Below are 118,678 nucleotides of genomic sequence, written 5' to 3'. Positions count from 1 at the left end.
AAGGCTGGTGCCAGCAGGGCCCCCCCACCCTATCGCCCCACTGGTCACCCCACAGATTGGCCCTGATCACTGGCCAGGCCTAGGGACCCTACCCATGCACAAATTTCATGCACTGGGCCTCTAGTAACTCTATAAAGCTGTCAAAACATTACAGTGTAAAAGGGCCCGACAATACAGCCACAAACAAGGATGCCATGGAAGAGACAGGATTGTATTCTGTTCAGCCAAGTTTTTCTGAGCCCTGTCTTGCAGCCTGACATAGTAGCAGCCTTCGGTGAGCAGGAATGCTACTTTAGATTAACTCTAGATTGGGCGTGAGTAAATCCTTGTGGGCTCCTGGGAGGCAGTGGCTGTTCTGGAGGACCATGCTGCCTCCTCGCTGTCCTTGCTCCTGCCCCAGAGCCTTTGCACAGCCATTCTGTATCCTCTTACCTTCTCCATGCAGTGACCTCTCATCCGACCCTAATAGCCCTCGGTGGCTCCCTCATTGCCATCTCGGACTCCTGACCCTGCTCTGTGTTTTACAACACATTTAACACCTTGTAATATACTACGCTCATCTATGAATTTATCATTTAAAACATATTTTTATTGATTTCAGAGAGGGAGAGAGAGTTAGAAACATCAATGATGAGAGAGAATCATTGATTGGCTGCTTCCTGCCCGCCCCACCTTGGGGATTGAGCCCGCAACCGTGTTCCCTGACGGGGAATTGAACCGTGACCTCCTGGTCAACCACTGAGCCACGCCGGCTGGGCTATGGTTTATTTTCTCTTTCTCCTTCCAAGAACATCAGCTCCCTGTCTGTCTGTCCTGTTGTGTCCTCACCAACCCAAACAAAACCTAGTACACAGTCGTTGCTCATTAAGTAACTGTTGGAGGAAGGAAGGCAGGAAGGAAGGAAGGAGGGAAGGAAGGAAGGAAAGAGGGAAGGAAGGAAGGCAGGAAGAAGGAAGGAAGGAAGGAAGGAGGGAAGGAAGGAAGGAAAGAGGGAAGGAAGGAAGGAAGGAAGGAGGTTAGCTTCCTGGCCCAGAGTGGCAGACTTGCCGTATGACCTTGGGCAGTGCCTCAGTTTCCCCAGGTGTAGAAATGGGGCCATGCAGTCCATGACCTCACCAGTCCCTCCCGCTACAAGGCTGTGGGTGTTGTGTTTGTGGCTCCAGCTCCCCCGGGGCCTGCTCTGGCCCCAGCTGCCCAGCTCCACCGTCTCCCAGGGGACCCGCTCTGCTGACACCGGACTCTTTCCTGGACTGTCCAGCCATCTGGCCGACACTCGATCCCAGCCCCACTTCCAGGCCAGCGTCTGCCGACCAGCCCGCTTGGGCCAGGGCCCCAAGACTCCCTGCTGAAGGACAAGGGGCCGTCTGTGCGGTCCCTGGGAGGGTGTGGTGAGGCCAGGGCTCTGCCAACACAGGCAGAAGCCTCGAGGACTGGGGACGGTGTTGGACCCTGCGACCCAGAGCCACCGCGGCTGAGGAGACAGCATCAAGTGTCGGCGCTGCCCAGCCCTGGGCTCCCTGCAGCCCACCCCTGCTCACCATGGGGACCCTCAGCTGCGACCCCACTCCGCGGCAGACCCCGGCGCCCCTTGGTCGGCGGTGCACAGAGTGCCAGATCCCAGAGACCGGCCTGAGGAAGACCTGCAGGATGGCCACCTTGGAGAACGGTACCTGCAGGCTGTGGAGGAGGGGGGCCGTGGTGGTGGGATCCCTTCTGGGAGCCCCTTAGGAGTCCTTGCCCTTCCCCAAACCTCAGTTTTCTGCCCAGTAGGATGGGGGTGAATATAGTGCTTCCAGGACCCTGCATATGCCTCCACCCACCAAGAACTGAGCATTTTATGGGCGACGTACCCTTCTAGGTGCTGAGGGCACAGCCATGAACCAAACAGCCGAGGGCCCTGCGGGGACAGACCCAGGCAAAGCACTGGGAGGCGTTAGTGGTGTATCAATCAGTGAGCTGAACGTTCCGACTGTGACGCTCATTGTGGGATCTCGGTTTGGGTCCTGGATCGTGCCTCAGTTTCCCTATCTGGAGTCAGCCTCCATGGCTGGGTTTCCTGGCTCTTGCAGGGCTGACGTTCTTGCAGAGGCCGTCGAACATTGCAGGGGGATATCTCTGTGTCTGGGCCTTAGTTTCCTCACCTGTGACAGCACGTTTCTGGGTCTAGGTCTCAGCCATCCCATCCCTTATGCCCTTAGGTGGGAGGAGGCTGTTGGCTCCGCAGCCCTTCCCCCTGTGATGCATGTTTGGCTCACAATGCTTGTTTGCAGCAGGAGCCCCTGCTCGCCACACCCCTGCCATGGGGGGTGGCTGGGAGCCTGGGTGGGGGCACAGGGCTGGGCCCTGAGCTCCCCACCATGTTTCAGGGGACCTAGGCCCAGGCCGTGATCTGGGGGCTTTGGTCACAGGGTCCGGGCCAGGCTTGTACGCCCTGCCGTCCACTGTCGGCTACATCAACCACGACTGCACCAGGGTGGCCAGTCCTGCCTACTCCCTCCTCCGGAGGCCCAGCGAGGGTAAGGCCAGCGGCGGGCAGGGTGGTGGGGGTGGGAGAAGGGGTTCTGAGAGGCCTCCTGAAACCCCAAACTCCTCCCCCATCACCCCTGATCAGGGAGCATTGTCTCACTGGATAGATCTGGGCCCTAATGAGTGAGGCGGGAATCGGGTGGGTTGCTGTGGGGCTTCAGGAAGCTGTTGTGCCTCTCTGGTCCTGCTTCCTTACGGAGGAGGAGAGGGGAAGGGATCGTGTGGTGGTTAGGACCTGCATTTGCCTGCTGCACTTGGCACATTTCTTGCCACTCGACTGCTCTGTGCCTCACGTTCCTCCTCTGTAAACAATGACAATAGACTTCTTGCACACACAGTTGTCAGGATGAAACAAACGGTAGGCCCCTGGAGATGTTTATTCAGGGAGGGTTAAATGCCTTAAGAGTAGCTACAATGCTGGGTATCTGGTCAGTGCGCAGGAGAGAGGCCCCGGACAGTGAGCGCCCGCTTCGGTTGCTCCATCAACAACCAGGGGCTCTCTGGCCTTGCTTACCTCGCAGCGTGTGGTGCGAGTAGAATGAAAATCCTTTGTGAAGCCCGGGGTGGCGAGAGCGAAGGAAGTGGGGCTCACCTAGTCAGTGGGTGACCTGACCTCTGTGACGTCCACTTTCCTTCCGGCCAGAATGTGTGCGGGAACACCAAGTGCAGGGATGCGGGTGGCTCCCAGCTGTCCATTCCATCATTCATCCAGCAAGCCTGTACCCTTCATCTCAGGGACCACAAACCCCATCAGCCCGTTTTCTAGAGCTGCTCTGAGGTCCCAAGTAGGCCAGGGTCAGGGCCCAGAAGGGTCCCGTGTGGGGACTTTGATTCACATGGACAGAGGCTTGGTGGGAGGGAGCAGCTGGCAGTCACACTTTCAGAATCAGCAAACATCCCGAACCAAAAGAGAGAGAACTCAAGAAGTGCAAGGGGGCCCGGAAGGCAAGTGAGGGAGTCAGTGTCACCCAGAAGGTTAAAAACTTAGCCTATGACCCTGAGGAACCTGTGTCCCCGACTCTATTTCTAGGACACACCTGGGAAATCAGGGTGGGGGTGGTTAGTGTAGACTTTGCTGAATGTTCAGGGACTTCTTGGAGGTGGAGGCATGGGATCTGGGCTTTATAGGATGAGTAGGAGTTCCCTGGAGGCCCCAGGAGGAGAAGGGGACTCCAGGCAGAGTTTGTAGCAGAGGCAAAAGCCTGGAGGTGGGAAATGAGATGGGTCGGGATGTGCTCATTTATCAAGAACATGCTTCAGGGTGTGCATGGTGCCATTTGTGTGCACATACACATGCAAACCAATTAATACTTGTCAAACCTACTATACACTTATATCTGGTTGTGCTTATCATTAGTAATGACGATCACAGTCATTGGTCCCAATTACTAAGTGCCAGGCTCTGGACCACTCCTCCCATGGATGCTTTCACTTGTCAAGCTTCTCAAAAAGAGGTTTTGACAGGCCCAAGGACACAGCTCACAGAGGCCTTGCTGGGATTTAAATGTGACCTAGAGCCCTTCCCTTAAGCTGGTCACGTGCCAACAAGCCAAGGCATTAAAAGGACCCTCCTCAGAACCTTAGTCAGAGCCTAGTTACTCTCACTTTATGTACAGTTCTAACCAACTCATGAGCTGGTTTCTCTAGAACTGCTCCCCTAGCTCATGGCAGAGGAGAGGTGGAGGGGTGGAAGGCACAGGAGTGCTCAAGACAAAGTCAAGCTGAGATCCAGGTCCCCGGTTGGCAATCAGACCTCAGGAGGCTGAGGTCTCTGCTCTCCAAGATGGGGCTCTGGGTGTGTGGAGAGTGGAAGGGCCTTAGGGGTAACCAGGGGCACTGAGTGGGAGCAGCGGGGCCATCAGGGATGTACTCAGGACCCTGGACTCCTCTCTCTAGCATCTCCACAGGACTCCAGCCCTGGGCCAGTCTACTTCCTGGACCCAAAAGTCACCCGGTTTGGCCGAAGCTGCGCTCCTGCCTACTCCATGCAGGGCAGGGGCAAATCTCGAGGTGAGTATCTGGCCTGTGCTACTCCAAGAGGACCCTGTCCCTTCAGGGACTCAGTGACTGTCCTGCCTCTGTCTTCTTCTCCCCCTCCCATCCCCAAGTTCTTAGAACTTCAGTGTCTTTGCAATGATGAAATGGAGGACTTCGGAAGAGGGGCTGGGGGCCCTAAGAGAACTTGAATGAGTGAAGTGGGCCAAGGTGAGGGTGACCTGGGCATCTGGGGCTCATCCTCGGCATCAGAAGACAGCAGGGTGCAGTGGGGACTGTGGCAAATGTGGAAATCCCCCTCACAGGCTGCAAACAGCTTACTGTCACCTAAAGATTTAGTCACCTGACTCCAGTCTCCTATCTACCCACCCTTTCATCTTTTCACCTATCACCCATCTACTCATTCACTCAGATTCATCCATCCATCTGCCCAGCTATCTACTCATCAATCTACCCACCCATTCACCTATTCATATCCAATCCATCTATTGATCCATTTTCCCATCCACTAATCAATCCATCCAGGATCTATCTATCAATCCATCTATCTATATACCCACGGATCCATTTATCTACTCATTCACACTCACCCAACCATTCATCACCCATCTTCCCAAACATATATTAGGCCAACTGCTGGGAGTTGAAGTAGATTTGACAGGTGCTTGCTTTTTTATGAGATCTCAGAATGGTGGAGTTAGACTTAGGTGGGGACCATCCCACTTCAGCGTGGCCATGTCTGGGGAGAGGGGAAGAATCAGGCCAGGGGACCCCTAGAAGGGCTGTGGCAAAGGCAGCCGGGAGGAGGGACTTTGGGGCTCTGGAAGGATAAGAATGGGAAACAGAAGGCTTGCCTGGCAGAGGGTTGAGCTTGGGCAAAGGCCTGGAGGCTTGAACGAGAACACACTGTGTGGCAAGGTAGGGAAGAGGGAGAAGTAACTCGGGGCTTCTTCAGAAGTGCTGTGAGCTCCGGGATGCATGTGGGCAATGGGGAGCCATGCAAGGTCTTTGATCAGGTGAGCACTCTGTCCATTGCCAAACCTTCTGCCCCATTCTTGCAGGTCTGGAGGTGACACCCGGCCCTGGGGCCTACAGCCCGGAGAAGGTGGCCCCCGTGCGCCAGCGGACCCCCCCGGCTTTCACCCTGGGCTCCCGCCTGCGTCCACCGCCCCTGGACACCTCAGCCCCCGCTCCCAATGCCTACACTCTGCCATCTCTCTGGGGTGCCCAGATCTTCATCAAGCCCAGTAGCCCCAGCTACACAGTGGTGGGCCGCACACCCCCTGCCCGCCCCCCACAGGACCCCACTGAGATACCAGGCCCAGGCCAGTATGAGAGCTCAGACCCCAATGCTTACCGTCAGCGCCCGCCTGCCTTTACCATGCTGGGGCGGCCCCGGGCCCCACATCCCCTGGATGAGACTCCTGGCCCTGGCACCCACAGCCCTGAGCGGGTCACTGTGACCAAAGCCAGAGCCCCGGCATTCACCATGGGCATCCGACACTCCAAACGGGCCACCACCATGGCCCCAGACACACCAGCACCCTTCCGCCTTTGGGGGACAGAATGCAGGCATGCAGGCCAGCACCTGGGCTAAGCCTCATATTTCCTACCCCCTGAAGTGGGGTGTGGGCAGGCCCCGCCTGGGCCTGGCTTTGGCTGGGGTGAGATGGCTTAGAGAAGCTGGGGGAGGGGGGGACCTCCTTCTTTCCACTTTTCTGAACTGTCTGAGGTCCTTCTAGGCCACCTGCGTCCTCCAGTCCCTGGGGCCTGTGACCCCGTGGCCCTGTGCAGGGTGAGCCTCCTTCCAGCGCCCCAGTTTCTTCTCTCCTGGTCATGCCAGGCCAAGCAAGGCCAGGCAGAGAAAGAGACACCCTGGCTCTCCCCAGTGGCTGGCTGGAGACGGAGCTTCCTGTGTCCTAGAACTTGGTGTCCACGCTGCTAGGACCTGGGTCCCCAACACAGCTCAGGTTTCTGCCAAAATTGGGATCTAAACTGTTTCTCATGGAAGCACAGCTTCCTGCCCTGATCCCAGCCCAAAATCAGGCTGGAAGTAGTCCTGATGTCCTCCCCTCCCCGCCCCCTCCTCTAGCTGTTTGCCAATAAATCTCTGTGGCATCAAGAGCTGTCAGCAGCGCACACGCACCCACCCACGTTCATTTTAACCCAGCATCTATTTACATCACAGAAGACCTGAAACACTGCTCTCAGCATCCAGACCCCCAGCTCTGCAGCACCTTGGAGTCTGGATGGGACCAGAGGAGGGATCCAGAGCTGGGGGAAGCCCAGAGGTGGAGGCAGAGCTTGGAGTGGGGGGAGCCAGGTAGGCTTCTTGGAAGAGAGGATGTTGAAGCTGGGTTCTGAAGGATACGTAGGAGTTTGATATATTCTACAATGTGCCAGATGTTGATAAAGATCATTTAAGCTTCATAGCAACTCAGGAGTTAGGTGATGTTTACCAAAAGGAAATGGTGCTTCAGAGATTGGACATTTGTCTAAGGACACACTATAAGCTTAGTGTTTGTCTGATGCCAGGATTTGAATTCTGGCCATTGGGCTCTGTTCCTGCCCTTCTCTCCTAGGGACGGAAAGGAAACATATGGGTGATGTCATGTGACCAAGCCCTCTGTGTGATGACACCGGAGCCTAGGCTTTAAAAACTCCCACCCAGAAAGACCCTAACTCAGGAACTTGGGAGGAACAAACTGCCATTGCATTTTCCCGGAGGAGATGGCCCCAGGGACAGCACCACAGGGAGACCCCAGAGGGGACCTAGAGTGGGTGTCAGCTCTCTCCTAACTCTGTCCCCTTCCCCAGCCTGGGGGTGCCAAAGTTGAACACACACCCCTTGGACACACACCAAAACCCCTACACACACAGGGACACACACTAGGACCCTACACACCCACACCAAAATGCACATGGACCCCCTAACCATATACCTGGGGGGGGCCCAGAACCCCTCTGCGTGTTCACATCTGCACACAATATACACACAACCGGACCCACACGCAGTCCACATGCATGTAAACCACAATAGAGACACACAGCACACACAAGTCCAGATAGGGGTTCCCCACCCCGACAAGCCTTACCCCTCTACACAGACCCGAAGGCCACGCCCTCCGCACTCATTCACCCCAGACCCGTGGACGTGGACTCACAATGGCGACTACAGTGTGACACTCGGGCAGCATCACCGCCTCCCCGCCCCCCACTCCCACCGGTTATGGGCCAATCACAGCTATGCTGGGCCCCCCATCCCCCATCGTGGCTGCTGGGCTGTGATCTCATCTCTCTGATGTATCGATCCTGCCCCTCCTTCCTCACCTGCCCGGACGCCCGGCCCCCTCCTTTTGTTTCCCAGCAGTCCGCCCTGCTGGGGTGGGGCCGGAGGGGGAGGAGGATCCGCAGAGGCCGTCTGAGCAGCTGGGTCCTGGGGTGACCGTGACAACCCTTGAGGCTTGGGTGGGGTCTAGTTGGCTGGGGCCGGAGAGGCCCAAGGGCTCAGTGGGGTTGTTGCCCCATAGCGCTCCCCAGAAATGCGGGAGCCTATGGCCCTCTAGCGCGCGCTCCTGGCTCACAGCCTGGGAAACAGACTCAGCGAAAGGCTGCAGAGTGGACTTGAGCCTCCCACTGCAGACCCAACCAACCCAACCTGGCACGGCGCTCCGAGTCCGTCTCCGCACCGCCTCCAGGCAGACCCCTTCCCTCCCTGGGTCTCAGTTTCCCTATTGGAGTACCTTCCGGCTGGAGCAGTGAAAATGGAGGGGGCTGACCTTGGGGTTGGGGCTCTCTTCTCTCACCGCGCCTCCGCTGCTCTCCAGGCCTCAGTTTCCCCATCAGTCAAAAAGGGAAGAAGGGGAAGTGATTTCTAAGTCTCTCCCACTTCTGTCCCAGGAACTTGGTCTACGGGTGGGGGGCAAAGTAGGGGATCCACGCCCGGGTCCTGGGTTGGAAACATCTCCCTCCCTGACTGTCAGATCGAAGTTAGCGCCTTGCACTGGGCGGGCCTCAGTTTCCCTACCCAGCCGCCCCGCCAGGCGCCGGGACGCCGAGGGCCGGGGTCCCAGGGGCGCAGCCCCCCGCGGCTGCGCGCTGGGCCGGGCGGATGACATCACCGGGCCGGGGGCGGGGAGGGAGCGGGAGGGAGAGAGAGGGCCTCCTCCGCGTCAGGCTCAGCGCCCGGTCGGGCTCGGTCCGGCGGCCGCGGCCATGACGCAGGGTCCCGGCGGGCGCGCGCCCCCCGCGCCTCCAGCGCCCCCGGAGCCCGAGGCGCCCACCACCTTCTGCGCGCTGCTGCCGCGCATGCCACAGTGGAAGTTCGCCGCTCCGGCCGGTTTCCTGGGCCGCGGCCCGGCAGCGGCGCGGGCGGCCGGGGGCGCAGGAGCTGCCGGGGGCGCCGATCCCCCGGCCGAACCCGCCGGCCCGGCTAGCGTCCCCGCGCTGGCGGCCGCGGTCCTGGGCGCCTGCGAGCCGCGCTGCGCCGCGCCCTGCCCCCTGCCGACTCTCAGCCGCTGCCGGACTGCCGGGACGCGGGGGTCGCGGGGCGCGCGGGGGACGGCTGGGGCCCCAGACGCCGCCGCCGACGAGTGGATCCGCAAAGGAAGCTTCATCCACAAGCCAGCGCACGGCTGGCTACACCCAGACGCCAGGGTCCTGGGGCCCGGGGTCTCCTACATCGTTCGGGTGAGTGCGCCAGCCGGGTCTGCGGGGGTGCCATCCTCGGACACTTCAACCTGGGGGCTGGGGCTCCCCTCCCCCACTTCTTTCTCTCGGACACCCCGGACCCTGAGGGCCAGGTGTCTCCTCTCCATCCTTCCTTCTCTCCCCACCACTCCAGGCCCCCATCTCCCGCCCGATCTCCGCTGAGCGCCCCCAGCCGGGAGGTGCTGGGGTCGGGGTTCCCACGGCATCACGTGTGGAGAGGCGGGCAGAGGCCCGCAGGTGGGTGGGGGACACGCATGCGCAGGTCAAGCATCCCCCCCCCCCCCCCGCCCCATTCGGTTCGGGCGGGAGAGTCTGGACCAAGGGGATTAGGGGGCGCAGGGAAGGGGTATTTACAAAGGGGCGGCGCCCAGCCAGACCTCAGGATTCGACGTGTGAGACTGGGGACCTAAAATGTGGGGTAGTAGAGGAATGGGTCTTTATCCCAGCTTTTTAAAAATTTTATTATTATGAACCTTTCAAACATACGGAAACGCTGGACGAATGGATCGCCTGTGCGCCTGCACCCATGACTGTTAAAATGTTACATTCTCTAGGCGCAGTTTATCTATCCCTGGTGAGCCACTAGGAGTGAGCTGCCAGTGCATGCCTGACGCTCGCTGTTAAATGCCTCCCTAAGGTGTCCTGAGCCAGCTGTCTTCCTGCGCACCCGCAGTTCATCTTTACATGTACGGAAGTTATCGGGCATCCCAGAGTGTCACTGACCATTGGGCAGAATTCACGTCTCTGCTGGCCTTTTGGAACCAGCACCCTGCAAAGTGATGTTTGCATTTAGTTGTGCCTTTGCTGCCTTTACCAAACCCCCCTCCTCTGGAACAGGTTGAATAGTGTCCTTCCCACATTCATGCCCATTGAACCTGCGGACGTGGCCTCATTTAGAAATAGGGTCTTTGTAGATGTAATCAAGTTAAAATGAGGCCATCCTGGAGTGAGGTGGCGCTAATGCAATGACAGGTGTCTTTATAAGAAGAGGAAAATTTGGACAACAACACAAAAGGAATATGGCCTGACAGTGCGAGAAACGCCAGGGGTGTCCCAGCTTTTGACGAGTGCACACCATTTGGCTTCAGACTGGTGTTTGCTCAGGCTGTGCATTTGGGGCAGGAAGCACAGGGGCGTGCTGTATCTCCCCCCGTGTTTCGAATTAGGAGGCTGGGGTGCCATTGTGGCCCAATACTCATACTGGAAACTGTGATCACTTAGTGCACTGGGGAGAATGGTGTCCCCCCAAAATTCATGCCCACTAGAACCTCAGAATGTGAATTTATTTGGAAATAGAGTCTTTGCCTATGTTACCAGGTTGAGATGGGATAATACTATATTAGGAACCCTAAATCTCATATGACTGGTGTCCTTATAAAAAGAGGGAAACTTGCATGTAGATATGCAGGGAGAAGTCCATGTGAAGATGGAGGCAATCACTGGTCTGATGTGTCTGCAAATCAAGGATTGCTGGCCACCACCATGGGAAGCTGGAGTAGACGAGGATGACCCTCTCTGGATTCTTCAATCCGAGCTCAGCCTGGTCAGCACCTCGACGTTGGACGCCTGGCTTCCAGAATTAGAGAGGATACATCCCTGTTGTTTTAAGCTGTCCAGTTTGTGGTGCTTTGTTATGCGGTCCCAGGAAACTAACACCTTGGTTAAGGTGACATTTCTCCCTGGCAAAGTTACCATGTGTTTCCTTTATCTATCTGTATATATAAAAAGCTAAGCGACCTACCGTCCATCCTCAGACCAACTGGTACATATGACCCGCACTGGCGATTTAAAAATAAATGTTGACTCAGCATGCACAATGCATATAAAGCTCTCACTGGTGCCAATCACAAGCGACGCCAGAGTGTATCTGAAGACCAACTATTGGCACAACATACCTCTGAAGCTGAAAGAAAGCGGCAGCATCGACAGAATATGGTTTATTTATTTATCAATTTATATATTATTTTCATATACATTTTAATAATTTTCTTTCATCTCAGACACTTCTATTATAAAGGGCAAATAGCGATATTAAAATAGTTTGCTTTTTAATTTATAATACTATATTCTATATACTATTTTGACATGTAACTTTTTGCAGTAATGTAATTCCCACACGAATCTTCTAATTAATTTCCTTTCAATGTGCAGGAATCCGTGCACTGGGCCACTAGTAATTAATAAGTATCTGTGGGATGTACTTTTTTCCTTGGTCAGACTTTAAAATTGAGGGGCAATATACATATAGCACAGTGTGTAAGCAAATCTCAGGTGCATGGAGCCCACACTGAGCTAGACAGCTGCCTGGTGCCCTCCTCACTGGCACCGCCCGAAGCACTCCCATTATCCCAGCTTCTATCACCATAGTTTACCTTAAAAATTGAGGTAAAATTCACATGAAAAATTTAATTATTAATCATCCTAAAGTGTACAATTCTGTGGCATTTAGTATATTCACAGGGTTATGCAACCATCACCACTATCTAGTTCCAGAACATTCTATCAGCCCCATAGGAAGCCCTGTCTCCATGAACAGTCACCCCCATCATTCGCCCCTTCCAGCTCCTGGCAACCGCAGACCCACTCTCTGTCTCTGTGGATTTGCCTTTTCTGACATTTCATGCCAATGGGATCTTGTGATGCTGCCACACCGCTCTCCAATTGTACCAGTTACCCTACAGCAGCCTAGAATTTGGAGGGATGGTTATGGCCATCGTCTGTTGCCCATGCCCCCACCCTTGGCAGCAGTAGAAGCTGCTTGGGAACTCTGCTGGTCGTTTCCGCCTCCTCTGTCCCTCAGCATTTTCTCTTGGAGATCCTGAATTATCTTTCCGTGGAAATGGTGATCTAGGCAGGACCATGCTTTTCTGTAATGGATCACAGATAGTCAGTGCGTTGGACTTCATAGGCCAGGCGGTCTCCATCCTGCCTGCTTGCAGGCCCTGTGCTGGGCTCTGGGACACAAAGTGGGCAAGACGACCACCATCCTGGTCCTCCTGGGCTTGTGTTGTAGTGGAACAGAAAAAGAGATTGAACAGATAGTTCATTTATTTACTTCTTTTAAATACTAGAGGCCTGATGCACAAAATTCGTGCAAGAGTAGGCCTTCCTTCCCCCTGGCTGCTGGCACCGGCTTCCAGCTGGCACCTGGGAGGGCTTCCCTCCAGCCCTGGCTTCTTCTGGAAGGACGTCCGGAATGACATCTGGTCTAATTAGCATATTACCCTTCTATTATTATAGATATTTTTATTGACTTCAGAGAGGAAGGGAGAGGGAGAAAGAGACAGAAACATCAATGACGAGAGAATCACCTATCGGCCTCCTCCTGTACACCCCCCATTCTGGATCGAGCCTGCAACTCAGGCATATGCCCTTGACTGGAATCAAACCCAGGATCTTTCAGTCCGCAGGCCAGCGCTCTATCCACTGAGCCAAACCAGCTAGGGCTGAACAGATAGTTTAATGAGCTTGGAGGAATCAACCAGATTCTGTGGAACAAATTATGTAGAGCCAGGGAGGCCGGCTCTGAGGAGGTGAGGCCGAGTCTGGGGATCGGGAGGAATCAGTATGAAAATAGATGGGAGGGAACAGCAGGTGCAAAGACTCTGAAGCTGGATGTTGTCAAGGACAGAAGGAAGGACTGGAATCCAGCAGGTGCAGGAGAGGAGGCGGAGAGCTCATCTGTCAGCCCCAGCTGGGCTCCTCCGCTGGTTCTATGGGCTCCACCAGTTCACCCCGTTATTTCTTCCCTTAGTACATGGGCTGCATCGAGGTGCTACGCTCCATGCGATCCCTGGACTTCAATACTCGCACCCAGGTCACCAGGTGAGCCTTCCAGATGGCTGTGGAAGCTGGGATGGGGTTAGGGGTCCAGGAAGCTGGTTTCATTGGCTCTGCCCTTAGCAGAGGTCATCCTCTCAATGCCTGTGGCCACACAGAAATTGGGGTCTAAGTTCAGGGGTTGTGTTGAATCTGATACCCACTGAGAGAAGCAGCTGAGGAGGGTATCTGCCAGATGCCCAGGAACCCACCCCATGCCTCTGTCCCTTCCTCTTCTCCCCAGGTACCCCAGCACCCCTGCCTTTCTCATCCCCTCCCTCCTCTGAGCCCTCCTCATCTCAGGGTCCACTGCACCCCTTTTTTCAGCCCATTACCCTCTGACCCCCACCGTTCTCTGAGCTCCTGCCCCTCCCCAGATCCCTCTCCCCAAGATCTCTAAGCTCCCTTCCCGTCCCCCCACAGGGAGGCCATCAACCGACTCCATGAGGCTGTGCCTGGAGTCCGGGGCTCCTGGAAGAGGAAGGTTGGTGAGGGGCTTATGGTCTCTGAGTGGGGCTGGAGGGGACATCTCCTTCCCCATTCCCTGCCCAGCTGGAGCCCCTCTGCAGCCCCCACCGAGAGCCTGGGCCCCCCACCCTGCAGCCCTGTCCTGCCCGCTCTGTGACCCTGTGTTGCCCCTCCAAGCCCCCCCCCTACAGCCCTCTATTCCCTCAGGTCCCCCACCCTGTGGCCCTTTGCCCCCTCAGGCCCCCAACAAGGCGCTGGCCTCCATCCTGGGCAAGAGCAACCTGCGCTTCGCTGGCATGAGCATTGCCGTCAGCATCTCTACTGATGGCCTCAACCTCTCTGTGCCTGCCACACGCCAGGTGAGGGCCATGTGGCCTGTCCTCAGCCCCAGAAGGGCAGGCTCCGTGGACTCCCATGAGGTGAAGCCCGGAGGGATGGTGGGTGCAGGGCTTCATGTGACACGTTCACCTGGAGGTGAGCTGAGGCCCCACCCTGGAGCCCAGGAGGGATGCAGCCGCTGCCCTCACAGAGCCCCACAGCTGTCACCACTGGGGGTGCTCCTGGCATCTAGTGTGTACCTGTGTGTGTCTGTGTGTCTGTATGTGCCAGTCCCCTCCCTGTGGCCCTGGTCTAGTGACTGCCTGAGCCTCAGATCCCTGACCTCAGGACAGCCAGTGACTGCATGTGTCTCTCTGGCAGATCATCGCCAACCACCACATGCAGTCCATTTCCTTCGCGTCGGGTGGTGACACGGTAAGGGGCTGGGTGGGTGGCCTTGGCCACCTCTGTCCCCTGCATTGCTGGAGGTGGGCAGCCAGGAATCCTGGTCAGTGGGCCCAGGCAGGCCCAGCCGGCCCCTCTCACCCCTCCCCTCTCTCCCCAGGACATGACAGATTATGTGGCCTATGTCGCCAAGGACCCCATCAACCAGAGAGGTGAGGTCCAGTGGGTGTGGTGGTGGGGGGCCCCGGTCTAGACCGAGTCAGCTGCCAGGCCACACTGATGCTGTCACAAACGACCCCCCCAGCCTGCCACATCCTGGAGTGCTGCGAGGGCCTCGCCCAGAGCGTCATCAGCACTGTGGGCCAAGCCTTCGAGCTGCGCTTCAAACAGTACCTGCACAGCCCCCCCAAGGTGGTCGTCCCCCCTGAAAGGTACCAGCCCCCACCTGCTCCTCCTGGGCTTGGGTCTACTCTGTCCCACCACCACCCCCCTGTGCTCCCTGCAAGCTCATCACAGGATCCCCATTCCCTTGGCTGTAAAACCCAGATAAAAGCAGCCCCTACTCCCTAGGCTGAGGTGAGGATTCAGGAGCCAGTCAGCGCTGCCGTCACTATTGTCATTAGTGCAGACAGGGGCAGTCAACGCTTCTGCAAAGGCCCAGACAGTCAATATTTTCAGCGTCTTGGCTGTTGTCTGTGAAAGCAGCTGTGGAGGGTAATAAAGCAGTGGATGGGCCGCGTGCCAGCAAAACGGTATTTATAAACACCCAAATCCGAATTTCATGAACTTTCACCATGCTGCCAAATATTGTTCTTTGGCTGTTTTCTTAACCATTGAAACGTTGTGTGGCTCCTGGGCTGACCCCTGCTCTCAGCTACTTAAATACCTATTAATTGTTAGAAATTCAAATAAGCACACACTAAGGGAGAGGAATTCACAGTGCAGCGTGAGGCCTTTCCCGGGATGCGGTGGCCTCTTTGCCTTTCTTATGGGTTTGCACATCTGTCACACGTGCCTGGTGGCTTTCACCTGCCATTGCTGGGCACCTGGAGCTGCTGCCGCCTCCATGGGCGGCACAGTGCTGCTCTGCTGCCCGAACTGGAACCTGTGGTTTGTGCCTGATTGAGGGGCAGGCGGTGGTCTCCCCCGTTTTGCTCTTAGGAACCATGCTTACTTGAACGAGTGCTAGTGGGATAAATTTCTGCAGGTGCCACCACAGGGCCGGACGGTGACGGTGTTTTAAATGCCGAGGGTGTCTCACCATCACGCACAGCAGGCATCCCAGTCCTGGGTGCAAGTCTGATGTGTCCTGGCTTCCTGGCCAGGCCAGAAGCCGATAGAAAGACACGGAGACCACCTTTTCTGAGGACCTGCTGTAGCTGTGCCATGTCCCACTGTATAAGGGAGGGAAGAGAAAGACAGTACCCAGCAAGCGTTTCCTGGGTGAAGGCTCAGTGGATGGGAGGTGTGTTCAGAGTCCCCTTGGGCCTAGCGTTTTCCATCCACCCCTCAGAGCTCCAGCCCCCAGGTCTTGGCGTCCCTGTTCCTTGTGCCCTGGGTACCGCAGTCCCTGCCTATGCTCCTGCTTGCTGTCTGTCTTCAGGCTGACCGGGCTGGAGGAGTCGGCCTGGGGGGATGAGGAGGACATGGAACACAATTACTACAACAGCATCCCAGGGAAGGAGCCGCCCCTGGGAGGACTGGTGGACTCCAGGCTCACCTTGACACAGCCCTGTGCCCTCGGGGCCCTCGGAGCTCTCACCCAGGTCAGTGCCTGTGGACTCATGGGGGAGGGACGGGAAGCTGTCCCCACGTGCTGACTCCTTGGGCCTTGTCCCTAGCTTTTCCTTCTGTTCCTGTTCTCGATCCTAGCCGAGGGTCTCTCAGGCCCCCTACCTTTCCCTCCTTACCAGACTGCACAGATCTGTCCTAGACCCTTCAGATGTATACACTGACATTGAGCAAATAATTATATCAGTGATTTAATCAGGGCTGTGCAAAGGGCTTACAAGGAAGGTAACAAGAATGTCTGAAAGGGAGACTGACTTGTCTGTGATCAGGTGCACTTTCCTGAGGAAGCCGTGTTTGGGCTGGGCTCTGACGGGTGAATAGGAGTTGCCCAGGAGAGCAGTGCAGGGAAGGAGAGAATAGCATGTACTGGGTGGCAGGAGGGTGCATGCAGACCACCTTCCGGAGGGGAGTTGGCCTTATGAAGCTGAAGCAGAGGTGGGCCGTGGTGGACACCTGGCAGTTGGAGAGCCAGGGCTTGGGGGAAGGGTTAGAGCAGCGGTTCTCAACCTGTGGGTTGTGACCCCTTTGGGGGTTGAAAGACCCTTTCACAGGGGTCGCCTAGACCAACGGAAAACACATATATAATTACATATTGTTTTTGTGATTAGTCATTGTGCTTTAATTATGTTCAATTTGTAACAATGAAAATACATCCTGCATATCAGATATTTACATTATGATTCATAGCAGTAGCAAAATTACAGTTATGAATTAGCAACGAAAGTAATTTTATGGTTGGGGGTCACCACAACATGAGGAACTGTATTAAAGGGTCGCGGCATTAGGAAGGTTGAGAACCACTGGGTTAGAGGGTGGGAGCTGCGCTTCCCATCTGACTTATGTCCCCAGTGATTTAGGCGGATTGGGTGGGAATGCTGGAAGAGGGGCTTGCATATTGCAGGAGGAACCCTCACTTTCTTTTTCAGGGAGCATCTCCTCCTCGAAGAGACACCCATGGCCTGCACTGGGAGCTGGGCCCCTCAGGTAGGGTAGGGTGCCCTTGGGCCATAGGAGTGGCCCGGCCCCTCCCCCACTGGGTGCCTGGGTCCCCCTTTACCGATTCTCCTCTCTGCACATTTCACTTTCACTTGCGAGACTGTAGTCACTCCACAAGCTCTTGTGAGATCTGACAGCATCAGTTTCTTTTTCTTTTTTCATGGAGGTTTCTGGCTTCTTTGGAAACTGGAAAGCTCTGGCCCCTTGGGCTGCTTTCCTGCCTGGCAGATGGGGGCAGGCTGGGTGGGTGGCTGTTCCCTCTGGCTGTCCCACCAGAGTAGGGACCTCTGGTGCCCCCCACCCCTGATTGGGTATCTTTGGGGTTTTCCGCTCTTGATGGTGCTGCTCAAATGGGCATGCGGCTTCCTTCTTAGAGTGAGATGGGTGTGGGTGGGGCTCCCAGGTTGGGTCCCGTCCTGCCCTCCTCTGTGCCCTAGGGCCTCAGTGTTCCCCTGGCTCCACCAGCTGACCTCACCGTCCCTTCTATCCTTCCCAGCCCCGCCAGGGGATGGCTACGTGCAGGCAGATGCCCAGGGGCCCCGAGACTATGAGGACCACCTGTACGTCAACACGCAGGGCCTGGACGCCTCAGAGCCTCTGCAGCCCGAGGACAGCCCTAAGAAGGACCTGTTTGACATGCGTATGTGGGGACAAGCCATTCTGAGGGGGACGGTCTTAGGGGGGAGGCACAGTCTCCTCCCCTGGGGACTTCTCCCCCTGGGACTTTCCAAGTTGATGTTGGTGGGGTGGGAAGTCTGTTTCCTACGGGACTCCCTAGTCTGATAGGGAGGTGAGCCTCCCCCTCTGTGGGGCCCCAGTCTCTTGGGGGTAACATAGCTGCCTCTTAATGGGGGTCCCCAGTCTGATGGAAGAGGCCTAGTTCATATAACTAGAAAGAGTGGCTAGTATGATGGGGGAGGCTCAGCCCCTTTTCTTTGGGGGACTCTTCAGTCTGTTGGGGGAGGCCTAGCTCCCTACCATTTGGTCTGAGGAGGGATTTGAGCTCCATCCTCATGTGACCCTATGGTTTGAGGGAGGGAGGAGGCCCAAAACCATTCTGATGGGAATCCCAGCCTGATGGGGGAGGCACTGTCTGCTCTCTGGGGGATCCCTCGTCCAATGAGGGGTTCTAATCAGGTCCTGATAGTCGATGGTGGAGCTTGTTCCTTCCTTCTGCCTGGGCCTGAGGGAGGGCTCAGTCTGATGGAGAGGCTTGTGTTCAAAATGCCCTTCTTATCTCCCCCACAGTCCCATCCTCTCCCACAGCACTGTGGGAGGTGTGGTCCCCATGTTGGCCAGGCAGAGTGGTCCCTCCTTCAGGACACCTCCCTAGTTGGCCTTCCTTGGGCACCTCCCAAGCCAGCTGGAAATTTCTTTCTTCACAATGTTTGCCACCTGACAACTGGCTATCTTATTGCAATAACAACATGCGGTGGCTCTACTGAGCACCTCCGGTGAGCCAGGCACCGGACTAAGCGCAGCCCCACTGGCTCCTCACAACAACCCTCCGATGGGGAAGGAGGAGCTGGATGTGAGCTCCTTGGGAGGCAGGCTGTCCCCTCTGGTCACCACAGAGCCCAGCAACCCCTGTGGAGAAAGAGGTGCTTCTCGCCAGGCTCCCATTAGCACACACAGCACACACTCAGCACACACAGCATGCAGCACACACTCAGCACACATAGCATGCAGCACACACTCAGCACAGCACACACTCAGCACACACAGCATGCAGCACACACTCAGCACATGCAGCATATAGCACACACTCAGCACAGCACACACTCAGCACACACAGCATGCAGCACACACTCAGCACACACAGTATGCAGCACACACTCAGCACACACAGCATGAAGCACACACTCAGCACACACAGCACAGCACACACTCAGCACACACAGCATGCAGCACACACTCAGCACACATAGCATGCAGCACACACTCAGCACAGCACACACTCAGCACACACAGCATGCAGCACACACTCAGCACACGCAGCATATAGCACACACTCAGCACAGCACACACTCAGCACACACAGCATGCAGTACACACTCAGCACACACAGTATGCAGCACACACTCAGCACACACAGCATGAAGCACACACTCAGCACACACAGCACAGCACACACTCAGCACACACAGCACAGCACACACTCAGCACACACAGCACAGCACACACTCAGCATAGCACACACTCAGCACACACTCAGTACACAGCACACACTCAGCATAGCACACACTCAGCACACACAGCACAGCACACACTCAGCACACACAGCACAGCACACACTCAGCACACATAGCATGCAGCACACACTCAGCACAGCACACACTCAGCACACACAGCATGCAGCACACACTCAGCACAGCACAGACTCAGCACACACAGCACACAGCACACACTCAGCACACACAGCATATAGCACACACTCAGCACAGCACACACTCAGCACACACAGTATGCAACACACACTCAGCACAGCACAGACTCAGCACACACAGCACACAGCACACACTCAGCACACACAGCATATAGCACACACTCAGCACACACAGTATGCAGCACACACTCAGCACACAGCACACACTCAACACAGCACACACTCAGCACACACAGCATGCAGCACACACTCAGCACACAGCACACACTCAGCACAGCACACACTCAGCACACACAGCACAGCACACACTCAGCACACACAGCATGCAGCACACACTCAGCACACATAGCATGCAGCACACACTCAGCACAGCACACACTCAGCACACACAGCATGCAGCACACACTCAGCACACGCAGCATATAGCACACACTCAGCACAGCACACACTCAGCACACACAGCATGCAGCACACACTCAGCACACACAGTATGCAGCACACACTCAGCACACACAGCATGAAGCACACACTCAGCACACACAGCATGCAGCACACACTCAGCACACACAGCACAGCACACACTCAGCACACACAGCACAGCACACACTCAGCATAGCACACACTCAGCACACACTCAGTACACAGCACACACTCAGCATAGCACACACTCAGCACACACAGCACAGCACACACTCAGCACACACAGCACAGCACACACTCAGCACACACAGCACAGCACACACTCAGCACACATAGCATGCAGCACACACTCAGCACAGCACACACTCAGCACACACAGCATGCAGCACACACTCAGCACAGCACAGACTCAGCACACACAGCACACAGCACACACTCAGCACACACAGCATATAACACACACTCAGCACAGCACACACTCAGCACACACAGTATGCAACACACACTCAGCACAGCACAGACTCAGCACACACAGCACACAGCACACACTCAGCACACACAGCATATAGCACACACTCAGCACACACAGTATGCAGCACACACTCAGCACACAGCACACACTCAACACAGCACACACTCAGCACACACAGCATGCAGCACACACTCAGCACACAGCACACACTCAGCACAGCACACACTCAGCACACACAGCATGCAGCACACACTCAGCACACACAGCATGCAGCACACACTCAGCACACACAGCATGCAGCACACACTCAGCACAGCACACACTCAGCACACACAGCATGCAGCACACACTCAGCACACACAGTATGCAGCACACACTCAGCACACACAGCACACACTCAGCACAGCACACACTCAGCACACACAGCATGCAGCACACACTCAGCACACGCAGCATATAGCACACACTCAGCACAGCACACACTCAGCACACACAGCATGCAGCACACACTCAGCACACACAGTATGCAGCACACACTCAGCACACACAGCATGAAGCACACACTCAGCACACACAGCATGCAGCACACACTCAGCACACACAGCACAGCACACACTCAGCACACACAGCACAGCACACACTCAGCATAGCACACACTCAGCACACACTCAGTACACAGCACACACTCAGCATAGCACACACTCAGCACACACAGCACAGCACACACTCAGCACACACAGCACAGCACACACTCAGCACACATAGCATGCAGCACACACTCAGCACAGCACACACTCAGCACACACAGCATGCAGCACACACTCAGCACAGCACAGACTCAGCACACACAGCACACAGCACACACTCAGCACACACAGCATGCAGCACACACTCAGCACACACAGCATGCAGCACACTCTCAGCACAGCACACACTCAGCACACACACTGCACACACACAGAGCACACAACACACAGCGCACACTGAGTACACAGCCCGCAGACCAGCACACGCTTGGCCTGCACACAGTATATAGCCAATGACCCACTGTGGTGGGCTCAGTGCAGGTGTGATGCACAGTAGGTGCTCCATCAATGTTACCCGGGTCCCGAGGGTGGGTCCTTCCTCCTGTCCAGCCCCTTTCCTTTCCAGCAGGAGGCAGCTGCCCACCCCCTGCCTCCCGCACCCCGTCCTTGCCCGCAGGACCCTTCGAGGATGCGCTGAAGCTGCACGAGTGCTCCGTGGCCACGGGCGCAGCAGCCTCCCTTCCCTTGGAGGACCAGTGGCCCAGCCCCCCCACCCGCAGGGCCCCCATCGCCCCCACAGAGGAGCAGCTGCGGCAGGAGCCCTGGTACCACGGCCAGATGAGCCGTCGGGCGGCGGAGAAACTGCTGCGAGCCGACGGGGACTTCCTCGTGCGCGACAGCGTCACCAACCCCGGGCAGTACGTGCTCACAGGCATGCACGCGGGGCAGCCCAAGCACCTGCTTCTTGTGGACCCCGAGGGCGTGGTAAGGTGGACGTGGGGCGGGAGCCGGGGCTGGGTGTGGGCCGAGGGGTGGGGCGAGGCCGGGCGGGAGGCTGAGCCGGGTTTGCGACGCTCCGGGCGGGTGGGGGCGAGGCCGGGCGGCGTCTGGGAGCCGGGCCAGGCTTCTGGCTGGGATGCAGGACCGGGCGCGGGAGGGCTGGCTAGTAGGGGGTGGGGGTGTGGGGTGTGGGAGGGTTGAGGGGGTGTGGAGTGGCGGGGTGGCGGGGTGGGAGGTGCCCATCTTCTTAGCACCCTTTAGGTTTAATGAAGTATTTTTTCGGATTACAAAGCCTTTATGTTTACAGATTCTGTTCTGTTTACCAGGTACTTTAGAATTACAAACTATTTTCCAGTTTAAGAATTTTTGGATATTCGGAGTATTTCTTAGTCTATAAGGCGTTATGGGGTTACAAAATCTTTTCCAATTTCAAGGCCTTTCAGGGTTTACAAAATATCATATCTCAACAATTGTAAGATGCACTTTTTTCATATTCTATTATCACCAGTGCATCTTACAAATAGTGATGTCTTTGATCAATACGAAATGTTCAGTTTCTAGTGTATTTTGGGGTTCCAAAGCAGGTTGCAGTTTACAAGGGTCTTAAGGTCTGAAGTTACTGAATGCTTCAGCCCTCTGATGCACACTCTTCTTTCCTCTCAGTTTGACGTCTCTGAGGTCTGAATTACTTTTTTTGAAGTCTGAATTATATAAAAAAATTTCCCCTTTTTAGGTAATACATTTGTGTTTTTTAAAAATATTTTTATTGATTTTTTTAAGAGAGAGAAGGGGGAGAGAGAGAGAGGGAAATGGAGAGAGAGAGAGAGAGAGAGAGAGAGAGAGAGAGAGAGAGAGAGAGAGAGAAACATCAATCAGCTGCCTCTGCATGCACCCCCGACCGGGATGGAGCCCCCAAACTGGGCGTGTGCCCTGACCGGGAATTGAACCTGGGATATTTCAGTCAACTGAGCACACTGGCCAGGGCCTGAATTATTTAGTTATTTATTTTACCCATCAGTTGCATCTTTGAACAGATTATTATTTCATTTTTCATGTTCCCCTTCCACCACCATGGCTCATGAAATGGTGATGCATCTAACAGCTGCTTTGAGCCAATGAGATTTGGTCTTCTACAGTTCCTAAAGCATTTCAGTTGTTACAAAACACGTTCCAGCCTGGCCAGTGTGGCTCCGTTGGTTTGAGCATCATCCCATGCACCAAAGGGTCACTGGTTCGATTCCTGGTCAGGGCACATACCCGGGTTTCAGGTGCAATCCCAGGTTGGGGTGCGTGCAGGAGGCAATGGATCGATGTTTCTCTCTCTCTCCCTCTCCCTTCCTCTTTCTCTAAAATCAACAAAAACATATAAAAAAGAACATGCTCCAATTTACAAGCAGTTCTAAGATTTGTGAAATATTTTCCAGCATCTAAAGGCCTTGGGCTTTACAAGTTATTTCTCAGTTGGTAGGTGCTTGGAGGAGTTAAAAGCCGTAGAGCTTACCAACTGCTCTTACCCGTCCAGAAGAATCCGCAGGACTGCCCTCAGTCTGCATACACTCCTTGTCTGTTGGTACAGGGCAGACTCAGGTGGAAGGTGGTTGTGTGGCCAGAAAGGTGCATTTAAGCCTGCTGTTCAGGTCAGCGGTCGCCAACCTTTCAGACCTTACGGATCACCAGCGGTCCGTGGACCACCGGTTGGCGACCACTGGTCCAGGTGACATGTGCTCAGTGAGCCCAGCATTACCCATGCAGGGTCTGGCAAGCAGGGGTCTGGAGGGTCTCTGTGCTGTATCCAGGTCTAGCATGCAGCGATGCTAAGATTTTCTCATTCTAAGACACAGATGGTTTTTGGATTTGGTGATTCTGATTTTCAGATGTGTCTCTGAGATTCCAGGGGTATTCATTTCTGAGGGCTGCCCTACCAAATGACCACAAACTGGGTGTCTTAAAGCGACAGAGATTTCTTCTCTCTCAGCTCTGGAGACCAGAAGTCTGAAATCAGGGTGTTGGCAGGGCTGGTTCCTTTTGAGGCTCTGAGGGAGGATCTGTCCCATGCCCCTCTCCCCGCTTCTCATGGTCGCCAGCAGTCCTTGCTGGTCCCTGGCTTGTTGACACATCATTTTGATCGCTGCCCCCATCTTCTCACATGTTTTTCCTGTTTCTCTGTGTCCAAGTTGTTCTCTTCTTTTTATTTTTTTTGGTTAATCCTTACCCAAGGATACTTTTTCCACTGATTTTGAGACAGAGGAAGGGAGGGGAGGGGAGAGAAAGATTGCCTTCCGCACGCACCCCAACAGGGGCTGGGGATTGAACCTGCAACCCAGATATGTGCCCTTGACTGGGAATCGAACCTGCGACCCTTCCGTGCACAGGCTGATGCTCTAACTACTAAGCATGCCAACCAGGCTATTATCTTCTTTTAAGGACACAAGTTACTGGATTTGGGGACTCCTAGGTAACCCCAGATGAGCTCATCTCAAGACCCTTCACTTAATCACATCTGCAAAGATGCTTTTTCCAAATACATTCTCATTCATAGGTTCCAGGAGTCAGGGCGTGGACATATCATTCTGGGGCCACTATTCAACCCGCTAGGAAGTGTGGCTCCAGAACCATAATTAGCTCTGGAATCCTGAGGCCAACTCTGTAAATCTTGGATCTAGTGATTCTCACACCTGAGTGCACCAGAGCCACGGGGAGGCTTGGAAAATGCAGGTTCCAGTTCAGCAGGCCGGGCTCGCCCCAGCTTGCTCTCTGGCGGTGCTGATGCTGAGACCGTCCCCACAGGTTCGGACGAAGGATGTGCTGTTTGAGAGCATCAGCCACCTGATCGACTACCACCTGCAGAATGGGCAGCCCATTGTGGCTGCTGAGAGCGAGCTGCACCTGCGAGGTGTGGTCAAGCGGGAGCCCTGAGCCAGGTGTGTATTTGGCCCTGCTGGCTTCTGGCCATCACCCATCCATCACGCTTCTTCTCATTTTAAAAACTGAGAAAGAATTCACATGGCACACAGTTTACCCATTACAGTGGCTACCTCAGTAGTTTTTAGTATCTTCACAGAGTTGTGCAACGTCCCCCCGTCTAATTCCAGAACATTTCCATCAGCCCCCAAAGAAGCCCTGTCTCCCTTAGTAGTCACTCCCCACCTCCTCCCCCAGCCCCTGACAAATACTAACCCACTTCCTGTCTCTGTGGATGGGCCTGTTCTGGACATTTCACATAAATGGGATTCACACTGTGTGGCTTTGTTTATCTGGCTTCTCTCATTGAGTCTCATGTCTTCAAGGTTCATCCACGTTGTAGAGAGTCAGTACTTACCTCCTTTCCATGATGAATATTTCAGTGTGTAGATGGGCCATGCTGTATTTATCCACTCGTCATCGGCCCCGGTGAACATGTGTGTACAGGTGTTTGTATGCCTGTGTCTTCATTGCCCTTGGGTGGGTCTATACCCAGGAGTGGGATGGCTAAGTTGTTATGGTGACTGTTTAATTGGTGATAAAGATCTCCAGGAGGAGGCAGCATTTGGCCACCCTGGAAGAGGGAACCAGTGTGGCCTGGGTCCTGTGGGCTGGAGTACCAGCGGGGGTGGTGAGATGAGAAGGTGCACCCTTGGCCTTTCGATTTTGGTGCTGGGGAGCCACAGGAAGGCTTTGAGTGGGGAAGGGCCAGGCAGATATAGGACCTCTCTGGTGAGAGAGGAGGGCTCTGGGGGTGAACTCAGGGCTGGGCCAGGCAGGAGAGGACATGGTTGAGCTGGGGTGCGAGGGGTAGAGTGACATGAGCTGCATTTGTGGAGGAGGGAGAGACAGGGCCTGGGATCCCAGGACCTGGGAGCTGGAGCTGGGCTCAGGGGGGGAGGGAGGGACCGAAGGGGAAGGAAGCTGCTGAATTTCCCCCAAGGGCTGAGCCAGAGGAGCTTCGGGCCAGGCTGGGCTGCTCTCCTATCCCCAGGACAAAGGTCTCCTTCCTGCCTCCTCCCCACTCACTGTCGGTCTCCTCCCTGCCCCCAGACAGGCCTGGCTGCTGGCAGAGTTGGGGTTCCCAGTCTGGGGAAGGGCTTCAGGAGTCGGGGGTGGGCCTGTGGAATGCCTGAAGTGATCTGCAGTGCTCTGGGGCATGTGCCAGGGTACGATCTGATTGCCTTCTGTCCCCGAAGTTGTTTGTGGCCTGAGAAATGACGCCGATGGCAATTATCATAGTTGCTAATACAGCCGTTGCTGTGTCTAAGGACTGTGCTCACCTCCCCACGTCTCCCACGAGGTTCTGAGGCAGGCACTGTTATCAGCGTTCTCATTCTGCAGAAGAAACAACACCGAGATTAAGACTCTCCCCTGGGGCACACTGCCAGAAAATGGAGGAGCTGGGACTTGAACCCGGGCCCCTGGGCCTGAGCCTCCTTGCTGTGTCACTTTGCTGCAGTGTAACCAAGGTTTGGAGTCCCTAACACGTGAACCCAGGTCTCTGGTTGCTGTCTCCGCTGACCCTTGACTTCTCCGCTTTCTCCTTCAGGCGATGGTTCCCATCTCGGGCTCCTGTCCCTGCTCCCCAGATGTCCCTGTTGTGGCCTTACAGCCTTTCTCCGGACCCTGGTCAGGCTGAACCGCTGCAGTCTCTCCTTCCTCCACGTGGGCCTCGAATCTCTCTTCTCCAGCCCACTCTTTGCTGGGCCAGGTCAACCATGCCAGGAGATGGGGGCCCAAGACCCCCCTCTCTCTCACCGAGCCCCCTGCCTCCTCTCTTCTGCCTGGAGTGAGGGTGTACATACCAAAGACAGAACCGTTTCTCGCCTTTAACGAAAATATATAAAAGAAATCCCTGGTGTCCTGGTGAGGTCCTGGTGGGGCAGGGAGACACAGTCTCTTTTCCTGGCTGGACTTCAGCTCATCTCCCTGGGCGGGGAAGGTTCCCAGGTCCCTGGCCTGGAGCTGGAGTCCTGTTCTGGCCCAACTCAGTGTTTTCACCTGAAAAATGGGTGCACAGTTTTTGAGGGAGAATTGAGGTGCTTTGGGTCCTCAGGCCAGGACACACGCTGATGTTGAAGTGGGGGGCAGTCTTGGGGGTATTGACCTGCACTGGACGTTTCGAATCTGTTTGTAATTAAACTTGGGAATGACCATGAGGAGCGTGAGCCGACTGCACATTAAGGGGCCCTCTTGGTTGGGGGCTGCAGTCAGTCTCCCCAGTGGAAAGCCAGGTGGCACCAGATTTGGCCTCCTGGGGGCTGGAGGAGGTGGGGGGCTGAGGGCCTGTTAGGGGGAGTAAAAGGGTGGTTTGCTCTCCTAGAATTCCCCCAGCATTTCTCAAATACCTCTATTTTTAGAGATAAGAATACCCCAATTTCTCTATTAAATGCACCCTAATTTCTCTTTGGAAACACCTATTTATCTCCCCAATGCTACAAACCTCTCTCTTGAGATATCCCGATATATCTGACAAAAAGCTCCTTGTTTTCCTCCAGTTGCTCCTGTCTTGCCCCTGAACATGGTCTGATCCTTCAGGGATCCCAGCTTCTTTCCTCCCCGTTTTCTTGAGATGCAGCCACACCCTCAAAGCCCCTACTTCTCCCTGATGCCCACTTCCTCCTCCAGCACCGACTTCTACCTTCCAGCACTTCCTGCACATGGATTCTGAGACGCTCCCTCCCAGAGACCACACTCTCCTGGGACCCTCCTCTAACTCCGCCCCCAAACATGGAGGCATCTCTCCCAAAGGTGTCCCCAGCCCTCTCCACAGCCCACCAGAGCCACATCCCTGCCCAGGGTTCCGGTCTGCAAACCTGGGGGGCCTAGTAAGGGTGTGGGGAGTAAAAGCCACTCTGCTCTGCCCCTAAGTAGGGGTGAAACCATCCAAAGGTAGAGCCAGAAGGGAACTCTGATGTCATGTCTCTTACTTCAGTGACATGGAGACTGAGAGCCACCAGTCCGCCCATTGGTCCATTTGTCCATCCGTCCACCCACCCATCCATCCATTTGTCCATCCACCCACCTACTCATCCATCTATTATTCATTCATTCATCAGTCTGTCCATCCACACCCCCTCCTCCAGCATCCTAAGAGCCTTTAATTGTCTGTACTGAGCTTCTCTTATCTGCCAGAAGCTCTGGTGGCTTAGGGGGATGCAACAGTGACCAAGACAGACCTGTCCTCGTGGAATTAGCAGTCAGATGACATCAATCAGCAAATCACCACAGAGTGTCTAGTGCCAGCTGTGGCGTGGACACAGCGGAGGCAAAGCTGGATGCCAGGGAGAGCTGCTAGGGGCCTTTTAAGCACAGAGGTGATAAGATTCCCAAGTGGGAGACATACTGTTGGGGGCAGGATAGGAATGGGGGTGGCTGAGAGAATGCTCTTAGGGTTGGACCAAATAATGTGAAGAAGTGTCAGACTCCAAAGATTTGTAGGCCAGAAAGAGGTCTAAATGCACTTCATTCATTCATTCATTCATTCATTCATAGCCCTGGGTCCTTCCAGGCCCGGCACCACCCCCTTAAAAGTTTCACCTAGCACTCCTGCTAGGCATGTGCTGAGAACTGCACAAACTCAGGGTGCTCAGAGGCGTGAGGAGGCGTCCCACGGCCACACCGCTGGGAGGTGGCAGAGCCGGGGTTCGAACCTCATTACCTCCCCCATCCTGCTCCTGGACCCAGGAAAGCTCTATCGGGGGAGCCCCCATGGTGACAGGAGCTACGAGCCTGGCTCTCGCTGGGTTCCCACCCACCCTGTCTCCAGTCCATTCTATCTGCAGCTATTCAGTTAGCAAATGCTCCCTGCCCTAGCCTCGCCCCCAGGGAGCCCTGGGGTGGGAGGTGGTAGAAATGTTGGTTCAAATTCTGCTGTGCAGCCTTGGACCAGTTACTTCCCTTCCCTGAACTGGGCCTCCGCAGAGTCAGGCCATTCCGCCATGCCTCCGTTTCCTTGTCTGGAAGACCGCCCCCTCCCTCAGTGCCTTATTGGGCCTGGTCCCTCTTGGGAGCTTGCAGACAGGCCTTTCCTCCCCTTTTCAAAGGAAAAGGCAGCTTAGAGCCCGGAGCTGCCTGGGCACAAGGTGGCTCCTCAGGCCTGGCGCTGGGATGGCAGGCTCTTTGTCTTTGAGCCACCTCCCTGTGTGTCCTCCAAGCCTGTCCGCTGGATGCCACAGGGGGCAGCCTATGACTCAGGCCTGAATCCTGGGAAGTACCACCTTCCCACATCTCCTCTGAGACCTGCCCCTTTCCCCTTTCCATATAGTATGTTCCTGGGAATGGAGGAGAGGGTGAGGACTGAGGCGGGAGGGGGTGACCACCATGGCCACAGCATGAGGGGCACAGCTTAGGGTGGGTGGGGATGGTGAGTACCGTCTGGGCCCCCTCCCTAGCTTGGGCCTGAAACCCGCAGCCTCCTCATCTCTGATTCCAGGGAGGCCACAGCTCAGGGTTTGGGGTTAGTCTGGGTGGAGGGGTGGGGGGCTGCCACACCTGTCAGTCACAGGGCTCTGCAGAGGAAGCAGAAGGCTTTGTTGACTTGGGGAGGTTCCTGTTTGGAGTCAGAGCTGGTGGCCTCCCTGCCCTGGTCCCTTCCAGGGCGGCCCACAGGACAGGTGCTTGGAATCTATCCCCAGGTACTTCCCCCTCTGGCCTCAGTTTCCCCAGCCCCCAAATGTGATGGGGTGGGGCTTCTGGCTGAGCGGGGCTGCGGTCAAGGTTCTGGGGTTCACTTTGAGGCCTGGCAAGACCTCCCACTGGCTGAGTCTCTTTCCTCACCAGCAGCAGCTTTTGTGAACTGATGACCAACACATCACACATGTTTAAGTACTTTGCAAACCGTAGCTCTGATGCTGTGATGGCTGTGGACCACCGAGGAGAAGGAGGCAGAGAGGTTTGGACACTTGCCAGAAGTCACAAAGCAGGAAATATTGGTATTAGGATTCGAACCCTTATTAAGTGGCTCCAGATTAATGTCTGAGTTGCTTAACACAGGAATCAGCACAGAATAAATTCACTGCATCCTCTTTCAACCCAACTGGGGAGAGAGACCCTGCCCCCAGCTGGGCAAGGGTGAGTGGGGATTGAAGCCCCCAATTCCCAGGTCAGCCTGGCACTGCCCTTCCTTGCAGACCCTAGCTGGTCACTTCCCCTTCCTGGGCCCCATTGTCCCTATCCTGTCAATGGAGGAAGGTGGGGCAGCCCCCCGCTGCAGAAAGGAGCACTGTTCCAGGAGTCATCCTCCCTGTAATCTGCCCATTTGTCTGGCAAGTTTTCATTAAAGACCCCAGTGTCTTGGAGACACGGCAGGTGCCACCCTTCCAACCACAGCTCCAAGCCCAGGGGGGCAGCAGAATCACACAAGTAATTGCTCTAGGGCACTCTTCATGACAGCTAAAGTTGGGGTTCAGGGGGCTCTGTCAGGCTGTAACACGGGGCTGGCCCAGGCAGTGGTGAGGTGATGCATCCACTGGTATCTGCCTCCCCTGGCATGCTGGTGTCACCCCAGCACAAAATGGGGCTCAGTGTTTGCTGGGTGAGCAAATCTGAGACAGGCCTCCTGGACTCATGGCCTCCTCTGAGCCTCTCTTTCCCCATGTGGACCATGGGACTCTAAACCCCACCTCACTCCAAGGTCCAGTGGATGTGTTGGAGGGGCGGGGCCTCCAGCTGGCCACATTATCTTACTGGCTCCTCACAAACAGAGACCAGACTTGGGACTGGTCGGCCTCCGGTGCCAGAAGGGGAAAGTGAGGCTGAGAGGGAGGACAGAGCGTGAGGAAGCAGGGGGGTTAGGGCTGGCAGCTCACAAGGCAGGGGGGTGGGACCCCAGAGGGACCCTGAGATCTTAGAAGCTGCCGGCCTGGGATTGCCTTGGTTTCTCTCTCTGTGGGTAGCACGCCTGCGCTCTCCCTGCTCTCCTCCAATCACATTGTCCTGTTACAGTTCTGTTCACCTGTGTCCCTCAGTTGGCACCGCCTCTGTGGGATGCATCACAAGGTGGGCCCTGCGTCCCTTGGTCACAGCTGCGTCCCTAGCGCCTGTGTCATTGCCCAACATCCAGTAAGTGCTCAATAACCATCTGCCATGACATGGAGGAGCGGCTCCTTCTCTGGCGCCTGGGGCGGCTTCGCCAAGCGATGCCCACTCACCAGGAGGAGCCGCTGGGTCCTGATTTCTAGAAGGAAACCTTCACCTTCCTCGTCCACGTCTACGGAGGGGAGAGCTGGGGGAAGGAAGTTAGAGCCTGGCACTGAGAGAGCGCTCAGGAGTCAGTTCAGATGCAGTTATTATTGCTGCTATTATTTTATTCTTCATTGTAAGTCGGGAAAGCGGCTCACCGGGGAAAGGGCCCACGGCTAGTATGGGTCTGCGCTCCTCCCCAAATGAACTGAAGCAGAGGCGTGGGGTTTCTGCTCCTCCTGCTCCCCCTGCTCCCCCATCCGCAGGGACCAGCGCTAGGGGTGTCCATCAGCAAACCGCGACCACCTGCTTTCCCTCCCACTTGCCCTCGTCGGCCCCCTGGGTGCCCGCGAGGCTCCTGTGCGCCGGCCCCGGGGTGGCGCGGGGTGCGCCGCGAGGCGGGGGGGCGGGGGCGGAGGCGGCGGTACTAGGGAGAATACGGCGGCGCGGCGGCCGGGCTGGGCGGTTTCCCGCCGCGGCCGGTGAATGAGTCCGACTGCGCTGCCGCCGCCGCCCTGGTGGAAGCAGCAGCCTCCGCCCCCACCCCAGACCCGGAGCCTCCGCGCCGAGACCCCGGCGAGCCCGCGGGACAGCCTCAGCCTCGGGACATCACCCCTGGCAGGTGAGTTCAGGGACCCCGCCACGATCCGCGGGGGCTGCTCGGACCCCACCCCCACCCCCAGCTGAGTTAACCCAGGGGTGGGGGGCGGGGGGGGGGGGAAGGGTCGGAGGGGAGGGATCAGCCGGCTGCGCGATGGGTCCCCAGACTCCTTCCCTCTCCCTGCCCCCACCCCACTTGCCTGGACCCTCAGCCCTGGGAGAAGCCACAGGTGGGTGGGAGCCCGAGGGGGGGGGGCGGAGCTGGGACACGCGGGGGTCCACCCACACCCCGAGGTGTGGTCCCTGTAGACAGAGCGTGAAACCCTTTAAAAAGCGCTTTGAGATCCTCAAAACGGGGGTGGGGGCCGGAGAGGGGCCGCTCTCCCCTGGGAGCTCCCCAAGAGTCCGGGCACCCCTGCCTCCCCCGGCTGTGCCTGGAAGTTAAGCGCGACCTCTGGGGAAGGCGGGGGGGGGGTGTGGGGGGAGGTCAAGCCCATCCCGCCCCCGCCCCCCCCCCCCCGTCCTGCTGGCCCAGGCCCCGTCCAGGTGGCCCCCCGGACAGGTGCCAGGAACCCCTGTCGGCACCCGGTGCCTGCAGGCCTGCAGCGCCTGGCCCCGCTTCCCTCCCCAGACGCTGCGCGCTCCTGGCCTCCTGCGCTGCCCCCATGAAGAAGACCAACATGTGGTTCCTGGAGCGGCTGCGGGGGTCCGGGGAGAACGGCGCGGCGGGGGGCGAGGCGGGAGACAAGGCCTCCAAGGGGCCCCTGTACAGCAACGTGCTCACGCCCGACAAGATCCCCGACTTCTTCATCCCCCCCAAGCTGCCGGCCAGCCCCGCGGAGCCGGAAGGGCCGGCGGAGCAGGGCCCGGCCGCCGAGCCGACCCCGGCCGCGGCTTCGCCCCGCCGCGCCCCGCGGAGCCCCCGGCTGCCCGCCAAGCTGGCGGCCGAGAGCAAGAGCCTGCTGAAGGCGGCCACCCGGCATGTGATCCAGATCGAGAGCGCCGAGGACTGGCCGGCCGAGGAGGCCGCCACCAACGCCGACCCCCAGGCGCAGGGGGCCATGTCCCTGCCCTCCGTGCCCAAGGCGCACACGTCCTACGGCTTCGCCACGCTGGCCGAGAGCCCGCACACGCGGCGCAAGGAGTCCCTGTTCCACAGCGAGCACGGCGCCCTGGCCCAGGTGGGCTCCCCGGGGGCGCGGCGCCGCAAGGGGGGCGGCAAGGCCAACGGGGGCGACGGCGCGTCCCGGGAGGCGGGCGGCGCGCTCATGAGCCCCAGCCGCTACTTCAGCGGCGGGGAGAGTGACACGGGGTCCTCGGCCGAGTCGTCCCCGTTCGGGTCCCCGCTGCTCTCGCGCTCCGTGTCGCTGCTCAAAGGCTTCGCCCAGGACAGCCAGGCCAAGGTGAGCCAGCTCAAGCACTCGGTGGGCCGCCACGGCTCCCTGTCGGCGGACGACAGCACGCCCGACACCAGCCCGGGCGCCCGGCGCCGCCTCACTCGCCGGGCCGCCCCGGAGCCGGGCGGCGCGGAGCCGGGCCCGGTGCCCCGCGCGGAGCACGCGGTGCGCATGGGCCCGCGGGGCAGCGTGCGGCTGCTGGCCGAGTACGAGGCGGCCCAGGCGCGGCTGCGGGTGCGCCTGCTGGCCGCCGAGGGTCTGTACGACCACCTCTGCGATGCCCGAAGCATCAACTGCTGCGTGGGCCTGTGCCTGGTCCCCGGGAAGCTCCAGAAGCAGCGCAGCACCATCATCAAGAACAGCCGCCACCCCGTCTTCAACGAGGACTTCTTTTTCGACGGCCTCGGGCCGGCCAGCGCCCGGAAACTGGCCCTCAGGATCAAGGTGGTCAACAAGGGCAGCAGCCTCAAGCGGGACACGCTGCTGGGGGAGAAGGAGCTGCCCCTGACCTCCCTGCTCCCCTTCTTGTAAAGGCCCCTGGCTGCCCACCCTCCGTGCCTCCCGCAGGTGCCCAGGGGAGACCCACCTCCCCTCCCCACTCGGATTCCGAGGGCGGGTGGCAGGAGGCTCATTGGCTGCGCCAGGGGCCAGGGGGAGGAGGAGGTGGGTTTAAACTCAGGCTGGGCCGGCCGGATGCTGCAGCTGCGGCGGGGGGCTCTCCTGGGATGCTGCATGGTGACCAGGATACTGCTTTTCAGGGACTAAGTTATGTGGAGGAGGAGAAGAGGGGGCTGCCAGGGAAGAGAAGGCCATTTGCAGGCCTGAGCGCTACCCCTGAGCCCCCAGTTCCATGTCCCTCGGTGTGGTCTCACCACTGACAGAGTTCAGGTGGCTGGGAACCTGTGCCAGGAGGTGGCCGAGGTGGATGGAAGACCTCGAGGTCTCCAGCCCTGAGCCTGGGCGGAATCTTTTCCTGTGTGGCACGAGTGTCCTCATCCCCCAGGTCTGCCAGACGCCCCCCCCCCCCCGCCCCCACCAAATCAGTGCCAGGCCCCAGGTTCTGCCGCCAGTGCCCCATGGGGCTGTGGGAGGCAGCAGAGCGGAGGAGCTCATGGTGCAGGAAATCCCAGAGGATGAAAATGGGAACAATGATGGGAACAATGGCTCTGCTTCTGTCCCTGGAGCCAGACAGCCCTCCCGGGGCCGTTTCCCTCCGGCACCTTCTTGGCTTGCTTTTCGGGCACAGGCCAGCCTGGCTGGTCCACTGCATCTGCTTGGGAGCCCTGGTGCTGCTGGGGTTCTGGAGCCTCCCTCCCCTGGAGAGGGATGCTCTGAAAGCACCAGAGGGCAGCCCATGACTCCCATCCCCCCTCCCTCCCATGCTACCCCCCTCCGCCCTCCCCCGCCCAGCACCCTTGGCAACTGGACACCAGGGAGTGATGCCCAGTGACTGATGGCTGTGGCTTTTACTCCACGTGTGTAAATAGGTTTTGGTTAGGGCAGGTAGGATAAAGGGACAAAGGGGCGGGCTGGGTGTGTGTGTGTGGGGTACCCTGGTGTGACTTTTCATGCTGCTAGGGGGCTGCATAGCCTTGCTTAATTTTTGAGGAGGTTTTCCAGCTCAGAGAAACAAATGGTACAGTTTGAAGCAGGGGCAAGCTCCGCCAGGCCAGCTCTGCTCCTGCATTTCTCCTGGGCTGCCTGCTGGGCATGGATGGACGAGGGCAGCGCATTGAATCCTGGGGTGCCCCTCCCTGTTCAAACATTGTCCCTCTTGACTCTAGGTTTCCCAGCCCCACGAGGGGTGAGGTGAAGAGGCAGATTTCCCTCAGGGCTGGGGAAAGCACCAGTGCACCCTGTGCTGAGATAGAGGGGCCCTTGGAGCTGGGGTTCCTTTTAGTGCCCCCTTTGGTCTTTGTCCTGTGCCTGCTCCTTCATGCTCCTGCTCCTGCCTTCATAGGGGCTCCCCCTTCACTCTGGAACTTGGAGACCACCAGGGCCAGGCTTGTGGGCAACAGAGGGCCCTGCAAGGAGCTAGATGCTTGGAGCTCATACCCCTCCTGTTCTTTCTGACCCTGACCTCCCCCCCCCCCCCCCCCCCCGCCCCCCCCCCCCCCCCCCCCCCCGCCCCCCCCCCGCCCCCCCGCCCCCCGCCGCTTTCCCTCTGGGGCCTCCCCTTTTCATATGCCCCGTGCACTGTTTCAGACCTTTGTGTTCGAAGTTGACAGTGGGTAAGCCTTTATGACACCCTTCCCAAGTGTGTTTGTTTATAAATGCTGTTTTTAGTGCAATAAAGGTGTTTCGGGAATGCGGGGGTGGAGATTTGCCTTCTTTGCTGTTTAATAACAAGAGAGGAATCTTGAATTCCGAGGAGGATGGCGGGCGCCTTCACCGTCAGTGAAGTCCTCAGCCCTTTCAGACCCTCTGCTTGGGGTGGAGAGGAAGCAAGATTGCCCAGGGCGATGCCTTGGCCTCCCTCCCCACCCCCAGGCCCTGTTGTAACAGCTGCTGACATTTGCTCAGCAGGTGTCCGTGGGCACTGCTCTTACTCGCCATCTACACCAGCGGTTCTCAACCTGTGGGTCGCGACCCCTTTGGGGGTCGAATGACCCTTTCACAGGGGTCGCCTAAGACCATCGGAAAACACATATATAATTACATATTGTTTTTGTGATTAATCACTATGCTTTAATTATGTTCAATTTGTAACAATGAAAGTACATCCTGCATAGCAGATATTTACATTATGATTCATAGCAGTAGCAAAATTACAGTTTTGAATTAGCAACGAAAGTAATTTTATGGTTGGGGGTCACCACAACATGAGGAACTGTATTAAAGGGTCGCGGCATTAGGAGGGTTGAGAACCACTGATCTACACGAATGGCCTTCACAGCAGCCCCTGAGAAGGCTGTCCACATCCTCATCTCGCGGGTTCGGTAACCTGTCAAGGCAGCCTCGTCAATGGGAGTCTGGACTCGAACTCGCGCCCGCACTGTGGCCACCACGGAGAGAATTGGCAGGATTTGCTCCTTCCGGGTTCTGTTTCCTGGGGACAGAGACTGGACATGTGGTGCAATCATTAATGGGGATCCCATCAGCTGCCAACACAGGAGCACCCCCACTGACCTACCCTCATCCTCATCTGGTCTGCCCAAGTCCCTGCGATCAGACAGGAATCAGAAAGCAAGTATGTCAGCCAGGAGGCCAGCCCCCACGCTTCTGTCCCTCTCACACACCCCAGGTCAGGCTGTATCTCTCCCCACAGAGCCCCCAGTTCAGGGCCCTGTTTCCTGCCCTGACCCCAGGCCTGCTTCTTCCTCTCTCCAGGGGTCCAGACTGTCAGGGCTGTCACAAAGCCACCAGGAGCCTTTGTGTGGGGTTGGGGTCCTAAACAGCCCTCTACTGGCTGACAACTGCCAGATGAGCTGCGCTAACAAGGCCTGGTCGGGACCCAGGATGTGTTGCCAGGGCAACCGGGCGCCTTCTCTCCTTTTTCCCACCAGCCACTCATCACTGGGCAGCCTGTGTGTGTGCATGTGGGATTGCGTGTCTCTGTGTGTGTCTGTGTGGACCGTCTGTGTGTGCATGCACACAACAGTGGGCTTCTGCACACGTGTAACTACATGTATACCTTATGCACATGCATGCATGTGCATGCTAGTGTAGTGACGTACATGTGCGAGTGCAGTTGTGTTTGTGCACAGGTGTCAGTGTGGGCATAATCATGTGAGTGCAGAATGCACATAAGTGTAGCCATGTGTGTCAGCAAGTGTGTGTGTGTGTGTGTGTGTGTGTGTGTGTTTGCATTTCCATGTGGGCTGTGCACACGTTTTTCTGTGTGTAACTGTGTACATGTATATAACCTTGTGAGTGTGCATAAGTATCACTATGTAATTGTGCACATGTGTGTCACCATGTGTGTGCTTGTGTGTGTGTGCTGTGGCTGCCCTCTGCCTCACAATGTCCAAAAGGACATAATCGGACCAGTGGCTCCAGAAGGCCCCCTCCCTCCTCTCTCCATGCTGGGTCCTCACTGGGGACACCCTCACCTATGTCCTCTCACTCAGACTTCAGGTCTCGACCCACTGCCTCTTCCTCAGGGCAGCCCCCACCCTGACAAAGTCAGACCCTTTCTTAGATTCCTTGTTAGTGTAACACACCGGCTCATACTACCGATCTGATCAGAATGATCTGTTATTTGCACCTGCAGTGTCCCAGTGCTCAGCCCATGGTGTAAACACAGGTGACGTTTGCACTCTCCTTCCAGCCCGGCTATCATCTGGGGCTTCCTACTGTCAGAAGTGCCATGGGCATCCGGGGCCACCACTAACCGTAGGCACCTCATTTGGTGCAATCACAGAATGGTGCCCCTTTCCCAAAGTGGAGCCAGCACAGTGGACAGGAGAGCCAAAAGATGAGGAGTTAGATGCCTGGAGACCTTGTGGGCACCTGGATCCAGCTGTACCTGAAGTCCATAACTGCTCACCATTTCAGTTCAGAGAAGCAATAAGTCCTTTTTTTAAAAAAAAAAAATTTTTTTAAATTGATTTCAGAGAGGAAGCGAGAGAGATAGAAACATCAATGATGGGAGAGAATCATTGATTGGCTGCCTCCTGCGTGCCCCCTACTGGGGGTGGGGGGAGATCAAACCTAAAACCCGGGCATGTGCCCTTGGCCAAAATCAAACCTGGGACCCTTTAGTCCGCAGGCCGATGCTCTATCCACTGAGCCAAACTGGCTAGGGCTAACGTCCTTTCCTAGCTTGACTTTTTATTTATCTATTTGCAGCCAAGGAGCCCGATACAGCGAGTCTCCAGCACGAGGAAGGAAGAAGTGCACCAAGCGAGGTGCCCCAGTCTGGTAGGGGCAGGCATATCCTAGAACCTGGGATTTGTACGTCCTAGAGAAGGAAGGAAGGCATATCCTAGAACCTGGGATTTGTACGTCCTAGAGAGCTGGGGAATGTGGGCCTGGGGAGAGGGAGTGAGCATTAATCAAGGAAGGGTTTGCAGAAGGAACAGAACCTGAAATAGGGAAGAAGCATTGGGGTAGCAGGCACATTCCAGAGGTAAAGGGAAGGGGCTCAGGAGTCCAGCCAACTGGGGCCTCCATCCCACTCCCCCTCAGCCTCAGCCACAGCGCCTGCCCCAATCTGTCCATTGCCTTCTGCTGTCCAGCTTGGGAACCTTCCATGGCTCATCATGGCCCCCCACCCTGTGCATGCCCCACAGGGAAGCCCACGCGCCCTTCCTGGAGCCTTTGCTTGTGTGGTGCCCATCTCCCCAGCACACCTGAACCCTGACCGTGCCCGGTGAGCATTCCATGGTGGAATTCCAGCCCGGGACTTTCCACTCTGCAGCACAGTGTGGCCGTGGGCGAGTCATGTGACTTGTGTGGGTCTCAGGCTCCCCACAAGCAGCGCTTCAGCCCTGGTGATGAGGCTCAAGCTCATGTGTGGAAAGAGCTCATGTTCTGTGGAAGCAGGCACAATATAGCAATAGCATAATCACATTAGGGTGGTAATTATAGGCTGCCAGCAGACCCACTGAGGTCAGTGGCTTCCCTGGTCCTCCTGCGCTGGGGGCCTTTCCCCACTGCACCTGCCCCTCTGTCCAGCTGCTTGCACCCCCTTCCTCCAGTGTGAGATTCAATTAAGCTTTTGTTTTCTTCTCAGCTCTTCTGAGAGTGGGAGGGAGGGGCTGTCTGCAGCTGGGTCTGCTGACAGGAGGAGAAAAAATGACTCCAATAAAAAGGAACCGCTGCAGAGGGAGGCCTGCATGTGCATGCCCTCCCTCCCACCAGGGGGAAATCCAGGCCCTCACGGAGGTCAGGAGCACGGGGCGGGTGTCCAGTGTTGACCTGGAGAAAGAAGATGCCTACCAAGAAGGGCTCCTGGTGGCTCAAATGTAAAAACAGAGCCTAGCAACCATTGCTAAACCTGGGCCTCTCAGACAGGCTGCCCTACAGGGAGAAGCCTGCACTGGCCTGCCTGCCTGCTGGCTGAGCCCACTCTTATACAGGAGTTGCTGGCATTGTATTTTAACCAGTAGGAGGTTTTCCCTGTCCAATTATAGCTGCACAGCTCTATGTCAGTAGCATCTTCACTGACCAGAGTGGCTCCATTCCAACCAATCAGGGCAGTGCTTTTAGGACCAATCAAACTGTGAGATTTGAAGTCCTTATTTGCATAAGGATGGACCAATCTGGAACCAGGGGCCAGGCTTCTGTCTATATAAGTCAGCTTCCCTATGGCTAGCCTGGGAGCATACTTTCACTTGAGGACTATGTTTCCTTGGTTGAGGCTGAACCACCCAGGGTCTGGATGGAGCAGAGCTGTCTAACTGGACAGCCACCTTGCTGGATGGCCACCTTACTCTGGTGCTGTCCAGCTATTGAGCTGTTATACTACAGAGCTGTTTGCATTGAATAAAGTTTCCTTCAACACACCCTAACGAGGGGGTTCCTCTTGGTACTGAATTGCACCAATGACCATGGGTTGACACCGGGTGCAAAAGCACCAGTCCTGGGCCCACTGCTCACAGCGGGCTGCCTGGCTCTCCCCCTGGTGAATGGAGACATTACAGGCACTTCCCTCCAGGGTTCTATAAGGTATGTACACACACTGCAGGACCCGCACTGGTGAGAGGATGACCCACTGCATCTGCGTCAGGACTCTGCAGGTTGTGGGCCCAATCCCCAGCGTGGGGTGTGCCAGAGGCAGCCGATCCATGATTCTCTCCCATCATTGCTGTTTCTCTCTCTCTCCCTCTCCCTTCCTCTCTGAAATCAACAAAATATATTGTTTAAAATGTATATGTATTTTTAAAAAAGAATGAAGCACTGACACTTGTTACAATATGAATTAACCTTGAAACATATGCTCAGTGGGAGAAGCCACTCGGCAAAAGGCCACATGGTGTGTGATTCCATTTCTGTGAAATGTCCAGGACGGGCACATCCACAGAGATGGGAAGTGGGTTAGTGGCTGTCAGGAGTGGGAAGGGGGAAGGGGAGCGGCTACTGACGAGGACGGGGCTTCTTTTGGGGATGATGAGAATGTCCTGGAATTAGATAGTGGTGCTGGTTACACATTGTGAATGCGGTAAATGGCACTGAGTTACTCACTTTAAAATGTTTAATTTTCTGACTCCTTCAATTTTTTAAAAAAAGTTCACTGTTCTTGATACATTTAAGATTTGAACACTTTACTATAAATTATATATTTTTAAAAGCATATAAAATTTCCCAGAACCTGCCTGCTTCTCCCCGCTTTTTGGTCCCTGCTGGGATTGGGCCCAACTACCTGCCCCCACCATCCCTCCTGGACCAGCGCAGTGCCCTCCACCCTGGTGTCCTGTCCTGGTGCGGTCTACAGTCTGTTCTCCCTGGTAGCCACCAGAGGGCGCTGGGAGCACCTAAGTCAGGTTTGGCGTTGGACCCCACAGCCTATCCCTACTGTCAGTAGATACAAGAGGGCGACAGTGAGCACTGAACCCGCCCGGTCCTGCTCTGCCCACTGCCCTCCATGGCTCCCATGTCTCTTGGGGTAAAAGCCCAAGTCGTCTCGAGCCCACGGGACCCTGGACAACCTGCCCTGTCACCTCCTTGCCCTCACCTCCTCCCTCTCTGCCTCACTCATTCCACTCCAGCCACACAGGCTTTCTGCAGTTCCTTCAACACACCCAGCACTGTCCACCTTCATGGCCTTTCCACCGGCTGTATTCTCGTCCGGGTGCTCCCTTTCCCCAGACTTCCGTAGTACCCTCACCTTCCCTGGGTATCCCTCCACCCCTTTCCTTCCTACCCTTCTTTATTTTCTTCCTAGCACTCCAGGAGAGACATTCTAGTCCCAGGGCTTGGCACAGAGTAGGTGCTTGACAAATATTTGCTGAATGAATGACCCAGTGAGTGATGATCAAGAAGCTGAGGTGTGCCCTGGCCGATGTGGCTCAGTGGATAGAGCGTCGGCCTGCGGACTGAAGGGTCCCAGGTTCGATTCCGGTCAAGGGCACATGCCTGGGTTGCGGGCTTGATCCCCAGTAGGGGACATGCAGGAGGCAGCCAATCAATGATTCTCTCTCATTACTGATATTTCTATCTCTCTTTCCCTCTCCCTTCTTCTCTGAAATCAATAAAGATATATTTAAATAAAGAAGAAGCTAAGGCGTGCCCTGGCCGATGTGGCTCAGTGGTAGAGTGGCAGAGTCTCAGGTACCATTCCCTGTCAAGGGCACATACCTGGGTTGCAGGTCCATCCCCAACCCCGGTCGGGGTGCGTGTGGGAGGCAACTGATCGATGTGTCTCTCTCACATCGATGTTTCTCTCTCTTTCTCTGTCTCTCTCCCTTCCACTCTCTCTCTCAAAAAAAAAAAAAAAAATCAATGGAAAAAAATACCCTCGGTCGAGAAGAGTTAACAAAAAAGAAGCTAAGATGCTGCATTTTCCAGAGAAGTCGGTAAGGGTAGGGAGGGGCAGAGGCGGGCCTCCTCCCACCTGCAGAGGCAGCTGCAGACCCTCCACGTACACTCACACTCTCAGGCTCTCTCTCTGGATGACTGGGCAGGGCTATTTTTTACTGCTTGATGGCCCACCTGAGTGTTTTCGCTGCACAATAATAAAGGATGAGCTGATGGGTGAGCCAACAAAAAATCACACGCCCAAGCAGCAGATCTGTGGGTGCCTGCTCAGCCCACATGGTCCTTCACATGTTCCCCCTTGTGTCAGCTAGGACTAGGGTCCCCAGGTCAGGGCAGTTCTAAATGTTATTACTCAATGTTATTCCTGCTAAATGTTAGAAGTAGTGCAGTATTTTGCAGACCAGCTGTAAACAGAATGAGCTGACGGGGGCCTCACTGGGATGAAAGTAGCCAACTACAAAGAAGAAAGCAACCTGTAATTGACCAAATGGTATCTGTAAGCAATGGCTAAGCCTCCCTTCTGGGAGACAGAGCTTTGGATATAAGTCCCTGTCTTCTTTACTCGCTGCAAGTAAATAAAGCGGCAGCCCCCCTGAATTCCATAACACTCGCAACGCCCCCTCCGTAGGCCAGGGAAGCTCTCCCATGCAGGTGTCCGCCTGGTACGAGCATCCACCCACACACGGGGTGGCAGGCGGGTCCTGTAAAATCACAGCTGCAATACAATGGGGTCTCTTATGCCCTCCCCCTCACCCCCCTCACGCCACTCTGGCCTCACTGTTCTCAGGAGGTCCCTCCAGGCTTCAACACCCCTCACCTTTGGGCCTTTACTCTGTCTGTGCCCCCTGCAGGTGCCCTGTCCCCCGGACCCCAAAGCTTCCTCCCTCCCTGTCATGGTCAGGCTCCCATGACCGCCTTATGTACCTGCACCCATGCCACCCTTCATCCCTGCTGGCCTCTCTCCTCCTTCACGCTCCCCTTGTGTGTGTGTGGTCATCTTCCTGTTAAGAAATCAGCTCCAGGTCCTAGGACCCGGCTGGAGGAAGATGGCGGGCTCGCAGTGAGCAGACAGCAAACCTCTCGGTTCACCATGGCCGTATCAGCAGTGAAATGGGCGACAGCAAACAGAACTATTTTGAAACATTTATTTCCAATCCAAAAGGGAGCTTTATACTGTGTTTGTCATAAATCCACATACGCTTCTCTTCCAGATGACTATAATTGCAAAGTAGAACTTGCTTTGACATCTGATGGCAGGACGATAGTTTGCTACCATCCTTCTGTGGATATTCCGTGTGAACACACCAAGCCTGTCCCTCGGCCAGGTCCTGTGCATAATTATGGAGAAACACAGGATCAAATACTGAAAACCAGGTCAGAAGTGAAAGATGAACACTTGGAGCAAGGACCCGCGATAGGACAGCTTCGCAAAATGCTCTTTACTACTGAGCACCGTTGGTATCTTTATGGGCGGTATCAGACACGTCCTAGGAAACTGAATCCTCCAAAAGACAGATGATACTGAGGTTTTCCGTAAAATGCTGTCCTGTTCTCATTTGCCATTTGAGAAAATGCAATCAGATATATTCACTACTATGTTATATAGTAAAATAATAATAAAATGCCTTTTCATCAAAAAAAAAAAAAAAAAGAAAGAAAGAAATCAGCTCTAGGGCAGAGATTTTGATCAGTTTTGTTCACTGCTGGGTCCGCCCTCTGCCAGTGTGCACAGGGTAGGTACCCAATGTATGCTTAAAGCGGATGGGAATGAATGAGTGACTGTCCAGGGCCACGGCCAGCTCTTTCTGGAAGTGTCTGGACCTGGCCAGTGCTCCCCAATGGGCTGAGTGGGACCCTAGGGGGTGAGGGAGCCCCACCACTGCCTCCCTGCCCGGAATGTCCTCTGTACTCAGCTCCCAGGTGACCATCCCAGGTGCCTGCGCCCTGGGTGGCTTAAACAGCAGAAACCCTCACAGCTCTGAAGGCCAGAGGTCTGAGGTCAAAGTGTTGGCAGGGCTGCTCCTTCTGGGGGACGTGGGGGACCATCTATTCCAGGTCCCCTCGGGCTTCTGGCATCCCTCGGCTCCAGTCTCCGCCTCCGTCTCCCATGACCTTCTCCGCCATGTGTGTGTCTGTGTCTGTATTTCCCCTTCTTAGGGGGACACCCGTCATTGAATTTAGGGGCCACCTGACTCCAGGATGACCTCACCTTGATTTGATTACATTTGAAAATTTCCTGTTTTCAAATAAGGTCACAGTCACAGAACTGGGACTTGAACATATCTGTTTGGGGAACACAATTCAGCCCACAACACACTGCGGTCCTCCGCCGCTGGTTAAATCGGACCCTAGACCTGCTTAGACCTGCAGACTCGAGTCCCTGGGGGTCCAGAACGCTTGCCCTTTGGTTGCTGTTTTCACAACTTTAAATTTTGATATAATTTCAAACACACAGAAAAGTTCACGGTAAGTACCATAAACTCCTGTCAATTCTGTCCAGGTTCCCCAATTGGCTGCGTTTTGCCCTGTTTGCTTGGTTATATTCTGCATCTACATTTACCTATACCTGGATTTCCATCCATCCGTTAGCTATGTGCATATATATGTACTGATATGCATTTCCTGAGCCACTTAAGATGATGTTGGAGGTGCTACGTCCCTTCATCCATAAACACAGAACCTCATATTTTCTGGGGGAAAAAAGATTTTCTTTTCTAACCTGGCGCAGTTATTAAGATTAGGAAATTTCACATAGAAACAGTATTCATATCTGACCCAATGACTAGAGGGACCTTGGTACAGAGCAGGTTGCCACGACAACAGACGGTGGCAGCCAGGCCAGCAGGCAACAGCTCAGAGGAGGGAGCCCAGCCAGCGGGGATGGGGCGAGCACCCCCCGCCGAGCTGTGGGAAAGTCAGGGTTAATGGAGCCTTGGAGACCACAAAGAGTGAAGAGGACCTCCTGGTCCTCTTAGAGCAGTGAGGGAGAGAGGTGTTGGGACTTAAAACATGTGTCTTGGGGGAGCAACAACTCAAGCCAATCCAAGCAGCCTAAATTCCTGGGGCCACGGGGTTTGGCTATTAGCCGCGACACCGTAAGGCTAGGCTGTGGGCATCGGGTCTGCAGTTATACGAGTAATCAGTCCATATCAGGCCTCTCCAAGCTGCCCTGCGTCCTGCAGGCCCCCCATGGCTGCTCCACGCACGTGATGACACCTCCCTTTGCTCCATCTCTCCTGCTTCTAGGGTCATTGTCTGCCCACCAGCCTCCACTTTCTTTGTGGACAGAGCTTGGAGACTGCTTGGGTGTCCACTCGCCACCCTGTGTGACTCAGGGAAACCCATCCTACCTGGGTGCTGCTGAGAATCCTCAGTGGGGTCCTACCCCTTTGCTGGAGATTCATTTATGTGTGGACATGTGACTCCCTTCTGGCCAATGAGATGTGAGTGAGGTCAGGGGAGCAACTGCTAGAGATCACTGCATCCCCATGCATCCCGAGGCTTGTGACCCCTTCAGCAACGCGGACTCGTTCCTCGTGCTATTGTCTCTTGTTCTCTTTCTTCTGCATCCTGCTTCCACTTAGAAAGGCCCTCACGTTACACTGAGACCATCTAGATCAGTGGTTCCCAACCTTCTGGCCCTTTAAATGCAGTTCCTCATGTTGTGACCCCACCATAAAATTATTTTCGTTGCTACTTCATAACTGTAGTGTTGCTACTGTTATGAATCGTCATGTAAATATCTGATATGCAGGATGGTCTTAGGCGACCCCTGTGAAAGGGTCGTTCGACCGCCAAAGGGGTGGCGACCCACAGGTTGAGAACCGCTGCTCTAGATAATCCAGGATCATCTCCCATCTCTAGGTCAGTGGATCAGCAACCTTAATTCCATCTGCAACCTTGATTCCCCTTTGACGTGCAACAGGACAGATGGCCAGGTTCTGGGGAGTTAGGTGTGGACACCTTTGGGGGTTGTTAACCTGCAGGCCACAGGAGGTGTCCTTGGTCCTGAGAGGGAGGCCCAAGAAAGTGGTCCCTTTCTGCCTGTGGCCATTGCAGCTTCGTGAGGAGCTGTCTGGAGCAGCTGCAGCTATATTGATGCTCATCTGAGGACGCAGACAGTGTAAAAGGAGGCAGAGCCACAGCAAGCACAGAGCAGCAGAGTGGAGTCCAGGAGCCTCTTTTAGGAGGAGATAACACGTTGCTTCTCTACTTAAGCCCATCAGAGGCAGGCGTTTTGGTTGCCTGCTGTCAGAGGTATCTACAGAGTAGAATCCAGCTGCCCTGGAAACAGAACTCCAGCCTGTGTGTGTGTGTGTGTGTGTGTGTGTGTGTAAAAAAGACTACATTTCCTAGCCTCCTTTGCAACCAAGCATGGCCCTGTGACTAAGTTCCAGCCCGTGGGATGTGAGCAAGGGTGGCTGTGCCTTCCAAAGTCAGGAGCTCACAAGACCTGGAAACCCAACTTCCTCTGAACAGCGAAATGGACAAAAAAGTCTTGGTGTAGCCATTCAGCTCAGTGGAATGCCCCCTAGCGGTGACAATGAACATGGATGAATCTCACATAGTTTTGAGCAGGGGTCCTCAAACTACGGCCCTGGGGCCACATGCAAATACAAATATTGTATTTGTTCCCGTTTTGTTTTTTTACTTCAAAATAAGATATGTGCAGTGTGCATAGGAATTTGTTCATAGTTTTTTTAAAACTATAGTCCAGCCCTCCAACGGTCTGAGGGACAGTGAACTGGCCCCCTGTTTAAAAAGTTTGAGGACCCCTGGTCTGGGGGCTTTGGGGCTGTTACATGGCTGTGGTCTGTTGTGAAAAGGCCTACACTTAGGATACGTGGTATTGGACACCCAAAAGGAAAAATGTTCCCAGAGGACGGGGCCCAGCCTCGTCTCCCCTTCTGTCTCGAGCTGGGCAGGCATGGGCTGCAGGTACCCCGACTTTGGGGAGGAAGAAATTCTCCTGGGTCTTTGCTGCAGCCACGAAGCCGCCTGCCTCTGCGGGAGAAAAGTAGACTCTCCTCATCAGGGTCTGAGAACTCGAACCCAAGCGTAGTGCCCTTTTGGAGTGGAAGCTTCTTCAATATGCGTGAGAGATGTTCTGCTATTTTAGACAAGAGCAGATGGAGTGCATTTCATCCCACGGTAACTCAGGGGACGGACCACACCAGGCCGTAACCCTGGTGCGTTGTTCTCACTCAGGGACACTGGGCGACGTCGGGGACATCTGTGGCTGTCATGCCTGGGGGTGCTCTTGGCATCCGGTGGGTGGGGCCAGGGGCGCCGCCCCACCTTCCATAGGATGGTCCACAATGCCTGTAGGAGGAACCCTGCTATACACTAAGGAGCATGTGGCAGCCGGAAGGCCCCCGCCGCCTCCAGGGCTCTTCCAAGAAGCAAGGCACCATCCCCGCCCCTCGCAGACCCCAGGGGCCTTGCTGGGCCCTTCTGTGTCTTCCCCACCTGAGTGGGGGCAGGTGACCGTCCCCGGCCCCTTCCCAGGTCCCCCATGTGGACTCACTCCCAACTCATTTGCCCCTTGCATTTGGGGAGAACGAATTCAGTCTCCAGCGGAGAGCAGGGCCGGGAAGCTTCTCAGCATGGCCTCCACGCCTCGCATCTCCACACGAACTGGGCTGGGCTTGAAATTCAGCCGGAGGGTTCGGTACTGAGTCCTTGTTTCTGCCTCCGCTGGAGCATCCCTGCCCCAGAGCCAGGAAGGGCACTGGATCCCTCAGCTTCTGACACACACACACACACACACACACACACACACACACATACACACATTCCCTTGGGTCAAGGGCCTTTCCATCATGACTGCATTTTGCAAATATCGAGATTCGCAAACGCTGGGAGCCCCGCTAGAGGCAGCCCAAGGCTCCATGCTGTGCAGTCTTGGGCAATCACTGGGCCTTTCTGGGCAACACAGGGATGACGATACCGACATCCATCTCTGAGGATGGCTGGTGCGGAAGGCTTCTAGGAGCCCACAAACCCTTGAGCGGAGCGCCCTCTGTTGGTCGCCCTGCGGTACTGCTGTTCCTCCCTGGCGCCGGCGGAAGATCAAATTCAAGGCAGTTATTGAAACTCCGCGGGGGGCGCGCCTGTTCCGGGTGTGGGGTGTCCAGGCGGAGGCAAGACAGGCACGGTTCCCGCCCAATTCGAGCCCACATACTCTAGTGGGGCAAAAAGACAGTCACAGATGCAATATAGAGTAAGCTCATGATAAATGCTGGGAGACACCACCAAAAGGTAGGAAAACACCCTACTCGAGGGAAGGGTTTTTGGAGGAGGTGATGTTTAAGGTGAACCTCGGAGGACTCAGCCACATGAAAATCGAGGGATGAGCTCACTGCACGGTGATGAGAGAGGAGACTGGTGGGCATGGGGGGTTTGAACAGGCCAACAGGAACGGGGGCCAGTGTAGCAGATGGCAGGTGCTCGCCCTCCCGAGGCAGGAGCCTGTCAGGGACCCTGCAGGGCCCCCGGGCTGCCTTGACACATCACTCAGGACGGGATTGCTGCATAACAGACAGCCCCAAGTTAGTGGCTTAAAATCATGAAGATGCTCTGCTTCCCACGATCGTGCATCCCTGGGACACTCATTCCATGTAGTGTCTGCTGAGGCTGGGACCCTGAGGGTGGCCTCTTCCCTCGCCGTCTGGGACACACACATAGAAGTCTCCAGGGCTGCCAGGTTCAGAGGCTCGGCAATGCCACCAGAGACCCACCCTCAGCTCACGATCCTCAGACCAGCAGGTGTCATGGTCACGAGCGAGCGGCCGAGCTCTGCCACCGCAGGCGGGCTCGAAAGTAGCCACGGAGAAGAGACGAGGCATTTGCTTCCTGTGCCTCCCTCCGCTCGGCAGGAAGCCGTCTCCAGAAGCCCCTTGCAGGCTCAACTCAGGCCTCATTCCTCCGTCAGTCCTGGGAAGGACCCCGGTGAGCTGTGACCACCAGCATTGGCTTCCTCCCTCTGAGCACAAGTGGAGTCTTTTACGAAGAAGACATGTAGGCCGCGGCCAGGGTGGCTCAGTCGGTTGAGCATCATCCCATGCACCAAAGGATCCACAGACTCGATTCCTGGGCGGGGCACCTGCCCGGGTTGTGGGCTCAATCCCCGGGAGGGGGCTTGCAAGAGGGGCCCAACCAATGCCTCTCTCTCACTCTCTTTCTCTCTCCCCTCCCTCTTCCTTCCTCTCTCTCTCTCTCATCAATAAAAACATTTTTTTTAAAGAGAAGGAATGTAGGATAGAGTCGGGTCTGCTCCAGCACTGAGCCCAGCTCCCAATCTAACCATTCATGCCACAGCCCTTTCTGAGAGCCTTCTGTGGGCCCTGCCATTCCAGGTACCAGGATGTGCAGGATGGGGCGCTCTCAAGCCCTCATCTGAAGAGGTGATTTCTACAAAGCAGAGGAGAAAATAAGTGAGTCAACAGTGTCATTTTAGGTGATGACAAATGCCTCGGAGAAGTAAACCAAAATGCTGGGATGCAGAGGGACCCAGGACTGGGGCTGCCTTCCCGAGTAGGAGCTGGCCTGGGACTCGTGGGGGCAGAGATTGCAGGCAGAGGGACCAGCAGTGCAAAGGCCCCGAAGAGGGGTACACACCTGGCATGTTCATGGAGAAGGAAGGCGGCGTGACAGGAGGGGGCAAATGCGGGGCGGAGGTTGGAGGAGTGAGTGGGCCCCACACAGGACCTAGTGGAGGGGCACTGGGAGGAGCTTCAGCAATACCCAGTGACGAGCACCTGCAGAGTGGAATGTGGATGCTGAGAATGCGGGCAGGCCATTCTCCTGTTGCCAGGTGACCACAGGCACATTGGGTGTGTTGGGAGTAAGGTTGAAGGGCTGGCGGAGGGCCCCGTTCATGGGGGACTATCGGCAAAGTTTGCTCAACCCTTACCATACCTCGAAGGCTGAGGACAGCTCGGGAAGGGGACAGAAAGATGATCCTCTGGGCCTCCAGAACCCTGTGTATGAGGGCCTACGCTCCACGGACCTCAAATACAAAAGCCTAGATGATGGGAAACTGGGGTTCGAAGACCAGGAAGAGGAAACTCCCCCTGAGGAGGTGACCGAGGAAGAACTTACAGATGCCCAGGAGCCAGGAGAGGCCCTCCTAGCGGTGAAGAGGGCCCTGGAGAAAGATGAGGAGGGTGTGACTGAGATGAGGTGGGTATGGGGAGCGGGGCTCAGGCACTGGGGAGAGAGCCTATCCCCACGTCCACCCTCTGTCCCTGTAGCCTCTGTGTCATTGCTGTTAGTATGGGTCCTCCCCCCGCCCCCCGGCCCATGTAGTCATTCTAGGGTGAGGGTATCAGACAGAGCGGGCAGTACCCCCACTGGCCTCTGAGGCGAAGTTGGCAAACACAATCTCTGTCGAGGTAGCAGGTGAGTTACAGTGGGAAACCCTATGAAAGCTCCGATTTTGGAGTCAGACAGTGTGTTTAGATGCCAGAGTTGAGAGGTCAAGACAGGTGGCCCTCACTTAAGAAAGAAATGGGGACAGTCCTGGCTCAGAAGCTGCCACCATTCCCACTGCTACAAATTGCCAGAAAAGTTGAAGATGGCTGGGAGCACACGAGCTGGTGGAACCGAGAATTGGGGAATCAAGCATTTGGGGGACTGATTTTTGGCAATTGATAGTATCCTGGAAAGAGCCAGGTGCCCCCTCACCTGTGGACTCAGTGTGTGCATCCCTCCCTCCCTCCACTGGGCCACGTTCTGGGCTCTTCCGGACTGTGGCTGTCTAGGCAGGAAGGAGGCCAGTGGGTCAGCAGGAGCTGGCCAGTGCCCTCCCCCATCGGCTGCCCTTTTTGTGGGGGAAAAGGTGCAGGCAGTGACAGGGACCAGGGAGGACATCTGAGCCCAGGGCCACAGGAAGTGAGGAGAAGGCCTGTTCCTTCCATAGTCTGGGGGCTGCCCGGGGCCTCTCTGTGGCTCAGTCCCCCTGGGGGCCTGGATACACATGAGATGAGAAAACGTCTCATGTAATAACTGCAGCCATCCTGCGAGGTGGGGGCGGGTCTCCATTCCATTTCACAGAGAAGGGAACGAGGCCAGCTGGCCAGGGTCACACATCTGGCTGCCGCTGGAGTGAAGGTGGCAGTCCACCTCTTTGGATGCCAGAATTCGCCCCCAGAGAGGCCTCTTCAGAGGGCGAGGAGATTCAGGGGGGCTGGAAGGCCAGGGACTCCGGCCTCACCATCCAACTCTCCCCAAGCCGGCTGTCCATCACGCAGAGGTTCCCCAGCACCTTCATGGGAAGAGGGAAGAAGAAGAAGAGGCGGCTTCTTGAGCTGGCAAAACCCAAGACCAACTGGCAGACCTTGAAAAACAAGTGAGCGGTGCAGGTGGTCTTGCTGGAGGCGGGGATGGGGGTCTGCGAGGAGGAGAGCAGCCCCTGGGGGTCCCATCTGTCACCTGCATGGTAAATTTGGGGGTGAAGAGTGAGGGTACCAACCATGGGGGTTTGGGGGGGCGTGGTGGCCGGCAGTGGCCTCTGGGTGCTGGCCCAGGAGAGTGAGGCCCAGGAGAGCACGTGGGAGCTGCAGAGCAAGGCAGGGGCTGGGCTGTCTCATCGCAGGATGGGGTGCCGCTGTAAGGGCTTTGTCTGGATCTCCCCATGCATGACGAACTTGCGGTTCTGTGTCTACTGGTAAGTCCCAGAGTGTCTCCTCTCTCCACCTCCTGCCCGTGTTGGGGGGAACAGCCAGGCCCCAGGCCCCTTTCCTTAGTTACGCCTTTTCCCCAGCTCCCCACTTCGCTGCACATCAGCCTAGCTCACAGTAATCTACACTGCCCCCTGTCTCTAAGATTCTCCTCCCCATGTCCCTCTCTGACCTGCCCCTCTCTTGTGCCTCCACATTCTCTCCTTCCTTCCCACTGGTCACTCCGCCAGGTCTTCCTCCAGCCACCCTGCCTCTGCCTCGCTGTGTCCCCGTCTGCACGTGTGTCTGTGTTTGTGGGGAGCCCTGAGTTTTGTTTCAGAGCAGGGCTTAGGAAGTCTCTGCCCCGGCTTCCCTCACCCTGAGCCACGACTGGATGCATTCCAGGCCATCCGTGTATTGGACAGAGAGATTTCTGGAAGACACCACCCTCTCCATCACGCTGCCTGGTAGGTTGAGCCCACTCACCACCTCCACTTCCCCATTAGTGGCAGCCTGGCTCAGGGGTTGGCCACAGGTGGCCCTTGTCCCAGCCATGGCTCTCGGCCACTCTGCCTGACATGCTGCTCCTGGCCTCCTGGGGCTGGGTTGCCCCCATCTCACCCCAACCCGTGCCCTGTTCAGACTGGGGAGACCTTGGGGACTTCCCTAGCCCTAAGGCCCCCGGGACTCCCTCAGGCTCCTCCCCTCTTCTCCGTATATCTCCCAGGAGTGTCTGTCCTCCACAGCACTCCAGGGCCTCATCTCTGGACACGATAACCTCAAGAAGCCAGAGCCAGATGGAAGCTGGTCTTGGGGGTGAGGGGTGTGGGGCAAATTCTCCAGGGGAAACCCCAGTTGGCACCATAGCCAAAATGGGGGTTAGTATTCACTTTACAAAAAGGCTTTCTTCTTCCCTCTCACAATGGTTTCTATCCTCTTTGAGAGCAATGGATCCCTTCAAATAAAACATGTCAAGAAAGCTCATTATTGGAGAGAAGTGAAGGGCAGGGTCTCTCTTGGGGTTTAGAATCCCCCTCAGAGGGAACACTAAGCCCCTGGAAACCCTAGGCCTGTGCAAACTTCAGACCAAAATCCATTTCCAAACCAGGGCGCTGTTGGAACCATCAGGGCCCTGCTGAGGAACTGACCCAGCCCTGACGCTCCCATCTTGTGTGCTCGAGTGAGAGACTTCAGGCTCTGAGCCTGTTGTCCCTAGAATGGGGACAGCCAAAGTCACCTCTCTGTAAGGTGTCTGATACTAGCTGAACTGTGTGGGCCCATAGTTCCTCACATTTTGCCTCTTGCTCTAGCCCAGCGGTTCTCAACCTGTGGGTCGCGACCCCTTTGGGGGTCGAACGACCCTTTCACAGGGGTCGCCTAAGACCATGGGAAAACACATATATAATTACATATTGTTTTTTTGGTTAATCACTATGCTTTAATGATGTTCAATTTGTAACAATGAAATTGGGGGTCACCACAACATGAGGACCTGTATTAAAGGGTCGCGGCGTTAGGAAGGTTGAGATCCACTGCCCTAGCCCATGGAAAGCTGAATTCAGTAGGAAGAAAACGCCAGGGGGTGGGCAGGTTTCAAGTTGGGGCTGTTTCCCATTTGTGTAGCAGTGTCCCGCCGACTGGAGGAACTTGCTCGACCCAAAAAGTTCTACACGGATTATTGCGACAGCAATAGGTAAGGATAGGAGGGATGGGTAGGCACTCTGAGGGCAGAGTTTGGCAGAAAACCATTCTCTTCCCTTGACAGGCTGTAGCACGGGGGAGGGGAGGGAGGGTTCAGATTCTAGGCTAGATAACCCAAGTCTAAGCTCGATGCCTGCAGGCAGGCACATGACCCTTGGGATCTCAGTTCTCCACCTGCAGAGGAGGTGGTAGTAGAGATCACACACAAAAGCTACTTAGTACAGTGCCTGTCACAGTAAGTGCTCAGTAATGTTATTTACCACTATCATGGGTTCTGTTGGCTCTGAAAAGCTAGCAATTGTAAGACATTTTTATTTTATGTACAATGAACGACACAATTCTTTGTTATCACTTAGAACTTTTATGCTTCTCAAAAGTTATCTTCAAAGTTATTTAGACACAAATTTTAATTACCTATATTAATGTATTCAGAAAAAGGAAAATACAATGGAACTAAATTAACTGACGTGTGTTTGAATCACTTTTTAAAAAAACATATTTTTATTGTTTTTTTTTTTTACAGAAAGGAAGGGAGAGGGATAGAGAGTTAGAAACATTGATGAGAGAGAAACATTGATCAGCTGCCTCCTGCATTCCCCCAACTGGGGATGTGCCCACAAACAAGGTATATGCCCTTGACCAGAATCGAACCTGGGACCCTTCAGTCCGCAGACCAACGTTCTATCCACTAAGCCAAACCGGTTAGGGCTGAATCACTTTTTAAAAAAATCATTTTTTGTCAATTACACTTGGCATACATTATTATATTAGTTTCAGATGTACACCCTAGTGATTGGACATTACATAACTAGGTGTTCATCCTGATAAATCTTGCTCCTATTGGACACCATCCATAATTATTAGAATATTATTGACTATATTCTCTATGCTGTACTTTACATCCCCATGACTAATTTGTAACAGCCAATTTGTACTTCTTAATCCCTTCACCCTTTTCACCCTTTCCCCAATCCCCTCCCATCTGGCAACCAACAAAATGTTCTCTGTATCTGTGAGTCTGTTTCTGTTCTGCTTGTTTGTTTATTTTGGTTTTTTTTTAGATTCAATTGTTGGTAGATATATATATTTATTGCCATTCTATTGTTCATGTTTTTGGTCATTTCTTTTCTTCTTTGTCTTAAAGAAGACCTTTTAACATTTCATGTAATTCTGTTTTGGTGGTGATGAACTCCTTTAGTTTTTTCTTGTCTGGGAAGCTCTTTATCTGTCCTTCAATTCTAAATGACAGCTTTGTTGGGTGGCATAATCTTGGTTGTAGGTTCTTGTTTTTCATCACTTTGAATATTTCTTGCCAATCCCTTCTGACCTGCAAAGTTTCTGTTAAGAAATTGTTGAGTCTTATGGGAGCTCCCTTTAGGTAACCAACTGCTGCTTTAATTTTTAATTTTTAAAATATATTTTATTGATTATTTTACAGAGAGGAAGGGAGAGGGATAGAGAGTTAGAAACATCGATGAGAGAGAAACATTGACCAGCTGCCTCCTGCACACCCACTACTGGGGATGTGCCCGAAACCAAGGTTCATGCCCTTGACCGGAATCGAACCTGGGACCCTTCAGTCTGCAGGCCAACGCTCTATCCCAGGGGTCCTCAAACTATGGCCCGCGGGCCACATGCAAATATAAATACTGTATTTGTTCCTGTTTTGTTTTTTTACTTCAAAATAAGATATGTGCAGTGTGCATAGGAATTTGTTCATAGTTTTTTTTTTAAACTATAGTCCGACCCTCCAACGGTCTGAGGGACAGTGAACTGGCCCCCTGTTTAAAAAGTTTGAGGACCCCTGTTCTATTCACTGAGCCAAACCGGTTAGGGCCCAACTGCTGCTTTTAAGATTCTCTCTTTGTTTTTAAACTTTTGCATTTTAATTATGATGGGTCTTCGTGTGGGCCGCTTTGGGCTCACCTTGTTTGGACTCTCTGTGCTTCCTGGACTTGTATGTCTATGTTCTTTATCAGGCTAGGGAAGTTTTCTGTCATTTTTTCAAATAGGTTTTCAATGTCTTGCTCTCTCTCTTCTCCTGATGCAAATGGTGGTACACTTGGAGTATCCCAGATGCTCCTGACACTCTCCTCATTTTTTTTTTTTTGAAATCTTTTTTTCTTTTTGCTGTTCTGATTGGGTGTTTTTGCTTCCTTATATTCCAAATGACTGATTTGAGTCTCAGCTTCATCTACTCTGCTATTGATTCCCTGTAAATTGTTCTTCATTTCAGGTAGGGCATGCTCCGTTTCTGACTGGTCCTTTTTCATGCTGTTGAAGCGCCCACTAATTCACTGGGCCTCCTTAGAGCCAGGGTTTTGAACTCCGCATCTGGTAGTCTGCTTGTCTCCATATTGTTTTGTTCTTTTACTGGAGTTTTATTCTGTTCTCTCATTTGGGACATGTTTCTTCGTCCCCTCTTTTCGGCAGGCTCCCTGTGCTTGTCTCTATGTACTGGGTAGAGCTGCTGTGTCTCCTGGGCTGGGTAGGGTGCCCTAGTGCAGGAGGTGTTCTGTACGGCCCAGTGGCACAGGCTCCATGGTCGCCCAGGCTGGGCACTTGCGTTGTGTCTCCCCCCATGTGGGGTGTTCTCACCCTCCTGTGGTAGCTGAGCCTTGACTGCCGTTGGCATGTCAAAGGGAGGGGTTGAACCCCAGGCTGATCAGCTGCAAGGACTGACTGTGACCGAAGACCTTTGACCATCCATGGAGGATGAGCTGTGCAGGGGCCCACCCCACAGAGCAGGGCTCAATTCAGCAGAGCACTGATGCCCACTGAGCCCACCCCTTGAGTGTGTCACTTGTGGGCGTGGCTGGGTGGTGATGCTTTGATGCGGTCTGAAACTATCCACTTGGTGTGTTGGCTCTGGGACCTCCTGGGGAGTGCAGGCCAAGGTCAGCCACCACCTGTGTTCTGCCTGGGGCCGCTCTGCATGAGCTACAAAGCGATCTGAAGATGGCTGCTACTTGTGCTGGGCTTGGAGGTGGCCAGGCGAGGCAAAGCTTTGAACCAAGGCCGGCTGCTGCTAGTGCTGGGCCTTGGGCCACTTAACAAAAGGTATGGGTTTGCTGAGGCCAAATGCTGCTTTTTTGAGATATTTTAGGAAAATGTGAAGCGTGAGCCAAGACCGGACAAACATATGGAAAAGCCACTGGAAATAGCTTGGATGGGCTTGAAAGTTGGGTGGGTGAGGCCTCAGGGTGTCATGAGAGCGGGGCAACACCGAGGAGGCAGGTTGATGGTCTCAGGTATGGTACCCACATACTGGCTCTGTCGGGGGAGAGCTCATTAAAGGAACATGGCCTCCGCCAGCATGTCTGTCTGGGAAAAAGCAGCCACTGCAGGTCTTGTGTTGATGCTGGACAATTCAGTTTCTTCCTGTATGTCTTTGGTGCCTTTCAAGCTGCTGTCCCCATGTTGGAGCTCTGAGGGAGTGAGCCTGAGTAAGTCTGTATGTGAGCCCTTATTTTAAAAATTCTCAGCTAAGGATATGTTTCCACTGATTTTGGAGAGAGAGGAAGGGAGAGAGAGAGAGAAACATCAACGTGAGAGAGAAACATCAATTGGTTGCCTACTGTATGCATCCTAACCAGGGATCGAACCTGCAACCTGGTATGTGTCCCAAATGGGAATTGAACCATGACCTTTTCATATAAGGGACAATGCTCTAACCAACTGAGTCACACCATCCAGGGCCATGTGTGGGCCCTATAAGAGGAACTGCCTGGGACTCAAGCAGTCCTCTGTCTCCCTTAGTCTCAATCCCCATTGGTTTCTACATCCTGAAGTTATGGGGAGTTCTCTTCTTGGCACTGGAACCCTGGGCTGAGGGGCCTGGTGTGAGGCTGGGACCTCTTGCTCCTCAGGGGAGATCTCTGCAGCCAAGATATGCCCCCCCCCAACTTTTTTTTTTACACTATCTTCGTATTTTTGGATTCTTTTTTCATTTTGCTTTTCTGGTTGGGTGTTTTTTGCTTCTTCGTATTTCAAATCATTGACTTGATTCTTGTGATCCTCTAGTGCAAATTTTTTTTTAAATCCTCACCTGAGGATATTTTTCTATTGATTTTTAGAGAGAGTAGAAGGGAGGGAGACAGACACACAGAGAGAAACATCCACGTGAGAGAGAGACATCAATTGGTTGCCTCCTGCACATGCCCTGACTAGGGCCAGGGATCGAGTCTGCAACTGAAGTATGTGCCCTTGACTGGAATCAAACCTGGGACCCTTCATGCCGGGGGCCAACACTCTATACACTGAGACAAACCAGCTAGGGCTCTCTCCCAGTTTTTATCTGCCACACATGGGTGTGTGACCAGCCTGTTTTGTGTCTCCACCCCTCCTACCAGTCTCGATGTGTCTCCTTCTTGAATTCCCTAGTTGTGGGACTTCCATCCAACCAGATTTCAGGTGTCTCTGAATGATGTTTGTTCTGCAGTTTAGCTGTAATTTTGATGTGGTTGTGGGAGGAGGCCAGTATTGCATTTACCTATGCTGCCATCTTGACAGGAAGTCTGAATCATTTTTGATTCAGAGATGTTGACATGTTTCACACACTGTTTTTAAGCCTGTTTTTGGTGAAAATAACTTTTTTATTTTCATGCTGAATGATAGCATAATCTGAAGATAATTTAAACTGCAATTAGGCCACGTCTGTAGAACCAAGAACACATGTAACTCGACTCAGGCTATTTCAGCGAGAACAGCTGCATCCACACACCAGCGAGGACGACTGTGGAGCTCCTGGCGTCCGGCTGGCATGGACAAGCTGCCTCCTGACCTCAGAGACGTGAAAATATAAAAAGTCTGCCTTAGATCAATGAAGCAGGGTTTTATTTCTAGAGCAGAGGCATAGCTGAGACCTGATTTTAGGAGGCGTGGGCTCAGCAAGCCCAGTGGAAATTCACTTTCCCAGCTTTCGGTGACAACTGCTGGACACACTGCTATCTCTTGTGTTCAAGTCTGGACCTCGGCGATGATGTGGGAGTGGACAGAAGGCCCTGGGGGAAGGGGAATGACCTCAGGACAGCATATCTCCAGCCTTGAGAATACATAGAGGCTCCTGTTATGATTCTTTTATGAATCCCTTCTTGGAGGTGTTTTCCAAACCCTCCACTTTCCCTCCCTTATCCCAGGGAATAGAGAAGAGCTGAGAAAGAGATTACACACACACACACACACACACACACACACACACACACACACACTAACAGATATCTCCCCCTTTGGCTGAGCTAGTGTCTCAAATGTTGATGTCCCCTAGGACTACCCACAACGTGCCCATTTCTCAGTGTACCTTTGACTACCAACTATCTAATCGCCTGAGGGAGCTGGCCACCCCGAAGGTCCGGAATAACATTTGGAACATAGACATGTCTGAGGTAGGTGACTGGCTCTCCTGAGAACCCCACCTCAATGGTAGGGGCACTGCCTGCCCTCAGTGGGCTGGGATCAGGGACCTAGACAGACAAGCGGGAATGGACTCCAGAGCAATAGATGAGTGGCTTTGGCCAGCTGTCTTATTTTCATCAATCTACACTTTATTTCATACACAGACCCATAAACCATAATCATCGTGTTTTTAATATACATATACTAGAGGTCTGGTGCACGAAATTCGTGCACTGGGGTGGGGGGGTCCTCTCAGCCTGGCCTGCGCCCTCTTGCAGTCTGGGAGCCATCAGTTGGACATCCTTAGCGCTGCCATGGAGGCAGGAGAGGCTCCTGCCACCACCACTGTGCTCACCAGCCATGAGCCCGGCTTCTGGCTGAGCGGCGCTCCCCCTGTGGGAGCGCACTGACCACCAGGGGGCAGCTCCTGCATTGAGCCCCTGGTGGTCAGTGCGTGTCATAGCGACAGATCATTCTGTTCAGTCGATTTGCATATTAGCCTTTTATTATATAGGATGGCATCTTCTTGCTTTTCCCCTCAATATTTGTTTTCGAGAGCACATCATGCTGATTTATGTAGAAGCAACATTTTAACTGCTTGGTCATGTTCTATCCTACGAACATACCATAGCTAGTTTACTCAGTCCCCTATCAATGGACAACTAGGTTGTTTCCAGCTGCAATGAATACCACTGCCCTCAAATCCTTGTACCCCCACTAGGTGTTTCTCTATATGGTGGTTATCGAGTGTGCACATACTCAGCTTTGTTTGAGATGGACAAATGGTTCTTCAAGTGCTTGTACTAATTTACTCTCCAACCAGCAATGCATGCGGACATCTCTGCTCCCACATTCTTTTTTTAAAAATTGATTTCAGAGAGAAAGGAAGAGGGAGAGAGAGATAGAAACACCAATGAGAGCGAACCATTGATGGGCTGCCTCCTGCACGCCCCACCCTGGGGATCGAGCCTGCAACCCAGCATGTGCTGACCGGGAATTGAACCGTGAACTCCTGATTCATAGGTTGACATTCAACCACCAAGCCATGCTAGCTGGGTTCCTCCCACATTCTTGCCAGGGCTTGACAATGTCAGACATTTTCATTTTTGCCTCATTTGTTTGCATTCAGTGATACTTTGTTGTCTTAACTTACATTTCCCTGGTCAACGGAGAGCATTATTGACCATTTAGGTTCACTGTCCTATATGATTAGCCTAGTCCCCTATGGATTCTTTTGGGTTATTGACCTAGAGGAGCTCTTTACATATGATAGCTACTAAGCCTTTTGTTGAACACATTGCAAACTAACTCATTTCCAGCCAGTCATCTGTCCATTGGCATTGCTTATGGTTTGTTTGTTTGTTTGTTTTTGCTTTCTATCCAGGGGCCTCTGAGGCATTATGGACTGTTTCACTCTTTCCCCTCATTCTGTTTCCAGGTGTCCAAGGTGTCCAAGGCAGCCCAGATGGCCATCCCCAGTTCAAGGATCGTGCAGTTGGCAAAGCCCAGGCCTCCGGCCACCCTTTTGGAAGAATGGGACCCTGTGCCAAAACCTAAGCCACATGCATTAAACTATAACCGGCTCCTTTACTTGGCCAGTAAGTAGGTCCTTGTGTCCATCCCCAATGGACATAGGCAGGGGCGGGGAGCAGTCAGAGACTTGGACTTTAGGCTTGCTTCTGCCAGATGTGTGCTTTCCTCTTCATCTCCTCCCTTAGCTGCAGACCAGTTGTTGGATTCCTGTGGGTAAGTCGTACTGTGCAGGCTCCCAGGGGAAGAGAGGCAACCGTCAGAGGGGACCATGGTCCTGAAGCTGAGTGCTGTCTGAGTGGGTCTCCTAGCAGGACAAAGGGGTGCAGAAGAGAAAGTTGGGGGGACAGGGCCAAGAATGAGGGAGCCAAGCTGAGGCGACGGGCAGCATTGTTTTCTAAGCCTTACCCAAGGACATGCTGGAGAGAGAGAGAGAGAGAGAGAGAGAGAGAGAATGAGTCAGAGAGAAACATAATTTGGTTGCCTCCAGTATGAGCCTTGACTGGGGATTGAACCTGCAACTTAAAGTGTGTGCCCTGACCAGGAATCAAACCTGCAACCCTTTGGTGCATGGAACGGCACTCAACCAACTGAGCTACTCTGGCCAGGCATGAAGGGCAGCTTTGAAGGGGTGTTGGCCTGATTCTCTTCTGTCCTTTAAAACAAATGAGATACCCAGTCTCGCCATGACAACAGTAATGTGTACCAGCTGTAGAGAATTGGAAAAATGCAGGCTAGCCTAGAGAAGAAAGGAACCCACCCAAACATAAAGCAGTTTTGTGTGTTTCCTTCTGGGTGTAACACTTGCAGAGCCACAAATGCCTACCGTTGAGTGTGTGCCCGTGAGTGTGCACGCTACAAGCGCTCTCCTGCCAGTCCCCTCCCGTCACACACTACATCCAATGCACTGACAACTCCTGTGGGCTTGGTCTTCTGAGCACATGAAGAACCCGCCCACAGCTCCCCCTGCCCTCCGCATGGCCCCCTAAGGTGTCCCTGGACCAGAGCAGTCACCTCCACCCTTATCCCTGGTGCCACCCTTGCCCGCTTCCCGTGTGGCAGCCACAGAGGTCCTGCTAAATTTAAGTTGGATTCCCCCCTTCTCTGCTCATGACCCTCCCAGCGTCCTGTCTCACTCTGTGTGGCCCACAGGCCCTTGTGATCTGTTTGACCCTTGCCCACCCCCTCTATGTGGTTCCTCTCCCGCTGCCTAGAACACTGATCACAGACACCTGCATGGCTCACTCCTCTGCCCGCCATGGGGCGGAGCTCCAATATGTCCTCTAGGTGAGACTCCTCTGAGCGCCCTGCTTAACCCATGAGCTATGCCACCTCTGGACACCTGTGTGCACCGTGACTGCCCGAGCTCTTTTTCTGCAGCTTCTGCTGCATTCTAACATACATATTTACAATATATTGATGCGTCTCTTCATTCTCTGCAGTCTGTTATAAGCCAGGCCTGCAATGCCAGAGGCTTTGGAAATGCTATGTGTCCCCTACTCCTGACAGATAATCACCAGAAGGTGTGACTGGCCATTCTGGTTCACTCTGCTCTGTCATCTCCCCAGTTTTCTATTTCCTGTGTTTTTTGGTTATTGATTTAGAGCAGCTTTTTATATAAGGTGATCCCTAATCCTTTGTTGAGCACATTGCAAAATACCTTCTCCCCAAATCCGTATTCTCTTTTAACTCTGCTTACAGGATCTTTTGTTTGTTTGTTTAATTCATTCATTCATTTATCCTTTCCCTTAATACTTATTAAATGATTGGTTAAATGAACAAAAACATATGAGTACATATGCACTGCTTCATAAGACCATTTTGTTTCTCTCTCACATATACCTGGAATATAAATATATACACATTCGTACCTACACATTCATCTATATATTGATCCGTATTTCAGATGTACCTGTAAATACACATCCGTGTGTGTGTGTGTGTGTGTGTGTGTGTGTGTAAGAATGTGTTGGGTTGTGCTTTTCAAACAGCAAACTTCCACCCACTAATAGGTGTGACCAGCATTTAAAAAATTGAAATGATGACAAAGAGCATGAACTATGTGGGTATGAGTCCATTATTCTCTGTGTGACCACATGTGTGCTGTGTGTGGTGGTGGATTTCATCAACAGAGTTTAATATTCCAGAGATTACAACAGTGGAAATACTCCAGAATTCTCACACAGGAGGGCAGAGAAGTCTGGGTTCTGGCCATGGTCTTCCCAGCCCTGCAAGGGGCCACTGAAGCCCAACTGCTTGGGCCTCTTCCCTTTGGAAGGAATGGTCATCTGCCCGGCAAAGCCCTGGTACAGCCTGGATGGCCTTGCCCAGCAGTGGGCCTGTGTGGGCTTGTGACTGCCTGGAGGAAGGAACCCCACTCTCTTTCATCAAGGGCCCCTCCACCGAGCCAGGGCCTGTCCGCTGAGAAGGGGGGAGATGGCCTTTTCCATTTGCACAGGGGCTCTAAACCAGTGGTTCTCAACCTTCCTAACGCCGCGACCCTTTAATAAAGTTCCTCATGTTGTGGTGACCCCCCAACCATAAAATTATTTTCGTTGCTACTTCATAACTGTAATTTTGCTACTGTTATGAATCGTAATGTAAATATCTGATATGCAGGATGTATTTTCATTGTTACAAATTGAACAAAATTAAAGCATAGTGATGAATCACAAAAACAATATGTAATTATATATGTGTTTTCCGATGGTCTTAGGCGACCCCTGTGAAAGGGTCGTTCAACCCCCAAAGTGTCGCGACCCACAGGTTGGAACCGCTGCTCTAAACAAAGGGGTTAGAAAGGAGCCTGAGCACCCCTCAAAGCCAAGGATCCTGAGGCTTTCAGACACTGATGGCTAAGTGACCAGTGGTGATCACCTCCCTTCTAGTCCCTAAAGGAGCGGGTGGCAGAGAGGTGGTGAGAGGGACCCTGGCCGAGCCACAGTTCTCTGCACCTGAGAGCTGCCTGTCATGACAGCAGCCACTGGCCATGATTTCAATGCAATTAAAATCAATCTATCAGTTGATCTAAATCAATTAATTGCTTTCATTAAAACTAAATAGAAGAAAACTCCAGCCCATATCAGGTGCTGCTGCATGTGGTTGGCAGGAGCCATGTTGCCAGCACTCCTGAGAGGGCCTGGCTGAGGCTGCAGTCATGTTGGACAGTGAGGGCAGGAACCCAGAACGAGGTGGGAGACTGAATCCTGAAAGGGCCTGTGCATGCAGGAGCTGCCCTGGATCCACACAGCAGGCCTGCAGGGCCAGCCAAGGAGAGCTGCCTCCTGTGGCCATTATTCACCACTTCTCCCCACCATGACATCAGAGGAGAGAGTGTGAAAGGCCTACTGAGCCCCCAGGACGCTTTTGACTGGCCCCTCTGAGTCCCCTGTCCAGGATGTGACCATTTGAAATATTTTTTTCCTTACAATTTACCCTTTTATTATTTTTATTTTTTAAATACATTCTTATTGATTTCAGAGAGGAAGGGAAGGGGGAGAGAGAGAGATAGAAACATCAGTGATAAGAGAGAATCACTGATCAGCTGCCTCCTGTACATGCCGGGGTTGCGGGCCCCCTACTGGGGATTGAGCCCGCAACCGTGGCATGTGCCCTGACCGGGAATTGAACCCAGGACCCTGCAGTCCACAGGCCAATGCTTTATCCACTGAGCTAAACCGGCTAGGGCCAATTTATCCTTTTAAAGTGTAATGCATTATACCTCCATAAAAAAGGAAGTACATTTCAATGCTTTTTAATACACTCAGAGTTGTGTACTCACCACAATACATTTTAGAACATTTTCATCACCCCAAAGAGAAACCCCCTATTAGCAGTCACTTTCCACCCTGTCCCCAGCCCCTGACACTCACGAACCCACTTCCTGTCTCTGTGGGTGTGCCCGTTCTGGGCATTTCACATTGATGGACTCACACACTGTGTGGCCTTTAGTGCCTGGCTTCTCTCGCTGAGCGTCATGGTTTCAAGGTCCATCCAGGTTGTAGTGAGTGTCAGTGCTCCGCTCCTTTTCATGGCCGAGTGATATTCCAGTGTGTGGATGGGACATGTTGTGTTCTTCCATTCCTTCATCACTGGAGAGGCCCTTGAACCTGGGAACTTTGACCTTGCGGGTTGCTCTCCCTCGGGGGAGTGCCTGATGCTGTCACTCTCTCCCGCCCCTGTAGTGCCCAAGGCCCAGTCAGATCAGTGTGTTCCTGACCGAGATCCACGCTGGGAGGTGCTGGACGTCACCAAGAAGGCAGTGGCCAGTGCCCGGATCCGCTTGCTGGCCAAGCCCAAAGTGCGGAAGGAGCTCAATGAGGGCTACGACCCCTACTACATTTCCCCGGCTTCCCTGAAGGCTCGGGCATCCCCTCGCCTATATGAGCTCGCCACCCCCAAAAGCATCACCAAAAAAGTGTGACTGAACCCAGGCCGGGCCTCTGAGGCCTTATTCCCAGTAAACACCCAAGTGCATCCTAACCTTGTATGTGTGGCTGGCTCTGAGAATTTTGGCCTGGAGGGGGGAGGGCAAGCTGGAAGGCCAAAAGGATGAGAAGAGGAAAAATAATAATATTTATGTTCGCATCACCTGTGATTTGTACAGTCCTTTATTTCCACAGTCACTTTTCCCCGCTGTCTTGACTTTCTCAGATGTCACACATCAGCCCTCCCACAACTGCACAATTTCCCCCCGAATCTATGTCCAGACTTGCTTATCCAGATCCGTCCGAGGAACTACCAACCACTCATTTGTGCAAGACACCTTGGCCGAGCTTCATGCCCTTCCCACCTGCCTGCCATCAGGGGCCTTGTGGGGTGTACCTTCCCAGCTCGCTCCACGTCTCTGCTCCCGGCCACCACCTGAGTCCTGCCGGACGCCTCCGCCTACTCACTGCCCTGTCCTCTCTGGCTCTCCATAAACCACCTGCCCGATGCTCACAGCACTTGTAAGTCTGAAATTTAAAATGTAGCGAACTCAGACTGTACTGTTCAAATTCTCCCCCAGCGCCCACCACAGGTTCAGAACCTGCAGACGGTCCATCATCATGAATTCAGAGCCCAAGGGCCGGCCATGGGTTTGAATACACCTTTCCCTCCTCAGTCGGCACTCGCGTTCCTTGGTATAGACAGGGTCGCAGTGCCCGTTAAAACTCGCCCGACGGTGCATCTCGCAAGCTCCCCGATCGGTTCTTTGGAACACGGGATGGACCATCACTGATGAAAAACTGAGGAAAGTTCCAGAACCACGCTACCGACGTCGGTCCTGGCACTACCACTTGTGCATTGGGTGCCCCATCATTCTAGGCCTCAGTTTCCTCACCTGTAACACCGGGTACTTACAGTATTTAGCGAAGCTATTGGCAGGGGAAACTAGGACCAAAGCTCCCGACACAGGTGGTGGTATCAGGAATCAATGTTTTTATTAACAGCATCCTCCGTGTCCCACGCCGAGGCCGAGACCCCCAACCCTCGCTTCCCGAGCCCGCCCCGCCCCCGCACACATTCCGCGCAACCCCGTCCGCGCACCTACTACGCCCCGCCCGCGCCCCGCCCTCACAGGCCACGCCCTCATACAGCCCCGCCTTCCAAGGCGCCGCAGCCAATGAGCCCGCGGCTCCGTATCCGGGGATCCCGGTGCGGCCACCGCCTCCCGCGCACACACGGCCATGGCGGAGGTGAGTGAGCGGGCCGGGGGAGCCGGCCCCCCACCTCCGCGCACCCGTGCTCCCCGCCGCCGGACCTCAGCCACGTCGGGGCTCTGGGCGCGGAGACCCGCCCCGCCCCCGGCTCCGAGGATGCGAGGCGTTACCCAGGGCGCTGCGTCCGTTGGGACCCGAGGGGCGCGGGGCTCCGTCGATAGCCGCCCCCGGCCCTTGCCCCCCCTTCCCCGGCTGCCACATCGCGGGCTGCAGTGCGCATGTGCAGGAGCCGTGGCGCTAGCGGGGGCTGCGGAGTGGGGAGGGGGCGAGGAGGGGGCGCCCGACGGGGGCGTGGGAGGTGCGCCGGGGTGTCCCCTCCCTCCGCTGGCCCGGCGGTGCGCGTGCCGCCCCTCCCCTGCCTTGACCAACTTTGCAGAGCACTCTCTGGTCGCGCGGTCGCGCTCTCCCCGCCCAGACCCTGCTTGGGACCCAGCGCCGCCGCATCCCGCTCTCGAGCGCCCAGGTGCGGGGCACCGCCGAGTCGTCCTCCCGCCAGATGCCGGGCGGGATTCGAACTCTAGGGTTCCTTTGGGCGGGTAGAGTTAGACCAGCCTTTCCCGGGGACTCGAAGTTACTTCTAGGAGCCTCTTCTCTCCGTCCGGGAAAGCAGGCCCAAGACCCTTACCCCAAATCCTTGAGGCCTGATAGGATTTGGAATTCCGAGCTTTTCCGGTTTATGGATCTGTCTGTGGAGTTTGGAACTGTGATGCTTGACCAAACTCACCTAGGCCATCTGGGATCAGGAGCGACACCTAAGAGCTTCTTGCCAGGTCAAAGCAAGGACGAAAAACTTTCACTTTGGGGGGGTTTCTTGTCTTGGGAATATTGAGTAAGACAGTGTGGACCTGCTCTCACCTTCTAGGACACTAGTGAGGATGAAATGAGGTAATGCACCTGCTAGGGGCTCAGTAAATGTGACTTTTAGTGCATGGTGATTCCTTCTGGGGACGCAGCAGTTAAGGCCCCTGCCAGACAGGTCCACAGACTCTGCAAGTGGTCCTCACCGAATGGATGGGCGGTGCCACTGAGGCCAACGGGGAGGAAGGTACTCACTCACCCGATGAGGTGCAGCAGTTTCGCGGGATATTCAGCCTGGTCATGGCCCCACGTCTTAGCAGAACATGGGCAGGTGTTGTGGAGGGCAGGGCTGGCCATTCTTTCCCACCAGGGACTTTCTCAGGGGCAGCAACAGGCTCTGCATTGGTGCCAAAGAGGGTGTGGGCAATTGGGTGCAAGGCTAGACCTCTCCAGCCAGTTGTGGCCCTGTGCTGGGTGCCTGGATCCAAAGGGGTCTTAGAGAGTTAATCCTCCTTTCTTAAGAGGCATTTAGGGAAACAGGCCTCATGGGGGCAGTGGCTGGCCTTACCGTTTGGAGGGAGGTGGGGTGGTTGAGAGAGAGAGAGAGAGAGAGAGAGAGAGAGAGAGTGTGTGTGTGTGTGTGTGTGTGCACACGCGCGCACCCGCACTCTTGGCTCAGGGGCATGGGTGGTGGTTTTCCTGGGCACCAGGTGTCATTGGGGCAGCACTCTTGGCCTGGAAGATAGCTGTGTGTCATGGATGGAAGGACAGATTCCCCAGCCAGCCTGCCTGGATTGCTGCTGGGTTTGGCTGTTGACTTTGCCTTGTCCAATGTTGAGGCTCTGGAACCCTCACAGCAGCCAGCTGCCCTGGGTGCTCCTGTTACCCCTGTTGACAGTTTGGGGAGGTGCCCCTTTGAGTGAATTTGAGTTGGTTTCCTTGGAGAAAGCCTACATGTGGGGTTCCCTATATACCTGGCTCTGTGGGAGGCCCTGAGGGCCTGGTTGTGAGTAGAAACCCAACAGTGACGGTCCTAAAGGGCCTTAGGGGCTGCTGGTCAATAAAGGCACAAGTGTGCAAATGTCGGACATGGTGACCAGGGCCAGCCTCTGCCTAGGAGACTTGTGGCTCTGGAGCCTCTTATTCTTTGTGACTTGGGGCAGGTTACTGAATGTCTCAGCCACGACTTCCTAATCTCTGAAGTGGGAAGAGCCGAGGGCAAGAGGTTGCATGAGATCTGGGTGCAGGGACTTGCACAGAGAAGCTGAGCCTCATCAAATCACTGATAACCAGCTGTGTAACCGATGAAAATGGTGATGTGTTACCTCGCAGTAAGCACTTGATCAGGATTTGCTGCTTTTTGTCATCTCTAAAGTAGCCATCAGTACCCTGTCAGCACTGTGAGAGGAGAGGCGGTGCTTGAGAGTGGACAGGGTGCTTTGTACTGCTTTCCTCATACCTGAGTACATGGTCATTGTCTTGTGCTTAAACGCCCCCCCATGGCTGTCGTCATCCCCTCCCTGTGGTCTCCGCCTGGTGGTGTGGTCCCCACAGATCTCTGTCACCCACACCACCCCCCTGGCTCTTCCTTTTTCTTGTGTACTCTGCACCTGGAGGCACTCTGCTACCACAGTGCTGTTCCAGTGCTCCACAGGGCCTGCCTAGAAATGCCCTCGGGGGCTTTCCCTGACCCCAGCTGTGCAGGCCCCCACCCTGTTTTCTCCTTTAATACTGTGTATATCCACTTGTTTGTATCTGTGTCACCAACTAGACTAGGAACTCATGTGGGTGGAGATGGGCAGAACCTGTTTCTGGATTGACCTCCATGCACCCAGTGCCTACTGCCTTTCCTGGCCCAGAGGAAGCACTCGGTAAACGCTGGTCTAATGGAGCAATGCAGGGCTGCCCAGTGGGACCGACCACCTTTGCTGGTGTGGGTGAAGGATGTTTCATTTAACTATTGCTGTGAAATGAGTTGCTTGGAAACTGAGTTTTTCTAACAGTCATTTTATTATTATGTTTCATAGTCCTGAGGGTTGACTGGACTCAGCTAGGCAGTTTTCATTCAGAGTTAGTCATGTGGTTGGAGTCAGGTGATGGCTGGGGCTGGAAGGAAAGCTTCCTTGCTCAGGTGTGGCTGCTGGTGCAGGCCACCTACTTGTGGCCTGTGTGGCTTGGGCTTCCTCACAGCATGGCAGCTGGGTTCCAACAGTGACTGTCTCAGAAGGTACCAGGTGGAATCTGAGTTGCATTTTACCGCCTAATCTAGAAAGTCACATAGCACCGCTCCCACCAAAGTCACAGGCCCACCCCTGCGGACAGCGAGGGGGTGCAGAACCCCACCTCTTGAAGGAAGGCAAGCATATTAGCATCACATGGGAAGAGCGTGTGGGGTGCACCAGCTTGGAGAATTGGATCTGCCACAATGTCACTGGGGGTTAAACTGGGAGGGGCTAAGTAGCAGTTGGATGCAGCCCTGGAAGAAGGCTGTTCTGCGCCTGAGGAGTCAAGGCTCTCCCCCCTCCAGACAGGGCAGTCTTCCTGCTGATGAGCTTGTACTTCCTTCGTGCGCAAAAGACCTGACCTGAACACCAGGTTATGCGGCCCCCTCTTGTTTGGGACTAAGTCTCTGGAATGCTATCTTTCTTCCTTCTTTCCCCCTCCCCCCACTGTTTTTATCCAGAATGCCCTTAGCCAGCTACCCATCCTTCTTTTTCCATCTTGGCAAGAGGAGCAGTGACTGCTGGAATTGTGGTGGTTGTGAACCAGGGGAGGTGCAGGCCGTGGGAATGCCATTGAGGGTGGGCTTGCACTGGAAGTCAGGGAAGGGAGAGGGAAGAAAGTTTGGAAATTCTTTCTAAACTTTTTTTTCTAAATTTAAAACTTTATTTTAGTAAGTATTCTAATATTTTTCCTTTTTTCTTTTTGCAAACTGCTTTATTGATGTATGATTCACTTGTTTTAATGTGCACAATCCAGTGGTTTTTAGTGGTTCATAAAGTTGTGCAACTATCATTACTCGATTTTAAAACATTTTCATTGCCCCCAAAGAAACCTTGTATTCCTTGGTTGTCACTCCCCATCCTCCTCCCCTGTCCCTGGCACCCATGAACCCACTCTCTGCCTCTGTGGATTGCCTCTTCTGGACATGTCACATGACCTCCATGAGGTCCATATGTGGTAGCAGGTGTCAGTGCCTCGTTCCTTTTCATGGCTGAGTAATAGTTTATTGTTTTGTTTGGTATTTCTGTTCATCAGCAGATGGACATTAGGATTCTTTCCACCTTTGGCTGGTGTGAGAAATCCTGCTATGAATGTTTATATGCAAGTTTCAGTGTAGATGTACAGTTTTCTTTTCTCTTGGATATCACAGGGGAGGAGGAACCTAACTTGGTCCCTTTACTCTCCTAGGTTCTCCTTGGGGTTCCTGTGATTTAAACTGACGAAAGGCAGCCTAACTAATAAGAGTGAAACAAGTAGTGCCCATCACACGGAGAACTAGGTGATGGGTAACTGGGGTGGTGAGGATTTGGGCTTCAGTAGCATCTGAACAAAAGAACAGTAAACTTAGAGGAGTGACGACAAAGGAAAAGGACTGAGTTTCTAAGGGCATCAAGTTGTGGGAAGGTAAACATGGGGGAACTAGTGGAAATTCAGGCGAGTTAGTAAGGTCTTGGTGTGCAGATTCTCTCTTGGTGCCATCTTGTCCCCAGTGATGAGGGGGCTCTCTTCCTGGTTTGGGGGGGCACCCTCACAGGAGGTTATGTTCTGCTTTCAACTCATCCCGTGTCTGGTTTTCTCAGTTGTCTTCTGTTTGAAATAATGCTTATGCCAGAGTGGTGTATTTTGGGGTGGCGTACTCTGAACCCCTAGGAGTGAAATTGCCAGTTAACACTGTGGTAAACTTTTGGAGGAACTGTAGATTGTTTCCCAAAGTGGCTGCTCCATTTTACATTCCCTCCTGGATGGTCTGCGTTCTTCCTGACACAACTTGTTCTGTCTTTTTAGTCATAGTCATTCTGTGGTTATGAAGTGGTATCTTACTGTGTTTTTTATTTGATTTCCCCTGATGTTGAATATTTTTTCACATGCTTATTGGCTGGCCATTTGTGTATCTCTGGAGAAATGTCTTTTCAGACCCTTAACCCATTTTAAAATAGGTTATCTTGTTATTAATGCATTGTAAGAATTCTTTATATATTCTAGATGCAAGTCCTTTTTCAGCTATATGATTTACAAGTATCTTTTCCCATTCTGTGAGCTGTCTTTTCACTTTCTTGATAATGTCCTTTGAAACACAAAAGTCTTTTATTTTTATGAAGTCCAGTTTATCAATTTTTTTTCTTTTGTTGCTTGTGCTTTTGGTGTCTTATCTCAGAAACCATTGCCTAGTCCAATGTAACAAAGATTTATCCCTATGTTTCTTTCTAAGAGTTTGATAGCTTTAGCTCTCATATTTAAGGTCTTTGACCTATTTTGAGTTAATTTTTGTAGATGGTGTAAGATAGGTGTTCAATTCTGTTCTTTTGCATGTGAATATCCTACTTGTCCTAGCATCATTGTTGAAAAGGCTGTTCATTCCCCATTGAATTGTTTTGTCACCTTTGTAAAAATTCAATTGATTGTATATATGTGGGTTTATTTTTGGATTCTCATTTCTATTCCTTTGATTTAAATGCCCAGCCTTATGCCAGTACCACATTGTTCTGATTGCTGTAGCTTTGTAGTAATTTTGAAATCAGGAATGTTCTCTTTCAAGATTGTTTTGGCTACTCTGGGCCCCTGGAGTTTGCATACTATTTTTGGAATCTGTTTGTCAGTAGACAAGTAAAAGCCAGCTGAGATTCTGATAGGGACCACATTGAATCTGTAGATCAGCTGGGAATATTGACATCTTAACCGTATTAAGTCTTCTGAGCCATGAATATAGGTTGTCTTTCCACTTATTTAGCTCTTTAATTTCTTTCAACATGTTTTGCACTTTTTAGAGTGTAAGTTTCTAACTTCTTTTGCTAAATTTATTCCTAAGTATTTTATTCTTGTTGAGGCTGTTGGAAATGAAATTGTTTTCTTAATTTTATTTTTGGCTTGTTAATTGTTAATATATGAGAATAAAAGTGATTTTTATATGTTGATCTTGTAATCTGCTACCTTGCTGAACTTATTTATTAGTTCAGATAAGTTTTTAGTGAATTCTTAGTACCTTCTATGCAAGATTATTTTGTCTGCAAAAAGAAATAGCTTTACTTTTCGCTTTCCATTTTGGATTCCTTTTATTCCATTTTCTTGCCCTGACTAGAACCTTCAGTGCTACTTTGAACAGACATGGTGAAGGCGGGCATTCCTGTTTTGTGCCTTTCATCACTAAGGGGTGTTTTTGGATTTCATCAGCGGGTTCTTTATGAGTAGTTTCCATTCTTTCCCTAGTTTGTTGACCTTTTAAAAAAATTTGAGGTTTTTATTATACCACAAAATATACCCATTTAAAATGTGTAATTCGGTGGTTTATAATATGCTCATAAAGTTTTAAAACTGTCACCTCTATCTAGTTCTGGGACATTTTCATCACCCCAAAAGGATGCCCAACCCCATCGGTAGTCATCCTACCCCCTCTTCAGTCCTGGGCAACCATGAATCCACTTTCTGTCTCTGGATTTGCTTGTTCTGGACATTTCACATAAATGGAATCACATACTGTGTGGCCTTTTGTGTTTTCAAGGTTTATCTACCTATTAATGTTTCACTTTTTTTCATGGCTGAGTCATATTCCAGTGTGTGTATAGACAACATCTTGTTTATCATTTGTATGCTGTAGGACTTTTGGGTTGCTTTATCTTTTGGCCTTTGTGAATCATGCTAATGTGTGAACATGTGTGTTTAGTATGGATGCATGTTTTTAGTCTTCTTCGGTATGTACTGGGAATGGAATTAAATGCTGGGTCATTTGATAACTCTGTGCTTACTTTTGGAGGAATTTCCAGGTGTCCCAAAAATGACTATTTTGCCTTTTGAAGGCTGGGACCCTTGTGTAATGGGCATGGCTGTCAGTGAATGCCTATTGGGTGTGTGCAGTAGGACTGTGTGTGGGCCTAGGTTACCTGGTCCCTGTGTCCTGGGTGAGTGATAACCACTATTAGCTACTGGCTGTGTCAGGCTCCTCACAGTCCCCTGTGGGTGTTGTTTTCCCACTTGGAGATGAGGACATTGAGGCTCTGATGTTTAGAGCTGCTGTATAAGCCTACTTCAGTGCATCCTCTGTGTGCTTGACTTAGGAGCAGGGGAGTAACTTCTAGCAGCTGCATGCCTAGTTCCACTATCAGTGTTCCCTCCTCAGCTCCTGGAAGCAGCTCACATGTGTAATCCCCCAGAGTCCAGATGAGGCCACTCGGAGAGCCAGGCTTGCTTTCGGTGGGCTCTAGGCTGGTTGAACTAACCCTTTTTCTCTTCCTTTGCAGGCCTCCTCGCTGGAGAGGCAGAGCCCTCAAGTGGTCTCCTGCCTTACTCACAGTTTGTGCCCCAGGGAGCCCGGATTACCGACAACAGCAGGTGCCTCCTTTGCCCCCACCTTCCTCCTGCCCGGGGCCGTCAGGGCCACTGTCATTGTAAGAGACAGAACCTTGCTCAGCCTGGCAAGACAGAGACGGTGTGCAGACGGAGTCCAGGGACAGGGGTGCAGACAGAGTGGCCAGGACTCTGTTTCCCATTCTGTACTGGGGCCAGGCTGCCCAGGGGAGGATCAGAGCGCCTGTGTCATGGCTGGAGGAAAATGGAGGGACTGAGGGAGGTAGAATGGGTGCTGAGTGGGCACCATCCTTGGGTGCCCTGCACATTCCCTGAGCTGGCCACCTGCCCCCACCCGCCTGGCCCCTGCACTCCTCCTACTGCTGCTGTGTGCTTTGGACTAACTTGGAGGACCAGCCTTGGCCTTCATGGCTCCATGACTTGGGTTGATTGAGACTTCGTTATTTTGTTTGTAAAATTCAACTTACTGAAGACCAATCATGGAGAGAGAGCAGTGGACACATCCTGGCTCTTTGGGGAAAACTAAAAATCTGGTAACATCTACCACCCATTGGGCCGTGCATGGGACACTGCTGTGGTGAAGAGGGAGAAGAAGGGACTGGCATTTGTTGGGCCTATTGCATGCTATTCATTGGCATTCTCCCTGTACTGTGCCTGCAATGACTCCCAGAAGTGGGTGTACAGCGTCACCCTTGTGTTTCCTGAGCTGAAGGCCTTGCCCAAGCCTTGCAGGCACCAGAAACCAGGTGTGGAGCCAGCTTTCTTGGGTCCCTGTGCTCTATTCATGCTGACTTATCTGGGGCTCATCTCTTCCTTGTCCACTTACTCTCTCCCCAGACCCTTGCAAGCATCTGTGGTCAGGAAAACACATCCCTAAAATGCCTAGAATTCGTGTGCAGTTAGCCAGGTGTGCTCTTGTCAGAAGTCCTTCTGTTGGAAGTTCCCACATTGTAGACTGACATTGCTGACTGCATGCATGTATAGACACAGCCACACACACACAGCTTCACATATGCACACAGCCTCATAATGCACACACGTATACATGCACACACACAGCCTTACACGTACTTGTGCACACGCATCCACACACTACATTCAGATGAGCACATGTCATGCATGTAGGTATACACAGCTGCATGCACACAGCCCCACCACGAGCACACATGCAGGCACATGTGCCTGCACACGTGTGCATGTGTATAAATGCACATGTACAGCCTAACACAGCTGCATTGATGCACATGTATGCACAGGCATGGCCTTTCATATATGCATGTACACACATGTGCACTGGCCTCCCACCGTGGGCTTTGTCCCTGGTGGCAGTTGGGCCACTGTTGCTTTTTCTACCTCAGCCATCTTCAGTCTCAGTGCGATGATGGAGATGGATGGGGTGAGGAGCTGATGCAGGTGGTGTCCCTCTATAGGTGTGTCAATGGGCTCTGCAGACCAGCAGTTCAACCTCGCCGAGATCCTGTCGCAGAACTACGGCATCCGGGAGGAGTGCGAAGGGACCACAAGACGCCCAGCACAGCCTGAGGAGGAGCTGGACAAGGACTTCATTTCCCAGGTACTTGGCTCAACTGAGCCCTGTACCCCGTGTGGGTGGAGCCCTGCTGGGCAAACTCCACGGTTTCTTTTGGCTGAATTGGTCTGCAAGCTGCTCAGATTCTGCAATGACAAGTTCTACTTGCACATCTGTTTGCAAAGTTCCAGGCCCTGTGCTAGAAGCTGAGGTCATAAGGGACAGGGCAGCTTGTCTTGCCTTCAAGGGGCTCTAGGGTTACAGAGTAGTGGGGTGGCTGGACATTAAACCTACCATTCTCAAACTTTTTGGCCTCAGAACTCCCCACCTTCTTAAAAATTATTGAGGATCTCAAACAACTTTGATGATGCAGTAAGCCCATTGTTAATAGAAATAACAGATTTTTATGAAAATGAAAAAATAACTTTTCCAAAACAAAAATAAAATTAAGGAAGAGCGGAATAGTTTTACATTTTTGTAAATCTCTGAATGCAGGAACAGTGTAAGAGAATCCAGCTGCTGTCCTGGCAGATGTGTCTGTTGTGATGTGTTCTTCTGGTTGAAGTGTGAAGCTGACTTCATGCAGATGATCATGAAAAAAGGGTGGAGAATTTAACAACCTTTCAGATAGTTACAGTTATTTTTTGATGCTGGACCAAAATTCAGCAACTAGTCATTTTGTAAAGGGTGATTGCAAAGTAGATTCAGTAGCCATATCAAATGAGCTTCCTGTACTTGGTTATGTCACAATCCAATGATCTTGAACTTGCTGTGGATCTTAACCCAGGTGTAACTTTGTCCTCTCTGCACTGATGACATGTTTGCAAAACCCTGACTTTCTAACAAGTAGATCTTCCACATGTTGACAGTTTACAATATAAAATCTAAAAACATACATTTGTTAATACCAGAGACCTGGGGGCTTAAACACCAGACATTTATTTTCTCATAGTTCTGGAGGCCAGAAGTCCCAAATCAAGGTCTTATAGGACTGTTTGTGGGGAGGCCCCTTCCTGGTGTGCAGACACTGTTCTTACCAGGTCCTCACATGGAGGGGAGAGAGTTTGCCTATCAGATCAGAAGTCAGGGCCCCACACTCATGATCCCGTTTAACTTTAAGTATTCCCATAAAGGCCCATCTCCAAATATAGTCAGTCAGGTTGGGGATTAGGGACCCAACATATGAATGGGGTGGGGAAACACAAACATTTAGTCCATAACAGTACCAACACTGATTTTATGAGACGTCTTTAAGTATTGGGATTTTTTTTTAAGGACTAACCATCGGGCATTTGTTTAGCTTGGTGTCATGGATCACTTGGTGCCAATTTGCTCTTATAACCAAAACAAATGTCTTCTCTTCAAAAAAGAAAAAAAATTTTTTAAAGTTCAACATGAATTTAAAATTTCTCAGAACTCTTATACCTAAATCAGCTATTTATTAGCTAAATACCTAGGTCTAGATTTTCTTAAAAACTAAGGTAAAAGCAGAAACCCTTTCATTTCGTATTGCCTATTACCAGAGGCTGTGGGAATTATCAAGTTCACATTGTCAGATCCATGTTTCCCAAAATTAGAATTTTTTGCTTAAAAGCTCATTTTACTCTCACAGCAATCACAGCAGTGATTTCTTTGGACGTAGCCTTCCACTTAGTTTGTGTCTGAGATGATGTCTGCCTGGTACCAGCTGACAGACTGTTGTTGTCTGCCCGCCATTTTTTTCTTTTTCTTTTTTTTTTTTATAATCCTAACCCGAGGATATTTTTTCCATTAATTTTTTTAGAGAGAGTGCAAGGCGGGAAGGGAAAGGGAGAGACATAGAGACAGAGAAAAACATTGATGTGAGAGAGACATCAATTGATTGCCTCCTGCATGTGGCCCAACCGGGACTGGGGATTGAACCTGCAACCCAGGTACATGCCCTTGACCAGGAATCAAACCTGTGACCCTTCAGTGCTCAGACCAATGCTCTAACCACTGAACCACGGGATATTCGTAATTGAAACTAGCATCTTTTTAAAACTGAGTGGGTGGCAGTAAGGAACATGCATTGGCGACTCACACACTTTGTGCTCCTGCCTCCACTGCAGGATGCTGTCCACGGACCATTGACTGCTCCATCAGCACAAGTGATAGAAGTATTGGCATCATAATGTTGTGAAGGTCCCAGGGAACCTGGGCATCTTTGGGCCACTGTGTGAACCCCTCCAACCAATGCATAATTAGAAACTATGATGTGTTATACAAGAACTTGGTTTAGAGGAAGGGCTGGGAGGAAGCTGGGTGGTCTTCCACAGCAATGGAAGTCCCAGCACAAGGGCAGGGCAGAAGTTGGTAGGGGTGGCAGATGTTGACCTCAGAAAGAATGAGAAGGAATGCTCAGGAGGCTAGAGGCTGACAATGACCCCTGGGGTCAGGACAGAGTGTGGTCAGAAGGAGTAGAGGTTTACAGGAGGGTGAGAAACCGATTTGAAAGCAATACTGGAGAGGAAGGTGGTAATAGTTTTTGTTTCTTTCTTTCTAATAATTAAATGTCTTATTTCTGGCCCTGGCTGGTTTGGCTTAGTGGATAGAGTGTTGGCCTGCAGACCGAAGGCTCCCGGGTTTGATTCTGGTCAAGGGCATGTACTTTGGTTGCAGGCTCCTCCCCTGCCCAGACCCTGGTCAGGGCTCGTTCAGGAGGCAACCAATCAATGTGTTTATCTCACATCGATGTTTCTCTCACTTTCCCTCTCTCTCCCACTCTAAAATCAATGGAAAAATATCCTCGGTGAGGATTAAAAAAACAAAAATCCTATATAATAAAAGGCTAATATGCAAATCAACCAAATAGCAGAACTACTGGTCGGTATGACATGCACTGACCACCAGGGGGCAGATGCTCAACACAAGAGCTGCCCCCTGGTGGTCAGTGGGCTCCCATGGGGGAGTGCCGCTCAGCCAGAAGCTGGGCTCATGGCTGGCGAGCGCAGTGTCGGTGGTGGGAGCCTCTCCTGCCTCTTTGGCAGCACTAAGGTTGTTCGACTGCTGGTTTAGGCCTGCTCCCTGCAGGAAGTGGGCCTAAGCCGTCAGTTGGACATCCCCTGAGGGCTCCCAGACTGGGAGAGGGCACAGGCCGGGCTGAGGGACCCCTCTGAGTGCATGAATTTCGTGCACCAGACTTCTAGTAAATAAATGAATGTCTTATTTTCTATTGGATGGGCTTTGAGTATGCTCTGGCTGGTGAGTTCAGTAGTTAGAGCATCGCCCCCATGGACCAAAGGGTCGCAGGTTCGATTCCTGGTCATGTATCTGGGTTGCAGGTTTGATCCCAGGCCCCAGTCGGGGCATGTGTGGAGGCAACCAGTCGATGTGTCTCTCACATCGATGTCTCTCCCTACCTCTCTCTCTTTCTCTTCCTCCCTCTCTTCCACTCTCTCTGAAAAAGCAATGAAAAGTATATTCTTAGCTGAGGATTTTAAAAAAAGAAAAAGAAAACAGTGTGAGTAGTTCTGGTGTTCCCAATCCTGCCTTCCTGTTCTGACTGCTGGGATTGTTCTGGCTGTGCATTGTTGCCCAGTGAGGGCTGACAGCATCTCTGTCACACTGATTGGGCATCTATCTCTTTACTTAGTGTACTGAGTGCTTTATAAAATCAGGTGGATGTTGGATTTTACCAGATGCATTTTCCACATTTGTCCAGACATTTATATGTCTTTGCCCTCTTGATTTATTGATGTCATGAGTTCTGTTAGATTTCTAGATAGCATGCCATCCTTGCTTTCCTGGAATCAAGTCTGAACGGTTTTGAGCAGGGAAGCTTTTCTGGGCAGTGCAGTGTGGACTCAGAGGCCAGTCCTGGCTCCACCCTTTAAGGCTGGTGACCTGGAGCACATACCTGACCTCTCTGGGCTCTGGTGTCTTATCTGTGCTATCCTGGGGGTTGTAAGGGAGTCCTTGGGTAAAGGTCTGGACCTGGGGTCTGCCTGGGGTGAGTTGCCAGAATGTGACAAATTGCCCCTGGTTGTGGTGGCTGCAGGGGCTCAGACAGGAGGAGGGGGAGCTGAACGCCTAGACAGCCCCTCCTGACAGAGCCCTATTCCCCCTCAGAGCAGTGACATGCCCCTTGATGAGCTGCTTGCCCTCTATGGCTATGAGACAACAGACCCCATCTCGGAGCGGGAGAGTGAGGGCAGCGATGCCACAGCCACCCTCCCAGACATGACCCTGGACAAGGTGAGTGGGGTCTCTTCCTGGAACTTGAGGGAAGATTTAGGGAGGGCAGGCATGAAGGCCTCAGAAAAGAAGAAGTGCAAGGCCTAGATTACTTCTTAGAGGGGACTCTTTTGCTCCCCAGGGTCATAGCTAGTGCATTCAGGGTTAGAGTGGCCACAGAGAGGGAGCTGCGATGAAAAGACTCTGACCACTGGCCAAAAGAGGGGCAGAGTGGAGACTGGGCTGGAGTCATGCAGCTGGGAAGGAAGAGAATGAGTGAGGTCCCGACTCTCCAGTCCTGACAGGTCAGGGGTGGTGCCAGGAGGAGGGCTTTATTACCAAAGCTGAAAAACAGATGCACAGGGAGAGAGCAGTGGCTGGGGGTCTAACCATCCCAAGGCAGACATAGGTGATATTCCTTTCTGGACTGCAGGGTGTGGGCTCAGGGACACAAGCATCCATGCTGGCAGCCTGGCTGCCCTGCCCTGGCCCCTAGTCTCATCTGCAAAGTGGGAAGAGCAGCCCCACGTGAGCCCTTGCTGTTCCCAGAGGGAGGACCATCCAGTTAGTGTCACCGTTGTTGTTATTAGTGTTATCTTAAGATTGTTAAAGCAAACTGCAAAAATGTTCTTTACTTTTTGTTAAAAGGAACAAATAGCGAAGGATTTGCTTTCAGGGGAAGAAGAGGAAGAGACACAGTCCTCGGCCGATGATCTCACCCCATCTGTTACCTCCCACGAGGCTTCTGACCTTTTCCCTAGCCAGAGTGGACGTAGGTGTCCTGCCTGCTCCTCCGCTTGGGCTGGGGCGAGCAAGGCTCTAGTGATGCGGACGGGGGGCCCTGGGCTACTCGGGGGAAATAACTCAGACGCAGACGTATGGTGCCGCTGGGGTGCCCTGTCTCTATCTGAGTCTCTTTGGGGTTTTCGTCTCCCTGGCCAGTGAGCCGAGACTCTTTGGCTTTAGTTTACAGGAGGAGGGAATGTGTTGATTCCTATAGCTTTTGGAATCAAAAGGCCTGTCAGATATGGGGGCAGTGTCCCAGCAGCACGAGATGCTGGGGGCTCACAGCTGGCAGTTAGCAAATCCCCACACCTTTGCCCATGGCGCACCTGTCATCTGGCCAGGGCTTGGGACATGCCTCTTCTCAGGAGTGGCATGGTGTGGGGGTCAAGTGGATGGAGAGTGGGATGGAGGCGGCAGCAGGGAAGACCTGGGATACACTAGCTGGGGAGCTACCCAGTGGCACAGATGCATCTCACCTGCATCCCCTTTCCCAAAGCCCGCTTCCTGACTGGCACAGAGAAAGAGCTGGGCTCTTCCACCTCATCAGACACTGAGGAGGACCCTCTTCCTGCCAACAAATGTAAGAAGGTATGTGGCCCTGACCCTGCAGTACCTTCAGCATGAGTCTCTGCCTGGTCCTGGGGCGAAGACAAATGCACAGCCTCTGAGAAGTGGGCTGCTCTGGGACTTGGCCATGGTGTTGGGACCTTGGGCCCGTGCTGCTGTAGCATTGGCTGGCCTGGGGATGTGGCCCCAAGGTCCTGTCCTGAGTGCTCTGAGCTGGGCATCAGGACACCTGGGTCCTTGGGCCTCATCCCCTTGATACATGACTGGCTATACTGAACAGATGGACAAGTAGATGGAGACACATGGTGACTCACACACCCACACACACCCAGGTCTCTGCCTCCCATTCTCAGACCATAGGACTTGGCATCTGTGGAAAGATTGCACCGACCAACACAGCCCTGGGCTCTGAAAAATGGCTGGGCCTCCCACCTGCCCTGACTCTCCTGTGTCTTTGTCTTTGCAGGAGATCATGGTTGGGCCTCAGTTCCAAGCCGACCTCAGCAACCTGCACTTGAATCGCCATGGTGAGAAGAGTAAGTGGGGCCTGGATCATGGTGGGGACAGGGAAAAGAAGATGAAAACCGCACTCCAGTCAAGAAGGAACTTGCTGCACATCCAGTCAGACTTAGTTCCCCAATCCTCTGAGGGCTCAGGCTGGCTCAGGTGCCTGCGCTGTGCCAGCTGTGGCAGCAGGTTTGCAGAGCGCTCAGTGGGCAGGAGGAAGTAAGGGAGACTTGCCTCCTGCCCAGGGCTTTGCACTTTTCTCTGGGCACTCATGCTCTTCCCCACTTAGTCCACAGGCCTCTCCTTTACCTTGTCTGTGTCCTGTCTCAATATCCTCCAGAACCAGTGTCCCTCTGTCCGGCTTTGTCTTTCAGGGTACTCCCTAACTTGGACTTGATATTTGTATGCCTGTCTGTAGAGGCTTTTGTTTTTTAAGGTAGGAATTGTTGCCTCCATTTATAGGTGAAGAAAACAGGATGTGAAGTCATTTACCTACTGAGTCTTGTTTTTCTTGCCCCACAGCCTCTACAGGCTCGGGACTGGCACTCATTTTTCAGGAGGCTTTTCTAGATAATTCAGCAGCCAGGGTTGGGGGTAGGGTGGGACAGACAAGGGAGACAGAGACCCTTAGTAAAGGGTAAGGCCTCCCAGGGCAGAGGCTGGGATATTGGTGTGATGTGATGTGCTTGCTTTGTTGAAGGCAGTTTGGGCAAAGGATGGCAGACAGGAAGGTGAAGTTAAGCTGGGCCACAAGGGACACTGCAAGTGAATCTCTGCATCTGACCACACCTGGGACCCTCCCCCAGAGAAACTCACCTGTACACACCTTAGCCACACCCTTAGAGGGGCCAGAGCTGTGCCAGCTTTGGTCTGGACCCTAGCCGTGGAGTATGTCCTGCCCTTGCTCTGACCCCCAAGCTTGCCTGTAGGGAACAGGTCTTTGGTACTGTGGGGATGGGAGCTGGCCTCTCACTCATGTTACACTGTGAGATTAGACCCATGTGTGTGGCATGTGCATCTTGTGTGTCATGTTCCCTGTATGGATGTACTACATTGGTCAGCTCTTCTCCTATTGGCTGATACTATGGTTGTCTGCAGCTGTGGTTATGAACATCCTCAGGTGTGTCTTAGTGGACACACTCATTCCTGGATAGATGACTGAGGGGCATATGGGGGCCTACATTAGGCCTGTGGATGCTGCTTAGAGGACTCTACCAGCAGGATGCGCGTCTCCAATGGTCCACGTCCTCATCAACACTTGATATTATCTTTCTTGTTGCTTTTAGCCCTTTGGGTGGGTTAAGTCATGTCTCTTGGTAGCTTTCATTTGCATTTCTCTGATGAGTAATACTTGGTCTACTGTCTTATGCGAAGAGCCTGCTCCAGGCCTTTCCCATTTTTTAAAAAATATATATTTTATTGATTTTTTACAGAGAGGAGGGGAGAGGGATAGAGAGTTAGAAACATGGATGAGAGAGAAACATCCATCAGCTGCCTCCTGCACACCCCCCACTGGGGATGTGCCCGCAACCAAGGTACATGCCCTTGACCGAAATCGAACCTGGGACCCTTGAGTCTGCAGGCCGACGCTCTATCCACTGAGCCAAACTGGCCAGGGCTGTCTTCCTCTTTCTTATTTGCGGGGCTCCTCCTGCGTTCTGGATGCAGGTCCTGTGTGGGCGCTGTGCACTGCACGTTTTCTCCCAGAGTCCAGCTTCCCAGTCAGGATTTTAGCCCGCTGTGTTTGCTGTTGAAGGAGTCGCCACAGGTCTGGCAGATAATCTCCTTTATTGACTTAATTTGATTTTTGTTTTATGATTGGAGGTTGGATTCTGGGTCCATTTTACTCCCCATATGAATATTCAGTTGCTCTGGCACCACATATTGAAAAGGTAATTTTTCCTCCACTGAATTGAAGTGGTGCCTGTGTCGAAAACTAACTGTTGGTGGTGTGTGCGCTGTTTCTGGGTTTCTGCTTCCACATTGGGGTATGCAGGTCCTCTAGCTGTGAAGTATTGTTGCATGTTCATGTAAGTTTGTAAATTAGCTTGTCTGTTGCCGTGACACTGCCTGTCATTTTATTTTGTGTTTGTCCTTGGTAGGCTTTGTGGTCAGGTTTGCTGGAAGTGCCTTTTACTAACATCAGGGAGAATTTGTGTGAGATTGTTACGATTTCTTCTTTATATGTTTGGAAGAATTCCTCAGTGAAGCTGTCTGGGCCTGGGTTTTACTTTAGTTTCATGTTTGTGGAAGAAGATTTTTAGTTACAAATTCAATATAGTTAATAATATAGCTCTATCTAGAGTTTCTGTTTGTTTTGATATGTTGCATTTTTGAGGCATTTATCCCACTAGTAAGTTATTAACTTTATTATAAAAAAGATTGTAATATCCTATCTTATTAATGTCTGTAGGATCTATAATGATGTCCCCTTTTTGAGTCCTGATATTGGTATTTTGCATTTTCTCCCTTTCAGTCTCTCTTGATCAGTCTTATTAGGAGTTTGTTACTTTTATTGCCCTTTACCAGGATTTTTCTCTGTTGTCTGATGGCTACTTAATTCATTTTTATTTTTATCTGTATTTCTTCCCTCATAGTTGATTTCATTTTAGTTTGTTATTCTGTAGTTCACATTGTGATAACTTCTCCCACTCAGGGGTGTTTTAGAAGCATTCTGTTTCATTTCCAAACATTGGGAATTCCTAGTTATCCTACTGTTACTGATTTCTAGTAGAAGTCCAATGAACATACTCTGTGATTTCAGTCCTTTGAAATGAGTTGAGCCTTGTTTTATGGCCAGTATTTAGTCTATTTTGTAAATGCTGCTTTCTGTTTTTATATTTGAAGTGTATTTTCTGTGTATGGCATATTTTTGGATCTAATTTTTTTTAATCCAGTTTGATTCTCTTTTGCGTTTTAATAGAGAGTATGTAGTCCAGTTACATTTTGGACTATTTTTCATGCAATTGTGAAAATAATTGGGATAAGTTACCATCTTCTGTGTGTTTTTCCTTTGTTCTATCTGTCCCCCCCCCCCTTTTATTTTATTTGTCTTCTTTTTGATTAGTCAAGTAGTTTTATTCTATTTTTTCCTCCTCTTTGATATGATGTTTTCATTTTTATATTACCTTTTCAGTAATTATCCTACCTTATGCTGCAAGAATTTTTAAAACATCAGTACTTGACTATTTAGTCAGGGGCACTGATCTCATTTCCCTTAGATTGTCAAATAAAAAAAATGGCAACAGTCAACACAAATAATAGCTGTCTGGTGTGAATAAATCAAAATTATACAGCATATTTTAGTCAGATTGGCAAAACATACATTTTTTGGTGTGCTGTCGAATTTTAGTAACTAGTTTATGTGCGCCATGAGATGAGAAAGGTTGAGAATTGCTGCTTTAAATAAGTGCATTCTAATCCCCTCATCTGTCCTGCCTGTTGTGCTGCTGCTGCTTCTGCAGGAACTGCATGTGCCACAGTGACAACGTTGTGGTTTTCATGCCGGATGTTCCCTATGGTTATTCACAACTGCCTGGGTAGTACTGTTCACTCCCTCCAGCTTCCATTTGGGATAATTTCCTTCTACCTAAGAACTTGCTCTTTAATATTTCTCGTGATGTTGATGAATTCTTTCAGCTTTTGTTTATCTGGGAAATCTTAATCTTGATTTCACTTTTTAAAAAATATGTTTTTTTTGATTTTAAAGAGAAAGGAAGGGAGAGGGACATAGCGATAGAAACATCGATGAGAGAGAAACATCAATTGACTGCTTCCTGCACGCCCCCTACTGGGGATGGAGCCCGCAAGTTGGGCATGTGCTCTGACCGGGAATTGAACCAGTGCAGTGACCTCTTGGTTCATGGGTCAATGCTCAACCACTGAGCCACACTGGTGGGCTGATTTCACTTTTGAAGGTATTGTCATGGGTCTAGTTTTCTAGATTTGCCCGCTTTTTCTTCTCACGTGTGAACCGTTTTGTTCCATTGTCTTTGGTATCTGTTGTTTCTGTGTAAGTCAGGTGTCTGTCTTACTGTTTGTGTTGGAAACCTTGTTCATTGTTTCCCTGCAGGTTGATTACATTTTCTTTTGTCTTCTAGCATTTTTACCAGATGAGCCCAGATGTAGTTTTCTTTGACTTTGTCCCTACTTTTTGTGATCTGGAGTTTGGTGTCATGCATCAGTTTCGGAGAATTCTTGGCCATTGTCTCTTCAGATTTTCTTCTGTCCCATTTTTTGTTCATGTCTTCCTTGACTCAATTATACATATGACTGTCTTCTTCATCCCCTAGCTATGTTCTCTTCAAATTCAGTTTAATTCCTTCTCTTTAATTTTTATTGAATTCTTTCAATTTCATTGATCATGTCTTCTGCTATGTCCAGGCTGCTATTAGAGCTGTTCAGTGGGTTCATAAACTCACAGGTTGTATTTTCCAGTCCTGGAAAGTCCATGTGATTCTTTAAAGTCCTGTCTGCTAACTCTGATTTCCAGCCATTTGTGGATTTACCTCTGTTCCATGGATTTTCTCTCACATTCACATGCTAGGCAGGTGGAGGGCTAAGGTTGCAGGATGATGTTATTTTATTTTTTCCAGAGAGTGGCCTGTGGTCCTCTTGGGCCAACCACCCTGGCCAGGCTGGGACTTGAATCAATATGGGGGGGGCTCTTGCATTGGGAGAGGTCACAGCTTCTGTGGTTCTCGGCACCAACCCAGGAGTTGTTGGTTCCCAGTCAATTTCCCAACCAGAGACATTCCAACACAGGAGCCGTTTTTCTTCGTGTGTTTTTCACTTTCTGGCCACTGTACTGGGCAGTTCGGTTTGTGGTCCCTGTGACTCTTCCCTAGTTAGTTAAGAGGTCCTGGCACTGGGGTCTTTCCAAACTCAGCCCTGCGATCTCCCTTCTGTCTCCCCATCAGGTCCCTCCCCAGCTAGAGGTTGCCACCCACTGCCTGCATGGGACAGGACTCCCCTTCCCTGGGCAAAGTACACTCAAATGTGGCTTGTAGGATGCAGTGGTTAGAGTGGTTGTTACCTAAGCGAGACCACTGGGACCCAAGTTCTCACTGCCATTGAGTCCAGGCTCTTCACTCAGCTTCCTTGGGACTCTGTTGTTCAAGACTTGCAAACTGTGCAAATGGCTTTACCCTCCCTGACCCGTTACCTACAACTCCCTCCCCTAAGGCCATGCTCAGAAGTCCCCCCTTCCTCAACGCAGACTACCTCCTGCCTCCTCCAGGAGGCTGCCTTGGATTTCCCAGCTGGGAAGCACCCAGTTGGCCTCCCACAGCTTCCGCCTTTTGTTGTTGCCCTGACCACCTCTGGCCTGGAGGGGTGTGTAAGGGATGGGTCCAGGTCACAAGAACTGGACATACAAATTAGCAACTGTCCTTTGGAGGTGCTGTGATAGCCAACCTGGTGGATGCTTGTGGGGAGGGAGTGTGTATTCTTCGAGGTGTGGGAATGGAATTTGTGCCCACTGCTGACCCTGGCACTCCCTCTAAACAGTTTATGAGAATGATGACCAGCTGTTGTGGGACCCCAACATCCTCCCTGAGAGGGAGGTGGAGGAGTTCCTGTACCGGGCAGTCAAGCGGAGATGGCACGAGACGACCGGGTCTCAGCTCCCAGAGGGAGAAATGGTGAAAGATAGTGAGCAGGTAGGCAGCATGCTGGGTGGTGTGAACACCCCCATATCCTTGTCCCGATGGTGGTGTAAATGCCCCTGCATGTTCCCACCTTGATGGTGAGGTAAATGCGCTCTGATAGCCCCACCCCAATAGTGATGTGAATGCCCTCATTATCCCTACCCTGATGGTGTGAACACCCTGGATATCCCTGCCCTGATGATAATGTATATATATGCCTCAAACATCCCTGCCCTGATGGGGTAAATGCCCCCAGTATATCCATCTTGATTGTCATTTGAACACCCCCATATCACTTCCCTGATGGTGTTATAAACATTCCCCATATCCACAGCTGATGGTGGGGTGAACACCCCCATATATCCACCCGGATGATGAATTAAATCCCCCCCAATACCCCTGTCCAAATGGTGTGTGTACCCCTATATGCCTGCCCTGATGGTGGCATGATTGCGCCTATTTCCCCTCTCTGATGGTAGGGTAAACCCCCAATATCCTCGCCCTGATGGTGGTGTGAATGCCCCATACGCCTGCCCAATGGTGGGGTAAATGCTCCTGCTATTGCTGCTGGTGAGCAGGTGGGAAGAGGCTTTCCCTCCCCCAGGCGCTGTATGAGCTGGTGAAATGCAGTTTCAATGTGGAGGAGGCTCTGCGGAGACTGCGGTTTAACGTGAAGGTGATCCGAGGTGAGTGCCCTGCCTGCCCACCCCCACCCTTACTAGCTGTCCTGGTCTGGGCACTGCTGACGCCACTGCCTCCTCCTGGTTGTAGATGGGCTCTGTGCTTGGAGTGAGGAGGAGTGTAGGAACTTTGAGCATGGCTTCCGAGTGCACGGGAAAAACTTCCACCTAATCCAGGCCAACAAGGTGAGGACACAGCCCATCCTGCTCCCATTGGGCTGCACCATGGCCTCCTTGGGGCTGGAAAGAACCTGGGAGCCTGGGCACATGGCACCCTACACCCCACAACATGAGTTTGTGACTCCCTTTCCCAGGCTCTTGAGGGTCCTCTGAGCTGAGGGCGAAAGCCCTGGTTTCCGCCTCTCACTCCTGCATGCCTGCTATCACATTCTAGTCTCCTCTGTGAAGCCACTTCCTTCCCCCAAGAAGGCTCCAATATGGGAAATGAACATGATGGCATCTCAGTCTCAGAGAGCTCCACCACCTGTGCCAGAGCCTGTGCTGCTGTACTGACTGCCAGCCTGGACCCCACTCTCAGCCTCCAGCCATGGGGAACAAGGGTCTCTTAGTTTGATCGAACCAAGGAAATAGGTCTCTCCTGCCACCTGTGACAAATGCTCATGACCAGAGGGGCTGCTGAGTACCAAGGCCCTGCCCTCCCCTGGACCTGAGTCCACCTGTTTTTCTTAGACCTGAGCTACTTTTCTTCCTCTGGACCTGAGTCCCCATGTCCTTCCTAGACGTAGGTCCCTCTCCCTGGATTCTGGCTGGATATGCTCCTATGACACTGTCTCAGAGTCTGAATTTCCCTTCGTCTTGCCATGGCTCTCTCTCCTCACCCATCTCCTAGTGGGTTTTTGCCCTTCTAGGGAAGCAGCCCTGGCCCCTTCCTCCTATTCATGGTGACACAGCTTGTAGAGAAGCAGGGCCTGGCTGAAACCTAGCTCACATTCAGGGCCTCTGTCCTCTCTTGGGAGGTTGGAGTAAGTGAGAATCTGTGCTGGGACAGAGGATGCTCAGCTGGCCTGCCCAGTGTCGTTTCAGGTGGCACTAGATTCTCTAGGCAGATCAGCTCCCGGGTGGCCTGATGCAGTGCGCTGTTCCCTGCATTTCCACTGCAGCCGAGGCTGCTTCTGTGAGCAAAACTTCACATGCATCCCTTCCACATGCCTGCCCCATGGTTACCACACACGCTGTAAGTTTGCACCTACCCTGGCCCCACGGAGGCTGTGACGCTCTCACTATCAGTCAGACCCCCTGATGCACAAGGGTGTCATTGGGAAGAGGGGACAGCTCGTGTGTGCCCTGCCTGCCCCCCTGGTTCCCAGGCCTCCCTGGGCTCTGTTGTCTGTCCCTCATCCTGGGGACCAGCAGGTTTCTCACATGGACCTGTAACAGCCCTGGCCTTGCTGTGGGGCTCATCCAAAGTGAAGATGCCCCAAGAGGTGTTGCCAGGTGGCATCCAGCTCCATGCTGGACTGTCCCTTATCTTTCTAGGGTGCTGTGTATGTGACCTGAGTCAGGGTTCATGAAGCCCCAATGTGTCCTTTAATGGCATTTCATGTGCTCATGGACAGCTCTCCCTTGGGGTGTTAGTGATGTTCCGTGGGAAAAGCAAGCTTGGCCAGGTTGCATGTTGTCCTCTCTGGGTAGAGTCTCTGTCCCTGGTGTCTGCAAGAGGGCTCGTTTTCCCCCTCTGCTGGGCCTGCGATGAGCAGAGGATGAGGTGGACACTTTTGGGAGCTTGGCGAGGTCTGAGGAAAGGGAAGTGGACACTGGACACATGGACCCAGAGTGAAGAAGAATGGGGCCCCATGTCAGCAGGTGGTGGAGCTCTCTGAGATTGAGGTGCCATGTTCAAGGCAAAAGGATGAGCCCTGGACATGGGGGTGGCCTGTGAGCCTTAGATGGGGGCTGGAGGTGGGTTCAGAGGACACTGGGATTGTGGCAGGTCTTTGAGAGCGCTGGTTGCTGTAACCTGTTCCCGCTGCCCTGGGAAGCAGAGGGAGCTGGGCGTGTGGGGCCCAGATGACACCACACTGTCCCTCAGGTGCGTACAAGGTCTGTGGGCGAGTGTGTGGAATACTACTACCTGTGGAAGAAGTCTGAGCGCTATGACTACTTCTCCCAGCAGACGCGGCTGGGCCGGAGGAAGTACGGCCCATCAGGAACTACGTATGTGTGGCGGGCTTCCAGCAGGACCTGGGGTCAGGGGACGACTGGGAGTCCCAGGGAGCACCTCCTGCCTGCGGCAGCTGTCTCTCTGCAGTCCCCCATGGTGCCATCTTTCCACAGGGATACAGACCAGGACCTAGATGGCAGTGACCCCGATGGCCTCGCCCGTCCCCGCTCCTCACCGCCCCCGCCCCCTGCCGCTGATGGCCTAAGCCCTGAGCAGGACCCTCTGGCACGGATGCACATAGGTAAGAATGTGGGTGGGCCCCTATCTTTGGGGGAGCACCCTTGTAATGCACTCTGACCTGTGCCAGTGAACACTAAGGAGCAGGTGTCTGGGAACCATTGTCACTTCACCCCATGGAGCTTGTTGGTTTCCCATATGGAGAACTGTGTGCCCTGCAGCCCAAAGTAGGGTCTCCTCTCGGCCCCAGGTGGTTGGGCCCCTCTCTGGGGCTTGGGTGTGGGACTCCTCTCTGGATCCCAGGTAGTTGCAGGGACTCCTCTCTGGTCTAGGTGGTTGGGGCTCTCCTTTCTGGGCCCCAAGTTCGAGGACTTCTCTCTGCATCCCCGATGGTTGAGGGGGCTCCTTTCCGACTCCAGGGCAGAGGGCTCCTCTCTGGGTCTCTGGTGGTTGGGTGGGCTCCTTCTTGGCCTCATGTTGGGGGGCTTTTCTCCGGGCCCTGGGTGGTCGAGGAGGTGAATTTCTGGTCCCAGGTTGGGGGCTGTTCTCTGGACACCAAGTGATTGGTGGTGTGGAGGGGAGCTCTTCTCTGGGCCCCTGGTTAGGGGGCTCCTTTCCTGGTCCCAGGTTGGGGGTGGTTCTCTCTGGGCCCTGAGTGGAGAGGGCTCCTCTCTGGGTGCCAGGTGGTTGGGGGGCTTCTTTCTGAGCCCCAGATTAAGGGGGCTCCTTTCTGGGTTCCAGGTTGGAGATTCCTCCCTGAGTCCAAGGCCAGGGGGCTTCTCCCCAAGCCTAGGTTGGGGGGCTTCTTTCTGGGCCTCAGGTGAGGGTTGCTTAGCCGGAGCCGCATGTGGGAGGTTTGGGATATCTGAGCCCTCCCCAGCATCCTGGGCCCAGGGCTACACCAGAGCAAGACAAGGCCCAGTTAGTAACTTCAGTTTCTGGAGGCGAACACAGAGGGAAGGACAAAGACCTTTGCTCTCTGAGTCTACTGGGCTCGGGTTTAGCTTGTCCCCTGGTTCCAGAATCTGGTTGGTCTCATATTTGCCTGGGAGGGCATCCACACCTACCCATCCCGGCGTTGCCTGTCATGCCCCTGTGTACAGAGCTCCACAAATGGCACGTTTACCTTGACTTGGCAGTGCGCTCAAGCATTGTGTTGTTGTTTTGAATCTGTTGTGTTCTGTTCTGTTTGAAAAACAGGAGTCACAACCTTCCAAGGCAGGGCCTTAGCCTGGGTACAGTTTAGTATAACTGGTTTCTTTTGTGGTCATGTGTATTTCATGTATTTGTATGAAAACATCAGTGACGAGGGGTCTATAGGCTTTGCTTTCCCTGACAGAGATTTGGCTGGAGCCTGCATAGGTTGCATCCTGAGGACAAAAAGTGTGATTTTTAAGCTAATGCACCTTAGCCAGGATGGTTGTGGATCCTGGGAGGGCTGGGCGTGGCTGCTGCTGGGGCCTGGCCTCAGCCGCGTTCTCCCCTTCTAGAGCCGCTGAGCATGGACGGTGTGACTGGCAGTGTTGGTGAACCCGAGGGAGGCTCCAACAGCCTCCCATCCTTGGAGCAAGAGCCCTGTCTGTTCCAGCAACTGGACACCCCGCCAACTGTGCCCGTGCCCCAGCAGCCCCCAGCCCTGGCCGAGCCGGCCTTCTGCCCCTCCGCTGCAGCTGCTCCAGAGCCCAGCACCAGCTCGAGACTGGCTGTGGACTTGGCCCTGCCAGGGGCCCTTCCTGAGGAGCTGCCCCAGGTCTCCAGCCACGTGGATATGGATGGAGAGCCCGAGGAAGCTGTGGCCCCTGCACAGGTGGCCTTGTCGGTCACTGAGTTTGGACTCATTGGCATTGGGGATGTGAATCCTTTCCTGGCTGCCCACCCAGCGTGCCCGGGCCCTGGGCTGCACTCGGAGCCCCTGTCACAGTGAGTGCAGCCCCCACCCTAGGGGCCCCCAGCCTCAGGCTGAACTGAGGAGAGCGGGAGGGGTCTGCCCTGAGGGCCCGAGGGTGGTGTGGCCCATGGAGCAGGCTGTTTGTTTCTTTAGTTTTATTCTCTTCTTTTAATTTGGCTTAATTTATTTTTTTGACTAGGTAATAACATTCATATGGTTCAAAACCCAAAAAGGTACAAATGGGGCCAGTGCTAGTCTCCTCCCACCCCTGCCCCAACCACCAGCTCTCCCAGGCACACGTGAAAACACGGTCTGCTGGCGGGGGCAAGGTTGGGAGCCATGTGTTTGGCCCACAGCACTCAAGCCGGGCAGTCTGTGGGACTGGACTGACCCTTTCTTGGTCTCTCTCTCGGTCTCTCCCCTCACTGCAGCTGTAACGTGATGACCTGTTGATTCCTGGCCACAGGCGGGTGTGTGTGGCCTAGACTGGACTTGGGGCCACTGTGGGTCCTGCCTCTGTCAGTCTTCCCGACCCTTTTCCTCGTGGGCCTCGGGTAACACCATCTCTGCTTCAGAACACTTCAAGGACTAGGGTGAGCAGTGGCAGGGCTATCAGCCCTGCCCCTCGCCACACAGCCCGGCACCCTCAGCACCTGGCACCACTGCCTGGCTGCAGGCTGCCTCCGTGGGACCTGTTGGGCAGCTGGGTGCAAAGGGCCCGGCCCCCTCTGGCCAGCAGAGGCAAAGAAAGGCATCCCTGCCCGTCAGGGAGATGGGGAGACAGGGCAGGACGCCGCCCCCCACCAGCAGCCTCTGCCCAGGGAGCCCCCCAGCACCTGCTTGGCTCTGTCTCACTGCACCTGGCAGGGCCATGGGCTGCCCCAGCCCAGGGGTCGGTGAGCAGCTGCTACTCGGTGCCAAACCCCACGGGGCACAGAGCCATATACCTCGACGTTGGCCCCGCCCCACCTTTGACCTCACCCACTCTGTCCACTTCAGGAAAAGCCGCACTTTACGCCCACCTGCCTCCTCTCTATCTGCCCCAGGGCTTCTCAGCAGCCTCCTGGGTTCCAAGAGACAGGTGACTGACACCCCCTGTTGCCTGCAATGCCGAGGGGCCAGGCTCCAGCCTGTTTTTCTGACCCTGCGGGTCGTATTTCTGTTGAAGCTCCCCAGCAAGATGGTTTGGGGTCCTGGTCCGTTTCTTCCCCCACCTCCCTCTTTTTATTTATGTTTCTGTTTACAAATTAGAGTGGGGTCCTCCAGGGGGGCAGGGCAGCACCCCCAGCCATTGGGTGTCATCAGGAGAGTTTTGGCTCGAGCCCATCTGCAGAGTTGGACTCATCCTTCCCTGTCACCCCACCAAGGACCACACTGTGAAGTGAAAACTGCCTTGAATCTCTTGCTGTTTTATTTATTAAACTTTATTTGAAGCCCTGTGGGTGCCTCGTGGTGGACTGGGCAGGGTGTGTGGAGGTGTCGGGGAACCACAGGTCATCCTCGCCACGTAGTCACTTGGTGGGCTATGTACCAGGCATCGTTGAAGGATGGGGTCATGGTCCATGTCAGGACGACCGATGTGAGGGAGGTGGTCAGTTAAACGGAGGGGACATTTAATCTGGAAGCTGAAGGAGAATCATCCTATTTTGGTGAGGGCTGGTGTGAGCCAGGCTGAGGTCACCACCAGCGCAGAGGTAGGCAGGGGCCGGAGTCCCAGGAAGGAGGTGCAGGCCGGGAAGGAGGGAGAGCAGCTGAGGGTCTGGGTGGGCCAGCCAGCAGGTTTTGTCCTGAATCCCCTGGAGGGGTAAGCAGGGGCTGGGTGGATGTGGTTTTCAGAGCTTCCCCAGAGGAAGTGCAAACAGGCTGGGCAAGGGCAGGGGACATGCAGGAGGGCCAGCCTGGACCCAGGGTATGAAGACCAAGGGCAGATGGTTCAGGGGCTGGTTGTGCCCAGGTGTGTGGGAAAGTCTGGTGTCTCCTGGAATTCCGGGCTTAGTCCTTCAGAGCTGGTTGTGCCAGCGCTGGGAGCAGGTGCACTTGGGGGTGGGATGCCACGGCCTTGAGAGTGGTTTTCACTGGCGTTTTAGTCTGTTCTCGTTTTCTTGAAGTATTTGAGAGGTATTGCTCGACTATATTCTGGTTTGCTCTGCTTTCGAGAAAATTGCCCTTGTCCTTCCTTACCTTTGTGTGTGTATTTACTTGGACAGCTAAGATTTGTATCTTTCTCTCTGTTTTATTTATTTATTTTTCAGTTACAGCTCACATTTAATATTATTTTGTGTTAGTTTTAGGTGTACAATGTAGGTGGTTTTCTCCCTGGTATCGAACAGTCTGAGGGATGGCCTTTCAGACCGGTTTCTTTCACTTGGTGATGTGCACCTGAGGTTCCCCCGTGCCTTCTCGTGGCTGCATAGCTCTTTCTTCTTATTGCTGAGGAGCATTTCATTGTCAGATGGGCCACAGTTTTTCATCCACTCACCTCCTGAAGGAAGTCTCGCTTGCTTTCAGGCTTGGGCACTTCATGGGTGAAGCTTCTGTGAACACTTGTGCAGATATTTGTTAGGACACAAGCTTTCAACTCATTTGGGTAAATACTGGGGAGCTGAATCTTACGGTAAGAGTGTGTTTAGTGTAGTCAGAAACCACCAAACCGTCTTCCAAAGGGGCTGCACCATTTGCACTTGCATCCGTGATCAAGGAGAGTTCCTGCAGCAGCTCCAGGGTCTGGCGGCACGTGTGCTGGCCTCGGTTTGGATTTCAGCTGTTCGGATAGGAGTGTGGTGGTAGCTCATCGTTTTCTGTAGCTTTTAGAGATGGGCTCTCATTGCGTCCCACAAATGCTCTTCACTCCCTCTCACTGGCCAGGAAGATCCTTGAGGATTCCTCCTTCATTTCTGAAACTTATTTTTCTTTTTTGGCAGGATCAGCATTTTAAAGATGTTCCCTTGACTCTCGGTTTCTAATGAGAAATAGGTCATTCTTGTGTTTTCCTACATGAGACCCACCTTTTTTCTTTGTGATTTCCTTTTTGTCTGGACGCCAGCATTTGAGTGTGATGTGCCAGGGGTAGGTCTCCACACGGAACTGGTTGGACCTAAGGACTGCCTTGCGTTGGTGTTGGGCATCTTGGCTGTTTCTTCCACTATGTCTGCTGCTATGTTCTCTCTTCTCCATTTGGGCCTCTGGTCACACAGGAGAGCACTGGGTATTGTCCCACAGATTTCTGTCTGTTTTTTTCTTTCTGGGTTTCTATTTGGATAGTTGCTATGGACTGGTCTTTGAGGTCCCTGGTCCTCTTTTCTGCAGTTTCATACTGCCATGCAGCCTATCCCAAATCCCCACTGTTGGTTTTCTATTTCTCTGCTGAAATTCTCCACGTTTTTCATCTTTTCCTCTACATTCTTTAACCTCTTATAATGCCCTGTGGTAACACTACTCCTGGGCTGCTACAAGGAGCACATTGAGGCAGTGGGTGCCTGGCAGATTAGTGCCCCTTGAGTGTCTGGAGGTCAGGGCCAGGCTGTGCTTTGCCTCACTGCCCAGCAGAGGCAGCTCCTGCCGCACTACCCTGTAGGTAGACTGGCGTCTGCAGCCTCTCCTGATCTTGGGACCCAGTGGTGGGGGCTCAGAGTAAAATACCCCCAAATACCACCCCCCAACCCTGAGCAGTAGTCAGGGAAGGTAGGGTGGGATGGGGGTGGCTCAGGGGCTGGACTCTCCATGAAGAAATAAGCTCTTGTAGAAGGAATAAGCTGCTCACGGCCTCATCCTGTGAAAGACCAGCCCGCACTGAGCCCCTGGAGTAGCAGTCACTCTGGTGATCTCCCGCCCCACGACTAAGTCATTCATTATTCACTAGGTCAGTGGTCGGCAAACTCGTTAGTCAGCAGAGCCAAATATCAACAGTCAATGATTGAAATTTCTTTTGAGAGCCAAATTTTTTTAACTTAAACTATATAGGTAGGTACATTGTTATTAACTTAATTAGGGTACTCCTAAGGCTTAGGAAGAGCCACACTCAAGGGGTCAAAGAGCCGCATGTGGCTTGCGAGCTGCAGTTTGCCGACCAGGGCACTAGGTCACTTTCATTCAGGAAGCTTTGATTGATCATCTACTCTTTGGGGGACCCTGCCCTCCTGGAGCTGACTCCGGGAAGGATTCTGACTCTGATAAGTGGATAAACAGACACACAAGCTGAGATGATGCCAGAGCTTAGAGGAAGGAGGTGGCAGGCTAGGGTATAGGGCAGGGAGGGCACTGCAGTAGGGGTCAACTGCAGGAAGTAACTTCATGCAGGACTGAGGGTTCCCAGGATGCTGACTCGATGCTGAAGCTGGGAAGGTTTCCTAGACTCAGGTTGTGTGGCGCTCAGGGACAGTAAAGTCCTGGGAGCAGGTCTGGGATTCTGACTTACAGGTGACCCCAAGTACCTATTCAGTTAACCTTCCAATAGTGCTTTTTAATGAGACTGAGGACCATCCACCCACTTTGCCTTTCCTGTCCAAACATACCATCACAGCCCCCCAGAGGTACAGCCTAGACTGCAGGACCTGTAGCAGGGCTTAGAGCCCCCAGTCTGGGAGCCAACTCCCAGTATGCTCTTTGATCCCCAAGAGAAGTATAGAAAGAGGTGAGTGTGGTGGCTGCACTCGGGTGGCACCTATGGTGTGCCCAGCACCTTTCTACCCACTTGCCAGGCTTCTTTCCCTTAATCTCCACAATACTTTTGAAAACAAACTTGGAGTCCCTCAGGTTGCATTGAGGCAACAGGGAGATGAGAACATAACCTTCTGAGCCCTGAGTGTCACAGCTTGGGAGTGACCAGGCAACACGGAGTTGGTGGGATCTATAGGGCAGGTGGGCATGGTTCCACCAGGTATATCAGTCTCCTTCCAACTTTGCCATCTGCAGGTAAGGGAGAAGCCGTCCAGTCCTGGCTGCCAGCCCAGGCTCTGCACCCTGAGCAGCCCTCGCTGGCTCCATTTCTTTGTAAAGGGCCAGAAGTGAAAGCTTTTTAAAGTGGGGACCCCAGCTAGCAGGTGTAGAACCCTGACCCCAGTCTTAACACTAATCCTAATTCCTACTGCCCTGCTAGATTTTAATCCTGACCTTGTCCAGGTATTTTAAGAACAGGATGAGATTGAGGTCAGTGGGGAGGGGCTGATAACCAACCAGCTCCTCCAGCCTCATGTCCCTGCTCCAGCCACTCCTGCCTCACCAGGGATCAGGCCAAGCCCCTTCCTACCCACAGTGTGTGCCTGCCGGAGCCTCCCTGGAGACCCTCCTGGATCTGACCTTGTAGCACCCACCCAGGCTGTCTCCACCACCATACCCCACTTTGGCGAGTGTCTCACAGCTCCCCCCATCCCCCTCCCAGCACACAGTAGGTGCTCAGTAAAGAACCCCTCCATTTCCTTGATTCCAATACAATGCTGGAAGTGTTGATGGGCTATCAACACCGAGAGCGGTAGTCACTCGATTGAAGCGAGGTTAAAGTGAAAAAAAGTGCAATAAAGCTAACATTTATGTAACATTTTTGCCCGGCTCTTCAGTATTTTATCAGGTAATTCTCACAACCCTAATTCGGTTCGTGCTGCATGAATGAACGAATGAATGACGGGAGTTAGAGCCTGGGACCAGCCTTTCCCTGGGGCCCGCCCCACCCTGTGAGTGGCAGGAGTAGAAGCCAATGAGCAGAACCCGAGCCTGCGTGGGGCGGGAGTCACGCGGGGAGGGAAGGAGCACCCGCGGGATCCAGCGGAGCCTGAGACTGGGCCCTTGCGATAGCCTCACCCCTTACCCAGACTCTAGGAAAACCCTCCGGCAATTCAATCTGATGCTCCCAGCCGCCTTGGAGGAAGTCGCGGGCGACTTGGACTCCTCGGGGCTTGCGGTTGGGAAGGGGGTTGGTTGCTAGTGACGTCCTTTCCACACAGTCGCCACCGCAGACGGAAAATTCAGGTCCACAAGTTTCCAGGCAGGACCTTGTCATGTCCTGGGTGGGCTGAGTTGTTTTGAGTGTGTTTGTGTGTGTGTGTATTGGGGGGAGGAGGTGGTCGGGGAGTGTCTCCCGCCGCCGCTGCTTAAGGACAGTTGATTGGGGCGCAGGGGACTTGACTTAGAGACACTTATCCCCCAAGCCGGCCGTCTGGACAGTGGCCAAGATGCAGAGTTCTGTTGATCCCTCCAGGAAGCAGGGTCAGGGGTCTCTGTATTCAAAAGCTAGGGGCTGCCCCTCTCTGGACCTGACTCCCTTCATCTCTAAAAGGGGCCGAGAACATCCTCTGCAGGATCATTGGAGGTAGCGGGTGGTGAAGGTTGTTTAGAGGTCAAGGACATGGAACCTTGGGGCCAGGCGACCTGGGTTCCAATCCCAGCTCCTTTCTCACTGTGTGACCTTGAGGGTGACAGAACCTTTGCCTATCAAGCCTTCTGCCAGATCTAGGCAGGTCTCTCCAGGTGGTCACACTCCCCTAGGCCTCAGGTGATTCCAGCCAAAAGGATCCAGTGTGGGTGTGTGGGCGCAGACTGGACGTAATGGGCCCCTTGAGTCTGTTTCCATGGCGTGGGTGGTTTTGACCCCTCGGTGCCTCCCAACTCGCGCTCCCTGGACCTGTGTGGTGCAGGGCACAGAAACAAACTCTAGGTGTGAGGAGTGCCTACCTCCTGGCCCCTCCGCTCCTCTGTCACATGGGGACAGTAAGTGCTACACAGCAAACTGCCTGGCACCGTCTCCAGAGGGGGTGTTGAGGAATCTGATCGTCTAACTGCCAGGGGTGGCAGGTCTACAGAACCTCTGCAACTAAGCCTCAAGACACCATCAATTTAAGTTTTAGGCACTTACTGACTCAGGATATTGAAATGTACACGGAATGAGTGCCGTCTCCAATGAGGAGAGGAGGCTCAGAGAGGAGGTTGGGGGACTTACCCTGTGGAGCCCGAGCTCAGCTCCCCCACACCTCACAGTTCTGCTGGGGCTGCGCATTCACCCCTCACTCCTTTTCCTTTCTTTCTTTTCTCTCTCTCTCTCTCTCTCTCTCTCTCTCTCTCTCTCTCTCTCTCTCTCTCTCTCTCAATATATTTTTATTGATTTCAGAGAGGGAGGGAGAGCTAGAAATATCAATGATGAGAGAGAATCATGGACTGGCCGCCTTCTGCAGGCCCGCCACTGGGGATGGAGTCCACAACCCTGGCATGTGACCCTGACCAGAATCAAACCCAGGACCCCAACTGGCCAAACTGGCTAGGGCACCCATTCTTTTCTTGTCACCTCACCCCACCCGGTCTCAACCGGCCCAATACGTGTGACCGGGCACTGACATTCCGGTGACCGGGGCTCACTGTTCCTGAGCCCGAGCCTTCCGGCCTGGGGGAGGGGTAGCTGGGCACTGACGACCCCCACCAGCTCAGATACCCCTCCTCCTCCCCGTACCCGGGTCCCCAGCCGCGGCGCGCACGCACTCTCCACCCCGCTCCTTCCTGTGCGCCGCGGGCGGGGCGGGGGCAGAGTCCGCCCCCTCCCCTGGGGCTGCCCCGCCCCGCCTGTCGCTCCCCTCCCCTCCCCTGCAGGGCCAGGCTCTGCGGCCATGTGACCCTGCGGCCGCCCGGGACGGGACGGGACGCGCTGGGGCTGGCGTCGCGGGTCGTGGGCGCTGCCCGGGGCGGGGGTGGCATGGAGCGGAGGTGGGTCTTCGTGCTGCTCGACGTGCTGTGCGTGCTAGTCGGTAAGAGCCGCGGGAACCCGGGCGTGTGGGGGGTCCCTCCCAGGTGGTGCCCGCCCCCGCCCCGGCCCCTGGCGAGGGTTGCTGGGCGCGCGAGGGCCGGCGGCGCCCCCGCTTCTCCGAGGCCATCTCTAGAGGGGTGATTCGGGGAGGACCCTCGGCGCACCTTCCCGGGCCGGCGCCCTCCCAGCCTCAGTTTACCCGCTCGCGCCGGGTTCATGAGGAGGTCATGAACGGCACCGGGGTTGGCAACCCTGCCCGGGTAGCAGGAAGTCACCGCAGGGGCCGTGAGCGCCCCGCTCTCGCCGCGCCCCCCTTTCCCGCCGCGCCCGACCGGGCGGTGATTCACCCGGGCGGCGGCCCGGCAGGGGCGGGGCGGGGCGGGGGTGCGCCGCGGTGCGGGTCCGGAGGACCTTTACACCCGGCTCAGGGCCGGCTTTCCCAGGGGCCGCGAGGCCGAAGCCTGGCCCGGGACGCGCAGCGCGTTGGTGGGACTTGAACCAGCGCAGCCCGGGAGACAACGGAGAGAAAGCCGGGCCCCGGGCTGCGGATGTACCGCGGGCTTCGGGGAGGCGCCACCAAACCTGTTGGGCGGCTTTTCGGGCCAGGCTGGCGGAGGGGGCAGCCCGAGGCCCCTCTCTTCCCCTCCCCTCCCCTTTCCCAGGGTCCCGGAAACAAAGGCTGAGTGTTTGCTCTGGGGCTGTGAGGGCAATGGTCCCGGAATTCTACCCGCGGCGGGGGGAGGGGCCCCTCCGGCAGAATTCGCCCCCTGCTCCCCAATCTGGTTCTTGCTCCTTAAACCTGCAGGAGGGGTCTGGGGGTCTGGAGGGGACCGAGAGACCGGGGGATGGAGGATTCAGTCCTGATGGATGGCAGAGGCCAGGCCCTTCTCCCATGTCCCAGATGAGACCCTTTTTGGGGTGTGCCAGGTGGCAGCAGGAAGTCCCCTGGTCACCATATCCCGAGCGTCTGTTATTTATTTAAATATCTGTGTGGAACTTACTGTATGCCAGGCGCTAAGCAACATGCAAATAACCCTTTTTCCCCAAACAGCCCATGGAGGATGAGCTCTTATAATCCCCAATTTCATTCCGGAGAGGTCACAGCGGGGCAGAGCTAAGATTAGGTCGTGTGCTGGTGCTGTGTGCCAGAAGTCGGCTCAGGCAGACTGTACCCCCATTCTAGAAGATTCAGCACATAAACAGTTCAGTTTCAAATGCTTACAAAGGCCCCGACCAAACACTGGAGGTCATGGAAGCTGCGAGGAGGGAGGCCCTGATTTCAGTGCCCAGAGCTCTGCTTCCCAAACCCCAGGAAAGCCGAGCTCTGGTTCTGATGGGTGTGGGAATGTCCAGTGGAAGGGGCTGGGGCCGCAGCTGGGAGGCGGACTTCTCCTCCCAGGCGCCCTGGGTGACTTGATTTCTCAGCATCTTCTAGCTCTGCCCCCACACCAGCGCGCACGCGCACACACAACTTTGAGAGACTCCTCCTCGGCCTCTCTACCCCACCCCTGCCCTCACTCACAGCGGCCAGAGGGACCCTATGAAAACAGGCTCCATTCCTCTCTCCGAACCCTCCTGTGCCTCCCGCCTCACAGCAAGGTTCACATTCTTAGGATGTCCTCCATCCTCCAACCCCCAACACAGTCCTTCCCAGGGCTCCAACTCCCAGGCATGGTGGCACCTGCAGAGCTTTGCGCTGGCTGTTCCCTGGGCCCGGCACTCTTCCCCAGATGTCCCCTGAACTTCCTCATCTCCTCCAAGCCACCTCCTCTGGGACCTACTCTGCAATCCCTGCTGAAACCTGCAGCCGCCTCTCTGGTTCCAGTCACATTTACTTACTCTTCATTTCTAACCCCTCTCAGCTCCCTGAGGCTGACCTCTGTTTTCCTCGCGGCGTCTTTCCCCAGGCTCGGCATCCGAGGTGCTCAATACCATCACTAAAGGGTCCCTGGGACCCTGGGATTTGGCCTGTTGGGAGAAGTTGGCTCTACTGTCCCCAGAAGACACACCCTTTTACACTTGTCACCTGCCCTGCCAGGGGCAAAGGACACGCTGCTGGAGTTTGTCTCTGCACCGGCTCCATAGAGCAGGGAGCCCTTCATGGGAAGGGGGAAGGGTTCCGGCTCAGCAGGGCCCCAGTGCCTGGGTGACTTACCCTTTCATAATTTGGTTTTGTCTGTGCCTCCTGAATGTGTCTTTGGACTGAGCTCCCAGGTCTGGTCTGTCTTGGTCACTGTGTGGCCAGCTCAGGGACAAATGAGAACTGTGGGCATCTCAGATCCAAGAGCAGAAAGCCCTTATAACAGACTAGAGGCCCGGTGCACAAAAATTTGTGCACTTGGGGTGGGGGGGGTTCCTCATCCCGGCTTGTGCTCTCTCGCAGTCTGGGACCCCTTGGGGGATGTCCACCTGCTGGCTTAGGCCCGCTCCCTGGGGGATCAGGCCTAAGCGGGCAGTCAGACATCCCTCTGGCAGCCCGGGAGCCCTCAGGGGATATCCACTTGCCAGCGGGGAGCAGGCCTAAGCTGCAGTCAAACATCCTTAGTGCTGCTGAGGAGGCGGGAGAGGCTCCCACCACCACCACTGTGCTGGCAGCCGTCAGCCTGGTTTGTGTTTGAGCAGAGCTCCCCCTGTGGGAGCGCACTGACCACCAGGGGGCAGCTCCTGCATTGAGCGTCTGCCCCCTGGTGGTCAGTGTGTGTCATAGTGACCAGTCATTCCCAGTTGTTCTGCTGTTAGGGTCAATTTGCATATTACCCTTTTATTATATAGGATGCTTATTAAATGCCTGGGACTCAGCCTTGAGCATGACAGCCTCCCGCTCAGGTGCTCACAGATGGGTGGGGGAGGAGGTTAATCAAGTATCAATGATTATATAATTATATAAAAGTACAAGAAACAGGAAGAACTGAAATTTCCTTCTAGGAGAGTGATTACTTGGGTGGGACAGTCAGGAGGGGGAAATGGAACTGAGACCAGAGGGAAGTTAACACATTGTTTGCGGGTAGTTTTTATTGCGCGCTAACAGGTGGCGCGGGCCATTTTTGCTAATTTTTTGCGCAAATGGCAACGTTCAGTAAAATTATGATAACTTTCGTTTACGTATTTATACGTTACCTGCATTCTACCGCTAGTCTATAAAAAACGTATTGATACGTGTCCCGCGCTCTACTACACTGGTAGAACATATAAATATGTTTCTCGCGTACAATGTGTTAAAGATGTTTTGGGTAGAGAGAAGGACGTGTGCAAAGGTCCTGGGGTGGGTGCTTTCTGGGTTTGTTCCAGGAGCAGGAAGGAGGATGGAGGGAAGTGGGGTGAGGGGTAGGAGGTGTGGGATGGGAATGGTCCTGGGGAGGACATTGCTGTTAGTATCTAAGGATGATGGGGAACCCTGAGGGGGTTTTAATGGTGGGCATGAAGGTGAGGAAACCAGGAGGGAGGCTGAGGTAGGTGTGCAAACTCCAGAAGGCTGGTCTGTGTGGCCCTAGGGCTGGTGCTCAGGGAGAAACATGTGACTACATGGTTTCTCTCCTCCACTCCCAGCCTCTCTGCCTTTCGCCATCCTGACGCTCGTGAATGCCCCGTACAAGCGAGGGTTCTACTGTGGTGATGACTCCATCCGGTACCCCTACCGTCCAGACACCATCACTCATGGGCTCATGGCCGGGGTCACCATCACTACCACCGTCATCCTTGTAAGGCAGGAGGGGCTGGTAGGGAGGGAACATCAAGTATCTGCCCTGGGTGGTATTTGTGGGGAAGAGGACCCCCTTCAGAATTCCCAGTTCCCTAGTGGCCTCAGGGAAGCCAGAAATCCTAAATCCCTTTCAGTGGGTTGGACTGAGTAAGTGCCTGGCAGAGACCCCACGGTTGCTGCTCTGGTCCTGCCCTGAGGCGACTTGGCTGATCCCTTTGCAGGTCTCAGCCGGAGAAGCCTACCTGGTGTACACGGACCGGCTCTATTCCCGCTCCAACTTCAACAATTACCTGGCCGCTGTCTACAAGGTGCTGGGGACATTCCTGTTTGGGGCTGCAGTGAGCCAGTCCCTAACAGACCTGGCCAAGTACATGATTGGCCGGCTGAGGCCCAACTTCCTGGCAGTGTGTGACCCTGATTGGAGCCGTGTCAATTGCTCCGTCTATGTACAGGTGGAGAAGGTGTGCAGGGGAAGCCCTGCCAACGTCACTGAGTCCAGGTGGGTGGTGGATTAGCAGCCTTCGCTCTGGGTGATGCTGGGGGAGCTCAAGCCATAGACACTCCCACTCCCTGGGGGAGAATGGGGGCTGGAGAAGGGCCCTCAGAAGCTGGATGTTGAAGAATGAATTGCCAAATGGAGAAGGATAAAGAGGTACCTCATTGGGCAACGGACAGGGTGGGAGCAGGGCCGGGAGGTGCCTGTGGGCCTGGGTCCTGCAGACAGGGAGGTGAGGTGGGGCTGGGGTGCCAGGCCCTGGAGCAGAGCAGCCAGTGTTAGGAGGGGTTACCCATCTCCCCTACATTTCAGGTCCATTTTCATGCTTTTGCTCTGTCCTCTCATCATCTCTATTGATAAACTTTTCACATAACGGACTTCCTTATTTTCTTTTAAAAAACTTTAAATAAAGTTCACATAGCATAAATTCACTATGTAACCACTTTAATGTGTACAGTTCATTGGGTTTTAGTACATTCGCAGTGTTGTGCAGCCATCTCCACTATCCTATTTCAAAATATGTTCATCACACCAGGAAGAAACTCCATGCCCATTAGCTACCCCCCCTTCCCCTAGCCCTTGTTAAGGACTAACCTATTTTCTGTCTCTGGATTTACCTATTTTGGACATTTCATATACATGGAATCATATACTGTGTGGCCTTTCTTGCCTGGCTTCTTTATTATTATTTTTTAAATCCTCACCCAAGGATATTTTTTCCATTGCTTTTTAGAGAGAGTGGAAGGAAGGAAGGGAGGAGAGAGAGGAGAGAGAGAGGAGAGAGAAACATTGATGTGAAAGAGACACACCAATTGGTTGCTTCCAGCATGAGGCCTGACTGGGGCCGGGGATCAAACCTGCAACCCAGGTACATGCCCTTGACCAGGAATCGAGCCTGCAGCCCTTTGGTGTGTGGGCGGACACTCTGATCACAGCCACACTGGCTAGGGCTTGCCTGGCCTCTGTAATGTTCTGAAGGTCGTCACCCATACTGTAGCTTCTGTCAGTTTTTGCTTCATGTATTTTGGGTTCTGTTGTTAGATGCATATATCTTTGTAATTATGATATTTCTTGATGGCTTGACCCCTTTATCACTGTAATGTCCTTTCTTTCTCCTAACATTTTTTGTCTTAAAGTCTGTTTTGCCTGATAGTAATATAGCATAGCAGCCCTGCCAGTCTTTTGGTTACTATTTGCATGGAATATTTTTTCCCATTCTTATACTTTCAACCTATTTGTGTCTTTGAATCTAAAGTGAGTCTCTTATGCACATCATAAAGTTAGATATTTTAAAAATCCATTCTCTAATCTCTGCCTTTTAGATAATTTAATACATTCAACATGAATGCAATTACTGATAAGGAAAGACTTCTATTATTTGTTACCTATATACATTATATATGTTTTTATTTTGCTTTGTTTTTAATTTCTCCATTACTGTCTTCTTTCCTGTTAAATAGGTTTTTCTTATGCAAAAAGTTTGCAGATATATAGTAATATATATATATATATATATATATATATATATATACACACACACACACACACACACACACACACTAGTAGCCCTGCGCACAAATCCGTGTGCCAGTAGCTTGCTGCTGCCCCCAGTAGCTCTCCACCCGCTGCCCTGCCCTCCTGTAGCTCCCCCCGGCTCCCCCCCTCCCCCGCCATAGCCATAGCTTGCTGTCCTGCCCCCTCTTATAGCTCTCCGCTGCTCCCTTGTAGCTCACTGCCCCCCCTCCTGCTGATCCATGATCCAGTCGTTACGCGTCATGGCGTAATGACCATTTGCATATTACATCTTTATTATATAAGATATATATACACACACACACCAGGCGTCCTCAAACTACGGCCCGCGGGCCACATGCGGCCCGCCGAAAACATTTACCCGGCCTGCCGGGTGTTTTTGCCGCCGCTGCCTGTCCTGCTTAGCAGCTGACTCGTCCTGGGCCCGCAGTGCACATGTGTGGAATGTCTGAGGGACAGTGAACTGGCCCCGTTTAAAAAGTTTGAGGACCTCTGATACACACACACACACACACACACACTATTGTGCACCCCCTTTGAGGTTATTGTCACAAATTAAATCTTTATACATTGTGTCCTATCAACATAGATTTACATATACTGTTTTATGCAGTTTTTAAAATTGAGGTGTAATAACATATTAGTTCAGGTGTACAACATAATCATATGATAGTTTTATTTATTGTGAAATAATCACAGTAAGTCTTATTTACATTGTTAGCATATATGCTGTTTCTTTTTTAATCATATAGGGAAAAACCCAGGAATTATAAACCAAAAATACATTAATACTGATGTTTCTATTTTGTAGCTACCTTTACTGGTGTTTTTTATGTCTTTGTATGGATTTGAGTTACTGTCTAGTAGTATCCTTCATTTCTCCCTGAGAGAGCCTCCCTTTTAGCATTCCTCTCAGGGCAGGTGTACAAGCATTGAATTCTCTAGATCTTTGCTTATCTGGGAATGTCTTAATTTCTCCATTTTTAGAGGATAATTTTGCTAGATATAGAATTCTTGGTTGACAGTTTTTTCCCCCTGTTTTAATTATTTGAATATGTAATCTAGCACCTTCTGACCGGCATGGTTTCTGATAAGACAGCTGCTAATCTTATTGAGGGTCCCATGTGCACAATGAGTCCTTTCTCTTGTCTGCTTTTAAGAATGTCTCTTGGCTTTTTTTTGGTAGCGTGATTATAATGTGTCTCTGTGTAGATGTCTTTGAATTTATCCTACTTGGAGTTTATTGAGCTTCCTGAGTGTGTAAAGTTTTTCATCGTGTTTGGGGATTTTTCAACCACTTTTTCTTCAGATACTCTATCTGCCCCTTCTCTCTCTCCTCTTCTGTTAGACTCCCATTATGTCTAACACTGGCCATGTTGCCAAGGAAAATTCTCCCTTAGATGGTGGGAAGGTCAGTGGAAGAGGACAGGAGACCAGGAGGGTATTGAAGGTAGAGATGCTGTCTGGGCTCAGAGCATGGGCCCTCCTGATGCCTGCTGCCCTCTCCTCTCTTAGATTATCTTTCTACTCCGGACACTCCTCCTTTGGGATGTACTGCATGGTGTTCTTGGCGGTGAGTTGGTTTTCCGGTGCCTTGCTTGGGGTGGGACTATGGCCATGTCACTCCCCTTTGCTGGGCCTCAGTTTCTTCATCCCTAAAACAGGGCGGGTGGAGGAGGGGGTTGGTTGGGCTAAGTGGTTTGTTCATAAGAACTGGAGGCCCTGGGCTTCTGTACTCTTGGCCTCGGGCTCCCATCTGTGCATTGGCCGTGGGGTGAACCCGGCAGGCTCCTGCGCTCATGGCTGCCTTCTGCACCCCCAGCTCTATGTGCAGGCGCGGCTCTGCTGGAAGTGGGCACGGCTGCTGCGGCCGACGGTGCAGTTCTTCCTGGTGGCCTTTGCCCTCTATGTGGGCTACACCCGCGTATCTGACCACAAACACCACTGGAGTGATGTCCTCGTGGGCCTCCTGCAGGGGGCACTGGTGGCCTGCCTCACTGTGAGCTCCTGGGCCCCAACATTTTGCCCTGGGACCCGCTTACCCTCTTTCTCCCTTTTATAGTCCCTAGTTCTCTACTCCCGTCTTTCCCCTAAGATCCCAGTCTTCCCACCCCAGGTTCTGCTTTTCTTATTGCCCCCAGCACAGCTCTCATCCCCTCGTGGGTTCTACCACCCCTCACCCCCCCACTCGCTTCCCAGGGTCCCATTCCCCACCTCCCTCACCTGGGTCCCGGTCCGACCCCTGCCCAGCCCACTTTTGCCTCTTTTCCTCACCCAGGTTCGCTACATCTCCGACTTCTTCAAAACCCGGCCCCCACAGCACGGCCTGGAAGAAGGGGAGCTGGAACGGAAGCCTAGCCTGTCACTGACGCTGGCCCTGGGTGAGGCTGACCGCAACCACTATGGGTACCCAGTCTCCAACTCCTGAGGCAGGAAGCCGCCCAGGCAGGGCCCCAGCTGGAACTCAGGCTGTGGGTCAGGATGTCCGCGGTGCCGGCAGGGCCCTCGCCTGGGATGGCAATGAAGTGCTCCAGGCTCCAGGTGCTCCAGGCTGGTTCCCAGAGGGGTTTCTGTTAAACCCACCTCCTGTGCACTGGACAAGGGGCCTGGCCTGGTGGTGCCCCGGGCTGCCCTGTTTGGATGGGGACCCTCCATTATGAATAGAGCTCCCTCAGTACCCCTTCTTTTGTTGGCTTAAGGAAGGGACCAAGAGATCTAGATAAATGCTGTTTTTGTAAAATGTATTATGTGGATTTTTAGTAAATTAGGGCATTTGCTTGACAAATGTTATCAGCACCTCTGTTCCTCACGGCCATTCTGAGGACTGTTCCTACAGCAGCGGGGAGAGCCCTCCCTTGGCAGCGGCTCAGCTGAGCTGTGTTGTGAAGTCAACAGTGGTTGCGAAGTCAACAAGCCAAATGAAAGTCACAGCCACGCCTTCCGTCGGTCATTTCTTCCGAGGGCGCTGCTTCCTGTTCGTACCGAATGGCATTAAAAACCTACATCATGTGGGAGCTAATGTGCTCAGGTGACCGTGCAAGGAAATGTGTGCATGCATTCCCACCTGTGTATACCCACCTAAATATAAAGATTTCTATGTGGAACTGTCTGTATCTATATTAAGCTAAAGATGCATTTATACTGTTGTCTCCAGCCTGATCCATTATCACATGGACAGTGTAACCTCCCCTTGACCAGGGTTTGAACCTGCAACCTTGGTGTATCAGGAAGACCCTCTAACCCAGTGGTTCTCAACCTTGGCTGCACATTAAGAATCCCCTGGGAATCTTTTTAAAATCCTGATTTCTGGGCCTCATCCTTTGGAAATTCTGTTTCTTTGTTATGGGGTGGGGCCACAACATTAGTAACAAAGAAACAGAATCCTGGAGGATGAGGCCCAGAAATCAGGATTTTAAAAAAGATTCCCAGGGGATTCGAATGTGCAGCCAAGGTCGAGAACCACTGCTCTAACCAATTGAGCTACCCAGGTAGGGTTGTCTGCCGCGTACTTGATTCATCGCTCCATTCCAGATTATATAGAGAGTGGTTTCAGGTTTGTAAACTACCCCAAGGGAAATAACTATAAAATAGAGCTCTCTGTGTCCATACAGTACATTTTGCTTTAGTCTATAGATTCTGTTCCTTTTCAGAGTTATGTAGGTCAGCACCTTTTGCCCCACTACCTACAGTGACTTTCTTGTCTGCATTTCTAATATGGTTACATTCTTCAGCATACTCTGTATTCCATTCTCTGACACTCCCACATCCTAAATAACTTAATTTGAATAGGTTATGATTTAGTCTCTGGGCTGTAAAAAACTATGGGTTTTCATAAATGCACAATGGCTGATATCTATCACTAAAATACTCTGTGGAACATTTGAACCTTCCACACCGTGGCCTACCATCTCTGTAGTTTTGCCTTTCCCAGAATGATATAGAAATGGGGTCATACCGTGTGTGGCCTCTTCATACAGGATTTTTTTTTTTTTTTTTTAATATATTTTATTGATTTTTTACAGAGAGGAAGGGAGAGAGATAGAGAGTTAGAAACATCGATGGGAGAGAAACATCGATCAGCCGCCTCCTGCACATCTCCCACTGGGGATGTGCCCGCAACCCAGGTACATGCCCTTGACCGGAATCGAACCTGGGACCCCTCAGTCCGCAGGCCGACGCTCTATCCGCTGAGCCAAACCGGTTTCGGCCATACAGGATTCTTTTACTTGGCGATATACATGTAAGATTCAGCCATATCTTTACATGGGTTTGTTTACATAAGAAACGTTCAACTCTGTAGAGAATTTCTGTAAGAGATTATTTGAGCCAGAGCTGACTACAGTTGCCAGGAAGCACGCTCTCAAATGCACCTGAGAAGCACAGTTTTGCAGCGTCTCAAGCCTTTGGAACTAAGGAGGGAATGGAAGGGAGATTAAATGAGCCAGGGAGTTGGAGGAAGGGGGGTGGATTCAGGATATTTAATAAGATTATGTTCTCTCTGGAGGGTAGTTATTTCAAAAGCGTGTTTCAGCTTACTTCAGAGGTGTGTTAACCAGGATGCACAAAAACAATGGTTAGGGCTTGCTTAAGGCAAAGAGATAAAAACCTTTTACTAGAAAAGTTAGATGCCTGGGGCGTGGCCACCCACCGAGACCTTCTGAGTTAGGAATTTGCGATCAGATCTCCCCGTGAGGTTACTTTGGGTAGAACCCCCTCCTTCTCCAGGTTGAGGTTCATTCCTTTCTGTTTTGAATTGTGTTCCACTGCTTGTGTAGCCGAGGGAAGTAATTTCCCTCTACTAGGTTGGCGGAGGCTCCCCTGTAATAAAGACAGATTAACAGGAGAAAACCAAGTTTATCTCCCTGGCCCTTGAAGGATAGGAAAACTGAGTAGCTCCCTGAAGGAGCCCAAGTCATTACCTTAGGTACCATCTTGAGCTAAAAACAAAAGAAAGATGTTGGGGGAGGGGAAAGCCCTTTAAGGCAGGTTGTCCAGCAGAACAGTAAACAAGGGTATGGTTGTTAACCAGATTTAAGTCCGGGCCTTCATTGAGAATGTAGGCGGTGGGAACGGCACCAGGTGTCTGGCCCATGGGCTCAGACCAAACCTGGGTTCGGCAACCTGGGTACTTGGGTTCTGGCTAGGAAAGAATTCAGAGCCAAGACCCAAACTGTAAGAGAACGTTTATTTGGGAAATCACAGAGGGAGAAGAAGTCATTCCCAGAAGAAATGGGCTTAGGAAATAAGTTCTAGAGGTAAAGGAGCGTGGCAGTGAGGAAGCTAACGGTAACGAGCCTGGAACAGGGAGGGGGAGGGGAAGGCGGGTGTGTGCTCCTGGGAGGGAGAGCGCACTGGGTCCGCTGCTGAGGGTTTTAGGGGTGCTTTCCAGGTGTGGCCATTCAGGACTGTGCTCTCCACTGATTGGCTGGCAGGCACCAGGGCAGGAGGTCACTATTCAATGCAGCTGGGCCTGAGGGCAGCCTGGGCTGGTCTGTTGCTTGCCTGGGCTGGAGCTGAGATAAAACATTTCCCCAGGCAGGAAAGGATAGTTTTGAGTGCGTTTTGGTGTCTGTTGTAAAGTTTGTGTCTACGTTCATTTCATCCCATATGGTGTCCAATTAATTACACTTCATGTGTTTTTGGAGGTCATGAGATGGATTTTATTTAGCTTGAATTTCCCAAATTTAATGGATTCAGCTGGATTGCCTAAAGGGGGCGTGGTCTCCACCGAACTGTGAGCACCGCGCATCCTGTGCTGCCCAGCTGGGCCCACGTTGAAGACCCCACTGGCGCATGCGCGTTCTGACCGCTGCATGCCTCCCCCCCCCCCCCCGCAAGCTGAGCTCCATCTCCTCAGGGTGCACAGGAGACCCCACCAGACCTTCCGGACAATGTGGGGGACAGTGTGAGCCGTGTCTGTGCAGAGGACGCCGGTTTACCTCAGCACCCGCCCTGGAGGCTCTGCTATGAGAGGAGAGTTGCTTATTTTTTCTTTCGTTTTTTTGTTTGTTTTATTTTGTTGGTTTGTTTTTCTGTGTGGTGTAACCAGTGTGTTGATTTTTTGTTGTTTTGTGTGTGGCTGTCCGTTGTTACCACCGCCATTTATGAGGGTTCATGTCTCTGTTCTCTGCTCTGCTCCCATTGGCCCGTGTCTGTTTTTATGCCAATACCAACACCTGTGTTGGTGATGATCGCTTTGTAATGTAGCCTGAAGTCAGGGATCCTGATGCCTCCAGTGTTCTTTTTCAAGATTGCTTTGGCTGTTTGTGGTTTCAAAAAATGTTAGGAATGTGTGTTCTATTTCTGTGAAAATGCCATTGGAATTTTGATCAGGATTGCCGTAAATCTGAGGATCCCTGTGGGTAATAAGGGCATTTTAACGATATTAATTCTTCTCATCCATGAGCACGGGATATCTTTTTATTCATTTGTGTCTTCCATTTCTTTCATCAGTGTCTTGCAGTTTTCAGTTTATGAGTCTTTTGCCTCCTTCGCTAAATTTATTTCTAGTTATTTTGTTCTTTTTAATACAGTTGTAAGGGATTATTTTTTATTTTCTCTTTCTGGTGGTCCATTATTAGTGTATAGAAACACAACTGATTTGGGTATGTTGGTTTTCTATTCTGCAAATGTACTGAATTTTGGATTCTGCAAACAAACAGCGTTTTAGATGTGGAGTGAGGATGTGGAAAATTGGAATTAAAAAGTTCTGCTGTACCTACCACATCCCAGGGCATCTGTGATACCCAAGGCATAGTGGCTAATAAGATAATCTTCCCATAATGCCTCTCCCTGACATGGGGACTGGACATGGGCGATTAGCTTCACCACGCTGGGGGAACTGGGTCTGCGTAGGACTTGGCCTCTGTAACAAACTTGGCTCTTCTCTGTTTCTCTGGCTTGGTATTGACACAGGTGTTTTGAATATTGATTTACTTTCCAGTAATTTTAAAAGTCTAGAAAAGGCCCTGGCCAGGAGGCTCAATTAGTTGGAGCATTGTTCTGTACACCAAAAGGTTGTGTGTTCAATTCTGGTCAGGAGGCAACCAATTGCTCCCCCCCCCCCCCCCCCGTTTAAAAAAACCCCCACAGCCCTAACTGGTTTGGCTCAGTGCATACAGTGGAGAGAGCATCGGCCTGCGGACTGAGAGGTCCCAGGTTTGATTCCGGTCAAGGGCATGTACCTTGGTTGCGGGCACATCCCCAGGAGGGAGTGTGCAGGAGGCAGCTGTTCGATGTTTCTCTCTCATCGATGTTTCTAACTATCTCTCTCCCTTCCTCTCTGTAAAAAATCAATAAAATATATATTTTTAAAAACACACAAAACAACAAAGTTAATTTCTGTATGTGCTGTGAGGTAAGGGTCCAGTTTCATTGCTCTGCTGGTGAATAGTCAGCACCATTTGTTGAAAAGACCTTTCTTGACCCAATTTGATGATGTCTGCCCCTGTCAAACATCAGATGTCTGTGGACGGATGGGCTTATTTCCGGGCTCTCACTTCAGTTCTATTCATTTATATGTATAGTCGTGTGTCACATAATCACATTTTGGTCAACAACAGACCACATGTACAATCATGATCCCATAATATTATAATGGAGCTGAAAAATTCCTATGGTCTAGTGATGATGCAGCTATTCTCATGTATTTGTGGTGCTTCTGGTGTGAACACACCTACTGACAGTCATATAAAAGTGTAGCAGATATAATTACGTACAGCACCTAATGCTTGAAAATGATAACAAATGACCATGTTACTGGTTAATGTATTTACTATATAATACTTTTATCATTATTTTAGTGTCCTCTTTCTACTTACAAAGTTTCCTGTGAGACATTATGCTGTGTGACACCAACACCAGCCTCATACATCTCATTTTTACTGTCTCTTTTTAAAATTTATATTTTTAAATTAAATTTTTATTTAAAAATGTATACATTTTATTAAAATTAAAATGACATTTAACAATTTCTAACTTACTGGTTTATGTTACAATGTAGTGTTGAAATTTAATTTTCCTTATGTAAATATTTAAATTTTAAATCTTTTTTATTGTGGTAAGGTACATAATATGAAGTTTACCATTTTAATCATTTCTAACTATACAGTCAATGGCTTTGAGCACATATTTTTGTGCAACCATCATTCATCTCCAGAACTTTTTACCTCCCACACTGAAACCCTGTAGCCATTAAACAACTCCCCTTTCTCTCTCCCTCTACCTTTTGGCAACCACTATTCTACTTTTTATCTGTGTGAATGTGACAATTCTCAGTACGCCATACAATATTTGTCCTTTTTAACTGTTTTCCCCACACTTAGCATAATGTCTTTGAGGTTCATTCATATTGTAGCATATTGTAATTTACTTCCCTTTTTAAGGCTGAATAGTATTCCATTGTGTGTTTATACCACATTTACAAATTTTAAGTCTTTATGCTTTGTCTCTCAAATTAGATTGTAAACTTCATAAGAATAGACACTTCATATTGTTAATATTTTTAGCCCATAATATAATATTCAATGTTTTATAAATGTTTGGTGGTAGACAAACCAATTGGAAGTAATCTGATAAATTAGGAATACTATCATTATTCTCTCATTATTCTTTTTTTACAGAGGAGAAAACTGAATCTTGGGCAGTCTAAGTTTTTTTAAAATCATTTTTTTATTTTTCAGTTACAGTTGACATACAGTATTATTATATGAGTTTCAGGTATACACCCAGTGACTAGACAATGTGGTCATCCCGATAAATCTTATGCCCATCTGACACCATACATACTTATTAGACTATTGACTATATTCTCAGTGCTTTACATCCTCATGACTATTCTGTAACCAATCTGTACTTCTGAATCCCTTCACCTTTTTCATCCTTTCCCCAACCTCCTCCCATCTGGCAACTATCAAATGTTCTCTGTATCTATGGAGTCTGTTTCTGTTCTGCTAGTTTATTTTGTTTTTAGATTCCATAGTTGATAGATATTTATTGCCATTTTATTGTTCATCATTTTTATAGATTTTCTACTTTCTTCTTAAAGAAGACCCTTCAGCATTTCATGTAATACTAATTTGGTGGTGATGAACTCCTTTAGCTTTTTCTTGTCTAGGAAGCTCTTTATCTATCCTTAGATTCTAAATGATAGCTTCGCTGGGTAGAGTAATCTTGGTTGTAGGTCCTTGCTAATCATCACTTTGAATATTTATTGCCACTCCCTCTGGCCTACAGTTTCTGTTGAGAAACCAGCTGACAGTCGTATGGGCACTCCCTTGTAGGTAACTAACTGCTTTTAAGATTCTTTGTTTTTAACCTTTTGCATTTTAATTATGATGTATCTTGGTGTGTGCCTCTTTGGGTTCATCTTGTTTGGGACTCTGAACTTCCTGGACTTGTATGTCTATTTCCTTCACCAGGTTAGGGAAGTTTTCTGTCATTTTTTTCAAATAGGTTTTCACCTTCTTGCTCTCCCTGTTCTCCTTTCTGCAATCCCATGATGCAAATGTTGGTTCACTTGAAGTTGTCCCAGAAGTCCTGATACTCATTTTTTATTTTGGATCCTTTTTCTTTTTGCTCTTCTGATTGGGTGTTTTTGCTTCCTTATATTCCAAATGACTGATTTGATTATTAGCTTCATCTACTGTACTGTTGATTCCCTATAGATTATTCTTCATTTCAGTTAGGGCAGTGGTTCTCAACCTGTGGGTCGCGACCCCTTTGGGGGTCGAACGACCCTTTCACAGGGGTCGCCTAAGACCATCGGAAAACACATATATAATTACATATTGTTTTTGTGATTAATCATTATGCTTTAATTATGTTCAATTTGTAACAATGAAATTGGGGGTCACCACAACATGAGGAACTGTATTAAAGGGTCGCGGCATTAGGAAGGTTGAGAACCACTGAGTTAGGGTATGTTTCACTTCTGACTGGTCCTTTTTTATGCTGTTGAAGCTCTCACTAAGTTCATTGAGCATCCTTATAACCAGCATTTTGAACTCTGCATCTTTTCCTGGAGTTTTGTTTTTTTCTTTGGGACATGTTTCTTTGTCCCTTCATTTTGGCAGCTTCCCTGTGTTTGTTTCTATGTATTAGGTAGAGCTGCTGTGTCTCCTGGGCTTGGTAGAATGGCCTAATGTAGTAGGTGTTCTGTAGGGTCCAGTGGCACAGCCTCCATGATCACCCAAGCTGGGCACTTGAGGTGTATCTCCCCACCTCTCCCCCACCCCCCTGTGGGCTATCTACAACTTCCTATTGTAGTTGAGCCTAGATTACTGTTGGCATATCAATGGGAGGGATTTATCCCCCAGGCTGATCAGCAGCAAGGACTGGCTACTACCACCAACCACCATGGAGGATCAGCTGTGCAGGGGCCCACCCCACAGAGTAGGACTTAGTTCAGCAGGGCTCTGATGTCTGCTGAGTCCACCCCTCAAGTGTATCATTTGTGGAGGTGGTTGGATGTTGCTGTAATGTGGCCAGAAGCTGTCTACGAGGTGCCCTGGCTCTGGGGCTTCCCAGGAGGTGCCAGCCAAGATCAGCCACCACTATTGTCCTGCCTGGGGCCCCCTGGCATGAGCTACAAAGTGATCTGAAGATGGCTGCTACCTGTGTTGGGCTTGGAGGTGCCCAAGTGAGGCCAAGCTGCTGACTGAGGCTGGCTGTGGCTAGTGCCTGGTCTGGGGCCAGAGGTATGGTGCAAGCCATTTGTATTGTAAAACTACTGGATAGGCCTGCAATTTGGTGGGGCAGGGTCTCAGGGAATCACCATGGCGGGGGCACACCGTGTGAGCCAGGTCGATGGAGACTCAGATATGGTGCCCATTTGCTGGCTCTTTGGGGCAGTTGTCTCAGAAAAGGAACAATAGCCTCTGCCAGCACTTTTGTCTGGCAGAAAGTTGCCCCCTCCCAAGCTCTCAATTTGATGCCAGACAATTCAGTTTCTTCCTCTTTGTCCCTGGTTTCTTTCAAGCTGTTGCCCCAGCACGAGGCCAGAGGGAGTGAGTCTAAATAAATCCATGCATGGGCTCTTTATGAGGAACTTCCTGGGATTCCAGCAGCTCTTTGTCTCCCTCAGCTGCAACCCTGCTGGTTCTTACAGCCAGAAGGTATGGGAACTTCTCTTCCTGGTTCTGGAGCCCTGGCTGGGGGAGGTGGGGGGTGGGAAGCAGGGGCAGCTTGTTCTGTCTTTGTCCCTCCTACCATTCTCAATGTGGCTGGTTAAGTTTAGAAAGTTAGATTTAATGTTAGTGTTAGGTTGAGTTAAGTATAAGGTTAAGGTTTATGTTAAGGTTAGGTTTATGGATATAGAGAGCATCAGGTATAGGGTTAGGGCTAGGATTGTGGTTAGGTAGAGAGAGTTAGAATTAGTTTAGGATTAGGATTGGGTTTAAGATTAGGTATAGGGTAAGGTTTAAAGCGAGGATCAGGTTTAGGGTTGAAGTTAGGTATAGGGTTAAGGTTAAAGTAGGTTTTGATTTAGGTTTGAGGCTAGCTATAGGTTTAGGGTTAGTGCAGAGATAAGGTGAGGGTAGAGATTATGTATAAAATTAGGCTTAAGATTAGTGTTAGGTTTAAGTTTGAATTTAGGATTAGGCTGAGGATTAAAATTAGGGTTTTAGGTTTGGTATAGGGTTAAATTTAGTGTTAGGTTTAAAATTAAGGGTAGGGTTAGGTTTAGGGTAAGGGTTAGAATTAGGGTTCATGTTAGATATAGGCTTAGGCCTAGAGTTAGATTAAGATTATGGTTAGGTTTGAGGTTATATATTTAGGTTTAGGGTGTTAGCATTTGGTTTGGGGTTAGCACTAGATTTATGTTTATGGTATAAGGCTAAGGATTAGAGTTAGTTTTAGAGTTGAGATTGGGTGTATGGTTAAGATTAAGGTTAGGATTAGGTTAAGGGTTAGGATTAGGTATAGACAGGCATAATATTAGGGTTAAAGTTAGCATTAGAGTTGAGGTTTAAATTAAGGTAGGGTTAGGGTTAACAATAGGGTTAGGGTTTATGTGAAAATTAGGTTTGAATGTTAGGATTATGGTTAGTGTTGAGATTAGGTGTAGGGTTAGGATAAGGATTAGGATTAGATTTGAGATTAGGTTTAGGGTTAGTATTAGGTTAAGAGTAGTATATGGTTAGGGATAGGGTTCCAATTGGATATAACATTAAACAGAGTTAAGATTAAGTTTAGTGTTGAATTTTGGTATAGGTTTAGGGTTAGGTTTGATGTTAGTAGTAGTGCTAAATTAATGTTATGATTGAAATTAGTATGTCTTTGGGTTAGGGTTGGTTTTGAGATTAGAATTTGGTCTGGTTTCATTTGGTATAGCTGCTACCTTTGATGTGAATGGCTTCTCATCTGAAGGAGTCTTTAATATCCATTACTGAGTGTCAAAGACAAGGGAAGATGCTCATTTGCAGTTAGACATCTGATAAGGTCCCTCCCAATGAGGTTGGAGAGTGAGTGGATTTTATTTGATTTTCTTTTTTCTTTAATAGAGAGGAAGGGAGAGGGATAGAGAGTTAGAAACATCAATCAGCTGCCTCTTGCACACCCCCTACTGGGGATGTGCCCGCAACCAAAGTACATGCCCTTGCCCGGAATCAAACCTGGGACCCGTCAGTCCACAGGCTGACACTCTATCCACTGAGCCAAACCGGTCAGGGCTGATTTTCTTAAAAACACACACAACAAAAAACAATATCTAAAGTCTGTGCCTTCTGCAACCTTTCTGTGAAAGGAGTGATTAATTACCAACTTGGCAGTTTCTTTCTTTTTTTTTTTTTTTTTAATATATTTTATTGATTTTTTACAGAGAGGAAGGGAGAGGGATAGAGAGTCAGAAACATCGATGAGAGAGAAACATCGACCAGCTGCCTTCTGCACATCCCCCACCGGGGAAGTGCCCGCAACCCAGGTACATGCCCTTGACCGGAATCGAACCTGGGGCCCTTCAGTCCGCAGGCCGACGCTCTATCCACTGAGCCAAACCGGCTTCGGCAACTTGGCAGTTTCTTAAAGTGACTCTATCAAACACTGGCAATAATGTGAGATGTCTCCTTTCAATAATTTCAGCTCATAAGTTTCTTCCATCTAATTTAAGTCAGCTTAAATGCACTATGATGCATGAAAGAATGCAAAAGCTGAAATCTGGGCAGCCAGGGATCATTAAAGAACCAAGTGGTTGTCTTGGGTTTCTTATAGCCCTGTTTGTTTAATTTACAACCATTGTTTATCCGTACAATATACCTTAAACGTTTTTTTTTTTTATCACTTATTTTACAGTGCTTCCCATAAAATTTAACACAAAAGACAAATCTTTTGAGTGGTTCCAGAGGTCCTTCTGCAATACTGCATTGTTACTTCTACATGTAGTACTGAGATTTTAACCCGTAAAACCTCAATTTCTAATGAAAACTAAGATATAAGCAATTAGCATTCTTTATATTGGACATTTTATAACCTCTAGAAACATATTTCATAGACATCAAAGTCAATGATTATAGACTTATTTTTGTAAGACCTGGGTAAAATATTAATGATTCAAAAATTTAAAGTAACAAAAATTTAAACTAACTTTTATTTATTAAAGTTTAATTTTAGATCATGTAAACTTGAAAAAGCATTTGAGCTCATTTCTATATTTTAGAATACCCTCTCCTTACTAGTGCTTGCCTTTAATTTTAACAATACCATCTGGAGGTAGAAAATTATCTCACATTTAAACATACATATATAAATAGGCACAAAGAGAGAACAGTTGGATCAAAATTTTGGGAGGCATTTTATTTATTTACACACACACACACACACACACACACACACACACACACACACACGCCAGTGCACGTGCACGGGTGGGGTCCGGCCGGCCCTGCCCCAATTGGGGTGGATCAGGGCTGGGCCTGTTGGGAGGAGAAGATGGCGGGAGGTTGGCCGGCTGGCCCACTCCCATCAGGCCTGATCAGGGATGGGCCGCAGGCAATTGGCAGGCCCTGCCCCTGATTGGGTTGGGGGGCCAATTGGGGGTGGGCTGGCCATGGGGAAGGGCTGTGGGCCAGCCGGCCATGCCCCTGACAGGGATGGGGGTGCCGATCTGGGGTGGGGCTGGGTCAAGGGAGGGGCTGCAGGAGGTTGGCTGGCCAGCCCTGCCCCCTATTGGGGGCGGGGGGGGGGGCAACCAAGGGTGGGGCCAGCCAGGGGAGGGGCTGTGGGCCGACCAGGGTAGTCGGGGCCATTGGGGGTGGGGCTGGCTAAGGGGAGAGGCTACAGGAGGTTGGCCGATTGGCCCTGCTACTGGCCCTGCTACCTATTGGGGTGGGGGGTGCGATCAGGGGCGGGGCAGCTGGGGGGAGGGG

At 52.3% G+C, this 118,678-nt stretch overlaps 7 protein-coding genes across 8 annotated transcripts; all 7 read left to right on the top strand.

Moving 5' to 3' along the window:
- The first annotated feature begins 1,539 nt into the window (after positions 1–1,539).
- Positions 1,540–6,118, top strand: ODF3L2 (outer dense fiber of sperm tails 3 like 2). The gene is made up of 4 exons (XM_036312229.1): positions 1,540–1,666; positions 2,409–2,516; positions 4,423–4,536; positions 5,583–6,118. Exons 1-4 carry the CDS (start codon positions 1,540–1,542, stop codon positions 6,116–6,118), a joined length of 885 nt encoding a protein of 294 aa, XP_036168122.1.
- Positions 6,119–8,027: 1,909 nt separating this feature from the next.
- On the top strand, positions 8,028–27,048 carry SHC2 (SHC adaptor protein 2). Its single transcript, XM_036315495.1, has 13 exons — positions 8,028–9,210; positions 12,986–13,056; positions 13,474–13,534; positions 13,758–13,877; positions 14,218–14,271; positions 14,402–14,453; positions 14,546–14,672; positions 15,845–16,007; positions 16,959–17,016; positions 17,525–17,668; positions 21,510–21,817; positions 24,620–24,753; positions 26,346–27,048. The coding sequence occupies exons 1-12, from the start codon at positions 8,737–8,739 to the stop codon at positions 24,746–24,748; spliced, it is 1,761 nt and encodes a 586-aa protein (XP_036171388.1). The 5' UTR covers positions 8,028–8,736; the 3' UTR covers positions 24,749–24,753; positions 26,346–27,048.
- A 4,358-nt stretch (positions 27,049–31,406) lies between these two features.
- On the top strand, positions 31,407–35,071 carry C2CD4C (C2 calcium dependent domain containing 4C). Its single transcript, XM_036314164.1, has 2 exons — positions 31,407–31,601; positions 32,211–35,071. Exon 2 carries the CDS (start codon positions 32,245–32,247, stop codon positions 33,505–33,507), a length of 1,263 nt encoding a protein of 420 aa, XP_036170057.1. The 5' UTR covers positions 31,407–31,601; positions 32,211–32,244; the 3' UTR covers positions 33,508–35,071.
- A 7,416-nt stretch (positions 35,072–42,487) lies between these two features.
- Positions 42,488–42,916, top strand: LOC118659054 (39S ribosomal protein L42, mitochondrial-like). The gene has a single exon (XM_036315061.1). It carries the CDS (start codon positions 42,488–42,490, stop codon positions 42,914–42,916), a length of 429 nt encoding a protein of 142 aa, XP_036170954.1.
- Positions 42,917–49,276: 6,360 nt separating this feature from the next.
- On the top strand, positions 49,277–64,107 carry THEG (theg spermatid protein). The gene is made up of 8 exons (XM_036312132.1): positions 49,277–49,581; positions 50,633–50,749; positions 50,996–51,067; positions 51,465–51,526; positions 52,683–52,752; positions 58,027–58,144; positions 59,593–59,752; positions 63,869–64,107. The coding sequence occupies exons 1-8, from the start codon at positions 49,277–49,279 to the stop codon at positions 64,105–64,107; spliced, it is 1,143 nt and encodes a 380-aa protein (XP_036168025.1).
- Positions 64,108–65,298: 1,191 nt separating this feature from the next.
- On the top strand, positions 65,299–96,376 carry MIER2 (MIER family member 2). Of its 2 annotated transcripts, XM_036314648.1 has the most exons (15): positions 65,333–65,362; positions 72,640–72,730; positions 73,377–73,452; positions 74,137–74,279; positions 78,324–78,449; positions 79,077–79,200; positions 79,711–79,802; positions 80,248–80,317; positions 85,797–85,948; positions 86,541–86,622; positions 86,708–86,802; positions 88,667–88,791; positions 88,912–89,039; positions 90,466–90,895; positions 91,295–96,376. In XM_036314648.1, the coding sequence occupies exons 4-15, from the start codon at positions 74,145–74,147 to the stop codon at positions 91,314–91,316; spliced, it is 1,581 nt and encodes a 526-aa protein (XP_036170541.1). In that variant the 5' UTR covers positions 65,333–65,362; positions 72,640–72,730; positions 73,377–73,452; positions 74,137–74,144; the 3' UTR covers positions 91,317–96,376. The 2 variants fall into 2 exon arrangements, with proteins under 2 accessions (XP_036170540.1, XP_036170541.1); XM_036314647.1 differs by lacking the exon at positions 73,377–73,452 and having other exon boundaries at positions 65,299–65,362.
- Positions 96,377–98,429: 2,053 nt separating this feature from the next.
- Positions 98,430–107,419, top strand: PLPP2 (phospholipid phosphatase 2). The gene is made up of 6 exons (XM_036314735.1): positions 98,430–98,587; positions 102,133–102,284; positions 102,508–102,785; positions 105,831–105,888; positions 106,138–106,314; positions 106,594–107,419. The coding sequence occupies exons 1-6, from the start codon at positions 98,536–98,538 to the stop codon at positions 106,741–106,743; spliced, it is 867 nt and encodes a 288-aa protein (XP_036170628.1). The 5' UTR covers positions 98,430–98,535; the 3' UTR covers positions 106,744–107,419.
- Positions 107,420–118,678: the final 11,259 nt, after the last annotated feature.

The sequence above is a fragment of the Myotis myotis genome, unplaced genomic scaffold (genome assembly GCF_014108235.1).
Source record: "Myotis myotis isolate mMyoMyo1 unplaced genomic scaffold, mMyoMyo1.p scaffold_m19_p_6, whole genome shotgun sequence".
NCBI classification, from domain to species: domain Eukaryota; kingdom Metazoa; phylum Chordata; class Mammalia; order Chiroptera; family Vespertilionidae; genus Myotis; species Myotis myotis.
Note: the sequence above shows the minus strand (reverse complement) of the source record. Positions and strands in the feature narration are given on the sequence as shown.

Coding starts and splice junctions, on each gene's coding strand:
- ODF3L2 (XM_036312229.1), top strand. CDS start 1,540: ATGGGGACCCTCAGCTGCGACCCCACTCCGCGGCAGACCCCGGCGCCC. Junction 1,667..2,408: donor GATGGCCACCTTGGAGAACG/GTACCTGCAGGC, acceptor CTTTGGTCACAG/GGTCCGGGCCAGGCTTGTAC. Junction 4,537..5,582: donor GGGCAGGGGCAAATCTCGAG/GTGAGTATCTGG, acceptor CCATTCTTGCAG/GTCTGGAGGTGACACCCGGC.
- SHC2 (XM_036315495.1), top strand. CDS start 8,737: ATGACGCAGGGTCCCGGCGGGCGCGCGCCCCCCGCGCCTCCAGCGCCC. Junction 13,878..14,217: donor CTGTGCCTGCCACACGCCAG/GTGAGGGCCATG, acceptor TCTCTCTGGCAG/ATCATCGCCAACCACCACAT. Junction 14,272..14,401: donor TCGCGTCGGGTGGTGACACG/GTAAGGGGCTGG, acceptor CTCTCTCCCCAG/GACATGACAGATTATGTGGC.
- PLPP2 (XM_036314735.1), top strand. CDS start 98,536: ATGGAGCGGAGGTGGGTCTTCGTGCTGCTCGACGTGCTGTGCGTGCTA. Junction 102,285..102,507: donor TCACTACCACCGTCATCCTT/GTAAGGCAGGAG, acceptor ATCCCTTTGCAG/GTCTCAGCCGGAGAAGCCTA. Junction 106,315..106,593: donor CACTGGTGGCCTGCCTCACT/GTGAGCTCCTGG, acceptor TTCCTCACCCAG/GTTCGCTACATCTCCGACTT.
- MIER2 (XM_036314647.1), top strand. Junction 72,731..74,136: donor CGGATTACCGACAACAGCAG/GTGCCTCCTTTG, acceptor GTCCCTCTATAG/GTGTGTCAATGGGCTCTGCA. Junction 88,792..88,911: donor TACGGCCCATCAGGAACTAC/GTATGTGTGGCG, acceptor ATCTTTCCACAG/GGATACAGACCAGGACCTAG.
- C2CD4C (XM_036314164.1), top strand. CDS start 32,245: ATGAAGAAGACCAACATGTGGTTCCTGGAGCGGCTGCGGGGGTCCGGG.
- THEG (XM_036312132.1), top strand. CDS start 49,277: ATGGGGGACTATCGGCAAAGTTTGCTCAACCCTTACCATACCTCGAAG. Junction 49,582..50,632: donor GAGGGTGTGACTGAGATGAG/GTGGGTATGGGG, acceptor ACTCTCCCCAAG/CCGGCTGTCCATCACGCAGA. Junction 51,068..51,464: donor TTGCGGTTCTGTGTCTACTG/GTAAGTCCCAGA, acceptor GATGCATTCCAG/GCCATCCGTGTATTGGACAG.
- LOC118659054 (XM_036315061.1), top strand. CDS start 42,488: ATGGCCGTATCAGCAGTGAAATGGGCGACAGCAAACAGAACTATTTTG.